This window comes from Columba livia, chromosome 2 (genome assembly GCF_036013475.1).
Source record: "Columba livia isolate bColLiv1 breed racing homer chromosome 2, bColLiv1.pat.W.v2, whole genome shotgun sequence".
NCBI classification, from domain to species: Eukaryota; Metazoa; Chordata; class Aves; order Columbiformes; family Columbidae; genus Columba; species Columba livia.
Window position 1 is genome coordinate 108,377,428 of NC_088603.1, and position 127,004 is coordinate 108,504,431.

Here is a 127,004-nt window from a genome sequence, read left to right on the forward strand (position 1 = left end):
AAAATTAAAATACTACTTTGATACTGCATACATTTTCCATCTTGCCCTTTCGAGAAATCAGAAGAGCAACTGCAATGCATATATAACTGAAGTTACACATTTAGCCTCATACGACTTTATGGGCTTCGTCATCTGATCGTATCACCAGGAGCAGTGGAGAGACTGTATTACCCTGTGCTTACATACACAAGTAAGCAGGCAGACAAAGCAAGAAGTTCTAACCATTTCAGGAACAAAGACAAACAATTTAATCCATATTACAGAATTCACCAAATACAGTTGATCTCATCCAAAGTGACTCCTGAGAGCAAAATAGTTTTAGCATTACATTTTATATACAGCTATGAAGGGATTACTGGAAACCAAGACAGTCTCTTTATACCATTAGTAAGTACACTCGTTACGAGACCGCTGCACACTTTCACTTCAAAGACTTTACTTAAACCATTACCAAGTTTTACCACCACCTGTTTGTTATTTATGAAACAAGTTATGTCAATCTGATTTTGTTGTTATTTTTACCTTATTTCTGCGGCCAGACATCAAAACCTGAGTCAGCTGCATTGAGCAATGACTCCTTTTTCTGCTCTCAAGTCCTGAAAGTGCTAGTTACTCTTGAAAACCTCCATACACTATGCTGTAAGAACCTTAAGCTCTTCCAGGGGATTATTTTTATTTATTTTTTACCCTTCAATGCAGGAGTGACTGCTCTGTCTGAAGCAAACTACATCCTGCACAGTATTGCTTTTGTTATTTTCCACATAATCAGTTTGGAACAGGCTATGAAACTTTGACGTGGCAATGTTCTTTTAGAGAAATAAATTAGGAGAACTACACCATTCTGAACCAGCGGGACCAAACTAATCAAGACCTTAACATAGTTTTTCCAGTCACTGGGATGGAAGGAGACTCAAATGAAGACACTGGAACAAGTAATTGGAAACATCTGTGCTTGCATGCTTAAGTGAAAAGATAAGCAGTATTTGCATTTTCTTCATAATCTTCCTTGCACATATGCAAGACTTTATAAAAAAGTTTATCACAGAGAGCAATGATAGAACATGATGCAATTATAGTTTTCTTTTAAAAAAAACACACTAGAAATCAAAGGCAACCAAGATAACGTACATCTTCTCTAGAACATTTTTCTCAGCTACATAAGGTGTGTATATACCAAGGTCTAACACACTTAGCTGCACCACATCAAGTCAAGCTGTCCAAGAGCATACACAATTTTGCTTACAGGAGTATACCCCTTCTGCAATTTTTCAGTTTACAAGTAATTCCTTGTATTGGATTATGCTTAGTCAGAAGTACAGATAATATTTTGTTCCAATACTACTGTTTGTTTTTATGACGTATTCAGAGATGAGGCAAGACATAAGATTAAGTGCAGGGAAGCATTTCAGACCCCCAAAAATGCATTCTTTAAAACCTAGCTGTACATGGTTAACACAGGTAGATCTCCCAAGAGCTGCATAAAAAATTATTTTCGTTTTCAAAAGCTGAGCGACTGAGGGTCACTCAGCAAATACCAACTCTTCTGCACCATGGAATTCGTTATGGGTGTCTGAATCATTCAAACTGCATTTTTTAATATCTGCTAAAACAGAATTATAAACCAAGTTAGTATATGTGAATTAAGTACCCTTATGAAATCAAAGAATAATGTTGACTCCCGGAAGACACCCAGAAGATCCAAAGATGGAACAGAAGGCTGATTATCACACTCCTGCACAATCCAAGCACATTGTTAGTATACTGAACACATTCATGTCTGGTATTTGTACCTGCCAGATATCCAAATTATTCTGACCCAAAACAAGTTGGATAATCATCCTCTCTGTTGCTGAAAGCTGCCAGAAAACAGTTAACTTTTTTAAACAATTGGAATGGAAACTTTTTTTTTTTTCCCCCAAGCCTCAATCACAACAGTCTAAGCCAGAGACTTACGCAAATAAACTTCAAAATAGCCATTTGTTACAAGTAGCAAATTACCATGAGCAATGAACTTGTTAGGAATCCCTTCTAAAAGCACAACACACACAAACAAGCTACCCAGCAGAAAAATCTGTTAACAATTTTATTTCTTTTGTAATGTTAAATATTATGGGACAGGATTGTAAGGATGAAGAACTCTCAACAATGCCTCACAAGGGACAAGAAAGAAATTCTGCCATGATATTAGCAAAGTAAGGTAAGGAGAAAATTTACACAGTAAGAGGCACCATTTCCCCCAGTATACCTCTTGTCATATTCCTGAATGAGTGGGATTAGCAATCTAATAAAATCATTTTTCAAGAGGTAACAGCAACAGATAAAATTTTAAAGGATTATTAAAATAACATTTACAAGACTCTGAACAATTTTTCAACTCTTATTAAAACCACAGAAAGAAAGAACAATTCTTTATTTATGAATTTTCATAAAGGACTGACTGTGCAACTGACACCTGCTATTGATGACTTAATGTACAATTTTGTCCAGTAGCCGAACAGTTTGTCTTTTTAGGTTGTGTTTTCTAACCGTGAGAGATCATTAAAGGCAAAGCCTGTTATGACGCTGTACACAAAAATGGCCACTTAGGCCATACTACCAATGAAGTGGTAGGTAAACAAATCTTTTTCTGGCAAGGAAAAAAAAAAAAGGAAGCTGCATTTTGCATGCTTCTCTCACTCATTCTTTCTACAAGATGAACTTCCCTAGAAAGAATCCAATGAAAATGGCTGCAATTACAACAAGAAGTGAAGGAAGAGAATTAGAGCCATTATCTCTGAGGGCCAAAGCTGTGGGTGATCCAGATTTATCCGAGTGCGCTACCTTCCTGAGCCTCAAGCCTTCATCCTGAGGAGTGGAAAAACACAAATGGAAAAAGATTACGGACACATCTTCTTTACAGTTGTAAAAACTGAACTCAAAGGCCACATTTACTGGTGAACACTCAAAGTTTAAAAAAAAAAAATGAACATTACACAACAACAAAATCCAAAATATGAACATAGCAAACCATAACATTTCAAATAATGACAAGTAATCCACTAGTCTCTCTCCATGCTCTGCTTAAGAAAGATTCTGAAATTCTTGCTGGGCACAACAAAGAATCCAACCTTTACTTAAAATGTGTCAAAATTAAATACCAGTAATTCCTTATTGTTAAGGAGAAACATCTCCTTTGTATAGTGTTTCTCCGGATGTTCCAATGTCACCAGAATTACAGGTGTGGAAACATCATTATTCCATGGTTCTTTATAGGGCTACCATGGTCAATGAAACTGTCAGATACTCAAAAGCAAACATACAGAAAGTCACATAAAGGCACATATTGACTAGTTATAGGTTACTGAAATGACACCTTTACATAAAAGGTAAATTTTTTTGTTCACTAACAATTTGTGATACAGAATGTTATTGCTTTGGATCTCATTTGCTCATTCTTAAGCATGAATAATAATGCACTTCTATTAAAAGCTACTAATTCCATATCTCCAATTGAGACTTAAAATAACTAAGACCACCTTAAATTACACCATTTCAGTTAAGATGAAAATTATGTAGCTTCATCCAAGACAATCACAATGTCTCAATCACTAAGGAATTTAAAATATACAGTATACACAGGACCATAAAATCATATCAGAAATCAATCCCAGCATGTTAAGAGTTGTACCTACTTTCTGGAATACATATCTATTGGCCTAATTACAAACCAGACCTTTCAATCAAGAAGAGTGAAGCCAATTCAATATAAACATGGAAGCAGAACTTACTCTCAGGTGCCGATTTTCATCCGTCAGCTTCATAACCTCTGCTTGAAGTCTTTTGCACTCCTCCACTAGCTTCCTTGTTTCAGTATCATTAAGTGAAACACTATGTGGTTTTGGTATCGGTCCATCCTGCTTAGATGTATTCAGTACTGGGGCAGGTTTGCTTGCATCGATATCATTCTACAAATATTAAGAATGACTTGAGAATTTTACTTACCTAGAGAAAAATTATCCACAGCTTAAAACTGAAACAATCCAGCTACTAATCTAGTTCAATGAAGCTTATATTTACAGTAATCTGAACAAAGACGTCCATTATCAGTTCAATTCTGATTAGCTCAAATATTAAAAAGAGAAGATTGCACTGTTTACATTTGATACTACATGCTACTGAGACAAAAATTAATACTTTAGCTGCTTAACACTGATCCAGTAGGCATCCAAAAGATGGCATAAAATACCATAAACGGCATTTGAGCTTGAGGGTAAAAAATAAAAGGAAGAAATTAATCCTACAATGGTAAGAAACAAAGTAAAAAGAAAACAGGTTGTGTCACCAACCAATATGAAGTACGTATGGTAAAAATATTTTGCATTTACAGCACCTCTTACTAAAGGAAAATAAGTGATCGCACAAACATGGAATTTCAGTCTCACAGCATTAAAAATTTTGAATACAAATGAAAAGTCACATAAAAAGCTGTATCAAAGCCAAAAATAAAATTAAAACTCCAGTTCCCACAGCTCTGCTCAAAATATATAATGATCTTCAGTAGACATTTATAATACAATAGATTCAACTGTATAGCCCAGGTTACCATTTGTAAAAACACAGCATTCATATCGATACACACTCAGAAACAGCTCAATATGAAGATTCAGACTTCTGTATTCCTACTTGCTTAGCTACACAGCTATGTCATAGAATCACAGAATGTCCTGAGTCAAAAGGGACCCACATGGAACAGCGAGTCCATCTCCCGTCCCTTCATATGACAACCCCACAGTTCACACCATGTATATGAGGGCGTTGTCCAGTCTCTTGAACACTGTCAGGCTTGGGCCGTGACACCTCCCTGGGGAGTCTGTTCCAGTGCTCCACCACCCTCTGGGTGAAGAACCTTTTCCTAATGTCCAACCTAAACCTCCCCTGGCACATCTTCCTGACATTCTCTTGGGTTCTGTCACTGGTCACCAGAGAGGAGAGACTGGCACATGCCCCTCCTTCTCCCTTTGTCAGGAAGCTGTAACCACATGAGGTCTCCCCTCAGTCTCTTCTTCAGGCTGAACAAACCATGTTATTAAGACCACCACCATAATGCATCTTTCATAACCAAAGTAGTCCAAGGTAAGTACTACATTTAACAGAAAATTTATTAAAAGGTAAATACATCTATGTAAAAGCAAAGCAACTAAAAAAAGATGCAAGAATTTCTTTAATTCTTATGCAAGTAGCAGTTATTTAATCTACAGCATCTATTTGGATTTTATATATTTTGCAATGCAGCCATCGACAACCTAAGAGACAGATCCTGCTATTCCACACAGGTACTCCTAACTGGATTTAAAAAGATCAACATATATATATCATGAGTAAGCAGATGGGGATCTGTTTGGGTTTTTTTAATTGGTTTGCTAGCTGAACTGAATTCTTTTAGTAGCACTGGAATTTCACTGGAGACTCATCTCCCTGGAGGAAATCTCCTTCTGCTGTTGACCTCACTGACTGGTTTCTTCATGTCAATCTTCCGGCTATGGCTGGTAGGCACCTGAAAGAAGTTGTTGCTCACTGGACCAAAATATTTGTATCCTGGTGCTACCTCATATCTTGAGGTAGCGGGTGAGGCTTACCCTCAGGATTTGGCAGATTTCTCATTGCCAGGTTTAAGGCATTGACTAAATCAACTGCTAAAGTGGGGTTTTGCCACCCTAGGCTGCTACTCAGAAAAATACAAATATTATGTACAGTCAATACTAGGAAGATGTCAAAGAAAGTACAAAAGGAGGTAATTTAGTATAATCCACTACATTTCTCTCACTGCATTATACATCTTATAAAATTTAAAACAAGTATAATTTTTCTAATATCTAAGAGATAACAAGAAGGTGAAACAAACACAGAAAGAAGCCAAATAAGTGCCTTGATAATAAAACCTTTACCGTTTTAGCATTTAACACACACTTAGCCACCTTACATGTGAATAAAAAGCTGCATCTCATAAATTATCCTTCACAAAAAAAAAAAACCCACACCACCCAAAAACCCCAAAAAAATGCCACACCCAACCCCCTAAAAAAACAAAACCAAACAAAGCAAAAACCAGAAAAAAAACAACAAAAACAAACAAAACAAAACACCAAAACAAAACAACAACAACAAAAAACAAACAAAACAAAACAAAAGGGCAAAAAAAAAAAAAAAAACCACACACAAAACCCCCACCACAAACCCAGGCAAAGGCCTGAAAGAGGTAATGGGATTTTTTTGTTTTTGTTGTTTATTTGTCTTTACCATTAGCTTAAAAATGCATTTAGGACTCCCAAAGTATGAATTCATTTCTAATCAGTACTTCGTTTTCTAATTCAGCTGAATTGAAACAAAATTTTTAAAACTGAAAAGCATTTAATATTTTAAAAAGCATAAGATGCTATTCATTTTTCACTGTATGCAGTATTGAAGATTCTAATTTTTTTTTAATCTGACAGCAATAAAATGCTAAAGCAAATCAATAATAAAAATAACAAAAGGATAGTAACTTTTGGCACTAGTCTCCGTTGCTGGAGGTTTCTAAGATGTGACTGAACACTGCTCCCTTTCTGACAAAAGGCTGGACCAGATGGTATTTGAAGGTCCCTTTCAACCTGGGCTGTTCTATGATTCTATGTCTGTTTGATTTAGTACAAATTCCTACAATCCATTTAATCAACACATCAAATAGATTTAAAAAAAAAAAAAAAAAATCTATGAGATCCTACGTGTCAGCGTAGGATAGTTTCTTACTCTTTTCTTACTTACCAGTTTATCATTTTCATTGGGCATTTCAAACACACATCTCAATTTGGAGTCCATTAACTCATCAGGTTTTGCTTCTTTCCACTAAAACAACAATTAATACAGTTACATAACATGCCAGACACATTAAAATACCTGAACAGTTCATAAGCTTGCTCTCAGTACTTGCCTCCTATATAGCTGCATACTGTCCTCACCTCAGTTGCAACTTTCAGACTTACTTCTAAACAAAGTTTTTTTGTTCACTTTGACTAGTGCAAAGTAATGAAAGCTAGAAATGGTAAAATTAAAGTCTGGAAATGGAAATGAGTAAACTGAATGCAAGGATGGATCCAGAGGTTTGTAGGGGACAGGGAGGGAACAATACAGCAGTTCCTTTAACACACAATCAGAAAAAAGAATATTCTGAGTCTGTTTAAGAGCAAAGTTCTTGCTCTATCACTCCTTGGTAAATGCACTTCTTATGTCCTGTCTTGGAGGCAGCCATTTTAAACAAAAGATTGAAAGACACCTGTTAGTGACTCTATATTTAGTTCCAGAGTAAATTTCTTCAGTTCTTCATATTTTAGATTTTTAACCAGTACCTTCTTTTACTGCATCACATATTACAATTTGGGCCTAGAGATTTTTTCAAAGCCGTTTATTTAAAATAAATAAGTAAATTAATCTAATGGCTATCAACATATTTCAATAATTGTGAAATAAACTGGAGTCTCTCCGCTCAACTGACATCAACTTTCAAAGCATACACTTCATGTGTTTGCCTTAAATCTCTAGGCTCAGAGACTCATCTGAAGTCTGTGGCAATTCTTCCAACAATAGATCCTCTGAAGTTACCTTAGAATTGCAGGTCTTACAGACTAGAATAATCCTTTTTTTTTTTTTTTTGTTCTTTTTTCAGTGGCATTAGTTGTACAGTAACTTATAACTACAATTACCAATCTTCTGCAAGATCCGTTTCTAAGTATTCTATATTGAACACACTGAGAAAGCAGTTATTTAAAAGGTATTTATAAAGGAGATTTTTATATCCTTACCAAATAGTTATGCTTCACTAACCATGCATAATCAAGAGCTATCAGAGCATATTAATAAAAAGTAAACCAGACCAACAAGGAAGGGAGATGTTAACTTTCTAGCTACATGTTTCAAAAGCACAACAAAATCTAACTGTTGCCAGCAAAGAGCAATGCCACAATAGTCTTTGCCTTCATGTAAGTGTACAGAATCTCAACCTGCAGAGGTCTAGTGGATTTCAGTGATTCATAAAACCTCATCTTTATCCTTTGTTTCCCCCTCTCCTCCTTTGTCTTGAGTGAAGATTGAATATACCTGTTTAAACTTGGACATTCTTTGAAACAGTCTCTAGAGACAAAAGCCTGTGTATCATTCCCCTCCACCTTAATATACACGCTTATGGGAGCCCATGTACACCCTAAAGGGCGTGTTCTGACAGCCAAAGGCTTCCTTGCCATTGCTGCCAGCTTGTAAAGTCAGAAACAGGTATCCTTACTTCAGAACTAAAAAGCACAAACCTGAATCTCTTCTTTCTGGATTTTTCATCAGACCAATCCTCCGCCCAAGAACTGAATCTACCACATGTTCCATTAAAACAAAATAAATCCACCATTTGTGCTATATTTAGCTACTTGGTCTTGTAGAGAGACATATAATCATCTTCCAAATGTTTTAATTCATTATAATCCCATTCGACATTTCACTTAAACACTTTTTAGACCAAATGTACCCATTTCAAACAGCTTCAGGCTTGTTGTTTAAATACCACCTGTTTATTCCCTGCAGATTAGCTGCATATAAGATAAAACATGCCCATATTTTAACACTGAACTGACCTTACCTTAGACTCACTATCTCCATTCAACCAGTTCACTAGGCAAGTTCTAAGACTTGAGCTTGTATTTTGTTTAAAAATCCAGAGTCACTTATGGAAGTCATACTTGTTCAGAGAAAAAAATCAAATTCTTCTCAAAAACCAAATTCCAAACCAGGATTCATTTACACTTAAACCTCAATTTTTAAGGAAAGAAAATACAGAAGAGTAATTTTACCCCATTTTTACTTACCACTGCCTCCATATCTGAAATATTTGGTGGTGCATAGGTTGTTTGTACCATAAACTTGTGTTTACTCTTCTCATTTGGGTCATAGTCAAAAGGCTGAAGCATTACTGTTCAAAAGAAAAAATAAAGCATAAATCTGTGATTCTTCAGCTAATCACTGTAACAAAGGTGCCATGCACTTTAGATTTGTTTCTCACTGAACAGACACTGAATGTTAAAATGAAAAGGTAGTGTTGGAAACAGAGCAGATACACACTATGGCAACAGGTACTGAGAGGAAAGATCTGGTGTAGCTGATATTATTATTTCTGTAATTACTATAGCTAAAAGACATTTCATATACAAGTAAGAACAAACAGGTCCTGTAAGACAGACAAAACAAAACAAGTATACACCACTGGACTTTCCTTTGGAATAAACACATTTTCTGATTAAGTTAATGCAAAGATTAAAAGAACTGCAACACACATAATAGTTACTCAGGTAAACAAACAAACAAACAAACAACTACATTAGGTAGGCCATAGTACCTTCATCTATCCAAGCAGTGGGGCAAGTTCAACTTATTTCTAAAGGCATATTAATCTAATCTGGGTGCAAAACTACTAAAATACTTCATTCAAACTACAGTTATTATAGGAGGTAACGTTGCCCGGGGCTTTAATAATATTAATCCATCTTTAAAAGATTTTCAAATTGAGCTCTTAAACAAACGAGTTACAGTGCTTAGTTATGTAATATCTACGTAACACATTTTATTCAGGTTTTAACATTCTTAACCATAAGTCCAGTCTAAGAGTTAACATTTGTCCAAAAGTACTCCAAAATCCAGGTACACACTTTAATACTATGGCAAGTTTGGGGCCTCTACTGCATTTTACCAGCGAAGACAGAGGGATGGGATACAAAATCTAATTCCCTGTAAAAAGCAGCTTTAAGCAAGATATTAAAATAAAACTCATAATACCTGCTCCTTGCATTTTATCTTACGTATTTTCTCTCTGCATTTTCAGGTTTCAACATACTCTAATGCAGATTTAAAAAAAAAAAAAAAAAAAAAAAATCTTTCTGGATGAAACCAGACATTTTTGACACAACATAATGTGTGCTACAAGTACCAAAGGCAGAGTATGCAAGAGGTTCCGATTTTCTGAATGACAGCCATTTTACTGTACTTCCAGCTTTCCAAAATTGAAAATTCTGTTGGTCAAGAATGGACACTCATGTTTCTGAAGTTATTCTTTTGAAGTGTGGACAAGCTCAGTAAAAAAAAGTGCATCACTGACAGTATTTACAGCCTCCATTATTTCTGCATCACTGAAATACTTTTAAATGAAAGCTTTAATTACAGAAGCACAGTACCTTCATCTATCCAAGTTGTACAAGGCCATCCAGGAGCAGACTGTATGTTTTTACACCACATAGTGGTTGTCCAGGTCACCCTGGCATCACTATTTTGTGTGTGGTTTCTTTAGTTCAAAGGGACTGAAATAACATGATATCTATAACACAGACCAGGAGATTAGAACTTTCATAGGATATAGTTGCATATCCAGGGGCATAATATAAGGGTTTGCAGAAGCACCTGAATAAACAATATTTGTTATAGTAGTGTTGGGGAACTACTTACGCAAAGAGATGGATACACAACCAACAGAGCCTACCTCCAACCATACTGTCTGTCTGGTGTGGACGCTGAAACAAACTACCACATTACTCTCTTGTCTCCTTTCAGAGACAATTAGTTGCCTTACTCCAGACAGCAGTACAGGACCACACAAATTATATTTAAATATGTGTATGTGGGTACGCTGGCAACTTGGCCTACCAGAAGACAAAGACTCAGAGGGAATTGTAGAGATAAACTGTTTTAAGTGTACATATGCTTGTCTTCCACAGAATGGGAATTCCAGTTCAGTCTATCTATATACAAAAGTAAAAGAGAAGTTGAAGTAGTTTCAGATAGAGATTTAAAAAAAAAAATTTTTAAAAAAAAAAATTACACTTATGGAGTCCTATCAACAGGTATCTGTATATTTACATATTTTAGAGTGAAAAAGCTATAGCAGAAATACTGACTTAGCTAGAACACCACATTGTCTGCTCTGCACACCCTTCTCATATATTCTAAATCAATTCAGCCTGTAGACTCTGATACCGTTGCAATTTTCAACAATTCAATTATATTTGCCACAATTCTGAATCTTCATTGGATATATAGTTCAACATGCTTCCCTTCACACAGAGTAAATTCTTCATGGTAGGACTGAAGTGCATTAATTTATAAAACACTAAGTACAGTATAGTAATTACTAACTTGGCCTTTCCAAATTCACTACTATCTATGAAAAACAGTTACTTCTGAATTTAATTACATTCAGGCCTTAAATACCAGTTACCAGTTGCAGGTGTTTGCTACAGGATGGTTCTCATTCACTATTTTCTTCCCTTAAATATTACATACAGCATAGTGAATAATCTCAATCAGATATATTTCACAAATAAAGCACATAAAGGAATTGCAGTACCTGACACGCTTTCAAAAAATCCCATTTGGAAAGGTTTAAAAGTCAGGTTTCCTTAATCATTGGTCTCACTGTGGTCCAAAACGTAACTGATCAAACTAAATCATTCTTCCAGGTATGGATGCTATAGCAATTTATCGCTAAGAATTGTTCCATCAACAGACTACTGAACAGCATGCAGTACTTCAGCTTTCTAAATCCAACGGAACAGATGGAGCAACTTGAAAGATAGCAAAGCCAGCTTTCCATCATCAAAGAACTTCATATGCTGGCAAAATCCTTGGGTAACTAGTTAAATAACTTTATGTTCTTCAACCACTCAGTAACAGCTGAAAATGTGACTGTATCAAGAAGCAGCAGGAAAAGGCAATCCACAAGTTCAAAGAGCTCTTCAAGCTCTTCACGGTTTTAAGTAATCATGGAAAATCTCATGAATACACAAAGCCACAGTTTTCAACATTCGCTTGGAATCCCTGAGTAGTCCAGAGATCACTTCCAAGGGAACTGCAACAAATAGCTATGAAAGCAACTCTCTTGTTAATAGGCCTAGGTTTTCTACACAGAAGGGCTTTCTCTCCACAAAATATATCTTAAAGGGGTCTGAAAACCAGAAGGGAGAACAGTAACAAGTAACAGTAGCAAGCTGTGAAGGAGGAAGAGTAGCACCCTATATTCTGAAAAGAAAAATCACAAGTAACTGTTAACAAGTTAACAACATGTGATACATGATACAGTCATAAATAGTTAACTCTTGAGGCACCAAGGTAAAGAAAAATGAGTCTTACCAAATTAGTATTTTGGGAAAAAAAAATGTATAAACAAACATGGCTGAAAAAGGTTACCTAGTGATTCACAACTGAATGATAAAAATGGCCACAGACTTCCTTAAAATGACTGTTAAATCACATCTCCACCAACAAATTTAAAAACTGGGCTGATGTCAAATCAGCACAATGCATTATACAGGCTGAAGACAGCTAACGCTACCTCAACATTTAGTTTTGAACATAGAGTTTCAGATCACGGTATCCTATGGTGATTTCTCTCTGCACAACAATGTGAGAGAAATCTATTTTTAATTAAATGAAAGATGAGTCAGCACTGAAAATATTCAGTTGAGAGATTGATGAGATAACAAAGTGGGTCACTAGAAAAATTATCTGCGCACTTGCCTTACCAAGTGACGCAAAAGAAATTATACGCTTAGAAACAAAAAGATGAAGCTGACACTTTGGGGAAGATAATTTAATTCTGAAAAGCACTGCGGAGTCACTGTAACTAAATAACTGTGCATGAAAGCATCTTGGGGCTACAGTGGCCAAATAACTGCAGGAGAATCCAGTAATACAGAAAAAGGGACATCAAAGATTCCCTGCTACACAAACTGAAGAGTCAAGCAGTACAATACTGTTTCCCTTTATTGGTGAACTTGAAGCTGAAATATTGTTTACAGCTCCAGTATTGCCTCATTTATTCAAAGCGTTAAAATGATGATTTGTAACTACAGAAACACACTTTACAATAGACAAATGGAATACTTCCATCTATTCAATTCCCTGTGATCAACATCTTGAACGTGATATATGACTACTCACAGGAAAGATCCTCAATACCAGATCTAATACACAGTTAAGACAAAATGGCTGCAAGTTGAACATGGAAATAAAGTAGACTTTCAACTACTTGAATCTTCAATCAATTTTAAGTAAAATGCTCTTTCACTCATAAGATGCTGGACCACATAGAGTAGGCAATACTGAAGTTCTACAGATCATATTAGATCAGAAAACTGGTCTCTTTCCTACAAGGAAAGTTACTCTAAGGTTTCAATCAATCATAAATACAAAGTTTTCCTGAGTTATTCTTTGCAAGATTTGAATGTATCACCTGAAGCTAGCTCTCCAGCTTCTTTTAAACTTCCCAAAGAGTATAAGGATATGCATCTGAATTGAGGATATGAATCCTCTTTGAGGATTGCTTCATGTTTCTGTTTTGCTTTGCAACATCTCTCCAAGGTTTCTACAAAAATCAGCTTACTAGACTTCAGAGATGCAGGAGTTCACACCTGTATTGCTTGTGACCTCTACAACCTATAAGAGCACAGTCTACAAAAAGGGGATTCCCCTCTCTCCAAGGTGAGAAATACCATGAGTCCAGAGAAATAGAGTTTCTCATCTTTTTTTGGTCACTGGTTTGAGAATCTCCTTTATTCAGGAGATTTCTACCTCAAAATCATCAGGAAAATGACCTACGAAAATTGTTCACCAAATCAGAAGACTGATACCTAGTCTTTTCCTGTCTTCCTGAGAATGTCTGCTCCCACAATTACTAACACCTGGTCTTTTTGACACTGTACAGTCCAGTATAAGATTAGATCACTATACATCCAGCTATCAAAATTCTCCAAACTGCTAGAATGAAGTATGTAAGTCAAACCCACATGGAGTTTCATGGAAGAAAAAAAAAAAAACACTAACCAAACAAAACACCAACCGAAAAACAAACAAACATCATCATCTCAGTTCAGGGCTCACACTGCTGAAAAGTAAGGATTCTTTTCTTAATCCCCTCACCCAAAAAAAAAAACTAGAATAAGGAGTGTGTCTATAGTGACATGTATTAAATTTTTCAAATTTAAAGGCTACAAACTGCTCCACCTACCTAAAGTAACAGAAAATATAGTTTTGAAAAGCAATTTAATGATTGCCACAATCTATACTATTCTGATAAATGAAAGAGTTATGAAACACTGGAGTTCAGGGACCAACACCATGGTCAAAACAACTAGTCTACAATTGTAAATGATTTTTTTTTTAATGCAATAAGCTGTCAAACGTTAAACTTTAAACACATTGGAGCAGCCAAGCAATGCCCTACTTCAAGACATAAGAATGAATATAGTAGTTTGAAGAAAAAGTACTGTTACTGTCACTGCCCATTTCCAGCTTTCTTCTTCTCCTTCCATGGAGAGCTGCAGGTAACTGTTATGAATTACAAGTATTTCTGTATAGAGGATTTTTCATATATCTTTGCAGCTCAACATCAACTTAATACTGCATTAATGAAGGGGAACAGTTTTATTTAAAAAAAAATATTTTTAAAAAGCTGACACAATTCAAACAGCCTCTAAGATCAGTCACTAGAGAACTTCATGAAAGGCCTAAAAACAACTAACCTCCAACTGCATATATTTGTTTTTACCTGAAACGATAACAGATGATCCTGGGTCAATAATTCCACTGTTCGGCCTCACACAGTATCGACGAGGCGCTGTGGTCTTCACTTTGAAGCATACTTTTCTATCTGATGGATTTCGTAGTTTAAGATTTGTAGTTACTACATCTGTAAAGGGACCTGAAAAAAAGGAGGGGTTTTTTTAATATGCATGTATCGCTGAAAAAGAAATCTGTTTATACAGTACAAATTACTCTTAAAATATAACTTGATGACAACAAACTTCTAAGAGCCAGTTAAATCATGGCCCTGTTGAGCACATACACTGTTACATGCAAAGCACACTCTGTCACCTTAGTTATACTAACACACATTACAGCAACAAACAAATAATTCTTAAATTGTATGACAGACTTAAGCTGCTGGCACAAAAAGTTAATCTATACATATGCACGTTTTACCAAATCTTTCTTAACATTTTCAATACCCAGAAGGTAATGGTTATATTCTCAAAGTGTGCAATAATGAGATAGGATTCAAAATACTCTTCAAATTATTCTGCTATTTACTGTCAGTTCTAACACCACAGATAATTTAAAAAAAAAAATCTGCTATTGTTCCCCAGGTACATGAAAGCAGTGACCTCCTTTGCACTTCCTGGATACTTCACAACAAAGAGCCTTTAGCTTAGGGACATTTTTTAATATCAGACATTTCTTTCAGAGTGGACTGAAATCCTTCCCAAGGCCTAGAGCACACTTCTGACAGCTTTACCTTTCATCTGCTTTCTAAAAGCTTTAAACAAAAACAAAACAAAACAAAACTCCACAACTGTAAAAAGCCTCTCGAGACTTGCAATCATCAGATTTAATAAATAGCTGGTAATAAACTGGTGCACAAAAGGAAAATATGGTTAAATCTCACTGTTCCTGCAAAACCCAGCTGTCTTCATAGTTTAGTGGCATATCGACAGCACTGATCTGAGCATGGACAGGGAGAAGCAGACACCAGGATAGCAGATCAGAAAAAAATACCTACTACCATTCAGAGGAGCTGCATGATCTAAACTAGCATGCTATAACCTTCAAAAAATAAACCATGCAACAGCAGAAGAGAATCCTGAAGAACCCATTCACACAAAAATAAATACAGCCACCCTTGGGAGAATGGGGAAATAAAGCACAAGCTGGCCTTAACAGCCTGAGTGCAAAAGCCTAAATCATTACAGTTCCTTGAGAAAAACAAGAGAAGTAGATGAGAAGGAGAAGGAAGAAGAAATGTGTCAGGCCACACTGCACAGACCACATCTAACCAAGGAAAAGGATAGGCAAAGATGCATACAGACATTCTGTGTGGGTGCCAATATAGATAAATACATGCCAACTTCACCTTGGAAAACATACAGCTACACTAGGACAGCAAAGAACATCCTACTTGCTGCTTGTATAACACCCAGGCCAAAGCTGTTTTTTATCTGAGCACTTAAACTTCAGATAGGCTCATGTCTAACTGTACTCACTACACAAAACACCTCATGGGTACTCATCTACTGTTGTTCACCAAATACTTCCATTGCAAACTGCTTAAACTATCTTTTTTCTTATATTTGTACAACTTAAGGCAATGGACTTCTGGATCTGCAACTAGGGTTTTCAGAAGCTGTGGTAATATAACTAATAAAATCCTCAAGCTATACTGATACTACAGTGATGTCTAACAACATGAGATCATTGCTTGATAATCCTGGCATTTTAATCTAACAACCTCTAGGAGTCAGAACTACTTTAAATAGGACAGGGAGTTCAGCAACCCACTTAGCAGTGTAAATTCAAGACACCAATTACAGCATCTTCCTAGAATAAAAGTTGTAAGAGTGCCAGGTTATTCCAACTGTTTTGAACAGAGTGGTGACAATCCATGCCGAGATTTTTCCTGTCTTTTTGACTTATGAGTGCCTTAGATAGGAATGACAGACACCTGCCTGATCACATTCAGAAATACTAGAGATCTCAAAAAAGACCATGTACTGAATTTCTATTTTGGCAATTTTACAGTGAAGCCACCACAACATTAATGCCAGGGTTTACCTCTGGCAACTACATAACTCAGACCAGAGAAACCAGTGGGCAGGAAGAAATGACAGAGATTCTACAGAGTCGGTTTCCACTGCTGAAACACCCTGCCAAGCTTCCTGGCTTGCCACAAGCTTGACAGTCACACTGCAGTAAAATCAAAACACTATGTATTTATTACTAGGCAGGTAAGACATGGACAGCGATCTTCCAGACCAATGGTGTCATTTTCTCTTCAAATTCAGGTCTCCTTCTGTTCTGCAGCTCCAAAATTCATCCTACTCCTGCCTAGAATGGTCAAACATAAGGGAAAAAACGATGACATTAATATGGCTTTCTAGAGCACGAATGAAGAGCTTACACAAAGAGTTCCTCAGCCCATGGTCTACATGGAAGGGGCAAAATATCACTGTCACTCTCTCTAGTCTTTGGTAGGACAGAGAGAACATAAAAAACTTCTGAGAAGGGCAGGTTTGGTTATCAAGAAGTTCCATTCAAAATTAGTAAGGCTGTCACAATGTACACACAGAGCCTGTCATAGAATATCACCTCTACCTAAAATTGGATAAGAAATTATCGTTGTATTAAATTACATAAATTCTCTGATAATTAGAAAGCAGATAACTTGCAGAGTTGTGCAAAAATGAGCATACATTATTAAACAAATTCAACAGCATTTTACATGAAACAGCTTAAGTGTTTAGTATATTGCCCTCTTCAATTTAAGACATTGAATTGTAGCTGTTATAAAGGCTAATAATACGTAAGCTGACTCTGCCAGAAAGCACTCTATTTCGTGCACAGAAATAAAGTTTATTTAAGCTGTAAACTGGCACAGTAAAGTGATATATCCAGCCACATCTAAAAACAATACAAGTACACATCAAAAAAGTACACAGACTGGCCAAAGGAATCCAAACTCCTTAAAATGTGTAAATTACAGCATTAACTTAAAAAACCATTTGGATTATATGCTTTCAGTGGGGTGCTGTTTTTTCACAACTGCTTCATTACCTTTGAAATTCCAAGCACTTGAAACATACAGAACGCTTCAAGACATCTTTACGAAAACAAACTTAGGCAGGGTAGTTTTCTTTCAACACACAATAAAGTCAGGTTGGGCAGGCAAAGAAAAATCATTTGCTCTATTTGACAATTTGAGCCCTAATGAATGAGAAAGGAGTTAAAAGTCAGGAGACAAATTCTGAGAACAAGTTAACTGACTTTTATGATAGACCTGACAGGAACAGAGTAAGATCTCCATCCATTCTGCCAGAATTAGAAGTAAGAACAGAATAAACAAAAATAAGTTAATGTAGCCCCATATCATCTACATTCATAGGATGCAAGAAAGAATTCAGTACTTGGGACAAAATTTAATTGTTTCTCTTTCCCATTATTTGACGTAGCAATCACAGAACAGTTGAGGTTTGAAGGGACTTCTGGAGGTCATCTGGGCCAAACCACCTGCTCAAGCAGGGCCACCCAGAGGAAGCTGCCCAGGACCATGTCTCAATGGCTTCTGAATATCTCCAAGGATGGAGACTCCATAACCTTCATGGGCAACCTGTGCTCAGTCATCCTCACAGTAAAAATGTGTTTTCTGATGCTCAGAGGGCAACTCTTGTGCTGCAGGTTGTGCCCATTGCCTCCAGCACTGTCACCAGGCACCACTGACAAAAGCCTGTCTCTGTCCTCCTTGCACCTTCCCTTTACAGATAGTGGTAAGATCCCCCTGAGCCTTCTCCAGGCTGAACAGTCCCAGTTCTCTCAGCTTTTCCTCACAGGAGAGATGTTCCAGTCCATCATATTTGTGGCCCTTCATCAGACTCACTCCAGTATGTTCCTGCCTCTCTTGTAGCGGGGAGCCCAGAACTGGACCCAGTGCTTCACCTGTGGCCTCATGACTACTGAGCAGAGGGGAAGTATCAACTCCCTCGACCTGCGGCCAGCACTCCTCCTAATGCAGCCCAGGATAGCAGTGGCCACCTATGCTGCAAGCGCCACATTGCTGATTCATGGTCAACTTGGAATCCACCAGGACTTCCAGGGCGTTTTCTGCAAAGTTGCTCTCCAGTTGTTCAGACCCCAGCTTGTACTGGTGCCCGGGGTTGTTCCTCCTCAGGTACAGGACTTTGCAGTTTTCCTTGTTGAACTTCACATGGTTCCTGACAGCCTGCTCTCCACCTGCCAGTTCCCTCAGCACTTGTGGGTAAATTCAATCATGGCCCATGGACTTCTGTATGTCCAGTTTACTTAAGTATTCCCTGACCTTATCATCTTCCACCAAAGGTAATAAAGGACAGATGTCTAAAAATGAAAGACAGTGTTCTGCAGCAAGTGTAAACTACCTTGACTGTCCCATAAGAAAACATCTTAAAATGTATCAAAGTGCATCAAAACACTTACTGCTCCAAAGGGTATTTTATAGCACTTTCTGAACACAGCGTAAGTACAGCAACTGCCAAAAGAATATGAATGTTTTTGATTTCCATAAATTAGTTTTAAGAAATTAATATTCAGACCTCTGTGAAAACAACCTGAAGAGAATCCATAACATGCGTTGCCAATGAACATAATTTTTTCCTCTTGAAATACCAAAACCATGACTATTGAAATACCTTCTTCAAATGGAGGAAAAATTCTGACTCTAACAAATCGCCTATGTTAAAATTATTCATGGTCTATGAAGCATAACAGCTTAGCTTTCATGGATTAACACTTCAACACTATAGGTCTGAATGATCAGGAATAATCAGCGGATGAAGGTGCAAGATCAATAATACCTACAAATAACCATGGCTCTCATGTAGATATCCATATATTAGAGCAATAATAATCTTTCACTTCTTATTCTGTCCTGGCACTTGAGAAATAGTTATTAGTTTTGTCATCAACCTGCATGTAAATGTCAAAATGCAAAAAAGGCTTTATAAGAAAGCTTCACACCTCAATGTCCTCAGCTCCTGAAGGCTGATTCTAGGCTAGCACTGTTTATCATGGATAGCATCAGATTTTATCTGAGCTCCCCACAATGACAGGTTGTCGGCATCCATTGTGCTGCTGATGTATCTGTCAAAGATTTTCCTTCTTAAAAATGCTGAGATAATGCCCATTTTTTAATCCTAAGAGTTCATCGTCCTCTGTTCAAGGGGCAAACAGAGCCTATTGTGGCTACACAGCTTACTAGAGGTGCTTGTGCAGATGCTAGCATGCATGCTTTACTGGGGGCTGGTGTGAGAGAAATGGGAACTGATATATTTTGCTTGCCATTCTCACAGAGGAAAGACAGGAATGCAATACAGTGGCACTTCAAAGCAGGAAAAAAAAATCTTACATTTTCTTTCTGGATTAAAATTTCATATTCACCCCAGCTCATTACTGACATGTTAGTGGCCAAAAGAACACAGTAAAATGCAATAAGCGTCCATATCAAGGGTAAAGTGTAGCCACAGATCACTACCACGAATTCTGGTAAAGAGAACATTATCTACTTTATATATTAGATAAAATACAGACTAAAAGGAGATTTTCCTGCATTTAATGTTAAATATGGACAAAGGTTTCTTTAGTCTCAACACTAAAGTTGTTGGTACAACTTTACATTTTTACAACAAACGGTACAACATTGAATAATTTTACTCAAAGACCTTAATGCTTGTATTTAGCTTAAGCTTTAAAATCTGGCTGTCTGAGTCCATTCAGTCATATATGTCTATTGGTAGCTCACAACTGTACTAGGATAGAGTCTTAAGAATCTAATGATAAAGTGTTATTCATTCCAAAGCGCTCTCACCATTGAAATAACAAGAACAGTAAAAATATTGGTAAGAAATATTGGTAACACTTCTAAACATGAACATTTAAATCAGCAAATTATGCCAAAAAGTCCTGAAACAACTGAGTAATACAGACAAGCAATCTTCCAATACAAATTCACTATTAGAAGTTTAGTTCATTAAGGGCTACGTTACAAATCCCTTCTGCTAGAGCAACTATTCTCTCTACTTGCATGAGGTAGGATAATTAACGAATTTGATAATTAGAGAGGCTCTTGGATTTCAAAGAATACTAGCAGATTTGAACAACAGAACTAAATAAACAAGGAACATTTTTTCTTTTAAACTTGCTTCATATTTTAACCTGCTATAGCTTACAAAATGTTTCAGTGATGCTGTTTAAAATATTCAAATATTCAGCAGCTTAAAATGCACCCTCAAATATGAAATTTACTATTGGATACACCTTTCTGATCTGAATTGCAACATACAAGATACTCTTCAAACTCTATAGCAGTAATCAGAATACTTGTAATTGTCTCAGATGGCAGCTGTAGTAGCACATAGAAAATCGGTCTTTCCACAGACCTCACCAAAAGCTGCTACCTAGCACTTTTCCTGATGTGCTCCAAGAACTGGGTATCAGAGGGCAGACTCCAACATTAAACAGAACACCAGAGCTCCTGCGGCTTTCATAAGTTTCCTTACAAGTGGTATCTCAACGGTGTAACAAAGTAACTTTAGAAATAAACCCATTTCACATTTTGCCCAGTGTGAACAAAAGCCCAGAAAGTTATTTTTAAAAAATCCAGTTTCAGGTGTTTGACTGTTATGTGTTGTCCAATCTCAGCACATAACATAGAGCCTGGTCTAAACACGTTTATGTATCAGATATTAAAACTTCCTACAGACAGGTCTAGCTAATACTGGACTACCTCCCAAACACATGAACGACTTGCTTCAGTTTCAGGGTAACCCTTCACTCTGGAAGCACAGACTATAGGTCTCCAACTCCCAAACTTCCAAAAGCCAAGTACAACATATCCTACAGTCACTCAGGAAAAGAAACATCCACTTTAAATAAAAATTGCATCCAGCCACAGATAGGATCCCAAACTCCATTCCCTCACTATCTTCACATCAAAGTACTGAGGCAAGCTAATGCTTTCCAGGACCAGTCAGTTCACTTCTATAGAAGCAGCTGAAGTTTCACCTTGAGCTGTGACATGGAAAATGTCTAGTAGATGCCTAGTAGACATCCAAATCAAAAACAAAACAGTTTTTATCTTAATTGCGTCTACTAGACTCAGTGGCCATATTAACATGATAGTGTTAATGTGCTAAATATGTTAAATCAAAATCATACTCCTATGAATCATAATCACTAAGTTTACTTTATACATGGACTGGTTACTTCTATGCATATGATTCTTTTAATTTATTAACATCTCTTCTTACAAAGAAAAAAATATTAAACACTCATCTCAGCCAAGACATTCTAATGTCTTACAAAGTAACATAAAATACCAGCTTCTAGTTAAACTACATAATAAGGTACCACCACTGTCCTACCAAACTTTTAGGAAAACTGTAACCTCATGACCTAGGAGAAGCCTTCAAAGTCCATGTGAAACAAACCATTTTGTAAGATGGTATCTGATGAATTTAAAACTCTCTTGCCAACATCACTTTGAGAAAGTTGTTTCAGACTGACATGGTTCAGAGTTGAAATTCAACTAGTTTCTTATGATCTAAATACATTCACAGCCACTTGATGCCAATTGATTTTTGCACCAATCCTACCCTTTAGCCTACATAGCTTTTCCCTAGTGCTTACCTCTTCTAACATATTTATAGATAGCAATCAGATCCCCTTTCAATCTTCATTTTGCTAAGATAAACAAGCCAAACTATTCTACTTAACTTATGTTAATCATTTGTTCTTTGCACCATTCCCATTTGGGTTCATTTTCCCTGACTAGGTGTTGCCAGGGATGCGTTCAGATAAAGCTTCATCAATGCCATAAACCTTGACATTAACACTTCCCTCACTACAAAACTACAGTCTTGTATTTTCCCCGTTTCACGACTCATCACGCTTGCAATAAATCTGTGATTAAGTGCTAGCCAGTTTTACTCCTTCTTCATCACTTTCAAATAAAATGAGACAACAGCAGTTTTATTATTAGCACATATCAAATGTACCTTTTTTTTTTTTTTTGCATTCAACACATCTCCTAAGTTTGCATTACTAATGAGCTCTACCAGCACAGTCCCACCAATATTAAGGTCATTAATGAAGATACTAAACCAAGTTCAAACACCACACAGATCCATCCTTTAGAAATGTGCTTTTGTCAAGAAAGTTTGGACCAGATGGCCCATGAGATCTCTTCCAACATGGTATTCTATGATTAAGCTTCAAATATCCCAACAGCTGTGCTGCATTTTATTTTATAGTTTGTCCCTTCTCCACCTTTTGCTTTTCCACTAAGCTCTTTCACCTGTAACCTATTATTTTAGCATATACCTTTGTATCAAATAGTCAATATTCAGGTCATAGAATAGACCCTCCTGGAATATATGTCAAAATGTGTGGAAGACAGGGACACTGAACATGGTTCCACCAAGGGCAAATTATGCCCAAGTAATCTAGCGGCCTTCTACAACAGAGTGACTGCATCAGTGGACAAGGGAAGAGCTATGAATATCAACAATCTGGACTTCCATGATGAAGGCAGTAAGACACTGTGACAGGCTGCCCAGAGAAGTTGTGGATGAACCCTCCCTGGGAGTGCTCAAGGCCATGCTGGATGGGGCTTTGAGACACATGGTCTAGTGGAAGGTGTTCCTGCCAATGGCAGGGGAGTTGGATTAGATGATCTTTAAGGTCTCTTCCAACCCAAACCATCCTATGATTCTGTGAAATACTGTAATGACATCCAGTAAATCCAGTGGCAAGATCAGATTTCATATGGGGAATGCACACAGAAGAGATGAAAAGTACAGATAGAGAAGCAGGTCTCAGATCAGAATGGCACATTCTACCTGGAACACTCATGCTGCATTTTGTTCCACGTTCCATTTATCTCCATGTCTTAAATTATTTTTTCCTTTAAGGCTTTGCTTATTATCAAGGTCAGACCTGTTCAAGCACTGAAGTGTCAAATTAAGAATTACCCCAAGTGAGACCACATTTTGAGAAACACAAGAGTGGAAAACTCTAAGGTGACTACCTTTTTAAAATTCAGGCAATTATTTTTCTTTTCTTCCTTATTCATGTTATTAAAAACCCAACACCTGATGTCCTACACCAAGATAATATTTAGCAAATTGTCTTAATTCTCAAGACCTTGTTCATATAGAGAAATAAAATGAAAATATTTATTTTAATTTACATAATCATGTATTTCTAAGTACTTTCAAACCATAAAATGAAATATGACATAACAATTCACAATGCAATGAAATAACTGTATACAATACATACACCCCAAAAAAAAAAAAAAAAAAAAGAGCAAGAGAAACTAAAGAGGCCAGGATCACTATGCACTGGATAAAGTCTTACTACCTTTAGGAACATAAAGTTACCAAAATTCTAACTTGCATTTCTTGCATTTCTGAATTTTTATTTTCAACAATACCACATCAGAAATTGTAGAGTCATTTTGCTGGGGGTCTGTTTGTTTGGGTTTTTTTAAATAAATTAGTTTATACACAGTTATCTGGCTCATCTGACAATAAAAGCCTTGTAATTCAACAACTTTCACACTGGAAGATGTAATACTCATCTAATTAGTCAGTGATATTTTTTTTTCCACTTCACACACAGCAAGTTTTCTCCAGCAGACTTTTCCAAGATGAATTTATGGCTTGTAAGCTGAGTGTGTAATAATCCTTTAATGACTGATGGTCACAAACATCTGGTTAACAAACATCTCCCAAAGACAAAGTTGGTCAGAAAGTAAAACATTTACAAACCACAGTCAAGCCAAAACAGGAACAATTTATAATACCACAATGGACAGTCAGTGCACTAAATACTCAGATCTATTAACTGATGCATAAAACAGCTACTCTTGTTCATGGTAAGTTTCTACTTTTCAACTTGGCCTTGAATAATGGTACAGTGTTCATGTATAATACAGTATTTTTTACAGTATTAATAACAATGTATCGCAGTGATGAGAACGCTTGCTTAGGCTATCAACAAGCAGCATGAGTAGGCATTTTAGACTAATTACAATGTAAAGGTGAAGCTTTTATACCAGTGACTACACCAGAAGTATAAGACAGTGAGGTTTGGATAGTGTTTCCCTGTTTAGTGAAGATGCAATATTAAGTAAAACAGTCCTACAAATTGCTAGTAAAGGACAAAACTTCCAAATCTTCACTGCTGTATACCTCTATCATCACAGGAAAAATCTACTTCCATTGTTTAATCTTAAAACAAGGGGCAAACAAGATCTGCCAAAATATAATCTAACACCTACAATATGTCTGACTTCACAAAACAATACAACATCAGTACAACTCCTTTTTATTAGTCAGTTTTAAATGCAGTCTAGCACTGTGGTAGAGATACATTTTTACATAATATCACCTCATAAGAAACACCTGGCAACAAAAAAAAAAAAAAAAAAAAAATCTCCCTTTCTTTTCCTCAACACATTCCCAGCAATAATCTTATATTTCGATTTTCATTAATACCTATCAACAAACAAACAAAATCACTGTCACTAACAAATATTACATCTGAGCCATGAAACAATGGATAGAAGTACAGATACATAGGAAGAGGAATACAATTCCAGGAACGGATTTAAAAAAAATATGTCAAAGACTACTTGGTGAGTACTGAGTCATTCTACAGGATGTTCAATCTTTGTCATTACCAATACTCAGCCAGTAAAAATATTAACTTCAGTGGAATCATTTCAAAGTATCAAAAAGCCACAACTGTGTTAGTAATCACTTACAACCATTTTTTCCCCTGTGCACTCCCACTGTTTAGTTTCAAAAACATTCCTGAATGAAGATACCAGTAAACTGACATCCCAATCACCTTTTTTTTTAACTCATCGTAGAAAAATGGGACATCATATATTTGCTGGTGCTTTGAACAGAGTGAAAACAGGTGTAAAATGTGACATAATCAAGACACATACAACATATTTTGGCAGATCTTGTTTGCCCCTTGTTTTAAGATTAAACAATGGAAGTAGATTTTTCCTGTGATGATAGAGGTATACAGCAGTGAAGACTTGGAAGACACATACATCAAGATCACATTTGAGGACATCAAACTCTGCCTGGACTAAAAAATAACGTGGGCCAATTCTGGCAACAGACCTTGAAGGCAGGGGATGGATTTAACATTGAGCTATTTTTACCTTTAAATTCCACCTTCTCCATTTGCAGCAACACATAGCCTGTGGCTTTCAATGTTACCAACAGCAGTGTAATGATCACGAAATAATTTACAGTAATATTTTTGTATTATTTAAAATGCATTGAAATCTGCATTTCAGAATGAGCTGTAACACTTGAGTGAAGTGCTCTCTGCCTCACCTGGAAAGAGTCATTTGAATATATACCAGCTGATAGATTTCAGACACTAACAATCCTAAATTATTAATTGGATTAATAAACAGAAATTACACATCAACTCTTATATTGACCCCTCATCAAAGGGAAAATTCATTGTATACAGACATGCTGAAAAGTTTATTTTAGTCTGCTTACTTGCTGACTTATTTTTAGCCTTGAGGTAATAAAAAAGGAAAGGTGTGTCTCATTGAGACTTTAACAAAGGTAACATAACTGGATTTCACACACTTTTAAGCAAGAACTTCAATAAAGCGCATCAATTTGGAATATACAGACATTTTTATAACATTTGACCATTGCTAGTCAGACACCTCTGATTCACATGAAATTGAAATTCTGAGCACTGTCTACCAATCTTCCAAGGCTCATCAAATCAACTGGTGTTGATTTTCAATTAGGTGTTGCAGAAGCATGTCTTCAGGCTGATTTAAAGATTTGGCAAAGTTTTTTTTAAAAAGAACCATCATCCAAGACCAGCTTAAACACATGTTACTTAAAACTGCAAGACTGGCTTCTTTGACTTAAGGAAGACCTAGTTCCCATAACAATACGAGAAATCTTTGAACTGAAAAATTCAAGTGCTGCTATTTAACTACACAACTGTTAAAAAAAAAAAAAAAAAAAAATCACAAGGAACCAATTCCAGAATACCATAATCTTCACTAAACTAGGCGTACAAATAATTATTACATGTACAAGTCACATGAAAATACCCCAATAAGCAGCAGCAGATGTTCCACCTTCCAAATTAGTCGCTTTTAAGTGTCTCATGTTTCAGTTCTTTGTACCCAGTCCTAAACAATTCCAAACTACTTCAGATTTGAGAAGCTAAACAAAATACATTAGATTAAAATATAGAAGAAAGCTAACCTACAGGAGTAATATGGATACAAGAACCATGAGGCAAGTTCCCAATATTCCACATTGAGTTCTCTGAAAGTTGTATTACATAGTGTATATCAGCTGCCTTACATTTGTACAACACTCTGAAATGTACTTATTTGTTTTGTGATCTTCCTTGGGGATTCCCGATGATTCCACAACCCAAAGAAACCTAGTTATCATGGAAGCAGAGGGAATTTAACCATGATTCCAAAATGCTATTAACGACCAAAATTTATAGGAATACAAAGTGCTATAAAGACAGGATTCTAATCTGTCAGTCACCAAGAGAAATACGTAATGTGTTAACCATCATGGGACACGCTCTTTAGACCTCCCCCTAAATTGTGTGGAATAAAATTCAGAATAAATGTATTATAGAGCTTATTTTTGCTGATTGACTAAAACAGATCAGGGGGAAAAAAGGAAAAAAAAAAACCACAAAACAAACCACACCAAAACCAGGGAGAATTTTCAACAGGCAATGATGAATTTGATGATGAATTTAACACTTAACCAACAACTCCTTAAGATAAGTCCTATATACTTTTTAACTTAAATCATTGTTTGCGCAGGAGCATATTAACACATTTCACTCTTACCCTAAAGGTCAGCAAGTTCATTACAAGTTCCTGAGGCAAGAAAACCAACAAAACTGTTTGTTTAGTTCAGGTGTTTAGACTTAACCTGTATCTCTGTTACATACACATCTACAGTATCAGGTAAATAGTAATAATGGATAAATGTCCTAATGAAATAACTTTGCATGACCAGCTACACTGAAAATAATATTTTTTTAAACAAAGTTGTATAATTTTCCTACACTAAGTTACACTTATTCTGAGTCACACATTCTCTTACTAACAGATTACTTTTTAAAACATTACACTCTGAATTCCCTTCTGCCAATATTGTACTCTTCAAGGCAGCACTTTAGAGGTGAATTACTGTCTGTGGTCCACAAACCTTTTTAAACACCTCAGAATAATAAGCAGTTAGAAAATATTTATTGGGAATGCACTCAATGCTCTCTCAAAAGATAGCTCTTTCTATAGTATGGAGTATACTTCCATGGAGTATTAAGACTGCAGTCTCATTATGCTTCAGATTTTGTTTTTGCTTAGTCTGCTCTACATAAATTTTCCTAATATAGGCATTAGCCTGAAACCAAAGTTTATGCCTAAAGAATACACATTTCATGCTCTAAGTACATAAATACACAGCACAATAAAGATCACTGATTGACAATGGCTTCATCCAGACAGAATTTCTAATCTAGTATTTATTCCATATTCCCTGTATCAACACTGTTTTGTATCACATAAATATGCCTTACTTCCAGCTTGAATACAGCTCAACATTTGAAAGCCTTGAATTAGACACAGTAGCCTTTTTCTTAAAAAAAAAAAAAAAGGCATTTTCCACCAACCTGTTCTTGCAATTAGAATGCAGTGTATTGAAATCTGAGTGCAGCCAGACCTAGCAGCATTTTAAAAACACAAAACAGAAGGGAGAAAGATAAATTCCCACTATGGTTTTGACTCTGTCTATGAACGTGCTATTTAAAAATTTAAAAATTGAAGCTATCAATAATTTGTGTGATCAGACAGATTTGGGGTTTTAATTGATTTGATGGATCAATAAAACAAGTATAGTTTGTTAAAAATCTCTTTGACAAACAAGTGTTATTTCTGAAAGCCAGACCAGCCAAAGGTATTTTGGGGGAATAAAGTGTTCTTCTCTAATATAAACATTAATTTTACTTGCCCATTTAAAGACTTTTACAACACCATAAATTCCGCTGTGTCCCTCTACAGCAATGAAAAATTGGTCTACTGAAAATGGAAAATAAAATAGAAACATTTATAGTATTAGGCAAGAACATGTGCTGACACTAGTCACAAAATTTAAAATGTAACTTCAGATAATATTAACAGCTCTAAAAAAAAAAAAAAATCTAACATTGTTGATTCTAAAACTGAAATGTTCTGAGATTTTCCTGAATGCCCCTTATGTGTATGAATTATAATCACAGGATGCTACTAAAAACTACTTATTCTATCATGCTTTTCTTTATGCCCCTACCTTTTGAGCATCACTCATCTTTGGAAGACCCTGCCTTTTCACGACTAATTTATTGAAAGAGAAAAAACACCACAAGATAACAGCACTAACTGGGACCTATTTTGACAGAAGCATGTCATGCCAGTCACAGTCACGCAGTCAGCATGCAACACCCAATAAAGCGGAAACTTCCAAAACGCACACATTCCGTCATTCCCAAGAGAGGAGCGAGCTGCCTGTTTACGTCCCTCGAACCTGTCTGAAACATAAAAACTTGATGGAAAGGGTGGCGAGTCATTCGCCAGGCCAGGTTGCATCGAGAAAGGGTGCAAGCGCTTGCACATCGCTGACTCGCACAGGGTGATGGTGCAAAACCGCACCGGCCCCCGCGGGGACAGCGGCTGGGACCGGGCTCTGACAAGTGCCCACGGCCGGCGCTGCAGGGCGGTGGAAAAGGCCAGACCCGAGGGCAGAGTTCTGAAAGCGCGTCTTCCCTTCCCGCACGGCGGCAAGGCTTCAATGGGCCACTTCGGGGCCTCTCCTACCCGCTGCTGGCAGAAGACCGCACAGAGAGGGACCAGCGGCCACAAAAATGACAAGAGAGCGACTCTCCCCCGTCGGGACGGCTCCCGTCCTTTCCCTGGGTCCCGCTGCTCCAGGGCCGGGCCTCCCGAGGGGAGCGGTGACACGGTAGCGGTTGCGCCGGCACACAAGGGGACACGGTGAGGGGGGAGGGGGCGGACTGGCCTCCCGGCGAGGGCCGGAGAGGAGCGGCCGGCCGCCGAGCGCCGCGCCCGGCAGAGCGGGCGGCGGACGGGCACCAGCCGTGGGCCGGCCCGCGGCACTGCCAGGGCCGCGGACACGCTCTCGAGTCCCCACGGGATCCCAAGATGGCGGCGGCCGAGCCCATACACCGGCTCGGCGGCGCCCCCCCACTCCTCGACGGACCCGGGCGGGCAGGGCCCCGCACCGCGGCCCGGGGGAGGAGGGGAACCGCGGCGCCTGGAGGCAGCCCAGCGCCAAGGCGAAGCGGAACACGCCGCCGGGCTGGGCTGGGCCGACCCGCTGCCCCCCCACCTCTCCCCCGCGCCCGGCTCCCCCTCACCTTTGAATTTGAGGTCGGTGGGCGGATCGAGCACCAGGATCTGCTCGTGCTTCGCCAGAGCGCCGGCGGCCGCCATCTCGCTCGCTCGCTCCGGCGGGAGGAGGAGTGGGGGGAGGGAGGAGGAGGAGGAGGAGGAGGAGGAGGGGCGGGAGCGGGAGGCCGGGCGGCGGCGCCGCCGCTCCCTCGCGGTGGGCGGGCGGGCGCGCAGCGGCTCCGCGCGCGGCTGCGGGTGCTGCCGGCGGGGCGCGCGGGCCGAGGGCGCGCGCTGCCGTCTCGAGTACCCCCGTTCGCCGCCCTCCCCGCGCCACTGGCTCGAGGCCCGGCCGGCAACGCCACCTCTCCGCGGGCACGGGGGCGGCAGTGGCGGCGGCGGCCCTCCCTGCGCGCATGCGCCGGCGCACAGCTCGCGCCCAGCGGCTGCCCGCCTCCCGCGCCGCCGGTTGGAGTGAGGCCCAGCGGCCCGGCCCACGCAGGCAGCCCCCGCTGGAGCCGCCGGAGGGGAGCGGGAAGAAGGGACACCCCTGAAACACACACACAGAGCTCAGGCAGCAGGCGTGCGCCGAGGACCAGCGGGAGACTGAGGGAGCCACTGTCTCGGCGCTTTGGGCCGTTGCAACGCCGCTGGGGAACTACCGCTCCCGGCGTGCTGCGCGGTGGTCGGGCGCGGGGTGTGCTGGGAGTTGTAGTCTTGGCGGGACACTGAGGGGGCGCAGCAGTCGGGGTGGGTTCTCTCTCCGTGAGGCTGTGGGAAAGGGCGGTCCTCTCGGCCCGGGAGTGGTTTAGCCGACCCTTCCCCTGAGGCTGGAGAAGAGAGGGCGAGCCTGGGTGCCTCATAGAAGGAGTTGAGAGAGGGGCACGGAAGGACAAACTGGGTAAACACTCCCAAACTCTCCATGGCTGCTGAGGGCCCCGGTTTGTGCCTGGGCTGCTCACAGGTGAGGCTTGAGGCGCTGGAGCCAGCTCCTAGCTGCTGAGGTACTCGCATCAGGAGTGCTGCGGCCCAGCCTAAAGGCAGCTCTGCCAGGCAGCACCTGAGCACCAAGGTGGGTGGGCCTAGCTCTCAAACAGGCCTGAAAAACAGCCAAAAATTCTCTTTGAGTAGAAAAGTTATTCTTAGGTGAAGGCTTAGGAGTATTAATAGTGAGTCAGTATTGAGAGAGACTGAGGTCTTGCAAAACCTGAATGAGAAATAAGAGCCATTATTTATTAGTACACAGGAACACGGAGTTATTTGCCATCCTTCTCACTTGTACTTTTTGTCAGACTGTTTTCATGGTGCGCCTTACCATTAATACTACACTTTCAAGCAGATGGTGCATCTTGGGATATTTGAATACACCAGTGACAAGCAAGAAAAAACAAATAGCCGTATCCACCTGAACCTTCATGATTCCTGTGTCTTAAATCTACAACTGAAGAATATGTCTTAAGGTATTTAATTAAGTTTATATTCATACAAGGTTGGAGTGCAGGTGATGGAATTAAAGTCAGAAGGATTAATACATCTGATTTTCCTTTCTTGCAATCTGGTGTAGGTATGCTAAGAACAAGTATAGGATCATAATAACCCATTTGAAAAATATATCCTGATAGTAAATAAATTGAAATTACTTAAATGCTTTACCTTCAAAATCAGCTCACCATCATAAGACTTGTGATTCACATAATTTCTTTGGCAAATACCTCTGCATGAGCCCCAACCACAAAGGAAGGGGTTTGATGCCATTCCGCAGGTGAGACCCTCTGATTAAGGCTCTGTCTTGACTCCAGCAGAGCCTTCACCCTCTATTTCAGCTGCCTGTCTGTCCTCCAGGGCTGCAACTGTCACACCTGCCTATGTTAGAACTTCTCTCCTTGCCTCTTTTGCCAACAGCAAATACCCATGTGACTTTTAATACTCTCACTGACTGAAGAAGAAATAAGTGAGAAGTGCTGTAGAAAAGTACTTCAGAGCAGTTTTACCTGATTGGAATTGGCTTCAATAGGTGGCAATATATGTGGCATATATGTAAAAATGTCGCTAGAGCTCTGCATCTCTGGCTGCAGTTTTCCTGCTACAGACTTATTTTATGATGCACATAAAACAGCACCTTAAATTACATCCTTTATTTACAGTGCAATATTTAAAGTTATTATCTGGTGTTCTGCTGGGCTTTGTTAGCAAAACCACTGTTCTGCTTTGTTTATACGTTTGTACCTTTGGGATGTGGAAGATAAACTGGAAGACAGAGGGCTTTTTTTCTGTCCTGTTTTTTTTTTTTCTTCCTATGTTAACATAGACATTCAGTTTATTTTAGTCATTCTCTGTTTCTGTTCAAGAATCCACCAGAGATTAAGCCACAGTGTACGCTTCTCAGAAATGGTAATTCAGCTCCAGAATTACCTGGTCATTATGTACCAGAAGAACTTCTGGGTCTCAGCTTGCAAATAATCAAGACGTGGGGAACTGTTGCAAAATTCTAAATGCCACAAAAGGTTCTGTCTTTTCTCCTTTTAGTGGGGTTAAAAAATAACAAGAGTACAAATTCAAACTTAGCTTCCTCTATGCAGATTTAGAAGACAGAAATACCTCTGTTTTCTAATTCTTTTGTACATCTCTCACATGGGAAAATCTGAAGAGAACCAGAACTTAAGATCTCTCCTTAGTATGACAGCATTTTTGTATGCATGGCTTTCAGTGCAAACTCATTAGACATGCCTGCGTGATAGATACACCTGACGTCAGGGGATATGTGCAGGTTGAGGGAGGACTGGGTTAATCCTTATCACCGGCATATGGAGAGGCAGTGAATTAACACAGGGCACAGCCTCAAGTACGCTGTGGCTCACAGAGGGAGCATCACAGCATCGCTGAGGCTGGAGGGGACTCCAATGGAGCTATTCAGTTTCCAGCTCAAAGTAGGGTCAAAGCTGAATTCAGGCCAGGTCACTCAGGGCTTTGTCCTGTGGGGTCATTAAAACCTCTGAGGACAGAGATTTCATAGCCTCCCGGGGCAGCCCAGCTCAGTGCTTGCCTGTCCAGCTTCAATCTACTCGTTTTGTATTATAGCAATGGCAAAGTTAGTATTACATTAAAAAATACATAAATATTGAGTGGGTGGATTAATAGTAATTGTGTATGAACATGTGTTGTTAGTGTAGTTGTTGCTGATGACTGAACACATTGAGAACCTTAATAATGCATTAATCTGTTTTGTTGTGTTTAGTATTATTTCTGATCTAATGCTTTTATTTCATCCAGACGGATGTAATTTTTTTATATTAAACAACACCTGTGCTGTTGATCAGCAATATCTGGCAACCTTCCCCAACATCTGCTCCATTTCATTTTAACACTTCATTGCATAGTTCAGGAATGAAATCTTGGATCTATTGCAGTTAATAGAGCTCCTGTCACTGATTTTGATGAGATCGTGATGCGGTTCCAGAAGCATCTTTAATATATTCATCACTGCTTGCCAAAGGATAACATTTGCTTAATCTGAGGTCAACACTTGTGCTGTGTGTTTGCAGATCTTAATTTTTTTCACACTGTGAATATCTCAGTTTGGAGATGGTTTGATGTTTTTCAAAACTGTTTGCTATTAAATATTAAATAAGCTCTCTCTATACCTGAGAAGTAGCAGAGTAGATTCAGTTTTGTAACAGTGTTTTCCGTTGTTTATTACACAAGTAGTTTATTCAGTCCCACCAGTTCGGAACTTGAAAATGTCTTGCAATAAAACAATATCACAACATTTCTTGTGATTTCTTGGCATTATTAAGGCTGCCAGGAAAAGCAACCAAGTGTCACATTACTTGTGTCAACGGGAAAATTCTAGATTTCACTCAGTGAAGTATCTCATGCATCCTGCACTGCTAAGTCAGTGAATATTGCAAAATTCAAAGTTATAAAGGTAAGAGTATGTTTTAATTTCTCTTTAAGGAAATACCTGGCCTGCAGTTTCTTTTCTGAACTACAAAACTCTTCATACAGCAGGCTCTAGTCGTCATTTACTTGACTGATAATGAGTTCCATGTATAATTTTAGGCCCACTTGTATTGTACATCAAAGGTAAAATTGCAGTTCACGCTATTATTGATGATTTTTTGCATTATTCAAATGTTGCCACAGAGTGGAACAGTACATCTTAAAGTTTGTTCAACTAGAGTGTATTTCTTTACCTAGTGACATTGTTATAAAAACATAGAATGCGTGTTGAATATTCAAGTAGAGAGAAGCCAATAACACACAATGACATTCTCATAAATAGCTATAGCTTAGAATTTGATGTACTTTCCATATTTTGGACCCGATTCTGTTCTGCGGAACACAAAAGTTCCCTAGATCATTAACTTACGGAGGAACAAGACAAAAATTATATCTTGTCTTTGTGATTTAAGGTGGCATTTAAAGGACTGAATGATTCCTGAGCCAATTTCAAATGTGCTAAAAGCCATTAGTACTTTGATAAAGAAAAAAGTTATTAAGGAAATGGAATTTTGAAGGAATTGGTTCTTACAATTCATGTATTATACATTCATGAGGGATGTAATGAGAAAATTCAATACACAAATTATGGTGGGTGTGTGTGTTGGTTGTCGTTTGCTGGTGTTGCATTTCTAAAAATGCAGAGACACTTAGTAGCCAAAAATTAAATATGCATAGGTGCGTATACAAACATAAATATGTAGTTGAAACTCAGCTCCGGATATCTTAAAAAATAGTCTCAACCTGAGAAGTAATTCTGCAGAAGCAACGTGATGGTGCCCTGTGTTCATTGCATCACTTTTCCAATCTGATATTCTTAAAAACAACATAGTGATCTTTCTCAGTGTTGGTTTGGAGAACTTATCCAGCAACTGGTATTCAAATTTCACCTTAATTTGTTCTCTTAATACATATAGCAGCTCTGCAATGCTAATTCTGCCCTCAGCATCTCCTGAGCAGTCCCAGGAAGCCCTCAAATTATATTTTCACATTATGCTTTGGTTCAGTTCTAATGGGTTGCAAGGTAAATAAAAGCAAATAATGTCACATGGATATGTGAAAGACAAGCACTGTACAGAGATGATGCATGACACATGAAGTGCTTTGCCTCCACTAAGCGCTGATCAAGACGTACACTGAAGTGCCGTGTCCAGTTTTGGGCATGAACCTTCAGGAAAGATGTGGGATAATTGAAGGGGGTCCAGGAAACAAGTAGACTGAAACATGGAACAGATTGAAGAACTGAGGTTGTTTAGCCTAAGGAAGACAAGATTGATTCATGTGTTCAGTAATAGTCTTCAAATACATTAAAAACTATAGCAAAGAGAAAGAAAATAGTCTGTTCTTGCTTAATTTGAGCAGGGAAGGAAGTAATGGGCATAGACCGGAGCAGGAACTGATTTAGAGCAGATATGAAGAACTTTTTAAGAGTAAAGATAATTAAAGAAAAAGATTGCCTGGAAGCGCAATCCATGGAGTCCCAGTCACTGCCCTTTAAGAACAGGTTAGACATCTGTTGGGAGATATAAATTTAGCTCATCCTGCCTTGAGATGTGACCTCTGCAGTCCTTTCCAGCCCTATGAGTCTATCATTGTGTAAATTCCAGCATGCTCGAAGATTAAACTGATCATCTGCAGTGGAAATGTCCATTCCCCACGGGCTGAGCTAAAGTCCATTAAACTCAGGGAGATTTTTTCCAGTGACTTTAATAAGCGTTGGATCAGACCCTAATTGAGTGTGTAATTTGGAGCTGTGTATGGAATTTGGTCCATAATTCTGTTAATGGTATTTGCGAATGAGAAGAATCCAACTCCTTTTCCCAGGATACATTAGTTTGCAATGGTTACAAGAGAAAGTAAACACACGCTGAAGAAGCAGTGCTAGATTTTTCTTACAAAACTGAGTAGAATTGACTGAAGACAAACACAAGGAGGAGATCTCTGGGGAAAAATTAGCAACTTTTCTCAAGAACATTTTAGACAGCTATTTTTTTCATCAATTAAGCAGGGCCAGACAGAAAGAGACAGCAAAAACTACGTTAACAACACTCTAAAAATAAATACGTATAATGAACATTAGAATGAAATGTTTGTCTCTGCTGAAAGATCAAATTAACTAAGAGTCTGAAAATGGACAGAGCAAAAGAAATTCAAACCATCAGTGGATTCAATCAGTTGCATAGTGACTGATGAGGAAAGATCTATTCCCCTGTAGTCTGTTACTAAATAATATGAGGATCTTCCTCCACTCTGAATGATGAATTAAATCACAACCACTTATGCCAGCTACAGCTTTTTCTCTGCAATTGCACAGGTTTATGTGATCCAGAGGAACACTAACATGCAGAAAATTAAGAGTTTGCAGATTCGCAAAAATCACAGCTCCCGTGGGCACCCGCAGACACTCTGCACTGGTGGGTTGTGTGCATCTCCTGGAAAATTCTCTGTTACCCTTGTCTTGTGTCAGGAAACAAGCACGTGCACAAAATGCTCCTCTAACAGATGCAGGAGGCTCAGGTTACTAATATGGAGCTAATACACACATGAAATCTCTTTGCTCTGATTAGTTCATTACCTCTAGGAGTAAAGACAGAAGGTTTCTAGAATCATCTCCCCGCTCCATTTTGTTTGTTGCAGAGGTTTGTTGCAAGCTTCTGCACACAAGCTTGAACACTCTGCCTGAGAGATTGTTTATGAAATATTTATTTACTTTGCATTCGGGAAAGAAAAAAGAAAAAAATCTGCATAATATTATTGATGGAATCTTCGACTGCCAAATACTGAATTATTTATAGCTTAATTGTACAAATGATACGCATGTGAACCTGTTAGATTGCAATATGCAATTGATACACTGTGCAAAACCAGGGACATGCCTTTCAGACTTTTTTCTGGTACTTTGGTGGGTCACCTTAAAACAGGTACGAGCACTTTGCAGAGGCAAAGCTGGAACACCCAACAGCATTTCTGAAGTTGCAAAGGGTGAAAAGGCCTGCGGAAAGCCTCATGTAGCAAAAGATGCTCTGCCCTGGATTACCCCATGTGGGACCTTTGCACTCCCAACCCATGTGCGCCCATCGGCTAGTGATCTGTTGCGCTGTGCACAATTCCCTGTTGCTCCCCTTCCCTGTGAACAACCCTTCTACCCTTCAGCAGGTCCTACCTACACTGTGGGCACTGCAACCATGCGCTCTGCTCTCCACCTACAACTGTCAATATTCACCATTTTCCTCCCCCAGCACCAAAGGAAGGTTAGGAGACTGTCCCAAATCACCCACTGCTTTGGTCCCCTGCCTACCTACCTGTTGCAGATAAATACATAAATAGATGTTTTACTGTTAAATTCATAAAGTTAAATTCTTGTAAAAATTGTGTGAACATGCCTTTTAATATAGACTTTGACAGTGCAATCACTATTTTAATTCCACAGGTTGCCTCACTTCACTTCTGTTTTTCAGAGGGAAACACACCATAGTGCATTGAGACCCTTTTGCTCCTGCTCCATCACCCCAAAACTACTTCTGTCCTATTTTGCCGTTGGTTTTGTTTGTTTGCATGCTTTTTCCCCTTCCTTCTCTCCTGATCCACTTTGCTCCTGCCCCTCTCTTCTGGCTGGCTGGCAGACAGACAGGCCAGCAAGCTTCTTCTCCTTTCACTTTCAAATGAGGCAGGTGTATTTTTTCTTCCTTTGTCCCTAGTATGAGAAAAACCAATTTAACAGACATTAGTAGCAATTTGATAGAATACCAGAGTCAGCCACTACAAACCTTGAATGTGGTGGGGTTTTTTTCCTGTGCCTGGCTATTCCTGGCATTTTTTTCCATCCCCATGTAAGGCAAATAATAGAAATTAAGAAAACGGGAATCTATAGTGGATCAGAGAGTAGCTTGTATTCATCCACCACTCTCCCTCCCCAGGCCAGAACCAGGGACTTCAGAGCGTCCCACCGTACACAGACAGGGGACAGTATCTCTTCCACATTGAGGCTCCTCCTATTTTTAAATACTGTCTTAAGATCTGAAGCACCATGTTAAATACCTGTATGTCACTTTATTACCTTCATTTTTGCCTTCCCAGCAATCTTGGTGTCAATTGCAGTTATCAGCAAAGAGATGTGTTTTCTTCCAGATCACTGATAAAGACATTGAACTGCATGAGCACCTTTGAAGCTGTTAAATAACCAATTGGAAGAGAGTAGAAATATGCTGATCTAGCTGCTAATTGGTTCGCAAAGCATTTGATACAGGTAAAACTGATTTTGTATAGTACTGAGGCTTTTTTTACCAGATTGTCATGCAGTGCTACACCAAATGACTTAAAGTAATCCGTGTATATTAAATACGAGTCACATCTCATTGCTTGAATGCACCTATTTTCCGTAAAAAAATACATTGATAAACATTACATAAGTTACTACCTATGAATTAATTTCTGTTTGTTCTGTTTGTCTTTAGTAATACTTTGCCCAGGGTCTATGTAATGCTTGTAATTATCCAAACCCATCACATTTATTCTTTACAATATGCCTTGTTCACTTCTTATCAGTCATCTGAAATTTCCCCTGTGCACCAGTGTTTGTTCAGAATGAATATGAATGACTCCAAGAGCTTCTCCATCAATTTTTGTCATACTCTTGGGAGCATTCAACCCTGAAGATTTAAATGTGTTTTGCTTTCATTGATGAACGTTCTCCCACACATACAGTGAAAGTGAAAGTACTTCATATCACTTCATTATTATAACAGAAGAAATCCAGCTTTTTGAAGTAGCTTGGTAAAATTGTGCTTTCTTATCCAGCAACTAGACCCAAGGTGAATTCATTTTCACTCACATCAAAGGCAAAAAACAAATCATTGGCTTTTGCTCTTGTTAGCTATTCAGAAATAGCTGAGCTGGATTTTGGTTTATGCATCAGTAACAGAACTTCTAACCAAGTTAAAATACTGTTTGTTCAATCTCAGGGATGGCTAAGCTGAAAAGATCACTTTTTAGGCAATTTTCACATTCTAAGTTGAGATTCAAAGTATGGCACGTAATCTTCAGCAAATCCTAGGAGGCTTAATCTGGATAGCTTTGAAGGACAGCAAACCAAGGAACTGCATCATTATGTTTTTACTAAGTCACATTTTAAATCTGAGAATTAACGTCTTGCTTTAAAAATGTCATGCGCTTGGGAAAGCTTGTGTATTCCAGTGACATCACATGTGATATTTCTTCGCAATTATTTATAGTTACTGAAAAGTTAAATGACGTTTTAATCTTATGTTTGTCTCTTAGAGAATGAACTGGATAGAGATTTCTGAATTACTCAGTTGGGCCAGTGACTCAATTTTAACACATTTCAGTAACAACTCATTATAAAAGACTGAACAGGATGGGAAGGCTTCTGGCCACATTAGGACTGACCCGAGTTCTGATTGCTTCAGGCTGGATAACATGGATGGAATCATTATTAAACACAAGCAGAAATAATTCGCTTGATGAGATGACCAGAACAACATCTATCAATTATCTGACTACTTTCCTAGAAACTAGACAGTAGAGTTTACTCGAGATTAAACACTTTTGCACATTTTCAGTTTTCACCATCTTTGTTGCCTTCATGTGGGTTGAGTAGCTAATAAAACACAACACTTTCCTTCATTGTGCCATCATCAGATAGCAGATGACATCATAAGGAAATACATTGGCAGTTGTCTCACAGGAAAACTTAAATATGCAGAAAACCACCCATGAAGCCTACTCTTGTATGAGGCAATAGAGCAGGCTGTTCTGATGGAAGTGATAAAGTTGCCATGGAGGCCTGACAATGTGGTAATTCAACATATGCCAAAGCAACCTCAGGCCTCAAGGCCTCAAAGCCCTGACTCAGAATTGCTCTTATTCAGTGGCTTCCTAGAAGGATGGCAGTTGAAGAGAGGATGGATACATGAATTGGAAGCATTTACCCTGTTGACAGAAGGGTAACAATTTATACTCATAATCAGTCAAAATCTCACTCTCCATAGACCAGCTTCAAGTACAAAAGATACAGGTAAATTACAACTATGGCATTATAGTAGTAATTCTATTTAAAATTGCAGATGACTGCAAAAATTGATAGAGAGTTTTTCCATCACCTCATCTCACACCTTTTATGACATGATTGTATATAAAATCAGATAGGCCCCCTAGCTTGAAACATGGCTTGCTTACACATGGTTTAGTGCCAGAGTTAGGTTAGGTTATGGTTGGACTCGGTGATCCTGAGGGTCTCTTCCAACTGAAATGGTTCTATGATTCTATATCTAGCATGATCTGAAGACACCAAAAGAAAATCACAAGTTCCTGAACTCTAATTTCCTGCCTCTGGCTGCCTAGCTTAAAATATACATTGGAATTATCTAACATCCAGGATTTTGTTATGCCTTTGAGCTCTCACTAAATGGAAGGAAAATTTCCAATGCTGATTGAAAATGGCAGGGATCACATCTTCCCTCAAATATCTGGGGGAATGGGGACCTCTCATGGGAATTCTGGCACCATTTCATGAAAAAAAAAAAAAAAAGCAAGCTGTCTTTCTTTGAAAGCAAGCCTGTCTGAAGACAGCCTCAATAACTTCAGGCTCTCCTGCACTACCAGAGACATGAATCGAGTCATCTTGCCAGACAGCTAAGTAACCACTTTCCTAGATCTTTGAAACCCATAGCTCCCAGACATCCTCACCTCCCTGTCACTGATGTGATGTGAAACAGGCTTCTCAGACGGAGGCTCTCTTTCTAATCTGGGAGTTGCTTCAGGCCCTGTAATTTTTTAAACTGTGTGTATCATACAAGGAAGGGAGCAATTTTTCTGCCATGGTATGCATCTTTCACTGGTGTGTGATTCGCAGTGAGATGAGGCAAGGTGTCTGAAAGACATGCCTGCTGACATTGATGACTCGATGACTCACGTCTTGTGGATTTTCTAAGTCATTAGTTTCCTCCTGGGTAAAGTAAAATAAAAGTCCCTCCATGTTATCGTTCAGTGATGGATGTTGTGTTATTGTAAAGCCTTTATACTCCCAGCAGCAAGTACTTAAGTACCTACTACATGCTGTGGTTGAATCGGTCAATGCAAATCTACTTGCATACATTTATCACCATCCCATCCTTTCTTCCATAGCCTTCTCTGGAACACTTTGCCTTTTTTGTGCAGAACTACTCATTCCAAGACATCATTCATCCAGAATCAAGCTTCATGAAAAGCTGAACTAGGTAGGCAGGGTGGCTGCGTAAGTGCAGTGGAATGTGTTAGCCAAAGCCCTTTGTCCAGGGCTTCAACTCAGTAACCGGTGTGTCAAGGACCGCACGAACAGGTATCATCTTTTATTCAGTGTACTTTGTACTATGTAAATCCAGTCATACCCACAGGTAAAGATATGGTATCATTTTTTATAGGTGGAGTCTAGCCACCTGATGCACTCTTAATCTTGTATTTGTTTATGCTCATTTATTAGCTACAGCTCTCATGTAACGATGGTGTAAAGACAGCTGTACCATGTATATGCACCATTTGACGATTTATAATGTGATATCCTTTTCACCTGTAATCCCAATTTTCTATTTCAGACATCACTTTTGTTCCTTTTCTGTCACACTGATGGGGCTGTGACCCACCACAAGGAGTGTTTTTCAGGGTAGGACATCAGGATGTTGTCTGCACCTTCTTTTAAGTTCTGAACATTATTTTCCCACTTCAGAATTTTGTAATCAACATGACATTCTGGCTTTGTTGCCATTTCAGGAAACCTATTTCCTCTCCAGCAATTTCACCTCCTAAAACTATTTTAAAAAATTTTAAAAAGACTGTGGTGATTTTTTTATTTTTTTTTTTAAATAGTGTTTCCTTTTCTGGTATCTCTGTCACAAGGAAACAAGTTTCTCTGTAGAAAACTCTTTCCTAGGTCATTACAAGTTCATATTTCCAGCATATCTCAAAAGTCTCCTTTGTACTCAAAACTACCAGGAAGCTGAGTCACCTCTCTTAGAAATGCCAGCTGCTAATGAGACTTCTGTCCCTCCTTACTGTGACCATGGGGAGAACCATTCCGGAGGAGAGCTGGTTTGGTGCCAGCAGGCGCTTCAGGTTGCCACCTTGAAAGCAAATTTTTCCTGAGAACCAGGAATGACCTACAGAGTATGGTAAAACTCAGAGGACAAATAGTATCTCTAAAGGGAATGGTGCCAGGAAAGACATTTCATTCTCATTTGGGTTCCTGACTGTCTCGAGAAATAGCACAGAAAATTTTAAGTCTTTATTTTGAATGTTCTTCTTTCTGAGGACTCTTATTAGATTCCTAATACACATTTTATGCTTTTTTTGGTAAATATCTACAGTGCAAAATTGTCTCACATGGTAAGTGATAAACACAGACATGAACTTAAATGTTTGGTAGTGATTCTAGGTTTGCTGATGATTTGATTTTTTGCAGAATATTGGAAAGGGATTTTGAAATGTACTGTGTACTCCAGGTTGCATCCATTGCACTTTCTTGCAAAAGCTCTGTGAAAACTCCTGACACGTATTTATCAGCAAAGCAGCCGGATTCTTTGAAGATGACAAAAAGCAGGGTTTTCTTTTATAAGGTGCTTAACCTACATTTCAACCCCATTAAACAAGCAAAGAGAAACTGTTACTATCCTCTTATTCATTTATTAATTTATTTAGTCAGTAACAGCAATGGTATTCCTTGCCTCCCACTTCATATTATATTGAAAAAGAGGAAGGAGCGTGATGTTCATTTTACTCAAGGGCATGTCTTAGATATGTAAGGCAACTTGCTTATTGATTGGTACTTTTCAATAGGTAATCAGAAGCCCTGGGTTTGTCTCTCTCTTTGTCCGCAACAGATCACTTCCCCAGAGTACTCCATGTGCTGTAGGGAAACAGGGGTTCAGTTGTTTATCTTCTTATTTAAACATGTATTTTACTGTTGTGGAGGGAGCAGGAATGGCACCGGCTGGGTAAAATAAATGTGAATTAAATGGACTTCAGGGGAAATGCATTTTTGCTTTCTGAAACTATCAGAGTGTGGCAATCGGAAAGGTTGAGTGTTTCATCATAAATAAGGCGTGTCTCAACTTTTGACAGATGATGAGAAAGATAAAGCTTGGGTTGTCAGGGAGGTTTTGAGAAAGCAAGGTCAGTGCTTTTCAAAGAAAGCTTGCACCTTTTTTTTTTTGTAATACTTCAGGGAGTCTTAGGGATAAAAATGATTTCTGGCTGGAGTAATTTAGTAGTAAGAAAAAAATAAATCCTTCTCAAGCTGGTAAATATTTACTGTCTAACCAGAAGCCTCACAAGTCTTTTCCACCATAGTGGTATACTTTCCTGCATTGATTAATGACATCTTATTAAAAACTTGTTCATCGGTGTGACACTAAATGCAAGTTAGTACAGGTCTCTTACACTTCAAGTTCTGCCAGTGTACTATCTTCAAGTTTGCACAACAGCTATGTTACAAAACAATTCCAGTAATACTTCTACACCATATGTATGGAAAACACAGTGGTTATTAATGCTGGTATAATGAGCCTGCTCTCCTATTCCTACAAAATACACAGCAGTGGTAAGTGATAATGCAAACATATCTGCATCAAGATCCACTTGGTAGTATCAGAAGTGTAAGAATTTTGCAGATATTTTGCAATAAGAGCTTAATCAAGAATGAAGAAATTCATCTGCAATCGATTTTTCAGACATGAAAAAGGCTTCATTATGTTACACTATGCTATTACTTATTCCTTCTCATCTTAACCTGCTAAATGCTGCCAACCATTGATTTCAGTTTCTACTGAAGAGTGTTACTTTTGGACAGTGAGAGAGCATTTGTATCAAGCAATGTAATTAGTGCTGGTCCAGCTGTTAAAATATGGATGTCATCAAAAGCAGATCTTCTTAATGGTCAAGAATCCCAGCGCACACGAATGCATCGTATCGTTGATACGGAGTCCTTAGGGACTAACTGGCACCAATTAACAGAGGCATTTGTACAAATACTTTTAGCTGCTCTATCCTCCCATAACTGTTTTAACACTTTTAAGAAAATTCCCCTGTAGCCTTGTGTGAAACAACGTTGAGGAGGAGGGAAAAAAAATCATGCAGCTTATTGTGTTCTTTCAAGGAAAGGAGCCATTTCACAAACCTGGTAGTAGCATAAACACTTTCACAGATTGGGTGAGGGGGTGGAGGTGTGAAGTAGACACACAGACTACTTCATCAGCCTTGCTGTCCTGATTTCAGAACAGTGCTCAGATCACAGCAGGGTGTCCTGCGATGCTCTTTGCAGAAAGACTGAAGCCGCTGTCGTGAAGATTTTGAAGGCTGAAATGTCAAATACTTTTAAGTACCACGAGACACAAGCTTCAGTCTTCAAAAGGAAAGCAGAAGAGGTTTATTTTCAGGCTAATTGTAAAGCTCCCCCCTCTTTGCTAAATTCAACTCTAAACTAACCTGAAGCACTACAAGAACACGCTTCTAAGCCATGTCAAACACCTCATTGACAATGCCAGGACTGATCCATCGAGTGGCACAGCTCTTTCCACACTGAAAGGAAAAATAGCGCTCACTTCTGATTTTCCAACACACTGGTAATAGTTAAGTGGGTCTCACTTAGGCTTTCCTTGAATTAAGTACATCACATTTTACAGTTTACAGTTATGTACTTGGGTTCATTTTTATTTACACATAGCTGGAGATAAGATACATAATTTCTTCAACGTGATTATGAATGCTGTAAAGCGGGGAGCAGATCCTGCCAGGTCTCTTGAAGCAGTAACTAAACTCACAACCTGTGTAACCCCCTTTGAAATACTCGTTTCTACTTACATAGAGAAATGGTGTTCTGTGCTGTTGAGTTACTGTGCTTCTTGGGTAGTGCTGTGTATTGAATTTATGGTAGTTAGAAAAGCCTTACTCCAAAACCTGTTTTTCCATAAAAAAAAACCAATCCTTTATTCTTAGTCTTCATAGTTGTGGTAACAACTCTGAAAACATGAACCAGACAGTGCAAAAAACTTATGGTGAGTTTAAAGACCTCTTGAAACAATACGACTAACAGGCATGAAATACTGCATGCTTTGTAAGGGAGTGTTAATTCTTAACTCCTAAAGACAAGTTCAAGGGACATAAAGTAAGAAAAAAACTTAAATGTACCACCAAAAAAACCCCAAAACATACAAAAGAGAAAGTGTCTTACGAGCCATAGTAGTCATGGTTGCTATTCAAAGCAAGTGGTAACTGTAAGCTCACTTTCTACTGACAGCTACTATTCTGAATTTCCAGGCTGATCCTGGCCACTCTTCTAATGGATAAATCAAGTAGCTTAGCGAAGGGATTTTCAGATGATCCTTTTCTGTTTTTTTGAAAATTCACCCGCACTGCAGGATCCCCTAGGAATGCATTCGGTTTCTGCTAAAGGCAGCCACACATGGGCCAAGCAACATTTATAGCCCAGGTAAGCAATCCACAGACCGCAGACAGCCCTTTTTCAAGACCAAATGATGTGAACAATATGACCTATTTTGTTCTGCTTTATTGAAATCAGAGACATCCCCGAATCAGAGGTATTTAAAACATTTATTAGCATTAATCATGGTAGGTTCAATAAAACACAAAAACTACATTTTAGGGCAAAAAATATTATTAGGTATGCTACAATTAATATGTAAAACAGAAGGTAAAAGTATGAACAGATTGCAGCATCCCATACATGAAGCGAGTGGGTCCAGCCCAGTCAAAGCCCTTATATAAACAAAACAGAGTACTTAGCAGGTGATTTTAAATGTACAATTTATTACTGACTCTGGTTTAAATAATTAAGGATAGGATAGTAAAATATATCATCACTGTACTGAAACGGTCTGATTACAGTCAGAATACTCGCATGTATAATCTATCTGGTCACGCTTATGACTGCGTGCCATGAAGGATTAGTGAAGACAAGGGATGACAGGTAACTCTTCTAGGTATTGATACAAACCCCTGTTACATTGTAGCACTTCATATGTACCTTCTGTACCATGAACAAAATTTTTTTTTTAGTGTAATTTTATTACTTCTGAGTCCCAATTCTTGAATAATGGCCTTTTTTAGATTTCTCAGTCTGCAAACAAGCTTTTTCTATCATATGCCATTTTCATGCGTAAGAATGGCAAGTCAACAATTGTACCTATTTGTATGTCCATCTTCTCGCTACCTTTGATCCGTAACTTTAAGTCCATAAAGGTGAAATGACCATTAACAAAAAAAAATGTACTTACAGAATACAATGTGCAGTATATCAGAAACAGACATAGTGAAAAAACACTATGTGTCAGCATAAACAACATAAACCTGTACTTATATACACACACATATGCAGAGCATATATGAAAACTAGTTCCTTCATCATCTTGTTTTTAAAACTAGTTCATGATAAGCCAGAAAAGCAAGTCACCCCCAACCAGGCAGTCACAGTCTTGAGTTACGGTGCAAACCAGCTCCACCAAACACCCTCGGCACTGCAGCCCGTGTGTCAGTCCTGCTGACGGCTCCCTTGAGAAAACCCATCTCGCATGAATCCAGCACCAGCTGCACCAACCTAGCACTGCAGCGTTATTACTAGAGCAGATCAGCTACAGAGTCAGGTGCTCCTGTACAGTAATTCAGCTTTTCACCAACCATTGTTAACTACTAAGAGGAATTCTGGTTGTTGCTGAAACTTTTGACTCCAAGTTTGGTTTTTTTTTGGTATGTCATTCTTCTGGCTGTTTATAAACAACGGTTGTGCTTTCCAAGCAACAACGGGAAGCAGAAATAGTGAATTTTACATTTGAAGATAATAATTTTAGAAACAAACTGTTCCTCCATTTGAAGAGGCAGATTAAAGCTGCGCTTTAGGTTTGACGGACAGCAGAGAGGGAACATCACCAGCAAAGGTGAACCCTGTCTTTGAATAAAATGTGAGCGGCTCTGCACAGCACAGCGGCCTGTTATTTTTTCACCTGTGACTCAGCGATCCCTGCTGCAGCTCACCGTAACCCAAACCTCAAGAACTTAGTCAGAATCCTTATTCATTTAAAGCTTTTTCTTGACTAAAAAGCAGAATACGATGATTTAAATTTGGACCACCAAATGCACAAGTATCTTTGAGCCTACTTTGCCCGCATTTGAATCTTAAAATCTGCCAGAGATCCATTGTAACAACTTCCAATGTTAAACTACTTTAACATATAACTCATAAACCTGTTCTGATTCACATACAGCTCAATGCCAGCTCTGAGAGCTGGTTGCTCAAGACAATATCTACTCCATCCAGATCAGCATCAGTTGCCAGCTCTAGCAGAAATTAGAGTATACAAGGTACTTGCAGAATTGCCTTACAAAGCTTTCAGACACCTCTAGTAGCATGCGATGAGTTTTGAGATGTCACATTAAAAAAAATATACCACAAAGATTTATGAAAGCCTAAAAATCAGTTATGCATAACTACTATATGTTGAACTAAAATTTATTACACCTTTAAAAAAGTTGTTTTGATCTCGCCTTGTTTTCTTGCTAACTGGTCTAACCTTTTACTGGGTTTCATTTAGGAAGAACCAGATCTCTTGCAGCATTGAGTCATAGATCCTGTAAATTATATGGATCTGTGATGTTGCTAAGTTCTGTATTTCTTCAGTGCTGAAGGCCAGGTTAACATTTCCCTCCACAGCCAAGTGAAGGAGCCAGGCACCCCTGGCAGACCCACCTGTACTATGATGGGGTGAAATGTTCCCTGAAGGAGCCCATCTCCTTCCCCAACTATTAACAATGATGATTGCTGAATTTTCACTTAAATAACCCCAGATTAGCTGTAAAACAGTTGCTGCAATGAAGCGGTGACGGGGATCATACATCAGCACAGGTGACAACTGAAAGTTTACCCGAAATATCCTTTCTGATGGTAACTGTCTGAGTCTGTGTATTATCCAAGGACCTATTTTCAAGTATGCATGCTTTTAAAGGAGTCTAAAATATCTGAGAAATTGATTATATGTGAAAAAACAATGCAGCTTAAATTCCTAGATAAAATCCGGTGGGACATTTCCCACCTATAACTACTTCAAGCCTTCTGAAGACAAAGAAAGGTTCCTGTTGATTTCATCCAGCTCTGTTTCAAGCCCTAAGAATTAGCACTATTTTATCAAAGCGATTTCACAACCAAGCAATAAGGTCTGGTTTTAACGCATAAACACAGTAACCTAGCTCTAGCCTGCCTGTTCATGATTTATTGTAGAAAGTTGTTTTTCCCTTTTGTTTGCTCTTCCTAAGTCCCCCAACAAATGTGCAGTGAGCTTAATTTTCCTCATAAGAGAATAAATTCATGTTGTGGAATGCAGGCTGGGCTTTGGTTTCGAAGCCTGCATTCTTACCCTAGATCCGATTTCCAATGAAATTGAATCCCAATTGAATTCCAATAAAAACTCAAATTTTACCACCCCAGTCGTGCACATTCATAAAAGATGGAAGTGGAGAACACACACAGTTTTACATTATTTTTAGTTTATAACCACCTATTGCATATTTTTTTCTACACTGTATTTTCCAGTGCATCAAGCTTCAAAGGTATCACGCAGTGTGTCTTCCATTCCTCATCCCCAGGTGGGTGAAGAGGCGACTCCACAAATTCACAGAACTGCATTTGTAAAGAAACGCTCCGGTTTGTTTTATTAGGTTCCAGCCCTTAACCCCAAATTATATTGTGCTCTCTTAAGCTGTTTTTGTACAGAAACATCATTCTTCCAACTTGAAGGCTTCTTGGAGCGCTGCAGTGAGACCACAAAGGAGTGGGGCAGTGTGGCACTCTCATTTACAAACCAGGGAAGTGGCATCTTTGAGCAGAAAGAACTATAGCCTGGGGCACAGATTTGGAGGAAACCTGGTAAGCAGTGGATATTAAGCTGGCATTTATGCTCTTTTTACAATTTCAGTAACTAACGAAGCGATCCAGGCAAAGCACAGCAGCTGCATCTTCACTTCTTTCCAAAGCACGCTGGGAACTGCATGGGGTCCTTCATGACAACTCCTTCTTTCACATACACAGCACCTCCTGACACAGATTTTGACTTCTAGCCTTTAAAAATTGCACTCACTCATCCTTTAGATCCTTATTTTTTTTTTTTCTATTCAGCCAATTCAGTCCACTTCTTGCTGATGTTTACTGAGAGTGTGAGATGAAGCTACAGCTATAGAAAAATACAGAAGTAGAGTCCAGCTAAAAAGATGGCAGAGAAACTGTAAGCCAAAATTCAGGTTTTATGTTGTTTTTTTTATCTTATTATTACTGAGAAAACTCTAAAAACATGCCAAGTCCACTTTGCAATGTAAGAAGTTTTTGCAGCAAATCTAAAATCTATATATAAAAAGATCTTTTTATTAAAAAAAACAGTCATTGGCTTAAACAGAGAATCAGAGTACTTTGACGCTGTAAATTTGACAGGATATTAGAGAGGATTTTCCAACTCAGTCTTGCAAAATCCCTTTGAAGTCAAGCTTTCTGCTTCTGATCCTTGCGTTATTGCTCATGGGAAGTATTGAAATTACTGCTTTCAAGATAAGGAGCCACGTCACTGAGATCACAAAGTCCTTTCTCCATCAAAAAGCAAATGGTGCTGTTTTTCAAGTATATCTAAAAAGATCAAGTTGGGTCAGCAGCACCGCCTACCCGTCTGTGAAGTCTGCTTTCCAAGTTTGATTGCTCCATTGTTACCGTTTTCATGAGGATCTAAGGGTGGGATTTGCCGACCTGAAACACATGAAGAGACAATGAATTCAATTTTCCTGATGCAGTAACAGCACAAGCAGATGCAAGTTAGGATGATATAGTTTGCAGAAGGATTACATCTGTGAAACTTAACCAGAAAACAACCGTCTCCTGTGTGCCTTGAATCTTTTTCCTTGCATCCTGCTTATGAAAGAAAATTTTCACATTTAAAAAAATATTTTAAATATGGCTACCAAGAATGCACAAAGTACACTGAAATTGTGATCCATGTATTTAAAGCAACAGTTATCTCACTGAGTACCTTACATCTAAAAAAGAGAAAATTCTCAGCTTTCTCCTAATTCCACTTAAAGGTGAATGGTGCTAATATAACAAGATCTTGCCTGTCCTAAATCTGCATGACACTTAGTCCTTGTACACTTGAGTTTTACGAAGCACTAAACACATGCTGCCTGTACTTGACCAAAAAAACCATAATCTGTTCATTGAATCCCTCTGTCCTTTGAGTGGTGCCCCTGTCTTTCCAGTTGACAGCTTTGATTACTTACCACACCCCCACCGAACACTCCTGACTTTTTAATCATCTTATGGGCTGATTATTTTAAGTATTTGAAAGAATTTCAGCCATCATAAGAAAGCAAGAGATCTCTCCCAGGGGCAGAAGGCACCGCTCCAACTCCCTACCCGGCATGCCCTTTGGGGGCATTTTTTGTCTAACTGCCTTCCTACTCACGGACAACATACAATGTGCTTAATAATGAGAATTATAAATGGAAACCCAAGATCCTCCCAGGATCTATTCTCTGCCTCTGGTGTGGGCCTGGCTTTCCTGTTAAACCCATTGAGTCATCTCTCCATCAGGATCTTGGAGAGCTAACAGCCATGGTAAAGTACTTTCTCACTACCCTGTGGATTTGCTGGAAACTTCTTCTGAAGGTGTATCTACTTTCTATTAATGACTCCTGGTTGTACTATTACCTATGTTAAACAACAAGAGTTAAAATACTTAACATTTGTTTCTTATATGACACTTTCAGAGAGCAGCTCATCATAATCCAGGTAGATTTTACAGTTTAGATTCCCCGTCCTTTGCTGCATTTATTCACAGCTCTCTCTTGCCAAATGTTCTGTGAATTATGTACCTATGTTGAAGCCAGAGTCCTACAACCTATGAATTACTTGGGGGGTGGTGGTTGTGGGAGGGTGTGCTAAAAGCATTCAGGTAAAATCCAATCCCAGTGAAATCAAACAGGAAAATTTAATCTGTACAACTTGTCCCTAAATTACCTTTGGTCAGGCACATCAAAATTTCACCACCCTTAAGTCAGTTAGTTCTGAACAGGTATGTTACACAACAGAAGTGTGACTTCTGAAGCAGATAATCTTGGGTGTTTGTACAACTGAATCAGAGAGGAAAAAATTCCTTGCATTACTAAGGTAAAGATACTGCAGTTGGTCCAGAGTGAGAAACAGGTATCTTGAGGGCTGAAACATGTGTAAGCACTGACATTACAATGCTGCACTCTACTTGGGTCACTAAAATATCGCCTTCACAGCCTGCTTACATTATATTTGGACTTCATGTTTGTATATGCCCTTCCAAAGTAAAATAAAAAGCAGAACAAGTGGTTACAGACACAGTTGTTACATGCATTAGTTCTGTTGGCTTTGTTTGGAGACAAAGAGAATCCACTAATTCTTAAAACTCTAGACAATATGAAGAATGTACTATCTGCAAGAGGCTTTCCAAGAATGTAATGTTGTTACAGAGACCTGGAGAGAACTTCTACATTAGGTACCTACTATTTCCAAAGTGCTTTGAACTCAGTCCCAGCTAAAATAAAACCCTGTCAATCTGACTCAGAGCCTAACATAGCTAAAAAAATTGGACTCCACAGACATGGTTTCCACTAAGCAAATACTCTCTAAACATTTGTTTCTTGTAACAGCAAGTTTGGAAGAGGAGAGCTTTAACATGCAAACTAGCTTAACTTTGACTTAACTCCGCATTAAACAACTATGTTACCTCTACTTGTTTTGCAATCTGCGTTTCTTGTGAGTTTCAAGTGTTTTCTACAGTAGTCTTGATGTGTATGCAAAGAAGTAAGCAAGCTTATCTTTGGGGCAAAACCATTGCAGGCTTCAAGGTCAGCAAGCACTTTGTCCAGTTCAGATGAGGACACACTATATGTTGTTAAGAATCACCTTGATTTATTTCATTTCTCGAAACAATAAAACCCACAGATAACAACTATGAAAATAAAGAGAAAAAAAATCTCTAGATATAGTGTGTCTTGATTAGTTATTCTGGCCTTTTAACTTCAGTACTGTTTTTCATTAACTAGCCACGTTTTCTGCTGTTTGCATACCCCTCCTTGAATTCAATACAAGGAAATAAAGCTTTAAACAGTCTAAAAGTTGTTCAAGTTTGAGATTTTGTAATAAATGAATTTTCTCTAACTTATTATTTCTCTAATTAGCAGATTTATTAAACCATCAAGTTTAATCAGTTTAGTTTTAGCAAGAAGACTTATCCCTGCCCAAGCAGCTCTTACCATCTGATGCACAGCTGACAGGAGTAACTCTCTTGAAGCATAAAATTCAGTCTAACACCTGAGAACCAGCTCCACAGCAAATGATACAGTGATTTTTTCACCAAGGGTCGGGGAAGTAGATAAAAATAGTCAGAAATCTGTCTGCCTAATTGACTCTCCCTGGGCCTCCTTGACAGCTGGTCTCTCAGAGAAAGGTTTAAGAAGCAGCAGAACACTAAGGATGAGCAGGGAAATGCCGAACCTGTATCTACACTTATCATAGAATCATAAAATCATAGAATCCTGTGGGTTGGAAGGGACCTTCAAAGATCAGCTATCTAGTCCTGCCATGAGCAGGGACATCTTCAACTAGATCGGGTTGCTCAGAGCCCTGTCCAGCCTGGCCTGGAATGTCTCCAGGGATGGGGCGTCTACCACCTCTCTGGGCAACCTGGGCCAGTGTTTCACCACTCTCATTGTAAAAGATTCCTTCCTCATGTTTAGCCTGAACCCTCTTCTAAACCAGTTCAATCACTATTGCTGTCTAAAAGCACTACGATCCCCTCATCTTCTCATTCATCTCTTGATAAATATGGCATCAATATTGCAGATACCCACTCAATCTAGCTGTCACTGAGTCAAGATCAACAGAGGTCATAAATTGACTTATTTGTAGAAAGTACATCCTCATTTTAAAAGCAATTCTCACTGACATACATAGTCCTTGTTCCAGAGCAATAAAAATACTTCTATATTAGATAACCTACAGCATTGTTAATTTATGCTATTTCTTTCATGCAGTTGATGTCAAAAAGGAGCAGTAGTGCCCTCATATCCAGTCCAGCAATTCTCGTGCTGAAGAAATAAATAGATTAGGACAATTCCTCTTCAAACCAATGACCACTCTAGTAAGATAAAGTCAGCTAAAAAGGTCCATGAAAGACTGAAATCTTCTGTTGCCTAACTTAAAAGATGACAAATTAGACCACAAATAGAGTCTTTTCTCCATTTTGCAGAGCAGGACACAACTAACCAGCTTGCCAAAGACCACCAACTGCACATCTTAGGATTCCAGATGAAACAGTCAGTCACACAGGAAAAGTGGATGTGCACACACTTATCTACGAACTCTGCAGCTGAACTGGTGAAATGAGTAAGTTAGGGATATACTATTACTGAGACAGTATAAAAGTTCTATATGGTTCCCATTGCTGATATTTTTATGGAATGAAGTCTGCTGACTGCAACTTAAAATTCTTCTCTTGCACCTCTATCAATTAAATATCTGATTATGTATTTTAGCTTCATTTCACTCATGTTTAGACCATATTTCACATGCACCTCTACACATTCACACAGAGGTCTTGGTGTCCTCCACAATCTCATTCCAGTAAACACACCACACCATGGTGTGTAAAATGGTAAGTGTCACAAGAGACTGCTCAAATGTAGGGTTACAGAAATTGTCATGGCTCTGAAGTGAACCATCCAGGTTAACAGGTGGGAAGCACTAAATAAATTGCATCTCCTCCTTTCTGGCATGTTGGAGTTGGGCTGAGGCAGCCCAGGATGAAGGTCAGACTCTTCTCCAATGCCTGGTAGCATTCCAACTCCTGCTATTGAATCTGAAACTTGTTAATGCGAAGAGATTAATCAGCACTCTGGGAGCTGCAGTTCTGAGAGTGACAGTGGCAAAGAGATTGGGAAACAAGAGGGTGGCACAAGAGGTAAACAAAATGGGAAGGGAAAAAGGAAAATGAAAATTGGAGCAGGGAAGGAAGAGAGACAACAGGGACTGGGTGACAGATCTGCAAGCAGAACTCCAAGGCAGGCAGATGGGGACTGCTCTGCTGTAGCTGGAAGCACGATGCATCACCACAGTAATAAAATCTGCTCTCTTTGTTCCTTTTTGAATGCAATGCTCCCGCTACAAACTTCCATTAGCTCAGAAAAATCTGGCTTGGAGTTGGGGCTTTTTGTTTTTGTTTGTTTTTTTTAACATGCAACTAGTTTCATCGTTGACCTGGACAAGACTGTCTGAAAGGTTGGATAAAGCCTTAAAACTGAGCATAGGGAAAAAAACCCACAACTGTTTACTATGCTGACAAAGGAACAAACACAATAGTGCATTGAACAGACACTTGTTTAGTGTGGAAGCGGATGGGATGTGATCAACCTGAGCTGGCACATCCAGATGATGAAGTCCAAGTCCAAATGAAGCGCAGTTCTGCTATCTAACACAACTACAACAATTTGTCTAAGAGGAAGAGGCAAGACATCACAGTGCTACATGGTGGCTTTCTGCACATTTATCGCATATATTCTCTTCCTGAAAATCACGTACAACTTCACTTTTTTGGGGGGGTGGAGGAAGAAGAGATTTTTCGTTAGTGCATGATGTGAAATCCACGGCTCACTTGGGGAAAGGCAGACTTCTTCAAGCAGCAGTACAACAGACATACAATGGCCAGAGCCTCCTCCTAAAATTGCTAGCTGTATCCCAGCAAGGCGAGCCCCTGCAAAGCATCACCCTCTATAAATCTCGTTAATAAGGCACAGCCATCTGTGGAGACATGGCAGAATGGAGGAGGCACATCTTACCCAACAGTTTCAGCATTTGCATATCAGACTCCTCTGCATCTGCAGGACCTGTGACAGTCACGCTTCTTATCTCCCCAAATCCTTTCAACATTTGAAAGCAGTTTGACTAGCGTTTTACAAGCTACCATGTCTCTCACATGGTTTATAAAGCTTGCCCCACTGCTCAGTCTGCATTTTCTTTTTCTCACCCACAACTGCAGCGAAGCGGGATTTCCCCAATGGACAGAGCTGACTGCTGTTTACTTCATGTTGTAAGTTTTCATGCAAGGTAGCACACGTTTACACTAAAGGATATTGCATAACTAAACATAGTTAAGTTGCAATTATTCTAATACTTCTAACAGCACTTCCATTCAAGAAAATAAACGTGTTGGGTTTTTTTTCCTTTTTTTTTTTTTTTGAAGCAAAAGCATAGAATGCTGACACCGAAGTTCTTGCTAGGAGAAGCAGCAATAGAAGTAAATTTTGCCCATTGAATTAAAATTTTCAGGAAAAAAAATAAAATCTTACATGCATCAAAGTAAACAACATAATACCTAATGACTTTAATTACTAAGAGATCCAACCTTGATTTGAGGTTCTGCTGTAATTAACTTCAGGCTGTTTTGGTATATTTACTAGTTTATGTTGAAGAGCTCTCCTGCAGTTGGAGAGAAACCCAAGACCTCACAACTTTAACTTTAGGAGTAGTCCAAAGAAAGCTTTGCTTCATTCATGAACATTTAAAAGCAAGAGGACTACTAATCCTAGAATACAAGGAGCATGAACTGTAAACAACATAATTTCAAACATAAGTTAGGGCAATGTTTCTCCATCATTTCACAGGCTGTTCACAGGTGAACACCCCCTACAAAAATTCAGTTGTGGGCTTGAGCTGCCTTAAAAATGGCATATGTGAATTGCTTTGTAACATAAATGTACTTGCTCTTCTTAAAACATCTTTCATAGACCTCCTCAAAGTAGTTCACAGATGCCTGCAAATCAGCAGATAACAGGATGAAAACCACCATTCATCATTCACAAAGCTTCAAAATTGGACATCTGCAATTCCATCCACCCAAGTTCATCTGAGTCAGTGCAAACATCAAATGTCTGCTGGAAAGGATCCCTCCCCCTTCCACAGACAGACATTTCACACATTCCTCTCTAGTTTCTCCACTATACAACAGGTTAAACCGTAAACTCTAGAGATTGGTCTTCTTTTTTTAATTTCCAAGTATTTCTAGGAAACAAGTATTTGGGTTACATTAAATATTCAATACATGAACTGCTAGCAAGGCATCAGAAAATCAATAGCTTCGTGCATTTATAACTAAGCATTTACCAAATGAAAGGTTGTACCCTGAGACAGAAGCTCTCTGTTCTAATTAGGAAGCCTCATCTAAGAAGAACATCCTCAGCTGCATTTTTTAAACATAAACCTGTTTCCTCCTCACAGGACTAGCATCAGTAAGATTGAGCATGCTAACAACTCTTTACACATTTTCTGTAGAGCAATTCTGATTATTTCCTCACTCACTTCCCTCTCATCCTCAACAGAAGATGCTGAAATGCTTCAATCATTCCCCCTTTGGTAGCACAACAGTTCTCAACATCTGTCACACTTTAAAAAATAGCAACCATATCCTCAGCTGCATCAAAAGCAGTGTGGCCAGCAAGTCAAGGAAGGTGATTGTGCCCCTTTACTCTGCTCTGGTGAGACCCCACCTGGAGTCCTGCATCCAGCTCTGGCGCCCTTGGCACAGGAAAGACATGGACCTATTGGAGAGGGTCTAGAGGAGGCCACCAAGATAACTAGAGGGCTGGAACAGCTCTGCTCTGAGGACAAGCTGAGAGAGTTGGGGTTGTTCGGCCTGGAGAAGAGAAGGCTCCACGGAGACCTTATTGCAGCCTTTCAGTACTTAAAAGTGGCCTATAAGAAAGAGGGGGACAGACTTTTTAGCAGGGCCTGTTGCGACAGGACAAGGGGTAATGGTTTTAAACTAAAGGAGGGGAGATTCAGGCTAGGGATGAGGAAGAAATTTTTTACAGTGAGGATGGTAAAACACTGTCCCAGGTTGCCCAGGAAGGTGGTAGAGGCCCCATCCCTGGAGACATTCAAGGCCAGGCTGGATGGGGCTCTGAGCAACCTGATCTAGTTGAAGATGTCCTGCTCATTGCAGGGGGGCTGGACTAGCTGAGCTTTAAGGTCCCTTCCAAACCAAACCATTCTATGGTACTATGATTTATTTTTTTGTTTAAGCACAAGTTAATTTCATATTTTCCTTGTCTAGGTATTCCTCAGAGGTTTACCCGTCCCAATGTCTGTTTACCTTTGGACTTACTGATGCAGACTGGTATTAACCTGGGAGGTACAGTCTCATCTGTATCATTTACTGAAGATGGCTTTTATGTAATCTCTTTCCTATCTGGGGCACCTTCACGCTAAGGTAACAGGCAATACACCCAGGCTGAAGAGAAACAGCTGGCATGCACTAGATTTGAATAAGGTAACTAAGGCTTATTTGAGTCATTAAATGAACGGGTGTCTGAAAATTGCAAGGGTGTGATTGCTATTAGATGACAGTACACTTGGGGCAGCTTGTTTAGTCATTGAAAACCAGGTGGTTTTAATGGGTAAGCTGCCTTCCCAGGCACAAGCTGTGGACAGTGCCTTAGAGCCCCACAACCAGGAAGGGGTAATACAGCCTGGTACGACCCCTGCACAGGCACAACTTGATACTGTATTATACTGCTATCGTATAATACATTCCTGGCATTTTTGCTGCTGGTGAAGTATAAACCAGTGAGAAGGAAATGCTGTGTCTATGATTCTTCTAAGGCTGGGAATAAAAAATTAACAACATTTGATCCTATACTCAGCTATTAAAAAAAGAACTACTGGAACACATGAAAAACCACTATCATCTTGAGCCCTTTTTACGTCAGAAACCTTTCAAGAAAGACATTTTGAAAAATGTAGCCCAAGTAGGGTATATACAACTGTACTAAAAACACTATTTTCTTGTTTACAGAGAAGTAAAACAGCCATGCGATACTTCACAATCACAGCAAGCCTTCAGTCAGGTGTTGCTAAATGTAACCAGGGTAAGTGTAGTAGAATGGCTTGCTGCCTGAAATCACAGGGGCACAACAGACAGCCAGGAACTGCATCCCATCACGCAGCTCAGGGAAAACTCTCCAGCGCCAAGAACACCGACTTTGCTGACTCTTGTGCTCCAGCTGCCTCCTCAGTCTTATTTGCCTAAGTACACCAACTGCAGAGTCCCTCTCTTTCCAGATTTGCCCCATCTCCAAAAAAAATCAAAAAGTTTTATTCATTCCAGTCTTCCACGTCTTGCATTTTCTTAAGAAGAAATAAGGACAATGGATTTGTGTTGAGGCTGCGTTACCGAGGCATCCCCCAAAGCAGTCAAATCCTCAAAGACCCAGAGAAACTTATTAAAAATCTTTTTAAAATAGTGTAATATAATAACCTTAGAAATTAAGTGCTCTGTCTATAATTTTTCCAAAATTTATCTGGTCGTCAGCAAAACATCCCAGATCCCCTTTTATTTTCTGCCTTCTTTATATCATTATGTTGAGTAATATTTTCCCACTATACTGTTTCACTCCGTTCACAATATTTTCCCTGGAAAACAGACAGGTGTTCAACACCTTAGGAAAGAAAAACGATTATGTTAAAATACTCCTGGGAAAAGAAAAGCATGATCAAGCAGGAGGTGAATTTTTCAGCCAAATCAAAATGTAGTCTATCCCTTCTGTTTGGGGCATCAATTTTGAGAAGGTTTTTCATGAAGAAATTCTCCACGCATGTTGGAATATCCTTCCAAATCCAGGCTGTAAATATGCAATAGATATAGTCTGCCTTCAAGATCCAAGGTAAACAGAAATTGCTGTCTCCCTGCTCAGAGGCTGTGGAGCTGTACCATGCCCTTCTACAGCAGCACAAAGAGAAGGGCACGAACTCTCAGGCAGCGTGAAAGCAAAACTAAAGCTGCTGCATGACTTCTAGGGCACCACACAAATAAAGTCAGTCAACAGGGTAGGAGACATGGCCACAGATGGACTTCATACACTGAAAAGGCAGAAACGCTGCCATGCAACTTGGACATAAACAGACTGTTCTCGGGAAATTGCACGAAGACTGAAGTGGTGCAAAACATCAGAAAGTTATGCATACCCCCTCCCCAGTCACAATCATACTAATTAATTCTCCTACTAATTAAGCATTTTTCACTTGGTTTCCACTGTATTTCTATAAACGTACACTACCAACTCCCTCCTTTCTCTCCACTGAGTACCTGATAAGGTCACGACTACATCCACCGAGACCAAGTATTTCTATATATAGAAATAATTGCCTGTGGAATTAAGTGCACTTGCCTGGGTATCTAGTTCATACTAAACTTAATTTAGCTGATTTTCCTCGTCTATTATATCCATTATTAGGGACAATGTAAGCTGCCAGCTGCAACACTGCCTATCAAAGACAGAAACTAATTATGTAATTATGTGGCAAGGATGAGTTCCTCTGTGAGAACATTCACAACCATCAGACACAGGCAATCTAGCAAAGTATCACAAGGAAGAACCGGTTCCTCTAGATAGCCATGTTACACACTTCTTTTTTAAAAGAGGTAAAAGAAAGGTAGCATATTCTAGGAATACTGGTTCTCATTAACCATTTCAGATATATCCCATGCAGGTGAACCAAAAACTTGAACGGGCCCCATTTCAGGCAAAATGTGGTAGATAATAAAAGCTGATTATGAATACGTGAAATAAAACAAAGAGTTTAGGGAAACAAACTTGAGTTTCTGTATGTGCTGTCTCCTAGGCCTCTGCACCCCAAAATAGGATTCAAGGAGAGGAGGAACCACCAGGAGTGGAAAAGGATCAAGTCATGGAGCTTTGAAGATATCTCAACAGATACAAGCCTGAGGATGGAGAGGGAGCAGGCCCATGTTGCTGAAAGACCGCTCTTTATCATCCCTCATGTTTTTGAAAGGTTGTGGAGAATGAGGGAGGTCCCCTATGACTGAAGAAAGACAAACGTTGTATCTGTCTTCAAAAGGGTAATAAGTAGCCATGGATCTACAGGCTAGTTAGATGCCTGGGAAAACCACGGAGCAAATCCTTTCAGGAGCTGCTTCTGAGCACATGAATGTGAAGAAGGTGACTAGGACCAGTCAGCACGTCCAACCAACCTGGTTGCCCTAAATGACAGTATGACTGGATCTGTGATTGAAAATGAGCTTTGGATGTTGTCTACCTTGACTTTAGAAGGGTTTTTGACACTTTCTCCTACAGCATCCTGGTATATCCAAGTTGGGATACTATGGTTTAGGTAGACAGATTGTTAGATCTGTGAAAAACTGGCTGGATCATCAGACTTAAAGGACAGTGGTTAATAGTACATATCTACCTGTAGGCCAGTTATGAGTGTAGTACCTTGCTTAGTAACTTTCACCAGTGGCCCGAAGGAGGAAAAACTATGCATCCACTTGATCCCCCAGATGATACCCAACTCAGAGGCACATTCAATACCCTTGAGGGCAGACCTGCTGTTCAGAGGACCTTAGGCTGTAGGGAGGAATGAGCCAACAGGAGCCTCATGTGGTTCAGAAAGCCCGGCTTGTGGGAAGGAAGAGCCCCTGGCTAGGAGACAGGCTGGGAACTGGCTGCCTGGAAAGCAGCTCTGCCAAAAGGACACAAGGGCAGCAAGCTGAGCACCAGCCAGCAGCGCACCCTGGCAGCAAAGATGGCCAACAGCATTCTAAGTCACATCAACAAGAGCCAGGCCAGCAGATCCAGTGAAGTAGTTATCCCCATCTTGATATGGTCTAACACAAGCTCAGTAATGCATCCAGCTCTGGGCTCCACAACACAAGAAAAACGATGACCAACTGGTGCAAATTCAGAGGGTGGCCACTGAGACAGTCAGGGGTCTGGAGCACTTTCCCTGTGAGGAGAGGCTGAGGAAACAGGGCCTGTTCAGCCTGCAGATGAGATGACTTTGGAGGATCATCAAGCAGCCTGTCAGTACCCATGGGAAGGGCTGCTAAGGAGACAGAGACAGGGTCTTTACTGAGGTGCATCCAGGAAAATGAGTGATGGTGGCTATGAAATGAATCAGGAGAGGTTCTGACTTGATAGACCAGGGGGATCCCACTGTGAGAACTACTTAAACACCGGACTCAGCTGCCCAGAGAGGTTGTGGAACCTCTGTTCTCAGGCCCAGACAGACAACTGCCCAACCAACCCGGTCTGAATTCACTGTCAAGTCTGCTTTGAGCAAGAAGTTGGACTGAAGGTCTCCTGAGGTCCCTTACAGCCCACAAGGTCCTTCTCACTTGCAGTCAGAGACCAAAACTGGAACCCCTAGAAGGCAAACTGAACAAGGCATTTTTTCTTCTCCTCCTGAGAAATGTCAGTCTCATCTTATTTAAAAGACCCTGAGAGAAAATATTTTTTTTTTAAACAGATTCCACTGCAATGACTATTTTCTCCTTATCGTAGCCCTCCAGGCACATTTCTCAACGTTTAAGTCTTTATCAACATGATAAGATCAACAGTATCGCCTCTACAGCAGGCTTGGGCTGAAACAGAAGATGTGACCCAGGTCAGGATCTATACACAGCTTAGAAGGAACAGGCTTACCCCATATCTATGATGTTTTGCTCTGGTGTATTCAAAGTCATTCTTAGTTTACATCTGCATAAATAGCAGCCATACTACTGGCGCAGTGGATTTCTTATGTCCTTGGGAAAGAAGTTTTTCGACGCAAAACAGACAGCTATTTTCAGAAGACCTCCAAACAACCACAAATGAATAAATAAACAAACAAAGGGAGCCTTTACTTACTTATTCCTTGAAAAAGTTCTTCGATGTTAACAGCATTCTTTGCACTGGTTTCAACAACAATTGCACCTATAGATTCTGCATATTCTTTGGCATCCTTTAGAGGAACCTCCCTACAAAAAAAAAAAAAAAAAAAAATCAAAAATAATTTAATATTTTGGGAAAAAAAAATACAAACAAACAAAAACCTCAAACAGTCTAATCAGAAAAGCATTAGTATGCTCTTCTTCCCTGCAAAAGTAGTACTATCTTTCTTCTTATGGCATTTAGATCATCATATTCAAAATATCACCAATGATCGATCTGCAGATTTCTTGGCCTTGCCGCTGAACCTATGCCTTGAAAAAAGGAAGACAATTTAGATGACAACCAATATGAAAAGCATTAAAAAGGAGGAAAGACATAAAACTCTGCTGATCCAGGCAGCATTCAGCACCATTCATACCAAGTGTTCAAACAAGATACAGTATGGCTGTTGTGGAAGAAAACAGTAAGAGCATCATCTAAGTGTTTGCGAGAGGTTCTGAAAGAAATATGAAAGTCACTGACTCCAAGCACATTGGCAAGAGCAATCTGGGAGAGCCGGAGTCACTGAGGGAAGACCACCATTCTGTGCCATGGCACAAAAGTGACACCATCTTAAAATCACTGGTAGAACATCCTAATTTTGTAGCCAGTAATTCATACGCCAAAAGCTGGTAAATGCAGTTTACAGAATGCAAAAGACCTCTGCTTCAGACACAAAGCAAACCCCATGCTGACCTTGTATCTGCCTGAGACAGGTGGCAAAGCTGAATCTGCCCGTGTCCGCTGCTGCTTGTAACCAGCACTATTCCTGATTTTTGGGCAACAGCTCAGAATCGGAGACTAGACACCCTAACAGGGGACCAGGGGATCCTCATGTTGAAACATCAGGCTGAAAGCACTGTTTTTCTTCTAGTTGTTCAATACAACAGCTGGTGTGTTTTGTGTGGTTTTACAGCTGTCTGTTGCACTTGCAGAATTGGTACCAACTCCTTCAACCTCCAGCTCTGATGAATCAATACAGAGACTCCTCACACAATTTCCTCCTAGTATGAGCACCTTGAACTTTAACAGAAGGTACCCAGGTGGGAGCACAGCAATGCAATTTCACAATTAGTTTATGGAGGTATATATTTTAAATAAATCAGATCTGCTGCTCATAAGAAACATGCCGAGAGACAGAATAATTGCATCATTTATTACAAATGTTTTTTTAAAGAAATTAGCCTGCAGTTCCAGCATCTGGATTCAGAGCTTGTTTCCATTACTTGCTTCTTTGCATTACATGTATTTTTATTGTGGAAGACACAGGGAAGGAGCATTCCCCTTACTATTTCTCAAATGGCACCCTGGCCTTTATTACAAAAGGTACCAACATCTGTGGATGGCCCTGGAAATAAGAAAAAAGGAACTTAACTATATAACATAATATTCAAACAACAGTAAATGAAGATATTTGAGAGCATAGGGTTATATAATGAAGTCTTTTGACTTGCTGTGATTTAGATGAGAAAGCAAACTTTGGGAATCAAGGAAAAGGTAAAATAGCAGCAAGTGACAATATTCCAAGGAAATATCATGAAAATTCTTAGCTTTCTCTGATGACATTTCTAAAGGAAGCCTATAAATGTCCGCAGTATGTGGGAAATAAACAACATGCCATCCAGTGCTGCTGACATCAAGAAGGCTCTATACATCAAGTGGAGCTATCATAATCTGGATGTCAATATTGCAAAGATGCCACCTTATCAAAAAGGAAAAGCACAAAAGCTTGATCTCTAAGCTGAGAGGTGAATACATGCAAGATGGAGTGAAGAGGGGAAAAGGCAAGAGCCATCAGTGGAGTGCTGAGAAAGTCTTATTCCAGGGCTACAGGGAAAGTTAGAGGAATAACTATTCTAAAAGATGTCAATTATTTCATTTTACCCTTTCCAAGTCATTCTATTGATTCCATCTCTGTTGAAATTTTCTGAATAACTACTGAATAAAGAAATATTCTAGATGCATAGAGGAAAGATCTGAGCATGAAATTCTGCTGAATTCTCTTAACCTGGCAATTTCCAGTGAACACAACTTGTTAATAAGGTGCACCACATTTTTAGGGAACTAAACACTTCTTAGTTCCTGTTATGATTCTGTAATGCTCAAAAAATATTTTGGACACTTAACATTTTAACATTTAAGTCTCAGCTCCTGTCTTTGAAACTACTTTTTAATGACTTGCCTGTCAGAAGGACAGTACACATATTAAAAGCCTACTACTGCTACTTAAAAGTATGCCAAACACTCAACAGTACTAGAGTTGATTGTGCTATAACAAAAATAAGGATTTATACTAAACAAAATTGCCTATCTGTAGAAATACCTTCAAAGTGGAGAAGAAATTTACATAAACAGAGTGCCAAAAGCTGCTCATAGCCCATAAACAGTGAGAAAGGCATCATGTCCCCTGAGTGTCCCAAATCCATGTTGGCCACTCAAATTCAAATTTAAGATGCTAAATGAGGAGGGTAACATGGCAAATGATTATAACAAATAGCATCAGTCTTCTCCCAGAGGAATATAATCAGTTCCTATTGCTTCCATGCATTTGTCCTTACATTATCTCCTACAGTCAAAGAGATGGTAGAATCAAATCGACTTGGATCTGGTCAGCTTGTCCTCTTTTGCTTCTATTCACGTTGGTCTTAAAAGCAGCTGCCTCTCTAATACTCGGCAAAACATCTGCCAGAAGTTCTACAAAACTAGACAAAGATGCCAAAAATGCATACAGACAGCAGCTTGCTCCTTTGTGCTCACATCACCTTATTTTAAAATCCTCTGTGCCCAAAGGTATATGCATTTTCTATTCACTGGAAACAATCTGATAAATTTGTGACACATTTCACCTAAAATAGTTTTTAGTGAAGTCAACCTGAAATATAAAGCAGCCAGAGAATACACAGTTACATGCATTGCATAAACAATCAGATTGCTGGAAGAACTGTGAAAACATATCGCGTACAATATAGTCTGCTCTCTATTTGTCCACCAAAATCTCTTTAACTGGACAACACTGGATGACTTGAGAAAGAGAAAAGGCATGCATAAAAAATAACAGCAAAGAAAAATCCTCAAAACTGTTCATAATTATGAAAAAGAAAAAAAGAGAGACATTAGCTCACTGAGGACAATGAGCACCATGCAAATGCCAGAACATTTTGTACATGGAAGAGCTGTACTGGCTGAACAGGAGCAAGAAATAGATGACGAGCAATCAGTAAACAACAGGTAGCATTTGAGAAGAATGTGGTAAGAAGATCACAGTCAGTCTATGAGAATCCCCAGTATTCTCCCAACGCTTCTGTGGTGCAGGTTTTCCTTTATGTCTCCAACTTAACCTGCCTCTGGTGGAAGAGCATTTAAAAGCTTGCTGCCAGAGCAAATGCTACCAAAAGCAGGGGGAGGGCTGGTTATGGATTCATGTGCTATTAGAGTAATTTGGCACAATCTCCAAACTTATTACCCTTAATTTAATCAGGCAATTGTATTGCTGGGAACACTCAAGTTTAAATTTAAAGTGACTCCCAGAGCAACTGAAAACTCCAGTTTGTAGCAATTGGTTTGGGGGTTTATTATTTATAATTGTCCTTTCCTTTTTCTTTTTTTTTTTTCTATTTCACATTTGAAAACCTTTAGTTTTGTATTATAGGACTTGGCTTCACCATGTTGATAGAAGATGTCCAAAATATACTATCTGTGCTGTGTACTATCAGTTCTTAGCCCAAAAGAAACTAGGAGTCTTCTCTAGCACCAGGGCTTATTCAGGTCTTACAGAAAGAAGCAACCCATAGTCTTGCGTCAGTTCATGGTTGATGGGGCAGGGGAGGAACAAAATAACCCCAAACCAAACCCAACACAATTTGGTTTAGGAAGCACTGCATCACTTACTTAAGTTACACAAGTGCTTCAGGGCTCTGGCGAACCTGGACCAAACAATGATTATAACACAACAGCATCCATGAGAGCCTGTGAGGTTCTAAGAGGAAAGCACCAAATACGGCCATTGAGTTGAAATACAGTTGAAGGAAGAAATAACAGGGAGTCGTGGACTGACACAAAGGATCACTACTGTACAGCAAAATGTGCTTCCAGAAAGGATAAATGTGAATCCAAACTAGAGCTAACAAGCAGAAGAGTGACTCTAACTTCATTCTCAAGCCAAACAGCATCATCTTGACTATTCTGCAGGAGGGCAGATTCAAACTTTCCCTCTTTTACTCAGAAGGTTCTTTGCTTCACAAAGGTGACACAGGTTTTACTCGAAGTTATGCTCCTAAAAACAACAAAAATACACTTTCTACATTCAGTATTATGGGACAGTTTCGGTTGTTGCAAAGTGCAGTAAGTTCTCAAAGCTGCTCTGTGAACAACATTTTTCTACCTCAGGCCCACCCGTCTAGCTCTACACTGCTGGTTTTGCTCATCGCTTAATACATTCTGCACCTTTTAACATGAATAGAAGGAAAAAAAAAAAAGAATACTTTTCCATTCCCAACGATTCAGCAGCTAAAGGGTGTAGATTGTACACATACATAGGAAGGGCAGTAAAACAGCTTAAAAGAAAAAAAAAAAGCACATAATTCAAGTTGTGCTGCTGCTGGTGTGGTTGTACATTGGGGAAGACTCAATACAGCTGACCAAAATGATATACTACTAGAACAACAAACTGGTTACCCGACGGGATAAAACAGTATAGTTACTGCAATCAAAGCAACAACAAAAATGAATGTATTACCTGATATCAGAAAGATCACATTTGTTTCCAGCGATGGCCATTACAATGTTTTCAGGACCATGTTCTTTTAGTTCTTTCACCCATTTCTTCAAAGTATGAAATGAATCCTAAGTTGGAGAAATAACAAGATAACAGCCTCATCTCTGTTGATGTATTTGTTTATTCTTCTGAAGTTAGAGGAACACAGCTCTGACAGTATTAACGCAATAATAATTTTATGGATCACAAGACCAGAAGATGGCTGTTTTATGTAATCTGCTTTTCAAACCTTATGTCATAAGACTTCCTCAAATTAATTCTTGCTTAAACTTGGATGCCTCCCCCTTGGCCACTTCCCAAAGTTGCACTAAATGTTTTTCCTAACATTTCCAGCGATTAAGAATCTACCAGAGCTCTTTTAAATTTGCTTAGTAGTTAATTTCCTTAACTTTTGAAGTGAGCTTCATTTGTCTAATTTCATCTTCTGCCTGGTGGATTACTATCTTAATCATGATTCATATTTTTCAGTAACATCCAAGAGAGGTTTCAGTGGCCCCCTCATGCCAGCATTTCTGAATCTGTGACCTAGTAAACCTCAATTTAAATCATTATGAAACCAAAGAAACAGGTGACAATTCACTTGGCTTTTTCCATCGAAGTACAAAATTCACGGAATCACAGAATGTTTGGGGTTGGAAGGCACCTCTGGAGATCATCCAGTCCAACCCACCTGCTGAAGCAGGTTCACCCAGACCAGATTGCACAGGAATGTGTCCAGGAGGGTCTTGAATGTCTCCAGAGATGGAGACTCCACAGCCTCTCTGGGCAGCCTGGTCCAGTGCTCTGGCACTCCCAGGGTAAAGTAGTTTCTCCTCATATTCAGACAGAACCTCCTGTGCTTCAGTCTGTGCCTGTTGCCCCTCATCCTATCCTTGGACACCACTGAAAGGAGTCTGGTCCCATCCTCTTGACATCCACCCTTGAGATATTTATAAACATTGATGAGATCTCCTCTCAGCCTTCTCTTCTCCAGCTCTCTCAGTCTCTCTTCATAACAAAGGTGCTCTAGGCCCCTTACCATCTCTGTGGCCCACCACTGCACTCCCTCCAGTAATTCCTTGTCCTTAAACTTGACTTCAGTAAAGCATTTGACACTGTCTCCCACAGCATCCTTGCTGCTAAACTGAGGAAGTGTGCTATGGATGATTGGGTAGTGAGGTGGACTGCGAACTGGCTGAAGGAAAGAAGCCAGAGAGTCGTGGTCAATGGGGCAGAGTCTAGTTGGAGGTCTGTATATAGTGGAGTGACTCAAGGGTCAGTACTGCGACCAGTATTATTCAATACAGTCATCAATGACTTGGATGAGGGAATAGAGTGTACTATCAGCAAGTTTGCTGACGACACTAAGCTGGGAGGAGTGGCTGACATGCCAGAAGGCTGTGCTGCCATCCAGCATGACCTGGACAGGCTGGAGAGCTAGGCAGGGAAAAATTTAATTAAATATAACAAGGGCAAGTGTAGAGTCCTGCATCTGGGCAGGAACAACCCCAGGTTCCAGTATAAGCTGGGGAATGAACTGTTGGAGAGCAGTGTAGGGGAAAGGGACCTGGGGGTCTTGGTGGACAGCAGGATGACCATGAGCCAGCACTGTGCCCTTGTGGCCAAGAAGGCCAATGGCATTTTGGGGTGCATTAGAAGGGGGGTGGTTAGTAAGTCGAGAGAGGTTCTCCTCCCCCTCTACTCTGCCCTGGTGAGACCACACCTGGAATATTGTGTCCAGTTCTGGGCCCCTCATTTCAAGAAGGACAGGGAACTGCTGGAGAGAGTCCAGAGCAGGGCAACAAAGATGAGTAAGGGAGTGGAGCATCTCCCTTATGAGGAAAGGCTGAGGGAGCTGGGTCTCTTTAGCTTGGAGGAAACTGAGGGGTGACCTTATTAATGTTTATAAATACAGAAAGGGTGAGTGCCACGAGGATGGAGCCAGGCTCTTCTCGGTGACAACAAATGATAAGACAGGGAAATGGGTATAAACTGGAACACAGGAGGTTCCATTTAAATTTGAAAAGAAACTTCTTCTCAGTGAGGGTGACAGAACACTGGAACAGGCTGCCCAGGGGGGTTGTGGAGTCTCCTTCTCCGGAGACTGATCCCTAACATTCTGTGATTCTGTGGGGAGCCCAGAACTGGACGCAGTACTTCAGAGGTGGCCTCATCAGGGTGAAGTAGAGTTTGAGAAGAACCTCCCTCAATCTGCTGGTCACACTCTTCTTAATGCACCCCAGCATACTGTTGACCTTCTTGGCCAACCTGTTGTCAACCAGAACTCCCAAGTCCTCTGCAGTGCTGCTTTCCAGCAGGTCTGCCCCTAACCTGTACTGGTACCTGGGGTTATTCCTCTCCAGGTGCAGGACCCTACACTTGCCCTTGTTGAACTTCATTAGGTTCTTCTCTGCCCAGTCCTCCAGCCCATCCAGGTCTCGCTGAACAGCAGCACAGCCTTCAGGTGTGTCGGCCCTTCCTCCCAGTTTGGTATCATCAGCAAACTTGCTGAGGGTGCACTCAGTCTCTTCATCCAGGTCATTGATGAACAGGTTGAACAGGACTGGACCTAACACTGACTCCTGGGGAATCCCACTAACTACAGCCTTCCAGCCAGACTGCAGCATTGATCACAGCCCTCTGACCTCTGCCCTCCAGCCAGTTCATGACCCATCTCACCACATATTCATCCAGCCTGCACTTCTTGAGCTTGCCTATGAGGAGGTTGTGAGAAACAGTGTCAAAAGTCTTGCTGAAGTCAAGGCTGACAACATCCGCTGCTCTTTCAAACTTACTGATGCTACCTACTTTTTAATAGCAAATTTTCTGTTTCTTTATGCTAATGAACTAATAGCATCAAAATCACTTTTGTTCCTAGAGGTTGTAATTACAATGTATGGTTTAAAATACTATTAAAACTCAAAGTGAGCTCCCAAATATATAATAAATCATTTTTCCCCTTCAGAAATGGGCGAGAGTTGTGTCTAAATCAGCAATGGCTGTATCAGTACCAATGAAGGGAGAGCACTATCTGTCAATTGGGAAAAATTGTCCATTCTACTTTAACGGTGAACACTGAATATTAAGCATCAGAAAGAGAAATACACATTGATCTTCCTCTCTTATTTTGCCCTCTTTATTCTGTGAGCTGTTCCATATAAACTTGGAAAAAGGCTGGCGAAACAAAATTTGATTCTTACAATGCATTACAAGATCAACTGTAAGACATTTAAATTAAAAGTAAGTATCAGTCCAGCAGGATTCACTCTTCCTCATCTTTTCTTGGCAAATTAGCAAAGGAGAACAGTACCTCTTTGTGCAACAGTGGCCACCATCATCAGCCACAGATCATTACACTAATGCACTGGAGAATCACTTCAGCCCTCTCAACCTCATAGTAAATAATTCAATTGGCAGAAAAGGAATAAAATGCAAGTGAATTGTCATGACCATCCATCCATGAACACTACCTCTAACTCAGCTTTATCAGCAGGGGTTTCTTTCAAAAGCAGTGGAAAAAGCATTCAGCTAGAACCCCCTCTGCCTGATAAACCAGCAAGAGCTGTTTAGGATCTGAAAACACAATTTTCATTCCAAATGAATAATGTTGAGACAAAAGTCAGAGACTTATTCTTTCACTGCTGGTTTCAAAGTTAAGACTTGAGCCCTACAATACAAACATGAGATGATATGCTTAGTTAAAATAATTAATTTTTAAATCAGTAATATACAAACAACCTAATTTCTGTTCATTTGATGAAGCAGCTAGCTCCTTTTTGTACTAAAAATTCAATACATACAGAGAACACAGGCAGTGATGGGAGGGCCCACTGCAGGATGATATCATCCTGGCTACTTAGTGAGAGGAAAGCCAAAGGAACTTCTACAAAATGCAGCCTCCAACATTTTATCTGGACAACAACACAGAAGGCGGACTTCACATGTAGGTTTTTAAGGCAGTTGGAACACCTCCATGCAAATATACCCAAATTACTGAAGCATATGAACCCCACTGATGTGAACAAGAATTAACACATAAATACTTCTGTAGCTTTGAATTTTACTCTGGCCCAAGCAAAGGAGTTAACACAGGTGAAAAGCATACAGAAGGTCTTACCTGCTTGGTGATATCATAAACTATCACAGCTGCTGCTGAACCTCTGTAGTACATGGGAGCCAAGGAATGAAACTGTTAAAACACCCCCCCCCCCAAAAAAAAGAAATAATTAATAATTCAGAATTATCATACTTTGTCAGGTCACAAAGACTTGCCATGGCAAGACCACTGCCTTTCTTTCATTTCATAGAGAACAGACACACTTGGTAGCTGCCCATCTCTAATTTCCCTTAAATCCCAAGGAAGCAGAGCTCCCCTATCTCCTGCCGTGCTTCATCCTGCTGGATTTACTCCATCTGCACTCACTGGCTCAATGTGTCTTTTCCATTACAGGGCATGGACTCTGAGGACAAGTTTTGATGTGAAGATCACCTGTACTTGGAGGCCTACCTAACCTGACCGCACATACATCCCTTCCCCTAGCAAACAGTGATGTTTTGCCTTGTAGACATAACAGACCGGATTCAGCTTTGGTTCAATTTTTATAAAACAATGCAAATCACTTGTATGCACTTAACTTGTCAGAAAACTCTGAACACCTGTCATGTTTAGTTATCCTATACTATGACAGATATTTTTAGAAACATGGGTTCTTGCACTTTAAGCTACTCTTCAGCTTTTTGTTTCAATGGAAACATTCTTTACGAAATAACAAAAAAAAATGTTTATTATAACAATAGCTTGCTAATGAACAGCATAATTTTCATAATTTACCATGACTAAGGAGCTGATTTAGAATTCGGTTTATAATTACGCAGAGAAAGGAAGTCAAAAAGCCTTTCTGCTGATTCAACTGAACTTAGTCTTATGCAAACAAAAAAATAATCTTTCTCAGAAAATACAATTAGTCTTGTGGCACTCACACAGTCATTTTACAATTTTTTATTTGTAAAGTCATCTGTAAAATAGTCATCTGTAAAAAAGTCATCTGAAGCAAATAACTGAGGTCTGCTTCTAAATAAAATACATTATGAGGGCAGGGTACGAATCTCACTGCCCAGTGAACATGCACAGATCCATGTGTTACATCGCAAACTTCTGCAGATTTACTGGATGATGCCGTTTTTCTCAGAACCATACTTAAAGACTGAGTATTTAGACCTAGCAGCCTCCATATGTTGTACTGATTCACATGTGATGTGTAAAGTGAGTTATTTGTAATATTGGTTCATTTGCTGTTTTGTAAGCTGTTTATCACAGATCATACACTCCAGCTCAAGACTGGTGCTTTTTCTTAGAACAGTAAGGATGCACAGCAGCAGCGACAGATGGTCAAGGGAGCAAGGCAGGTGGGAAAGCTCATTAATAGGAGAAAACAGCAGGAAGGAGGATGAGAAAAGAAAGAGCATTCATTAGAGAAGTAAGGTCTGAAGAAAAGGGATCAGCCAGGATCCTGAGGGAGTTGGGTAGACGCGTGTCTTCCAGGCTTTTAGTGTGTGGCTTTATTACTTGCATGTTTAATGCAATAAATGCTTTCCAGAATTTCTAGGGTTCCATATGATGACAGAAATTTACAGTGTGTTGTTGTTAAAGTACCCTAGAAATCAGGGACCTTATCTGTGGAGGGTAGATCTGATCTTTCATGGTGTATGCACATCCCTCCCAGTTTGTAAACTCCCAGAAAAAAAACTACATACCCATCACACACGCTGATTTGGTTTTCATCTAGATTATGAGGCATTCATGAATTTACAAAGAGCTCTCAGATAACAGTAATCACATTTCACAGGAACCATGCAGGTCAACTCACATGCCTCAAATTCCTCTAACACTGGCCCAGAAAGCACACTGAAATGCTGTATGACATCTTGGGAATTTCTCTCCCTTTTCTTTTGACCAGGTGACAAGAACACTTACCATAATAGCTGTTTTACTGAAGAATATTGCCAGTGTTAGGGTCAGAAAGTAAAAATAAAAATACTAATTAAAAAAAAAAAAAAAGAGTAAACAGAAAAGCAGACCTCTTTCACTGGATCCCAGACAAGTATATTTAAATGGAACCAGGATGCTAACTACCATTTTTTGGGTAGGATTGATTTTTAGCGGGATTCCTAAACCAGCTTGTGCATCAGATATGCACCAAGCTTGGCCAAAAGGAAGGGGTGGGGAAGCATGGCTGGAATAAAAGGAGGAAGGACGAGTCCACTAGAAGCCAGATTCACATTGGTTGATTTGATATTCAAATAGGTCTGCGCCTGCAGAACAACCCCATGCACATCTCTGCTGGTACAGTCTACTGCCACTGTCAGTTTGACTCTTTTTTTTCCTACAACGAAATCAATAAACCTTCTAAATCAGTGCAGGTAAAATGCAGAAACAAAGAAAACTTCATTTGAAACATTTGGGGCTATTAATTAATCACTTCAACAGCATGTTGCTTTTTAGTAACAGAAACACCAAACTACATCAAACTATGCATGACCTGCTCCTTGTGTCAAGAAACATAAAAAGTGGTGACCAGAGGCGTAGCATGCAGGAGGAATGCAGTTCCTCTGCTATTTAAGACAAAATAATCTACTTAAATATTCTGATTCCTCACAAGCTTGGAAAGAGGGAGGGCAAGATCACAGCAAGCTAGGCTTGGAAAGAAAACAGCCTCTGAAAGGCACTCAGGTTCAGTAGTTGTTGTTAACAAGCAAGTATGACCTCCCTACTCTGCTGAAAATCTATTAATATTTACTTACTCAGCTGAAAAAACAGTTACTTCTTATTTCATGATTCTATAGTAATATTTCAGCTATAAGGCATTTTAAAGGGAGAAAATACTTCAAACATATTTGGGTATGTAGCTTCAGGATTATTTTTTTTTGAAATGTCAAGTGATAGATTTCATCCGCCATCTAAGTTTATATTCCTGTTTGGATAAACCTGACACTCAAGATTTCATATTTTACATTGGACAAAATTACCAAAGTGAGATTACAATGCATCTTAATGCAATTTCCTATGGTCTATGAGGAAAAAGAAGTACTTCGAAATTGTTTAGGAACAATTGAAAGTACACTTGTAATAACTACTGTCAGTTACCGCAGTACAGAATATCAAATAAAACCAAAATTAAAGCTCCTTTGTCATTCTTCTGTACAGTCTAATAAACAAACATGATGATACACTATGTTCCAGTCATAAGAAATCACTATTGTCCACAAGAAAACAGAAGAAGACTCTTTGCAACAATGAATGTATCAAGAGGGGTTGAAAAACTCTAACTAAGTTCCATGATCTAATAACAGACTCTTTAAAAAGGTGGTTTATGAGCATGGATTTTCCAATATCACAAACATACTAGTAAAAATATTATGCATATAATTATGTTTAGTTGATGCCTTTTTTTTTCTTTTAAATCAGTGCCCAAAACCAAACTCCTCTTGAACCTTTTCCTGGCCTAATTACCTGGAAAAAGAGAGTCATGCAAAATTAATTAAAGGGATACAAAATACTAATGTGCACATTTTTCATCTGCCAAGGACCAAATGTGGGACAGACGCCCAAAACAAGCGACACACAAAAAAGCAGCTCACAAAATTAAATCGCACAGGACTACCTTCTGCGTTATAAATTACCACGTCTATAACCTCAATTTTATAGCTCAGTATTTCTGTACCCAGTAATTTCCAGGAAAATGAGCTGAAACAGGAGCAGCTTGAGATTGGGCATGAGGACAGCTCTGCTTCTCCAGAAGGGCCACCCAAAGCCCTCAGGCGGCCACCCCCAGGGCTCTGCCACAGGGACACCCAGGTCACAAGCCCACCTTGCCAAGGATGCTGGTCCCTCCGTAACCCAAAACCAAGCATGGAGCTCTGGCAGATGTCACCTCTACCTGCAGCCTGCAGCACCTCACATCACCTTGGGCAAACAGGGAAATAAAGACCCCAACCAACCATCTGTCAGCTCCAAGCATCACGAGTAACCACACAACTAACCCATTTCAAAAGCTTATCAAGGTCCAGCCTAAAATCACCCATTTTTTTCCATGCAACTCCTACAGGGATCACATTAATTTGACAGTTAATACAGTTCTGAATTCCTAATGACTGAATTATTTGTAACTTAATTGCACCCTCAGCTACTAAAATTCAAGCATCAATGCTTGCTTTGAGCTGAAATATGAATATAGAGCAGTCTTTCAGTCTTAACTTTGCCAGTCTGGTAAACCAGGCTCTTCCAGACTGAAGATAAGGTAGCAAGGAGAAGGCAGGGTCTAATTGCCTTTCCCTGCACCCTGTCCAGCTTCAGTTCCTCTTTCCTGACTGCAGGCGACCAGGTTTGCATGCAGCACTCTAGACATGAAACAGCATTAACTGCACTTTCCCTAACATCTAACACATTTCTCACAGCTGCATCATACACACAAGATCATCCTTTAACCAGTAAATACAGTCACAGTTGGCTTTCCTTCTCAGCTAAAAAAAAAAAAAAAAAATCACTTAAAACTTCACAGCATACACTTTTGTTGGGAGTCTAAAGGTACAAGGACTTGCTACTTATACTACTGATTTTCATCCCCACCATTTCCTTCTTTTATTCTACCATCTTCCACCATGTCCTTCTAGTCACTGGGAAAACCTTCCATCTTTGTATCACAAGTGAATTGTCATTAACAGCTCACCTACTGTGGAAAATTAGAAGTCATAGAATCATTTTAGTTGAAAAATACCTTTAAGATCATCAAGTCCAGCCGTTACTTAGTACTGCCAAGTCCACCTCTAAACCATGTCTCTAAGTGCCACATCTACACGCCTTTTAAACACCTCCAGGGATGGTGACTCAACTGCTTCCCTGGGCAGCCAGTTCCAGTGCTTTACAACCCTTCAGGTGAAGAAATTTTTCCTAATATCCAATCTGAACCTTCTCCAGTACAACCTGAGGCCATCTCCTCTCATCCTGTTGCTTGTTACTTGTGAGACAGACACCCTCCATACTACAACCTGCTTTCAGTCCTGTCCCTCCCATTCAGCATCCACAAAAAGTTCGCCTATTTGCAGATACTGACTCACTTTCACCACTCATGAACCTGTTCTGCTTTTCTGGCGTTGATAATAAATTGTGAGGCTGAGGCCATTAACCCATACAATGCAATAGTTAAGTTGTAGGGGCACATTTTCCAATTCAACAGCAACAGCCAGGCCAAAGGGGTCATTCAAAATACAAATAGGAAACTTATTTTACCAAAGATATGACAAAAAAACAAAATTAATGACTTGTGTAGCTTCATGAAGACTTTTAAGGCTCTCTTCCTCAGAGCACGCCACACCATGTCCTATATACCTACAGAGTCACAAAAGGACTGGTGCAATGCTAACCAGGTGCAGACCACCTTCGTACTCCTGCTCCTCTACCAACATGTCCACTTTGTACTTGTGGTTCATCTTCTCTGCCACAAAGGAAGAAGTGAGGCCACATGTGGCTTATGAAATTTCCTCTGAAAGCAGGTCCTCTTTTTCTCTCAGGATCCAAATGAAAGCTGCCCATCCTTTGCAGCTGCACAGCCCTGAAGCATAGAGGAAAAATTCAGTCCTAAGTGGTGCAAATGCAAGCTCAGCATAACCAGAATTGTTCTCTTTGATTCCAAGAGCATTTTGGGATTCTGCAACCCCTGATCTGGCCAACTCACTGAAGTAAACAGAAGCTTTGCCCTTGCAAGCGGCAGAAAAATGGAACCAACCAGCCATTAAGGAATATACCACCAATTTAAAATCTCTCCAACATTTTGCTTTCTGTTTCATGGAGGGGTATATTTGGTCATAGGTAATGCTTTTCACATTTCCTCTGTACTAACAGTACAGAATGGGGAAGAAAAAACCCACAGTAGCCATATCACAATGTTCAGAAGAGAAAAACAAATTCAAGGGAACACAACATAAATCACACCCAAGCTGTGGCAGTGAAAGTCTCTTAACCACGTCTGATGTAATACTGGTTTAGAAAGCAAAGCAGAGGCCAAATAAATACGGAAATAAAAACCTACAATTCCTGCCTATTTATATAGAGGCTGTTAAATGCTGCTGAAGACAGTCTGGATTCGTTCAATCTGCCAGGCACACCAGGGAACACTAATTCATGCCTGCAGCTCTTTGCACCATCCTGTAGTGCTACACCCCAGCACTGGCCTACTGCCACAGCAGGGCTGTCTCTTCCAAACTGCAGAGCCAAGAGGAAAAAACCAAAAACAAAACAAAAAATAAAAAAGACCAAAAAAATGGCCACAGCCCCTCTACTGGGTTGCTTTTACTATGCTAGACTGTAAAGAGCATAATTTGTTCTTGCTGCGAAAGGATTATAATGCTGCCTATAAGAACGTCTGGGAAGGGTAAGTATGCACAGAGCAAGCAGAACCAGACCAATGCTCAGCAAGTGTTATGCACCTTCTCACATCAAGGGCTGAATTCAGCTAAGATTTTTCCATACGGTGCCTTTTCAAGAACCTGCAGGTGCATAGCAGTGCAAGATCTGCTTTCTGGCAGCCGCAATCATTTGACTAGATTTCAGTCCCATTCTTAAGAAGCTCTTCTCTGACTATGTACATTGCACCTGAGCAGCCAAGACCAAACCACTTGGCTCCTCTCAAGGGCAGAGATCCTTACCCTTTCTTTATCTGGGTGCCATTAATGGTAAGGACAGCCACAGCTTCTGGCTCTCTGCTAGCTGCTTATGTGTGCAAGTAGTGACAGAGATCTGCAACCTCCTTCCCCTTCCTGTCACACACACACACACATTTCTAGACTAGGACCTTCATGTCCCTCTGTCCTCTCACTCAGCAGCACACTCCCAGTCCCTCTGCAGGTGATTCTGGGTGCCCTGTTTCTCCTGCCCTCAGCCCTTACTGCCACATCACCCCCACAAACCACTTCAGTCCTGTCCCCAAACCCACCTGAAGCACATTCCTCCTCAAGCTTTGACCTCTTTTGCTACAACCCCAAGTGCTGAGGGGTTCTTGTGGTGAAGAGCATTGCAGACCAGTGCAAGAAACACATTACTACCAGCCTCTTTAGGAGAGCCACCTTAACTGCCTCCATGGATCAGGTAAGCACCTACATGGGAAAAGTCAGAGGTTGCCACCACTGCATCTGCATTGGATGAGCTCACTGAAGCAGCCCATGCACTATGAATGAGGGGAGATTTGGGTTAGACATGAGAAAGGAATTTTTTACAATGAGGCTGGTAAAATACTAGCACAGGTTGCCCAGAGAGGTGGTAGATCCCCCATCTCTGGAGACGTTCAAGGCTTTAGTGCATAAGGCTCTGAGCAACCTGATCTAATTGAAGATACCCCTGTTCACTGCAAGGAGGTTGGACTAGATGACCTTTGAAGGTCCCTTCCGAGCCAAACTATTGTATGATTTGATGATTCTATGAATAATACCTACTTCTCTACTTGCCCGAGTCTGGGCATTTAAACGCCCCATTTCTCTCACCTTCAAGGCAGCGTCTACCAACTAACAGAAAATCTGAGGTGTGGAGAGAAGCAAAGGCAAAAACCAGAAGTGTCAAGCAGATTATCCTGAAACATAAGCTTCTCACACAAGAAGTAGTGCAAGGAGGGATACAAAATTCCTGACATTCTCAGCTGGCAATGAGCAAATGGAAAAATGTTACGCATGAAAGCCACTATCAGATACCATTTAGCATTTTAGAACCTTGAGTAGTTTTCCCTCCATGATTGAAGGCTGAGATCCCAGTTCTCAGGATTCACAAGCTGAATAAATCAGGAAAGATCTGTCTCTGGCCCGCAGGTATTTTTGCTAGTTAAACTGAAGAAGATATATGTATCTAAGAAAGAGCATTTTTCTCAAACGTGTAAGAATTCAAGTGAAGAGGGAAAAATTCCAACATTTCAGGATAATCTTTTGAAGGTATTTTAAACAGGCAGAAAACAAACTTTTGCAACATCACAGACATGACCTGTGCTTAGCCCTTCTGAAGTTCACAATCATTAAACAAAGGATGCAAATAACACTACACCTAAACCACAGCTCACCGTCAAGCTACACACACTACAAGTTTGTTGATGCTTAAGAAAAAAAACACATGCACATGCATCTCTTAAATGATTTATCACGGTTTAACTTCACTCTAAAAATAGTAAAAATAACATATTCACTGCTAGCTCCAATGCCACTTGCGGTCTCACAAATGCACACACTACCAAATCACCACTGTCCTTTACAGCCTGCAAGCAGTACCTCGCTGTAGGGAAGTCCTTACACCATATGCACAAAACCACCTGTAGAGCAAGATCCAGGCCACATCTTGACTGCAGAAGTAATTTAAGTCATTGACAGTAGGTGTTAACTCCTACCAGGATAGTCTGGTTTCGGTGGAAGCATCCATAAGCTCAGTGATAAGGTTGCTCAGCTTAGTGGAAACGTCCCAGGCGAGACTGCAGCAAGGGCAAGTTCTCCTCTCAAGGAGCATTTTCACCCCTACCTTATGACACTGTCTCTGAATCACCAGGATGACTACTGTCACTCAGAAAAGAGAGGGCTATAAAGTGCTGTCAATATCAGTCAGCGTTTTCCTGGAAATTGAGCAGTTTAAACAAACAAACCAAAAAAAACACCCACAACTCAAGGTAATGCCCATCAAGGTTTAAATTGGCCTCAAGAAATTGAAGCTCCTTCTATTAAACAAAGTTAAAAATCCTGGAGTTCACCACAGTAAATTTAAAAAGGACAGAGATAAATTTTCCTGCCCTAGAAACACGGCCCTCAGGCTCCCCAACTATTTGCTACAATATTTCTCAGCTGGCAAAATGGAAAGCTGGCAGCCACCCAAGGTATTCAGAGAAAGCATTGTAATTAGAAGCTACTTAGGGCACCATGAACCAAACTATATACTAATAAAAACATCGTTAACTAACTTGTGAAGAGACTCTTCTTAGGGGAGGCAATCTTTGTTAACAATAACATAATTGTCTGCATTTAAATCCTGAAGTCCACAGCAACAATTTAAATCTGATGGGGGGAAAACTGGGACAAGGGAAAAAAGTTATATTGGGAAAACAGTGGGGTGGAGGGAAAGCGACTTTGAGGAACAGCTTGTCTGATAGCACACAAACGCAATGACACCGGGTCTGCAGAGACCAGTACTTAGGCACAGAAAAGTAGGGGGATTTTATTAAGTGTGCTGCCAGTTTAAGGTTTTCCCTACCTCACAAAAAGGGAAAAGGAAAAACAAGGTTAAAGGATTAAGAAGCACTGTCCTTTTGTAAGGAAGTACAACGTGAATTTGCCACAGCGAGAGCTGCTGGAGACACAGGTACCTCTCCCCAGGGTCTCCTTCATGAAGCACGCTGAGCACTGGCTCCCACTAAGACTACAATGAAAATGCTTTTGATCTTCATTTTCTGCTGCATTATTGTCATTCTGCAGAAGTGATGTTGGCTTGTATTTCCCCCAAAATGGCAATTCTGGTTCCATCTCTACTCCACCTACAATTGCAAGTTTCCTTACATGAAATAAATAAAATATTATATCCATTATCCATATGAATCAGAAGTTATCTGTTCTCCATGCTGTCTGACCTGGGTATTAAGGTTCTTCAATTAACTTAGGTGTTTCCTACCAGCTTTTAAGCCCAACACTAACCAGCATTTCCAAAGGCTTGCAATGTTACAAGTGGCTACCTGAAAGTTGATTTAACGCCTCAAGAGGGGGCTGAGTGAGCACCCAGGACGCAGCTCCCTGTCAGAAGCAGCCACAGGAATTTCCAGTTTCTCACAGCTGACTGAAGGCGGCCAGGAGGTACGCTGGTTCTCACAGGGTTTTGCTTCAATAAGGGCCTGTGACTAAGATATTTAAGAGTAGTTTCTTTACGCTCTCCAAGCTGGCAGTTTCCCACTCTGGTGTCAAGAGAAACTCAAGAAAAAAAGAGGAGAAAACTCATGAAAATGGAGAAACTCATGAATGAGGAACACAGAAGTGCAGCTGCTGTTCCACCTGCCTGCTCTACCATGGTTTTAGGTTTGAACTTAATTTTCAGGGCATATGTAAGGCTTCAGCTAAATCTCACCCCAGGCTCTTCTGATGTGAAGCAATGGGGAGCAGCAGCAGCACAGGGTGGGCTGTACATCAGCACACATGGCAACAGCTGGCACAGCTGGGGAAGCACAGAGTGCCTCGAATCCAGAACACACACACACACTCAAGTCCTATGTTTGGCCCTGTGATTGAAGAACAGAGCCAAAGGAAGACAATGTTGAAAGAGCACCAAGGCTTCAACATCTTTATCAGCAGTATAGACAACAGCGGTATTGACAAAACTTCCAGACTTTGTCAGGGGAACATAAAGCCTCAACAGAAATTGCAAAAACCGAGGGAAGGACAACAGCTCTCAAAGCAGAAACACCACTTGGAAGACATTTATTAGTACACTACAAAAAAGAGCAATAGGCCCAGAGGCTGGGGTAGGCTGGAAGCTTTGGGTCATCACTGTTGTTCAGAGGGCAACAAGAAAGAAATTAACAGGGGGAGACACTTGTTCTTGAACAGTAGATCAGAAGGGGCAACACAAGGTAAAGTAACCAAAACCCCACATACACATTAAAGTTAATAAGCTGTTGAGAAGGATGTGTTTAGCTGCAAAATTGGGATGTTTCAGGGCAGAGAAAGATGTGGAACACTCTGGACATCACCTTAGGAAAACTGTCTGCCTCAGCAGCTAGCACGAAACACCCATCAACTTCGTTTACTGTATCACCCCAGTTCCAAAGAGTTCTAATAAAAGCCTGAGAATACATTGTGCAAACAGAAAGGGGTTACAGTTCCTGATTACACACAAAAATCTGTAACATAACTTACCTGTAATAGATTCTGAGCCATTTAACAATTTGTGATGGGAACTGCCCATCATTGTTGGACACAGAAAAAAAAAAAAACAAGGAAAGCATATGTTTGAAAAAGAACAACCCTAAAAAAACTGAGAGGAAACATAAGGGACTAGATGGGAAGGATGGATTTTGTGTCCAAGAGTCAGAGCTCAGACACAGATTTCCTGCCTCAAATGGGGCATCATTTAGCTCAGTAAATACGACTTTATTAGTATTTACCTACTTTTTAAAAAAAGCCTCAAGATTACATGGGAAAATAGATCAATACTTCTATCTAAACATGAAGAACTGAGTTTTGTGAGCTAAAGAACAAAAGTAAAAAAAAAAACAAAACAAAACAAAACAAAAGCAGAGCGGGGCGGCAGAGGGAAGAGAGAGAGAATAAGAAAGGAAACTCAAACCATGGGAAAGAAAACTGAACCTTTTCTACCTCTTGCAATAATTAGTTATCATTTCCAGACCATGCAGAAATCAAACAAACAGGATTCAAGGGAAAGAACTATGCAATACTTCAAATATGTTTTTCAAGATCTGTTTTCCAATCGTAAATAACATACTGAATTGCTAAAAGTCAACAGATTTCATCAAGGCCACTTTACATCATGCTACAAGTTGTAAATATAAGCACAAGCATTTCCTGCACTAAAGAGTAAAAACTCTTCATGGCTCACAATTCACAAACAAGGTATGGAGAACACAGTGGAATGTATCAGGACTGACATTACAGCCTGTATAAGCATCTAATTTTACTCCAACCTAACATGAGCATAGCTACATTTTTCTATGAACAGGAACAAGAATGTTTCAAGATATTTTAAGACATATGCATGGGGTTTTCCATTTCTTTCAAACTTCTTAAGGTAAATGTGGGCATATATTAAGAGAACTCTACAGTTGTACAGCCTGTTACTGCATTATACTGCCATTGAGGCTATTAAAGGAAACAAATGACCAACCATGCTCACACACAGTCAATATGAACTAATGCCCATAAACTCTGTTACATATGTTGGGTTTTTTTTAAAGCCAAAGGAAAAAATACTTAAATTGAGCAATTCACTTCACATACATGAAAAGTCAAGACAAAAACCCTAAGGCGTTCAAGTTGCTTGTGCTAATTTCCACAATAACAACAGTAGACACAACCCATGCCTATATTCAATGTCCCTACTCAGGACAACCTTGAAGTCACCACCTAAGCTCAGACCACCTGTCAGCCCAGGTGCTGGAAGTCAAGTGCTTTCCAATATCAATAAAAGCTGCCACATATCAATCTGATGAAACCAGAGGGAGCTAGAGACCACTTGGGCACTGTCTCAGCTGTCTGGAGGAAAATGGCTGATAATTCACACCAAGATTTTTCTTTTTTTAGGTAAGTGGTATGGTCAGCCTGCCTCTTCATTTTCCCCACCTATAAAATGGGAACATGTATGCTTGAGATTCTGTAGATTTATACTTACAAAGGCTTCTGAAAATGAAAGGTTTAGAAAAAGTACGCCAACACATTAAAAGAGACCAGGATAACAACGACATGTTGCAAAGTAAAACTCACCCGTTCCTGACCAGCTGTGTCCCAGATCAGAAATTTATGAAGCTCATTCCCACAAGGCACAGTTTTAGTCATGAAGGATGCTCTGAAAAGAAGGAAGTGGCAGAAATTCTTAATGTGACCAACACTCTGCATATGCAACCCTTACACCTTAGTTAGTTCTGTTGGGTTAGCCTGCATATGGGGAAGCTACCAAACCTTGATACAATGCTTATGGAAGTGAAAGTCTCCCTTTTCTCAGATAAAAGATCTGATACCTATATATGTATTTTAAAAGAAGGGAAAAGCCTCTGAGGTTCAGAGGGCACTTGTGTGTGGCCCAAGGAACACGAATGCTCCTGCCGCTCACAAGTAGCTCCTGATGCTAGCTAGCTCCACCTTCTTAGTAATATGGACTTGAGCAAAAAGGCATCAGCTGCCATCATACCAGGCAACACATGTGCAAGTTTTTGATTAAACGTCAGTGACCGGTTCACCAGGGAACAGAAAAGTCACCTGCTGGAATGCATGTGGTGAACAAATGGAAAAAAGCTTTTCCCCCTCTCAAATGAAAAAATCTTTGTGGATTCTTGTATTTTCTGTAGGATATGCAATTTGTCTATGTCTTCACAGCGTGATTTTTCTTCTTTTAGGAAAGGGTATTACAAATTTATAGGCTTTTTTACGTTACACCATTTCAGCTGTAAGCTGGCAGGGAGAGTGCCAAACTCTGGCATTTTTTTCCCCCCATCCTATCTGGACACTGCTGAACAATTTATGTTGTGGTAACTTTTTGTCTGGCTCATAATAATGTATTTGATTCAATGCGTGTCATTACAAAAGCACCAAATGACATCAAATGAGACAAAACTGATCAAAACATTTCCTGAAAATGATACATCAGAGTCCTCCTCACAGCCATCTGCAAGTTGCTCAAATTTAACAATGCTGCACTGCTTATAAAACTATTAAGGAAATAAAAAAGCAGCATTTTTTGTTTTCAGGGTGTGTGCTTTCAGCTGTTGCTCTCCTCCTCAAAGTATTAAGCAACACTTAACAGGTCCAAAAACAGGAACTTCAGAGCTGCAGCAGCTACAGCAGAATGCAAAGACTTTATATTTAAAACATTTGATTAATTTGGAAGAAACTAAAAATTAAATCATTACCTATATAGACAAGTAGAATCAGCTGTATGCAAGCCATCTTTCACATTTTAGTCTTCAAATTGAAAAATATTTTCCCCCGTTATCATAATTATGAAAATTAAAGGGATTTTTTCCCATTTGAGCAGAAGACATTTACTTAGCAACAACAACTACTTGGGGGGAAAAGGCTGATGATGATTTAGAAGTAAAAAAAACCACTCAAGTTCCCATCAATTCCTTCACTGAAAACAAGCATCCTTCTGTCCGTAGTGTTATCCATTACATCCTTCCTGCATCTCTGTCCAATTTTATCTATTCATTACTTTCAGGAGTCCAAAATTGTCCTTGAACTTCAACATGTAACTTCCAGCTGAGACTCCTTCATGCATCGAAAGGCAGAGCTTTGGAAGATAATTGTCTAACCCTCTGATCAACACACAGCAATTGATACCATCCTTCACAACCCACTTAAAACAGCTCTAACACACAAGCAGATGAGCCCTTCCTACCCACATTACTCCTTTGTGAACACTACATATTAGATTCCCTTCCTGTAAGAGATCAAGAATTTTCAAAATTTTCCAGGTAACGCTGGACTTGGCAGATTTGTCTCTAAGATGTTAAAAGAAAAAAATTTGGAATTAAAATTGGCTACAGACTAATAGGCTTCTGATGGTCTGACACATGGAAGCTTGGAAGCTTTTAACAAAGAATAGATACGAATTACTTATACTTAGTTTAAATTGCATTGTCCTTATTTTGAGAAAGGCAGGATAATGTGACACATCCTAAACCTAGACAAAAGCATGTTCACATCTGGGAACAGACAATGTCCTTGTTCCAGCCCAACCTGGTAGGACACACAATGTGGGTACGTTAAGGGGTCCCCATAGTTTTCCTGCCATTACTCAGCTCTGGGGTGCCCTGGTCATCGTGCCTCTTGGCTTGTGAGGTTTTAGTTCTTTTAGCTCTGAGGATCAGATCTGATACTTCACTGACCAGGGGAAACCAAAGCAATTTTAATCCTAAGGTCCAGTGATCGAAACACAACCCAAAGTGGGAAGCTCATGACAAGACAAAAAGGACATCAACTAAGTAAGACATCTAAGAATCTCTTGGAATGAGACGGGTGAAGAAAAACAAAACAGAAGAACTGGAGGTCATGGCCATGCACAACACAAGGCAATACAGTGTGGTTCTGGAGAGCTCCAGGAAAGAGACTATTTCAAGAGACACCATTCACAGGAGGAGAATGGCAGAGCTCTGTCAGCCTCTCCATAAGAGAGTATGACGCAATATAGCAAGTTTAAGGTCTCTCTGTATTCCCAGAACAACAACAGCAGAGCAGACCTGGTTTGGGGCAGACCCAGACTCTCTAAACAGGTAACATAAGCTGAAAGGCATTAAAGACGAGTAAAGAGTTGAGTGAGATTGACAAACTGGAGAAAAAAAAAAACAACATATATATATATATATACAGTATTCAGAGCCTTGAAAGTAAGGCAGAGAAAGGAACTCAGCAGGGAGCAGCAAGTTAAAAAATATACAGAAGAAAAAGATACAATGCGTGGTACTTACCCAATAGTAGGACTAATATTGTGATCAAAGTGGTCCTGGACAAATCGACAAACGATGCTTGACTTCCCAACCCCAGTATCCTGAAAATAAAGAAAAGCGTAACAGTGAGTTCAAGAGACTCAATAGCAATATTTCACCTGAAGAAATAGTCAAATAATTATGTGTGAAATCAAATCCTCTCCAGTGGCAAGCGGGCAGGTTAAATGTTTCAAAAAAAAGGAGAGCACGTGGATTATCCTATTCGAATGTGAGCACTGTGAATGCAGTTCTCTGGTCACAGAATCACAGAATGTTGGGGATTGGAAGGGACCTCAAAAGATCCTCTAGTCCAATACCCCTGCTGGAGCAGGAACACCTAGATGAGGCTACACAGGAATGTGTCCAGGCGGGTTTTGAATGTCTTCAGAGAAGGAAACTCCACAACCTCCTTGAGCAGCCTGGTCCTCTTCACAACACTCCCTTCTCTCCAACCCTTGTACTTTTGGGGGTGGATTTTATACTCTTGTAGCCAGGACTGCAGTTCTTCAAGCACAACCATTTACAAAAAAATCCTGTGCTTTCAAACACATGGTGCATTACCCAGCAAAACCAGAGAAACTATTTCGTTCATACCCTGTTGCAAGGGTAGCACAAGCATGCTCCAAAACAGACAACTAAAGCCAACATTTTGGTACACTGACAGCACTGAGAGGAACTAACCTTTTCATGGCAAGATAAACAAGCCTGCTTGGTGGAAACTTCACAGAGACTGCAGGTGGTTATGAAAAGGCAGGAATCCAAATATTTGGATCCCCAGAGATGTGCAGCTATCACTGTGCATGTTGTTACTGGACTGCAGTGGAACAGCGTTACTTTAAATGCAACACAACTTGCTCTCTACACTGCAATATATTACATTTGCAGGAATAGTCTTCTTCCTCCCCCCAATCAGGAAGGAAAAATAACAGCAATACAGTACTGGAATAAAACTCAGAATAACCTGGGAGGGGTGGGGGAAAGCTTGACATTATGCAGAAATACTATTTTAGGCATTTAATATTTGAACAACTTCCCCAACACGCAGCATTTTTCGGTTTGTCTCTGTTATTTCACAAGGCCTTGGATGGCAGGTAGAAGAACTTAAATTATACAGACAACTATCAGGGAAGAGGAACAGCAATATCACTATGTCTCCCACAGAATTGCAAAGAGCCTCCTTAGAGACAAAAAGGATGCCAGGAAATCGATCCTGACCTTTCCAAGACATTAACAATGACAGAACAGGGTCCAATCTAACTCATTAAAAAGTCAGTGGAAAGTCTTCTATTAATTACATTGGCAGTGATTGCAAAACTACCAGATTGCACCTGGTAGTTTCATTTGTATCCACACTTTAAGACACCTGACTAATTTACACAAATTTCTTGAAAATCTTGAAGACAAGAGAATATAGTTTGTTGAGAGCATTACACACATAACTACATATTAAAAAAAAAAAAGCCTTAGCCTTTCCTGTAATCAATTTTGCAATATTTATTCTTCTTTTTGAATAAGAAAGAAAAAGAATGCCCATATTTAGATTTCCTTTCACCATGCTTAAATGAAACTGTTATCGCCACTGGAAGTGAAGTCTTTATAGACAGCACTTAATAGAACACCATCACTTAAACTCTCATATTTAATTCAAAGCTGTCCTTAGTCAGCTTAAAAGCCATAATAGATGCTCATGCTACACAGACGGTTGTTTATCTACTGTGTTCAATCAATAGGAAAAAAAGATCAAAGAGAGAAGCAGTGTTTAAAACCATCCCCGTAACTTTTGATGAATAGCAGCAACACATCCTGTTGCTATTCCCAAATTTTGCCTTCATTATCAATTCCAGATGACACCTCTGTATAATTACAAGACCGGGATGGCAGAAAACAACTACAAAAAAAAAGTCCTCTGTGAAACGAAGGATCTAATTCTTTTTCTGGATTTTACATGTGGAGAAACTAGAACAACCACGCACTGGGTGCAAGGAATTCAATTTCCCTTTTGTGGGGACATCAGGGACAGAGAGTTTCTGCCACCACGTCTGAAAGTCGACATTGAATCCCATGACCCGACGATGCTTTAGTTTCAACTATGATACTTCCTTCAGCTCCCTCGACAGGTCACTCAGAAGGGCAACTACAATTCCAGCTCCTGAGCAAGAGAAGCCCAGTTCTCTGACGGGGACATGACACCATATGCATAGACTAAAGCTTAGCTCATTTTCCTGGAAGCTCCTACCTCTTCATTTTTCAGTTTGTGGCTGTTACTAACATTTTGTGCCAGCTTTAAATGAACTTTTAAAGTTTCTGTTGCCCTCACATCTCTCGCAATAAGCAGGGCTAAATTTAAGCACATGCCAGGAACACCAAGAAGCTTAAAGGCATTCTTGCACTTTGCTCCTGGGGTTGCTTAGACTACAGAGAGGGCTAAACATACCGCTGGTGTAATTCCAGTGAAATCAATGGACTTGGACCACAAATGAACCTGTCTTTAGGAAGACCACTGTTGCACGCAGTGCTTTCCAGGGACCAGGCAATTTATTGCACCAAGGAGTTCAGATGAAACAAGCACTCCCAGATTTGGTTTTGTTGCCTGGAGGACACAAACAGCCAGCTACCGGAGTATACAGTTAGAGCACAGAGGGGAAGGAAGTAAAAAAGCAAAGGCTTCCTACTTAAGGCAGTGATTATCATTCCAATGCAGGATTTAAAACCACTTTAGAAAATTTTCAGTTCATGTTAACATACCTGCATCTGTCAAATAAGACACTTGCCTGAAACTAAAGCAAATCATGGTGGATGAATACTATACAACAACTTGAAAACATAATAGGTATCTTTTACCACTAATCAGACCTTATCTTTTGCTGACAATAGGGAACTATCTTTCAGGTATCTCGCAGAATTCAATGAAAGTATGGTCGCTTCAAAGAAGCAGAAAAGGAATTCACTTCTCAGCAATGCATTTAATTAAGCCTCCTTACTAAGGCTGTACAAAGCTTTCCTGCTACCATTTGCTTTGTCCTTTGCTATATGTTTCTCCTCTCTACATAAATCCATTTTTCTAACATCTGATGGGGATGACCATCTTTGTTTTGTCTCTTTTTCTTCAAAGGATTATAACAGACTTGTCAAGCCACATGCCTGGGTAACACTTACACGTGCAGATTACTCTCACGCATGCGGATGACTTCATTTTTCAGTTCTCAAACTTCTATTTTTCACCAGATTTTTATACCCCCTTTTTTTTTTTTTTCATTCCATGTTAGTGTATATATAACAACAACCATACACCAAAGAATAAGATTTGACTTATGTAAAAGGGCACAGCAGTATTGAGCTGAGGGGATTGCACAAGCTTCAGAAACTGAGAACATGTCCTCAGGAGTTATGTTGCACATTAAGTAACAGATCCTGTAACTCCTCAGAAAAATCCTTATCTGTCAGAAATGCAAGGCTTGCAGCAGCATACTAGTTGACTCATCATGATCAAGAGTACACCACTTCATGAAATGAAGGAGTGGCAAGAAAGCAATAAATATAAAATAATTTTTCTCAATCAAGATATTCGTGGTGCATTCGATGAGTCGCTCATGGAACCAACTGCACATTTTGCTTTTCTCCTTCCTTCTTCATAAGCCTCATAGCACACTTACCTAAATATCAGTTATAAACTGCACTGTACAGATATAAGTTAAAAGGGTGGAGTGGGGTGGGGAGGAAGGAGAGGAGTATAAATGTAATTTACAGTAAGTGAATCACTATTAGTTCACCAGAAGAAGTACCTACAATTTCAGAATCTCTCACTGGTCAGCAATATGGATATGGAAATCTGACGCTGCAATCAGATGGTTCTGATAAATACAAGGAACCAGTGCGTGCACGACCAGTTCCTGATTTTAACTCTTTAACCCTGAAAAGATGTTCTCCACTCCTCTGAAGTCCTTTACCTACAGATTTAGGCACAAGGATTTTAAGAGCACCAGAATGGAGAGCACCATGCTGCAAAAAACAGGGCTTCCACCCACACTCCTGCTCATGGAGAACCACCCCACTTTCCTCTTCTCAGCTCACATTACTCTAAAGGAGATGAGACGGTGATTTCACGCCAGCAAAATTACAGGATGCTGGCAACTCATTTGCAGGCAAACAACAACTGAACTGCTGATTTCTTCTGGCTGATCTGCAGCAGCATAGAGAAAGATTGGGGAAAAAAAAAAAAAAAAGGCAGTTAAACATGAGCAATATATTTAAAAAAGAAACCATTCTCCCATTACAAATAGGCAGCTAGTACATACCTCTGTTCTACTGTTCCAGATCTGTGCATCCTGGTAGAAAAAAAGCTAATGCAGGAAAATTCAGCTCTGCAATTTAAATCTGTATGTCTATCTTCTACCTTTGCACAACCATAGAGCTCAGTGCTCCAAGCACTTTTCCAAATTGAAGGGAACTATACTACCCTGTAAACACATCCCTGATTAGGACATTAGTCTTTAGTCTTGATATCATAATAGCTTTTAATAAATTCAGATGGGTCAAGTCCTATTGCCCTGCGCAAACTAAACTCCTCATGTAAATTAATTTTACATCTGAAATGCAATAAACGTTGAATTCACAAAAAGTCCAAACATATCGTGACTGATGACTAAAGAGCAGTCCTATAATTATGCACACTGCTGCAACAGCTATTTTTTTCTTGACTACACAGAATTTTCTTGACTATACAGAAGGCTTTTTAATTATATGTAAAATTAGATAAACCATGCAAAAATCTTTTCATGACTCTTGGATTTTGGAAACCAAATAAAACAAGAATAATAGACAGCATTTTACACAAGGAAATGGTACATCAAGAAAAACATACTGAAGAAACTGCCTTCTGTCCTCCCACTTGCAAAGTAAGAAAAAATAAGAACATCTGGGTTGTAACCACCACAGATCTCATGACTAACTTCCCATTTCAGCTTTAAAAGAGTGTTGAGATACCCTGGAGATGGGTGACACAAAAATCTGCATTGAGAACTAAAGGAGAACTGATCTATATAACACGGGGATCCAACATATGGCTCCTTCAGAAGGATGGAAGCCAAGATTCAATCCATGGTATTTCAATTTCTACAAATTTTTACAAATTAAAAATATCTGTACCTCCAAAGGTACAGATTCATTGAGACATGATCTACAGGCAGAAAGTTTAACATACTGTGCTGGTTTAACTGAGAGTTAATTTTTCTTCTTGCAGTTAGAAACTTTTCTTATTAGTAGCTACCACAATATTTTGTTTTGGATTTACTATAAGAATAATGAGATAACACACTAGGTTTCCCATGCTTTGCCTGAGAAGTACTAACTTATTTATTTCAGTAGCTAGGCTGTGATTTGGGGTCAGTATGAAAAGAATGTAAGAACTCACTGATGTCTTGGCTGTTGCCAAGGAAACAAAGGACTTTTTCAACCATCCAGCTGGAGGTGCAAGATAGCAGCTGGGAGGAAACATAACAGGACAGCACCTACACTGACATCCAGGCTGATCAGTGAAATATTCCCTACCATTAGCATCATGCTCTGTATATAATTGGAGTAAGCTTTTCTGGCTCATTGTTTCCGTTAGTTTGGTTAGTTCCATTCCAGTCCAGTTCTGTTCCGCTCTATTTGGAATTCTGCCTCTTGCTATTCTGCCATTTTCCAGTTGGCCTTTGGCCTGTTTGCCTTTTGCCTTTTTGCTCCATCACTGCGACTGGCTGTTTGGGACTCGGGTACTCTCCTTTCCAGGCCTGGCTGTTCAGCGTGATGCGAGTTTGTGAGAAATTGCATTGAGTATTGCTTATTTTATACATAGTAGTACTAGTAGTATATTATTTCTGTTGTTGTCTTATTAAGCTGTTCTTATCTCAACCCATGAGTTTCTCCCTTCTTTTTCAGTTTTCTCCCCCACTCCACTTGGGGAATGAGTGAGCGGCTACTGTGTTCCTGGTTGCAGGCTGGGGTTAAACCATGACACGCGCATTTGTCTCACATATTGGAAGAAGAATGATTATACCCTAACAACCTGGAAGGTATTCATACCAAGACGAGAAGCCAGTAACGACAATACTATTTCAACAATAACGTGAGAAACACTTGGATATGACAACTCTGTATCCTTTCCCGTAAGCAAGAAACTGGCCTCGTGGCTCACATGGCTTCCACTGAACCCTGAGGACTCCCCTGCATCACTCATGGTGGGAATGCATCTGCCCCTCAGAGCCACTTTGTGCTGGGGGTCCCCAAGAGCATACCCGCTAGCCACCCTAATTGCAAAGGCACCACGAGCCTTTGACAGCCCAGTCCTTCCTCTGAGGATCCCTGATCAAAAGAAAAAGTATGCAACCAATGCAGTCAGGGCTGATTTACCATAACCCCCAGGCAGCCTCCCGTGGCATAGCTTCTTCAGCATGCATATAGGATGGAATTACAAAGCTGCTCACACTGATGAAAACCTGGGTTGTAGGCAGAAAGCAATACTATAACTGGCCAGCAAACTATCATGAAGCTTTCTCATGGCAGGTTAGCATCAAGAGCATGCACAAGTGCATGCACCAGAAATAACCATGGTCAAACCTGGCCCACCAGTGACCTTTTCAGTGCACCTTCCAGTGAGATAATCCTGCGTTTGATATCTTTCAGATACAGAGAGAAGTGAGGAAAAAAAAAAAATATCAACAACCCACAAACCTCTTCATCAAACATACAGAACAAGGGTGCAGTCAAGAAGCTGTCTTACTCTTCTGGAAGAGGATCTGCTCAGAAAGGAAGCTGGCTGTTCCTGATTATTGAGAGAAGCAACAATTCCTGGCTCCCTGTCACATATTCATGCCACCCGAAAAATTTCTTGGCTGGTTCACTACTAACTGAAAAGTAACAGAGGAGCCAGTTTATGCTCAAGACTTTCCTAGCTAAATTCTCCTCTTTGTTACACTGATTTGATTCCTGCCAGTGCTACAGCAGATAGGAAGGAGAGGACCTTGCCTTGCCCAGTGTAGAACTTTCATTGTTGAAGTAATTAAGATATACAGATGAAAACATTTGAGTTGGTATGAAGCTGCCAAAGAGGAAAAAACTGTCCTTTACCATCAATACATTTGGTATTTTGAATACCAAAAAAAAAAGGCACTCAAAATCTCTGCAACTGGCCAAGCAAATCTGAGAGAAAGACACAGTTCAAACTTTAGGGAAAATAAAAATAATCAATGAGTCTTACAAAAAATGTAAATGCAGAAAGACCTTTCATTCCAGTAGCTCTGTTAAGTGCAGCTGGTTTTGACTTGGCAGTTCAGCTTCTCCACATTAAAATAGCTGTTCTTTCCACTGCCAGAATTGGCCACGCTTTAGTTTTTGATTTACAGCTGAATCCCCCTGGTCCATTCCCATTATCCTCAGCAAGACTTCAATGGAATTTGAAAATTCACAGCAGCGTAAGCACATTGCAACACTGCTAGATGGTTAGCATTTTATTAGCCATCATCAAAGAAATCATTAGGCCTGTACCATAAAGTATACCTGGGCTTTTGCAGAAATGTATACTCAGCTCTGGTCAAGTCTGGTATCTTGGAGGAATGTCACTCCTCAGGCCAGGTCTGTTACACAGCACTGAGACATGCAACCTGCATCTTTGATGCTTTGGGAGATGTCAGTCCTTAACCCAAAGGCATGTGATGTGGTAATGCTGAGCACAGGATTCTGGTTGTCTTTTAAATTCCAATAGGAGGTAAAAAAGCAATGAGCTGAACAACAAAATAAAGCTTTGCAATTTGCAGTCTGCTTCAGTTCTCTATGCCTGCCATTAACATTTTAATCATTACTCAGATGATCGGATGCAGGCAGCATTGCAATACTTTCCATGTCTTACTAATCCAGTTACAGCTGCTCTGGAAGGCTGTGGCAGGCGGCTTGAAGAGCATCTGAAACTGGCTTTGGATTTTTATCAACTGTATGAACATACAAGGAAGAGTTATGCACAACAGACTCCTGATCACAGTTTCCAAGGGCGGTATTTTAATCCAGGAATCACTCTACCCAACAAACTTTCGCTAACCTTAAATGCATCCTTCGTCCTTCCCTGTATTTGGGTATCACTTACTTGTCTGAAGACGCTGCTGTAAGGAGAAATACCTTTCAGGAGACCTGGGTTCAGAGACACCCCTGGGACTGAACTGAATCTGCCAAGCACCAAGCTTGTCCCAGTGAAAATGCAGCCACGCACTGCAGAGCAGTGTCCAGGAAGAAGTGCAAATACCTTCTTGCTGTATTCAGTTTTTCCATCTGCAAGATGTATCAGTGAGCAAATCCCACCACTGCACAAGTGCACAGAAGAAAATACAAGAGCAGCCCCGCAGACTGACACATTGGCTCTCAGCCGCTTCACCAACACAAAACTGCCTGAGGCTTCAGCCCGAACCAGGAAGATGCAAGCTTAAGTGCTCTGAAGCCTCACAGACAGTCAAAAGAATACACACTTCATTCGGGACAGAAATAATTTTTGTAAATTCCAATTTTTGCTACAGCCCCATACAATGAGAAATAGATTATTTCCCCCTATTCTCAGAGAAGATCCTATTCCTGTTGACGTGCTGGGATACCCCTTCCAGAGCTAAAGAATTGGCCCAGGAACACGCCTGCTTCCCAAGACAGCAGGATGATTTTTCAGCTCCCTGGCAGGCCCTCTACCAAATAAGAGGTCTGTTGTGGTTTTGCTCCCTACCCCATCACCACCACCTTTAAGTGTTTTACTTCATTACCAAGTCTGGCAATGTCCTTCTGCAACAAGAGCTCCAAACGACATCAGACACGGCTTTGTGCCACCAGTGATGTACAAGGAGTTTCTACAAAGGCCCAAGGGATATACAGTTGCACAGCAAGTTTTTGAACAGGAAGAACTGGAAACAGAGCTGCCCTCCAGAACTGTCCGTGTGACATTAAGCACCTTCCTGAGTGAAAGGTACCAGCCAAATGAACGGCAATGTTCCCACTGAATATTGGTTCCCCAAGACCCCAGCACAAACACAAGGATCTTGATGCAACTGTGTTTTTAGGAGGAGGATTATTCCACAGTTCTTCAGAAGGAACCACCACAGTTCTTTTGGTCATCTGTCCATGTGTGAACCTTACAACAACATCCCTCTCTGCATTTTTGTTTGTTGTATGCTCTTCTTCAAACTCACAATATGTAGTAATATTAGTATGTTTTAAGTCAGTCAGTATATTACTCCCACAAAGTCAGGATGATGGTCTGTGTCAATTCGCCCACAGTAAAACACCCTACAAATCACTTCTAATCGCTAGTGCATTGTCAGGCCAATGCTGGTGTTGTGGAACATTAACTGCCTACAGAATAAGGCTTTTTCTTCTGGTGTGCATTAGAATTAGATTAATTCTAATTCCCTCTACCCGTAGGAAGCGCACCACTTGTTCTCAGAGACATTTTTCTACGCACAACCAGGTCAGTTATATCAAAATACAATCCTTCATCCTAATGCTGCAAGGACTGTGTCTGGCACAGGAATTCTTGGCTCTATCGTTCTCAGCTCACTAGCTGTTAAATGAAAATAATCACGACTTGATTTTACCTTGTAACAGCATTATGAGGATCTAAATCATCCATAGTTGTAAAGTGTTCAGACAGTACTGTAACAAAGAACCATTTAAGCATCTTGAGAGACAGTCAAGTGCTGAGTTCATTTGTTTGGTATTTATAAGCATCTTCAATACCACCTGTATATTCCTAATGGCTATTTTTAAATAGAAAAATACCTGCTAGCCAGGGCTTAATGCTGGCTGGTGTTTGAACACACACCAAATATTCTGATCCTTTCTCTCCATTTGTTTTCCTTTTGCCCACACAGGTTATCAGAACACATACAGTGACTGCCCATCTGTTTCACCCCAGAGCTGGATGCAGCTGCAGCCCCATCCACCTTTCCTCAACCAGCCACCAATGGCAAATGCCGGCTGCCAGGGTTTGGCTCCCTTACCAGTGTGATTATTCAGCACATGATTTCCTTTCACACGCATCCTGCTCACATCCTCCTGTGGAATTAGACACAGGCATGCATAGCTGCTGGGATATCTGCCATACTCAGGGCCAGAGAATGCAGTTCCACTGCATTTTGTAGGCTTCTCCGGAGTTAAGAAGTTTCTCCCTATTCACTGTGACAGGTCTATTACTCTCCACCAGATTGCAGCCCAGTAAACTTTTAGAGATAAAAAACCCTAACGGCCAATTTTCAAATACACCTTCTTTAGTACTTTGCTGCATCCTTTCCACTCTCACAGACAAAAAATAATATTTCCAGCCCTCCCGCACCCTGGACTGCAATATTAACTAGAATCTCTCCATATTTCTTTTGTCAGAGATATACCCAGAGACCCAAATCAACACTGTGGCCTCACCAAATACGAAGTATAAAAGCAAGCATACACAGTCAAAAGCACTTCATCATCCTATCAAAGCGATGTGCCTGGCCAGAGATGAGAGAAACTGACAGGCTGCTAATGTCTGTATAGCAGCTAATGGTAACAATAAATTCACTTTCACAGAGACATTCCTATCGTCGCATATGTGATATCATACGAAACCGAAGTCTCTCCTAGAGTGTTTCCAAGATACTGGGCACTATCCTGCCACCATAACTAGGGCTCCAATCTCAAGTGCCTCATGCTGATTTGAAGGCATGGAGAGTCACAGCTGCAGCCTAAAGAACTTCAAGGTGAGCGGACTAGTTGTATCTTCCCTCTTCTTTCTGCCCCAAACATTTGGTTTTCAAAAGCATTCACTCAAAGGGCTCTCATCTGGCAGCTAGTAGGCACTCCACTAAATTCAGCTGAAGATTTTACTCCAAACATGGAAAAGTTTCTCCATTTGTGGCTACTCGAGAGAAGGAACATTACCACCTTGAAAGAAGGCAAGACGGTGCTGGAAAGATGACTTAGTCAGAAAGGGCGCATCTTTCCTTTGTGCGTAGTCCAGTGACTGACATGCTATTAAATCAGCAGTAAGGAAGAGACCCTTGTTTTACACTGCATTAGCAACAGGTGGCAGGATTAGTGGTCAGTTAAACTATCTTCTACCGAAGAAACTGCAAAGTGGCCCACATGTCTGCTGTACATTTACTCACCCAGAGTTTACAGACTGTGCTGCTCTTCCACGACCTGCCAAGTCTTTTGTGTGTGTAAAGTTGGTATGGGAATGTAAGGTGATCTTTATTTCTGAGACAGAGGGCTGCAGAGGGAAAGAGAGAACAAAGCAGCTTCCTTCAAAGCTATCCTTTAAAATAACTCCAATGCAGTAAAAATAAAGAAATAAAACCATAAGGCAGAACAGAAATGTGACTGATGAAGAAAACATAGTCTGGGGGTCATTACTCCAGCTACCTCAGTTCCTTGCTCTTCCGCATGACTCAAGAACAACCAAATAGAATATAATTTTAAAAATAATAACAACGAATTAGCACAACAGCCAATCTCGCCCTGGAATGCCCAACTTAGCAGTTTTTAAAGCTCATCTACTTTGGCCGAAAAAACCTCCAAACCCGTACTCTGATGCAAATATATATGCTTAATCATTGCATCTTATCATACAAAGTGCAAGCTTAACCACACTGCCACGCTATCACAAGTGTGGATGGCAAAGATAAGAGTCTTCAATCATTATTCATATTATTTAGAAACTGCTTTTCCACATCAAACTTCCAGCTAATTCTCTGTGTCTTTTATTACACATTTCTTCCCCTTTCCACACAAGTTATCAAATTCAGAGTAGTAGCTGAACTGCCAAGAGAAATGGAGGATTTTAAATTGAAATCAAAGAGCAGAATCTCAATAAACCATTTTCTTATGCCCTTGACAGCATGTGGCATGGATCGCTGCAGAGGAAGAAGTGCTTAGCCTGATGGAAAGGAAGAGAGGAACTTGGTGTTTATTCATATTCCTTCATCTCAAATTGACGCTTTTGGGGGCACTGGCTATTCACTTAAGATGCTGGATTCATTGTTTTGAACTGCCTCTACAGTTTCAAGTGAGAGCATGAGCTCTATAAAAAGCACCTGCAAATTAGGTGGTATCAATCTAGCTGACTAATAAGATGGGAGAACAAAAGGAGAAACAAGAGGAGCACCTTTCAGGGAGCAGTCACACACACACAAAAATCTCCTTCGGAGTAGCAGCAGATGCCAAGGAACCTACAAAAAAACCTCCCACTGGATGGGGAAAAAAACAACAGTGCAAAGTCTGAGGGCATCCTTAGAAAGACTTACTCATACTTTATAGTAAAGTGGCTTTTGAGTACAACTGTGTGGTCACAACCTGCGCAGAAGTGGTCCAGCCTTTTAATGACCTCAATGCTGAACATGCACTGGCTGATTAAGTCACATGGAACAACCTTGCTTCAAAAAAAACTGACTCAAGAGTGAACATATGGCAGGAAGCAAAACCCCTCACTACTTGACACAGCTGCCCATCAAAGCAAGCTCCACCACAATACCAAACCCTGTAAAAACCTTCTCCAAGGGCTCGACTGTGCTGCAATGCAAAGGAGGGCATTGAATTGGGAAACAGCACCACCTGGTGACTCCTGTGCCAAAGGGAGAAGAAAACAAGTCAACTTGGTCATACAGGGAATGGAGGAAAGCAGAAACAAGCACTGACTGTTCAAGTGAGCTGGGAACCAAGGAGGGAATGAGGGCTACATGATGGAGTTACAAGAACTACACAGGTGGGACAGACAGAGCACCTGAGCACCTTCCCTTGTAAACATGGGCATCTCCCACTGTTCTCACCACCTTGAGATCCCTGCCTGGCAATGAGTGGTATGAACGCAGCAATGGCAGCTGCAAAGGATGTCCCACACATCTGTATCCCTATTAATGAACTAAGAAAAAAAAAAAAAACCACCACCCAAACCTGCACAGTATCAAAAATGCTGTACATGACACAGGGAATATTTTTGTTTACTTTGAAGAGACCTATAGCTGTGGGACTTTATCGAGTCACTACCATCCAAAGAAGAACCACACCTCTAATTGCCCTCTATTGATTCTTGATTCCTCTTGGATCCTCTTGACCAAGGCATAACACAGACCAGCATGTAAACCTACCCTGCCAGATGTCCTTTAAGTGATAAGGAAGCCTATTATATCACACTCCATGGTATGCTCTCCCACCACCCCAGTTCACCTTAATGACCTCTCCCTGTTACTGCCTTGCTGATTTCCCATTTGAGCACCACCACAGACACTTAAGAACGGTCACTTCCATGTTCACCACTTGATTTTCTGGGTGAGGAGGAGAAAGGAAGACTATGGTTTACTATATGAAAATTCCTACCGTGGTGCCACAGATGGGCAGTGGTCACCACTCATCCCACCCCCAACAAAGGAGGAACCAAGAACAAACTTGGCAAATCTTTGCAGCATGTGAAACCTCAACAGGGAGAAGCTAAGTAAGGCTGAAGTAAAACAAAGAAAAATTGCAATTCTTGCTTTAATGCCAATGAAATTTTCGTGACAGTAGTATCTGATTTTGGAAAATCAAATGGTCAGAGTTTATTTTCTGGACAAACTTGGGAGGACTTTTAATATCTGCACTCTTCCATCCTTTTCCTACCCAATATCTCAAGATATACATCCTGTCACAAAAATCCACTTGACGTACCACTCTTCACACAGATAAATTCCCTTTTAAAATACAGTAAAAACCTGTGTGAATGATATCTGCTTAGGAATCCTGAGAATTGACTCTGAACTTGAAAAATTAAGTCAAGGATAAGTGTAATGAAGTAACTTACAAGTCACTGTACCTCACATTGTCAATGATAATTGAGTATTGATTGCAGGGGCTGTTATTGTGATCAGAGTAGCTGAATTCAATTTTCAGACTAAATACATAAATAACCTGAGGCTTTCATAGTTCAGTAAACACGTTAGGCAACAGCATCCTGACAAATGTTCGTTTTGAGTATAGTTTCGCAGCAAAAATGGGATAAACAATTCTGTGTTATTCTTTCCAAACCAAATTCCTTTTCTAAGTGAACCTTCCCCACATATATTTGTAGCAGCTGAAACTTTCAAAATAATTGTATGACAAGGAGATAATCTTTGACCTGAATTGCTGTTTGACACAAAGTTGTGCTCATACTCCAACACCCTGTCTCTTCCATTGTCAGATCCTATCATTAGGAGCCATAATTTCAAAATACAGACTTGTTAGTCTCACTTACCAAATAGGAAGGAAAAAAAAAATTTATATAACTATCCTTACATAGAAGATATTCAAACTTTTCCAGTCAGTCTAGAGTTGATAATCCAATCCAGACTTTATAAATTCATATTATAGATTGCCTACAAATCCCAGGCTGGATGAAAACTTTTCGGTTTTCAGCTTAGATGCACAAAAACATTTTCTTTTATTAAAAGAAGGCAGTGGCTCTTATGCAATCAACTATATGCACATCAGCTAGGTACAGTGTTTGAGGAAATGGCTCTTGGTTTTCAGTTTACTATTTTGGTAACACAAAAACTGTCCAGCAGTTGCCTGGAAGATTTGTAAGAGGGCTGAATTACATTCAAATTTGCCCATTCAAGCTCAGTAAGCAAATCAATTAAATGTTCAGACATTCCCCTCCCAATCTCTAACCACCTCACCTGCAACTTATTATTGCATTTCATACCAAAGAGGGAGAAAAAAGCTACACAAATGATGAGTGCCAAGTGAAACAACAGTTGAAAACTTCAGTCCAGGAGAAAAGAAACCCTGACCCTTTCTTGCAGCACTGGGCGACAGAGAGGAAGGAGACAGAGTTTCAGGGGGCAGCTATATAAAGATATTTCCCCTAACAAATGGGAAGCAGCCTCATGGCCCTGGACCTTTGCTAAAGGATCCCTAGTTCATGGTATGTCACCTACCAACAATTAGAGGCAAACAACTCTTCCTTGTCTCTTGGCTGGCCAAAGACGCCAGCAACCTTGAGGGGTTCAGGAAACACCACGTGGGTGAGACAGGGGCTAAGGTTTTCTTTTGTGGTTTTATCACCAAAACTGCCTCTGCTTATCTGTTCCTTTTTAGCTGACACAACAACATGTAAAATCAGCAGTCTCCAAAGCAGTCTCCTTTTAACAGCAGCCTAAAGATTAGACAGCTGCTAACAGCACCTTCTTTATTCAGGTTGCCCTTACAACTTGCCAGCCCACTGGCAGCCTTTGGAAACCTGCATTCTTTAGCCTTCCAGGCACATCACGAGGTGTGCCTTCTCCTGGGGCATCAGGGGAAGAGGGGAGAGTTCAGATTTACTGGAATTCACCACTACTATGTACGTGTTATCTACATTTAATTGTAGATAACAAATAGTGGTACATCTAGGTTGACATTAAATGGCATCAAGGAGATGTCTAAAATCCTTGAAGCCGGGAATTCTCATTTCCTGAACAGATCTGCAGGACTGGGAACTAACAATCAGAGGCTTGCTTAAACGTAAACTTAAATCTGTGTTAGAGAAGTTTTCACCAAACTATTGTGTTTAATTATCTTAAGTTGACAAAGATTTCGCATTCACTTTACCTATCGTCTGGATCTAAAGCTCTCCCTCATACAGTAAACATCACTATTTCTTTTGAACAGCATCAATAAGGACCCAGCTGGTGCCTTCCCCTCTGTCATCCAAGCAAGTAAACAGAAGAGATAACAGCAAGCAAAGCAGAATAAAACCCAGGGCCAAATTTTCTATCTGTCGATTCACTGTGTGCTGCTGTGAACTTGCTGAGAGTAAAACTATCTGCACTGAACAGGCTCATAAATACAAGACACTGTCAGCGCAAGGCCACATCCCTTAAGCAGTTGACTTCTTGAATGTTTTCACCACCTGTTGATTTCAGCAGGAATAAAACTCAGCAACTCCTAAAGCTGCTACCACTAGTGCCATGAAATCCAGCTTTTCAGGGAAAAGTGCTTAAAATGAGCAGTAACAAGTTTTGTTGCTGTTATTGTTTAAGGGACCTTCCTCTCTCCACCACAAAAATAACTAGGAAATAAGTATTACCTTACAACTGACTCACAGAATAAAGTTTTGATTCACCTAGCCAATTTTTCTCATCTTCACTTCTAAATCAGAAACCAGAAATGGTCAAAAGCATATGGACTTTGCAAATCTCAAATGAAAACACGCTTGGGAGTATTTTAATTGGATTGTTAAACCATGAAGTTTAGTACAGTAAAGGATGAATAGCCAGGCTAGAAGAAAAGCAGATCTGATCTTTTCCTCCAAAGCAGGAAGAGACTAAGCCACACAGAAGGTACTGAGGAGCCCTTCTCAGGACAGGCTGTTTGGATGCTAAACATGTTTTCCATGTCACAGCCTGAGCGATTGAGACCATGTGGGACTGAGTCCAAAGCTCCTGCAGACCCCAGATACAGCAGAATGACAGGCACAGGGATTTTGGACAACACCTCTAAGTGGCCCATGAGATCCCATCAGACCTTCCCTTTCATTTACCAGATCTGTGACAGTGTCTTCTTGACCAGTCAAAAGACAACAGCTTAATTTAATGCAATGTAAACAACAATTCTGCTAGTTCAGCTGGACAAAAATGTTTTGAAACATGAATGAAACATGCTAAGTAAGACAAAGTTACAGCTTTAAAAGAAGAAAAGAAGGAAACTGAAGGCTAAAACCAAAGGAGAGGTGGCGGGGGTTTTTACCGCACCTTATTATTTTTCATATGTATTACTCTGTTAGCTGTTTTGCTCTGTGTGGTTTCTTGTTTCCTTATTTTCAGCTTCTCTTTCCTTGCTCCTTCTCCAACTTTACCCTGTTTTCCTCACTCCCTCCCACTGGTCCCCCATAAAGTTCTTCTCATGCTTTTCCTCTGTACTCAGTTTCAGTACTCTACTTCCTCCTCCATTACTCTCTTTCTTTATCATTTTGTTCCTCCAAATATCCTCTACACCAACTTTTACACCCCTTTTTCTACTGATGGTCATCACTTCAACTATACAAACTTACTTTATTTGGACTTATTCTACAGGTGTCAAAGATTCATTCTCTCCCTCTCTCTGTCACTGCACTAGCCTAAAGAAGAAGGCAAACCTGGGCATGAAACTCTGGATCAGCTTAATTGCCTGGTCAAATAAAGCTTTGTCTCCAAAAAGCCTGCGAGATGCTGAAAACCAAGCAGAGGTAAAACTAAGCTACTTCATCTGGTTTTTATGTTAAATGACAGGAATCGAGACTTAAGAGCTGCATTATCTCAAATAGTTAACTTACATAAAAGTTTTATCTTTGTCCTCCACACAACACTGCATTCAGCGTGGTATTGAAGTACACACTGAGCTTTAAGCTTGGGCTTCAATTTAGCTGGTTCAGAAACGCTCAGAATTAAACAAGTGCTTAAGGACACTACTAAAATTAGGGCTTCCATAACAATCTTAACAACAATCGTAAATCAGCATTTATGTTAACCTGGTTTTATACAACTGCCATTTTTGTCATGTAAAACATGTTCCAACTGTCTAATTCCTAGGCATGCATTTATTCTTATCAAGCACACCCTGCATGAAAATAAAATAAAGAAAAATATCAAAGAGGGGGGGGAAATATATCAAAGGACAGAACAATTTACTCTGAAGACTATTCACACAAACTACACTTTGCTGCTGGAGTCATGAAAGTTGAAGATATTAAATCTGGGGGACAGTGTTTAATTCCTTCATTGACACTCAAGCAAACTAAAACCAAGTCCAACTTTCCTTGAATTTTCAACAAGAGAAATATCATAAAAAAAAAAAGAAATATGCTGACTTAAGTGATAACATTAGAAAAAACTTGCTTGTAGCAAACTCAAGGACTGAATATCCTAAAAGAAAGATTGTCTGAGTAGTATTGCAGAGATTTAAGCATGGATTGTGCACCATAAAGGACTTCTGGCCTAAATGTGGTTGGAATCTTCCTTTTCACAGCAGCTTCAACAAGATATATTACAAGTGCTAATTTCATTACTCTTCAAATAGACCCATTTATATTTAGTACACCAAGGAAAAAAAAATAATAAAAAAATTAGACAATGAGCTTCCTATCCAATAAAAGGAATCTGTTCTTTCTCATTTCCCAAATCCCTCCAGTAATTAATGAACAACCAGATTTATCCAGCCACAAAGTGGAAGTGTGCCCTTACAGACTGGTACCAGTCTGTGTCACTCAGTGAAAGGTGGGTTTTTTTAAATTAACAAGGACTGTCTTAAGCAAACAAATATTTGCTTCCATAGATGGCAGAAGCTCCTTGAGATTAAAATTGTGACTGTGCATGGAAAAATGCCTCCAATTTTTTCAGTTGTAATACTTCTAAACTACTAGCCATAGCAATAATGTATTTTATCCCCCTTAAATCAAGTAGTTAAAAAAAAATCAATTAAAGTCCCAAGAGCCAAGCTGAGCCTTGGTATGACTCCATACCACATTCAAGGGAGTCCTCTCAGAGATGCTTTTCACATGTCAGCTACTGGGAAGCCTGGTGTTCCCTATTACAGCTTTCTGTGTTGGCACACACCAGATGTAGACCAAACACCTAAGGATTCCTCCTCTGTCACCCAATTCCCAGCACCAGCCTCACAAGCAAGAAACGGGCACACCTGGAGAACACAGGCAATGGCAATCCTGGAGATGAGGTACCAGCTACTGATTACAAGCAGAAAAGAGAGAAGGTTAAAGCTCCTCCAATGCCCACTGTACCTCATGGGTCACCAGTGAGTACGGGAGGACATGTAAATGGCTTCAGACACATCCCATCGCTCAGAAACATGGGATCTAATCACATTCTGTGATTCTGTAATTTGCTGATTAACCATTAGATCCTACTGACACTTACCAAGTTTTGTTTGCTGCAAAATTATGGGAAAAAAAAAAAAATTGCCAAATTAAACCCACTTCAGGAACCTCACTCACTTTGATTCTGTACACAGGCTTTAAAGCAAAGGAAAATGCCTCATCTAAGTGTTCCTGCTCCAGTAGGGGGATTGGACTAGATGATCTTTTAAGGTCCTTTCCAATCCCTAACATTCTGTGATTCTGTGAAAATCTGCCTCAGAGAGTCCCTAACTGTAGGTGAATTCCTGCAAGAGGCTGATTATCATCATTTTAAAAGATTGCCCCTGACAGTTTTTTATAGTCCCCTGCATTTGTGCCTGGCAGAGGCTGACCGGTCCAACCGGGACACACGATGACGTCTGCAGCATCCTGTCGCTCTGCTGACAAAGGAAGAAACAATAACTTGGGGACACAAAGTATTTAGTAGCTGGATTTCATGCACATGTACTTCCACATGTTGTCCAAATAAGAACTTATTCTGTCCAAAACAAAAAGTGCAAAACCGCAACTGCTCTACCCTCTCCTCCAAGAAACATAAAAACTGCACACTAACTGGTATTTAAGTTTAAAAATAGCCAGGCGAAAATATAAAGCATTTGTTCCACTGCCTGTTGTTCAGCTTTCAGGAGCAGCTCTATGAGGCTGGAGACTGTAAATCAAACCACTGGCATTTGCTTACACAAGGCTGTGCTCCCAGCTGGCCTCGCATCCACCTCTGCTGGCGGCTTTCTAAAGCTTGGATTTGTGTTCTTGCGGTGGTGTTCAAAACTGTGAGCGTTTATGGGAAGGGTGTATAAGATGTTTCAAAAGAAAGTTGAAATGTCTGCCTTTCTTGGCATATTACAAGCTAAGCTGAGATGGAATTTAAAAACTTTCCTTCCACCTTGACCCTTACACCATTACCCTGTCTCAACAAGGTAGGCAGTACGAAGGAAAACATCTCAGTGAGAATAAAACCATCTTTTATTCTCATTTACTTGGGGAGCACATGCCATATAGCAGTTCTCATGCATCTTTTAGCAAGGGGCTGCTGAGTTATATTCACATGAGCTGCCCCTAGGCTACAAATGTGAGGTAGTGGGGGGCATGCCAAGCCCCAACAAGCAGCTGAGCACTGAAGGCTGGCTCTGCCCACTCCGAAAAGCAGGGGATGATCTAACCCATCGGTGTGATTAGTACTGAATTGAAGTAGGATTTTTAATTTTTAAAAAATATTTTATAATGCAGCCAATTATCCAAAGGAAGTAGAAAGGAAAAAATAAATCAGCTTAAATCTAATGTAAAAGTTGGTGCGATAAGAGGTTAGAAATACCAGGCCATGTAAACTAGATGGAAAAAGCCAGGCTAAACACTAGCTTGCAGTGACTTTCAAAGGGAAAGCTCCTCAGAGTAAAAAACTTGAGGAAAGATCAGTAGTGGTGAACACTCCTTTTCCTCCTCCTCCAGCAGGCAGGGCTACTGCCCAAAGACAAGCTATTCCCACCCGTGTCCTCATGCCACCCCTGCAGAAAGTCCCAGGGACACCAAAGTGACCCAAAACCAGGAGCTTGGGCCATGCCAGGGGGCTGTGTGCTACGCAATGGCCCTCCGTGACAGTGGGTCTGGCTGACCCATGGGGCTGCAGAGCTTGTGAGAAACAAATGAAGCCATAACCCAGAGTAGGAAGATCTTTGGTATCACCCTGTGTGCCACCCTCCACAGCCCGTGTGAGGAAACTGAGGGGCAGAATGCTGCCAGCTCTGGAGACACCAAACAATCATCGCACTGAAAATGAGATCCACGGTGCTTTCAACTTCACAGATGAGCTCTGTAGAAGAACCAGACCAACCCTGAAAAAGTGATAGGTACGCTACCTAACTTAGCCATGCATTTGTTCCCTTCGATGTCAGGAACCAGAAGACCAGACTGGGCAAACCCTCCCTGTTTCCCAACCATCCTTCCCAACCCTCTTGCAGAGTAGCTCTGGGTACCACGTTTTGAGCATTCAGCTAGCCCCAGAAGAGGCTTGAGAATAACACGAGCAGAGGAAGCCTCAGATCTCCATGAGGACGTGTAGATGACGGCAAGGCGGTCAGACCACAACTCCAAACTACAGCCCTCCATCAGCGAGGGCTGATGAGCCACTGAAGCTGAGGAGAAACAAGCTGACTTGCACTCAGCAACTTGTCTTCTGAGGCAGCACCTGAACTACAGGGAAGGTGGGGGTCAATGGTGCAAACCTGCTAAAGCCAGCTGTGTTCCCTTTCAACACACCCCTCAAAAACAAGGGGCAGGAAAGGAAGAAAATGGTACCTGTCCCGATCTCATGTGTATGGGGATGCAGCCAGAAAATACATGGTCAAAAACAGTCCCTGCAAGGTCTAACATCCCTGAAGATTGGGCAAATGGCATTTGGAAGAATGAGCAGAAGGAAGGCAAAAGAAACGGTGGCTGTTTGAGGGTACCTGGAGCAGAGCTGTGGCTCCAGCCTCCCTGTAAATGCTTCTCTCAACAGGGAGTTCTCTTGAGAAATTTTAGAAAGAATATGCCTATCCAGCCTGCACACTTCCAGAGTCCACAGCATCCATGTATTCAGCTCAGACCCAACACTAGCAAAGTTTACCAGCGCTGTAATTTATAAACACTACCACATGCAAAAGCCCTGTAGGCTCAGAGGCTTTTGCCCGTGACCAGCTTAGCTAATGCCTATTGTGCCACTTCCTTCAACTGCTCTCTAACTGCAACATGTCCTATCAAGAAGGCAAATTATCACCTTAGAAACAAGTCATACCATCAACCAGAGACTCAGACAACATATTTTAAAGTGGCCTTTGAATATGGCTTGACTTAAGCCAGTTAAAAGGAATTGTTTGATGAGAGGGTTTCTCTTTTCCCTACACATTTCTTGCATGCAGAGTTTCTGGTTGCTTCACACAGTCTGCCTCAGCACTACTTCACTGAATACGGCTAAAACTGCATTCATCTGTGTTTAAAAATAGAGCGTATTAGCAATTCAACTTTCTTATTTTCACAGAAAGAAAGAACCTACTTTTTTCTCAGAATTACTGTAAAACAAGAAGTTTCACAATTTTTCAGCCAAGAAATCAAAAAGAGGGACTGCAGCAAGGACCTGATGAAACCTTAAAAAAATTGGTAATACTATAAACAAAATAACTAAATACAGTTTAAAGACAGTAAAACTACAACCTGCACGTGATTTTTGGATTATAGTCACAGCAAGGTCTCATTCAACGAGCAAGTTATAAGCAGCAGAAGGGAGCTCAGAGCTGGTTATCAGTGAATCGGAGTAGATCACACACAGTCCTCCCAGCAACAGGCACCAGCCACAGGCTATTCTTTTGCTGTCCAGCTGATGAGTAATAAAGAGCTTCCTCTTCAGAGGCTTTGCAGCTACCAAAAGTAAAACCTGCTTCAAGTCCTGCTTTCTCTTGCTTCAGAAATCCAGTTTGGTTGTGCTGCTGGAAACGAAAGCAGAATGTGGCCTCTGCTTTCTTTTCTTAGAAGGATGTTCAGGTCATAACCCAGCCTACTCACTTTTCTAAGATATCCCACGCAAAATTTTTTGAAGGTATGAGTTGTAATGGATGCACTCAACCCGCTCCAGCCAAACCAGCAGCAGTTTGGTAGAGACTCCAAAGTCTGTATCCCCTGCGACATGAGTAAACACAAAAATTCTGCAGGCAGGTCAGGAAAGCAGTAAGGCCAAGATCAAGACAAAATCCTGAATTCTGTTAAATTCAGATAAATTATTTACCTACATATCTAATGTCTACATTGCGAAAATCTGATTTAGCCATTTAGACATTTTACAAATGAATATGAAAACGGTAGATTAGACTTCTGAACATACCTACTAATTGACAAGAGAAAAGGCATTTCTCATTTGCTATGTAACTGGATTTTTATGCAATATTTTTCCTCCAAAAAACAGAATGACCACAGTCCCAGTCTCTTTCGGTATCCTGGCAGACTGCGTTTTGAACAGCAAAGCAGGCCAATGGAGTATGGAAACATGCACACGTAAGTGCCAACTTCAGAGTATTCACCAAGGAAGAATAGAGAGAATACCATTTCCCAAGGAAATGAGGCATATGTAGTCACGCTAACCGTGTGTCTGGCTGTCTGCCCTTCAGTTCCCCATGCACTTAAAATCATTGTCCAGTTTTACACGTGATTTGATGTTTCATTACAATGCAAAGAAATAAGTGGCTAGGAGACAGACACGGATAAGGGCTCCTTTGATGGAAAGGCTGTGAAAATAGATATTTCATATCAATGGCTCCACAAGACAGACATCCATGCAAAATCATGGTCGAAAAATTTCTCTCATGATAGAGCTATTTTTTTACATAACAAAACATGAATGAATAAGCAGATGATGATAAACCATTAACATGGAAAAAAATAATAAATCACTTGTCAGTCACTGTTCTTCTCTCAGATATTTTGTGAACAGAATTTTAGAAGGCATACATTTACTTCATGAGTAAAATCATCTTCTTTTTGAAACTACCTGTCTGCACTACTTTGGTCCCTCTTTTTCTGTTTTAGGCTACAGCATTGCAGCTGTTCATGTACATACAGCTTCTGCATGTGTCTTCTTACTGTCTTCAGTTGAATGATCATCCTAACATACAGACACTCTTGCACATATCTAGTGAGAAGAAAGTATCTTAACTGGTACAACTGAACCAGGGATGCATTTTTTGTTTCAACAGCAGTGCTCCTATTTGGGTTGGAACATCTAGGCCCTAAGAGCATTAATAATGACAAGTATATTAGAGACAAAAAAGAAACAGAAGTGTTGTATTTTATAAACACCAATACAAACTACAAGACTCTCAGTGATGTGTTCCATACAATGGTTTCTTAAAACACAAGAGTGGGTACTCAAGTTTTGCACATAACGGTGTGACACATGCACACATACACCCTGCTACAGGAATTTGTTCTCCATCCAACAGAATCCAGATCTTCACATTATCGTGGCATGAAGGCAAGAAAAGCAGAGAGATTCACTCCTCAAGAAAACTACCTGCATATTGACAATTACTTTAAATATTCAATTCTGAGCTGAATTGCACATCCTGCACACGCCGACACTGCACAGAGAGGTGCATGACATCGTCAAAGGTAACAAACCATTACCCACACCTAGCAATTGGGATTCATTTCCAGAGAATGACAGAATCACAGAGTGTTAGGGATTGGAAGGGACCTCAAAAGATCACCTAATCCAATCCCCCTGCCTGAGCAGGAACACTTAAAAAAACTCCTGAGGAAACTTGCTTCTCCTCCGTAGAGGAAATGTCACTCCTTTTACAAAGTTAGACTCACCAGCTTCAGACAGTATTTTCAGACTACATGCTAGCGGAATGCATGCCAGCAAGTGACTTCTTGTGAGTAAGAAAATGGAAGCACAAACTGGACGATGAAGAAATGAAGTCTCAGGCAAAGAAGATGCAGTCACTGCATTTGGTAAAAAACTTTCTACAGTAAGAGCAGTTAAGCTCTGGGATATAACCCTGGGGACAAGATAAACCTTCATTGTGAGTTTTTTAGGAACAGGTGAGACAAACCAGTCAGTAAAGTTATAAGCAGAGCTTCAAGGCCAAGGGATACCCTCTGAGTTTCTTTCAATCCTAACTCCTTGGGTCCTACAGCAAATAGTCACAACCTAAAAATGTAATAAACAAAATCAAAAGGAAAATAGCAATGGAGGTCACTTCAGATGGTGGTTAGCAAGCCACCTCCCAAATCCTCTCTGGAGAGCTGTCAAAGTTTCCTCAGGAAGTGACAAAGACAAGAAACTTTGCCTTAGTCTTAAAACTGGCAATCTATTCTGCGGTTGCCACACACAATTATGTCAGGACTTGGCAGAGAGCTGTAAATCACTCCTCCAGCCTGCATAAAGAAAACGTCAGGAGCCAAGGCACATGGCACCCAGCAGCCACATCCAGATTAGGAAACCTGGCAGTTTTTCCCAGCCACACGCCTGGCCACATTTCAGCCCTGAAGCACAGCTCAGGAACACACCAGCCCCAATCTGTCCCTCTTTCCTTTACCCCCTCAAGAGGGTGGTCACTCAGGACAGAAACATCATGCAAATCAAATGGGAGCTGCATTAGAGAGGTTCTTCTTCCCCTCTACTCTGCCCTGGTGAGACCACATCTGGAATATTGTGTCCAGTTCTGGGCCCCTCAGTTCAAGAAGGACAGAGAGCTGCTGGAGAGAGTCCAGAGCAGGGCAACAAAGATGATTAAGGGAGTGGAGCATCTCCTTTATGAGGAAAGGCTGAGGGAGCTGGGTCTCTTTAGCTTGGAGGAGACTGAGGGGTGACCTCATTCATGTTTATAAATATGTAAAGGGTGAGTGTCACGAGGATGGAGCCAGGCTCTTCTCAGTGACAATCAATGACAGGACAAGGGGTAATGGGTTCAAACTGGAACACAGGAGGTTCCACTTAAATTTGAGAAGAAACTTCTCAGTGAGGGTGATAGAACACTGGAACAGGCTGCCCAGAGAGGTTGTGGAGTTTCCTTCTCTGGAGACATTCAAAACCTGCCTGGACACATTCCTGTGTAACCTCATTTAAGTGTTCCTGCTCCAGGAGGGGGATTGGACTAGATGATCTTTTGAGGTCCCTTCCAATCCCTAACATTCTGTGATTTGGTGATTTCCTTTTATCGCATAAACTGAGCTGCAGCTAAGACTTGCTTGGTACCAGAAGCTGGTGCCCTCTAACACAGGTCAGCTGCTATGAACAAAGAACAGACTGGACCAAGAGACCAGGAAGAGTTTGAGGTGCCAAGACAGGACTTGGAGCAGATGCTCAAGTGTTGGCACTTACAATGATGAACACATTCCACATGCAGATACCTCACTTCCCAGCAGCAATAATTTACTGGGTGAAGTAGTTAAGGAATGGGCTTGAGGCCACTTGCATGGCAACATACTCAAGAGAGCCACTGAAATTGTACCGCCATAGCTCTTACACCTAAGGCTGTGAGGCACTGAACAATTAGGCAGGCATCCAGTTCCCTCCAGCCCACCAGCTGGAACCATCCCTCCTCAAGGAGTGCTGCCTCCCCAAATTCATAAATATCAAAGCTCCATGATCAACAAAGCCTGCCTTCCAAACTGACTCACACCTAGGCTTGAGCTGCCTCAAATTTCCTCTCTGTTGTTGCCTTGGTAGCATTTCCTCCAATGCCGATAAACCTCACAACCATCCCCTTCTAGTGCACAACTCCAGGCTCCTCCAAATCTCCCCCATCACAAACATAGAATTTCAAAAAACCTCAGGCCACTCTGGACAAGCAGGAAGCAAAATGCAGATACCTAAATCCTAGTTATGATATATTTTTGTTGGAAATTTAAGGCCAGATTCCCTCCTGTGCTACAGCAAGACCTGGGCAAGGTGAGGGTCTATCCAAGAGCTGATAACTTACTGCCTGTCTCTACCGTGATGGCTCCTGGCCAAAGGTTGACCCTGGAGTACTGTGCAAACTTACAGGGCCTGGCAGCATGGAGCACGGCTCTGGTTTCTCTATTCCCCTCTCTCCTTACCCTCCTATCTATACCCTCTATAGACAAATGGTGCTCTGCGGCTTGTGGAGAAGCTGGTTTTGCCAATGTTGCACCAACTGCAATTCTCTTCCTTACTGGGGAATTTTGAGCTGTCAGAAACAGCTCAAGACCAGGTCCTTTGCACAGCTGAGGACCGCAGACCATCAGTGATCCTCCTGTCCAATTTAGAGGTGCAGTCTAGGGCTTTGTTCAGAAGCGGGGAGGGACACAGGTTTACAAACCAATTTAATCCCTATTTCTAACAACGACAGGAACTCAGCCTGGGACCTGGACATGCCAGACTTGACTTAGGACTGTCAGAGGATCTACTAGATACAGTACAGATCAGCCTACCAGATCCAGGACCTACGGATAAGACAACTGTTAAGATTCCTTTTGGTAGACCTGAAAATATGGGTTTGTGTTATTAAGATTTACGTTTGCACTTGCTCACATGGACAAGTACAGTCTGTCTGTTCTAGAAGTCTGTCTGAGCTTCCCAAGGGGGTGTGTCATACAAAGCAGTCTCCTCACTTTCAGGAAAACAGGGCATCAGCCTCTGTGGCAAACAAGATGTCTACAAGCAGAAGTAGATGGTTTTCTAGTATTACAGCCTATTAAAACTCAGGAAGGAAGACTTGCTAACTACTAAGCAACTATAACTGTAGACACTTACATATTCCAAAGTGTTCCTGCTGTCATCCTATCATTTTAGTGAATCTACAGAGTAATTGCATGTTCTTAGTAACACAGAGTTGCTTTATAGGTTTTATTTTTTCCTGTCTTAAAAGAAGTAAACAATTGCCTTGCAAAACCTCCAGCACATTTTAATGTTACAAAACAGCAATAAATAATGGGCAAGAGGAATGTCATGCCACAAGAGACTCATGTCTATAATATTACACGATTTTCCACTAGGGAAGAAAAAATAAAGACACATCCACATATTTTACCACAGACTCCTCGTGTTTGTATAAACCAGATTTATTTTGCCTCTATGCCATTTGAAAAGTTCAAGACAGGAATTCTAACTGAGAAAGGAAGAATGGTCACCGACAAATACCTAGGTTCCACTGTTCAGTGTCCTGGCATTTACTCCACTGCAAGGTACCCACTCCTGCTGGGGTAAGTGTCAACACAAATCAGAGAGACCTGAAATGTTTGTATTTGTTTGTTTGGAGTTTGTGTTGTTGGTGTTTGTTTGTTTAATGTTCAACTCACTTGTACTGCATAAAAGAGAAGTCGCTCTGAAACGCCTTCCTTCATGCAGCTTTTCTGAATGTTTATGGACACATGGACCTAAAAGCAACCTGATACTTTGAGATGTTTTTTTCTAAAAACAAAACAAAACAACCCCACGACAATTCAGTAGTGATGCTCTCTCAGTAACTGTCAGAAGAGGTGGCTCTGTTCTCCCAGAAGTATTTGTAACAACCCTGCAAGCACATCTTGCTGCGAAACTCCCTGCGCGCAGGGCACAGAGGGGGCAGGCACAGCCGAACTGCAAAGCTAAGCACATTGCTGCTCCAGATGGGAAATGCACACACGGGTTCGCCAAAAACCAAAAGAAGAAAAAAAAAAAAAAAAGTGGCAGAAAGGACATTCCTGTAAGGAGCCGAGCCAAAGATCTGAGTAAACCCAGGCAAGTAATTAAACAGATCACCGACACGGCACATAGGTGGCAGGGGGACGAGGCGCCTCGGAGGAAGAGCCACCCGAAATAAGGTCTCAGCGAGCTGCCCCGTCCCTCTGTTTCGCTTCCCACCATTGTTAGAGGGGCTCGGTGAAGCCAAAGCTGCGAGTGACAAGACCTTCCAGCCTGCGACGGGGATGGGGGGGCTGCAAAACGCTCCCGGACGCCTTTCGGGGCTTCGGTCCCGCAGGGAGACCCGCCGCCGGGTCACCACCGCCCCCGCGGCCGGGAAGCGCCGGCTCTCCAGCAGTGGAGCCCCCCAAATAGAGACCCTCACTCCCACCCCTTTACGCCCTCTCACTTTTTAAAAGTTCGAAAACAAGGCAAAAACAACAACAAAAACCACTAAAGCTTTCCCCCGCCCCGCGGGGTCCGGTGCGCGGCTGCCAAGTCTCGGCGTGGAGGAATTTACCGCGGCCGATCCCCCCCGACCCGGGACGGGGAGACGCGGCGCCCTCGGGAGGAAAGAGGGAGAGGCTGGAAGTGTTCCCCTTTTTACCGAGCACCCCACCTCCCTCAGCCCCCACCAGCGGGGTGGGAAAGAAAAGAGGGAAGTGACCCCTCTTGCTCCCCTCTACTCACTCCAAGCAGACACACTTTCAGCTCGCGTATCGCCATCATCTGCCTGCGGCCCGGCCGCTCCGCATGCCCCGGCGCGCCGCCGCTCCGCTCCGCCCTGCCCGCCGCGGCACAGCCCCCCCGGGGCCGCCCCCGCCGCCGCCGCCGGTCACATGCGCCCAGCCCCGCCTCGCCGCGGCGGTGCTTCCCCCTCCCGCAGCCCCCCGGCTCCGGGGCGCCGCGGGTCTCGTCTGCGAGGGAGCTGGGGCAGGCGGGGTCGTTCCTTGGCTGGAGGGGGAAATCTGCTCGGCGCTGCAAACGCTGCGCCCCGGAGTGGGCTTGTGAGCGGGGGAGATATTGTGTAAATATTTGCTGTTGTGGGAAAAATAATCGGTAAGAGGCTGCATCCTGCATGGGGTTGGACATATGCTTAGTCCCACACACCATGTGCTGGTCTAGCTACAGGATTTGCGCTGCTTCAGTCGCGAACGATCTGCATCCATCTACCTATCATTTTTTTTTTTTTCCACAGAATCACAGAATGTTAGGGATTGGAAGGGACCTCAAAAGATCATCTAGTCCAACCCCCCTGCCGGAGCAGGAACACCTTGATGAGGTTACACAGGAATGTGTCCAGGCGGGTTTTGAATGTCTCCAGAGAAGGAGACTCCACGACCTCCCTGGGCAGCCTGTTCCAGTGCTCTGTCACCCTCACCGTGAAGAAGTTTCTTCTCAAATTTAAGTGACACCTCCTGTGTTCCAGTTTGTACCTAGTTTCTTTTACTTACTACATGCAGAAAACATTTAAAAGAGAAACCCTGCTTTTACACAATCCTGGTAATAAATACCTGTGTTTGATTAAAGTAGTCAGGTTGATAGTATGGCTGCACCCCTCACATCCAAAAGTTATGCTAAATACTACATTGCAGCTGATGTTAGGAAGCATCTACCAAACTCAATGAGGTAGGTTCATAACTACTCTGCTTTCGGTAGCCAGAGTCCTAGGATTTATGGAGAAAAGGTGCATGCTATAACTCCAGAAAAGCAGAAAAACATTGCCTGTTGAGTATTTTTAGTCATAGCCTCTGTTCTACTTACTCTTTTATTTTCATTTTTTTCACTGATTTATCAGATAGAATTGCTAAAGGGAAATTAAGAAAATCTTTATTAGTCATTGTGAGATTACTGCCACGTCATTAGGAGCTTCCTGGTGATAAACTGCTGTGTCACTAATTAGTTCCACGTTGGATCCAACACTGGCCCTGGTAGGCTGGAAGGGGATGTTTGCATTCATGCAGAGCGCCCAAATCCTAGGCCAAAGAAATGCTTGGAACAAAGCAGTTGTTATCCCCAAGGAGGAAAACACAAAATATTTCTAGTGGAGTATAACAGCCTGTCAGGAAAGAGACTATCAAAAGAGAGACATCAAAGGAGATGCTCATCAGAGAGATGCTTCTGGTTTAATGAAGCTTTTGTTTGTTGGTTTGTTGGTTTTTTTTTTAAGGAGAATTTAGCAAATAGTAACAAAGCACAGCAGGTTTTCAGGCAAACAACACAGAATATTGCCAGGATTCTATCTGCTCATTGTCTTTCCACAAGAATGCATTATACAATCAAGTCTTTCAATAAGCAAATGGAATGCAGTCACGAACATAGAACAATTACAATTTGCACTCATAGCACCACACCCGACATTTCAGCCAGTAATCACTTTTACAAATCAGCAGGAGATACGACTTTTTAAGATTTTACACCATCTCACTCCATCCTTTCTTTCAAATCTGAACTAAATGTTGCTTTTCTACCTTTGATTCATACTTTTCCACTCTTGAGAGACTGAGATTCACAGACAGTGTTATGGTTCAGGATCACCTTTCCATAAATTCTTCTTCTTTTTTTTTTTTTTTTTGTCACATCTTTAAACATTTCTGTGTCATTCATTTATCCCATTGGTTACCTATCCCTTTTCTTTGGTTGAGATTTTGTAATCCTTGAAGTTTGGGAATTTTTGCTTATTGTACATGTGAAACATTATACCACCTGAATCAATTTCAGCAAGAAACACTTGAGTTACATTAGATTCTAATATAATCTACAATAGATTGCGGATTACAGAAAGAGATTGATAAGTGGCACACTGCATTCAAAGCTGTTCAGCGTCACAAGCACAGCTTGAGGGCTTGTCTTTAAATGTGCTCAGATGGAGCTACGATGATGTAATGAGAGCATCCATAGAGCAGCTTAATGAACTTTACATATATTAACTGTAGCTTTAACCAAGGTACCTTAACTTTCCAAAACTTCTCAATGCAGGCTTGCACTGGAGTACAATAAATAAAGTTCCAGTTTGGGAGAGTACTTGCTTAAGCCAGTCCATTTTTGAGACAGTAATATATCCCACTGACTTCAAAGGCATGTAAGTACCTGCCTAATTACTGCCTTGACTCAGTACCACCGTAATACAAAACCATGCCTGAGAAATCTACCCAGGAAAGCCAGTCAGATTCCCATCTTTCTTCTTATCTGAGAAAACAACCTCTCAAATACACAGTGGTGAAACAGAAGCCCTCACTGAAAAAAGGTTAAAGCCTAGACCTCAAAAGCTTACTTCTGAAGATAGTGAATAACTAATTAGCTACATACAGCAAGCAATTTGTATAAAACAGTAGCACGAAGGTGACTCAGTGGAAGCCATTCAGGCTGAACCAGCAGGAAAGAGAGTGTTAAGGAAGGACAATTTTGCTTGCACAGGCAAAGTGTCTGAAGAGACAAACAAATAAAGAACAACCAGAGGGAAAAAAGAAAAAAAAAAAGATATATTTATTTAAACGAAGAGTACAGAAACAAACAAACAAAAGGAAAAAATATCACCCAAAATTAGGGAGACAAGAAAAGAGAAAAATAACAATACAAACAGACATGTACGCCACCATTTAAAAAAAAGAGCTAATGACGTTCTTTCTTCCAGGAACTGGCATAATCCATGTGTTTGTCTGCATGCAAGACGCTGTGGTCAGGAAAACATTTTTGAGGAATTGGTCATGTTGCAGTGTTTTCAAATGGCTGGTTAAAAGCAAAGGAAAACAAGTCTTTGTATCCTAAAGGTTTTCCTTTTTTTGCTTTTTATAGCATCTTATTCAATGAATAATTATAAGTTTTGAAGCAATGATTTGCCGCATTTCTTTCTAACCAACTGTATTTTGCTTTTGGGAAATAAAAAGCCAAGTGGCTTTGTTTTTCAGCAGCCTTCCCTTAGCGTTTCAAGTAAGCCATTGTGTCTGTAGAAATAATTTCCTCCTGTCTGCAGAAACTGGAGGAACCACACTGTCCTTCAGTCTGTTCTTACTCTATAACAATGCAAATGCACTGATTTCAAATTAGTTACTCTTTAGTGTGAGAAAATTCGGTCCTCAGTGCTGTGCTTAAGCCAGCAAGATAAGATCTGGTTTAAGGTAGTTCTGAGTGTGATAATTGGAAAGTTTGTTCAGGCCTGTCTCAATCTGGAAATTCCAGGTAGTACTAGTTGCCTTGGGAGAGTAGGATTGATTCATCCTTCGCTATTTTTTTTTCTTAGACAGCTAAAGCAGGACTATCCCATCACTCACCCTAATTTTTTCAGTGTAACACCACTGTTTCATCGGAATAGACCCATCAAAGCGAGGAAGGAAGGCAGCCTCCTGCTTAGAGGCACAAGACCAGGATTTGGGCAGAGTGGGTTATTCTCCTGCTCGCAGCATTGGCTTGTTGTGGGGCCTGGGGCTGGGTACCTAACAGCCCTCTGTCCCAGCATGTGGTCCTCCAGCAGCCTGGGACAATGGTAGCTGGGGCTGCTGCTGCCCTCCTCTTTGCCCCTACCCACATGTTTCTGCCCCTCTGTGACTTGTGCTGGTAGAAAACTAGTCCTACATGTAAAAGTTTATCTACAGCATCAGTTGATTCCTCTTTAGAAGTGATGCAATGGTATTTATCTAGCCTGTATTAGTAGGAAACTGGGTGCTTGAGTGGTGCTGGCAATGTTCCCAGGCTTATGAAGGCATCTGCCTTCCTCCTCCTGCTTGCTCTCTCCAATGAGTGACCTATGCAGAGAAAGATCCCTCTGAGATCCCGATGCATGTCCAGTTCCCAAATCGCTGTTGTCTGTCCCAAGCACCTGGTGACTTACTTCCTTTCTCCCACTGCTGCTTTCCTTCTCAATTTCTTGGCAAGCATCTTCCTCACACAAAAATGTTATCCCTCCTCTTCACCGGCAAATTCAAGCCAGGCCCTCCTACTATGGGCTGCCATCCCAGCTCTTATTCCCAAGGCACAGAGCAGGAGGCGAGTTAACTCCACACTGCCCGGGGAGAAGTGCCTCTGCATCCCACAGATGACACAAATGTGCAGTACAGTAATGACTCCCACCACAGAAATTTCACCAGTGCCTGCCCAAAGAACTGCCAAAATATCTTAAAAGGAAAGCAGCTGCTGCTGAGCAAGCAGTTCTTTGAGCAGGAGGAGCAGCTTCCAGCTCAGACCCTTGATCCCATGCAAAATCCGGTGGTTACGAAATGGCTAAAAGTCTGGAAGATGCTAATTTTTTTCATTTGTTTACTTAGAAGACTCCTGGGAGACCTTACAGCGGCCTCCAGTACTTAAAGGGGACCTACAGGGAAGATGGGGAGGGTCTCTTCATCACAGAGCATAGTGATAGGAAGAGGGGTAATGGTCTTGAACTGAAAAAGGCTAGGTTTAGATTAGATATTAGGAAGAAATTATTTACTGTGAGGGTGGTGAGAACTGAAACAGGTTATCCAGAGAAGGTGTCGATGCCCCATCCCTGGGAGTGTTCAAGGCCAGGCTGGATGGGGCTTTGAGGAACCTGGTCTAGGGGAAGGCAGAGGGATTGGCCTAAATGATCTTTCAGGCCCCCTTCAACCCAAACCATTCTGTGATTGACTCTATGACTGATTGCCATAAAGGTTAGAAAAGGGCTGGGAAGGGCTCATGAGACTCCCAAGACATGGAAACTGGAGAAGTACTGGAATGATCTGGTGGAGATTGAGGGCTTGATTCTGATTTCAGTCACATAGGTCTTAAAATACTGCAATTTTTTAACTTCAGTAGAGTTATTCTACTTCATTTCACTTGCCAAAAGTGAGTTATGCCCTTCTTAGCCCACTGGTTTCAGCATTAATGCCAGGAGAATCTGCAGCTGCCTGTTACTTCATTTTATTGTAGTGTTGCTTCATGTTTCAACATCTCTTGTTTGTGGCATTTATATGGTCCAGTCATTCTCTCCTCAAGAGAAAATCCACTGGAAAACGTTAGAGAGGAGTAAACTTCTGCAAGATCCTACTTGCAGCTTCACTGCCAAGTACTGTGAAAAGCAGCATTATGACTGTTGAAAAAAACCTGGCGGTTGTTTGTATAAAGCTTACCGGCATGCTGCTTGATAAACCTTGAAACAGATACGCTGTTCCTAAAGTGCTTGAGAAAGATTTTTTGCAGTATAAATATATATCTGTCAAGAGGGTCAAATTTACTTTACTGGTTTCTGGTTAATTCCCAGTGCAATCTCCTATTGCAGAAGAATGCTAATGTAAATTAAGGCAAGTTTTCTCATTCTTTGCAAGCGATGTGCTATAGCCCCAAGTTGGTGACAGCACTCCATTTTTCCACTGACACTGTTCAATGGGGAAAGAATTAAAAATGTGGGGTTTTTTTATTATATCTGAAAAACAGAAGCTGAGGTACAACTCGAGGATGCTACAAATACTGTAGGCAATTAAGCACCAAGGATGAAAACTAGCTAAAGCAGAATATTAGCTCAATTGAAAAACAGACACAAATCTGTCTTAGATGGATTTGAACTGGAAGTTAAGATTAGGGTTTTGTAAGGCTTTGGAATTTTTTTCTAACAGCAGCTGTCACAGCAACAAATGAAAAGGAAACTAACTTAAAGGTAGAGATTGATGTATGTAATAAAAAAATTCTGAGATTACCTGAAATAAGACAAGTCAAGATTCAGTGATCCAATCAATGATTTCTCTGTATTGCTAAGTAAATTTGCCACTCAACAACCAGCTGTTCAGGCTGGACATCAGGCCTGATGTATCACAAATTAATCGAGTTAGAGCTCTTTCTACTGAGATTGAAATCGTCAATGTATTTCATTTAGTCCAGCAAAAGCCATCCAGCTGCTTCCATCTGTATATTACTTATACATGTTGAATTAATACAATCAATTCCTGATGAAAGCTCCATATCTTATTATCAATCTCCTTTTCCACATGACCCTTATAAAAATACTTACGTGAGCCCATGATGCTGGATGAATCCTTTCTTATGTTATATTCTATTAAAAATATGCCTGAGCATTGCACATGCTCGCAAATGTAAACAGCAACCTAAACAAAAGGTTGTTGTGATTTCAGGTACCAAGGCGCAGTTCAAAACAGTGGGCTCACAGACTGTGGGCATTCAAGGTGGCAATTTGGCAGTGTCCATAGCTATTGTAACCTTATGTTTTGCAAGTCCTGTCCTTGGGCTGTCAATTTTGAGGGCACTTTGCAAAGGCAGCGTGATGATTATTATGAGTGAGTCTATGGAGGTGACATGAACTGTCTCAAGTTTACTTTCGGTGGTGCCAGGATTGGTTTGTTCCATTCCTTTCATGCTTCTGGTATAGCTGATGCGTGTTAGTTGCTGCCTGAAAAGGGAAAGTAAAGATCAGCTTCACCCAACTAGATGTTGTGTGATTCGAGTGATAAATGGAGAGAGATCTCTACTTCAAAATGCAGGGAGGCTTTGTAGCAGGACAGCGATAACTTCTTGCTTTCCAGCTCACTGCATGAGTAGCCCAGTGAGTAGGAGCTTGTTATAAATTACAACTGGATTTACTGAATAGTAATGCTGTTTCCTTCTGGCAGTGTATTCCACAGTACACTATCTTCATACATAATAGAGTAGTATCTAGTAGTTAACTTTGCCCAGTTTACCACCATTAGCTTTGTATGCGATGAAGGAGCCTGTGTTTACTACCAAATGAAAGAACACCATCCACAATTCTCCTTTTAATTAAGCTTAGCCTTGCAAACTATGAAAAGGGTATTGTATTAAGGCAAATGTTTTATAATCAAGCAAGCAGTCTCCTATTGTGCCTATTGCCAAGGAGAGATAACAGGGCTCTTATACTGTCAGAAATTTGTACTGCCAAGTGGGCATCAGGTTTGTCTAAAACATGCCCAGTGTTTGTGTACTGCCAGCCACTGCCAGCCAGTTTGAACTTCACATTGATTTTTCTCATTAAATCCTCAGGCAGTGAGTGCACATTGATAGGTGCTTCCTCTGGTTACAGAAGACCCAAACAGGGATCTTCCAAACAAGGCTCAAATGAAAATGCATATATCCATCCTGGCCTTACACTAGTTCAGGTGCTGAGTGGGGTTCTGTAGCAGCTTGTGGTGTCCCTTCTATCTTTTTGTCTGCATCAATGGAACTGGGTGTTCAATATGAACATGAGGCATCTGAGAAGGAGAAATTGAAATTCACTTGTAAGCCAGGTGGTGACTGAGGAGGCTTATCTTATAGACTAAAGGCGATTCATTTGTTTAGACTTAACATGAGAGGGTTCTTTGCAGTCCGAATAGTAAATATGAAAACAATCTGAGAAAGAAATCTCAGAGGGAGAAAAATCTGATCAAAAAATTCTCATCAATCCAAAATACCTACTAGACCATGAAAGACAGACCTCCTATCTTTTTTTCTTTTTCTGTTTCTGCTATAAATAATTTTTTTGTGTGTTTGAATGACTTTAAGTCTGAATTTGGGGTTGAATTTCTCACTACCCATCTAAACAGTCCTGAAATGCAGAGGATGTTTGATGTAAACTCCAAATCGCCTTTTGGGTCTATGTCCTTTATGGGGACAAATTAACCCTTAAAAGAAGCCTGCAGTTTTGCAAAGTTTTGACCACAGAAATTATAATTATTACTGTTGTGATGTCAGAATTTTGTTTTCAGTTTAAGTCCTTGTTTAATATTTATTCCCATTTCCATGAACATCTGTGGTAGTACTGCCTGTTTATGGACTTCAGAATTTGCCTCCAAACAGATAATCTGAGTTTGTTCAAACCTGAAAATAAATTAGAAGTCTGTGTGCTATGTAGGTTTTTGAGTATGTAGTAATAAAATATTTTACAAGGGGGAAGAGAATGCACTACTTGATCAACAGGTTTGTTTTTCTAATGAGGAATAATAATATAGTAGTCTCTTCAAATAAGCAATAACTTGTCAGAGTCTTAAGTGCACCAACAGATGCTGATTACCCTGACATAACAAATAGCTAAGAGACAATGTTGAAGAGCAGAAATTGGAAATATGCACAATGCAGTGTATTTTATCAGTCCAGATTTTTTACCCTCTCCTTCAATCATCCTTCATGGTTTCTTTAAAAATGATTGAGTGGTGATGGGTGTATCATGTCTAAAGGTTCTACAGTACACTAGGAGGCTGTAAATGGTATTTTAAGGGCAATTAAATGCCAAGCAAAGTTTTATACCAAGCCTGCATTCTAAGGGTATGCAAACGTACCTTCACAAAGTAGCAGGTAGATCAGAAAGTCATCTCTCTCACTCTCACAGTTAAAAAAGCTTTATGAACTGATGAGAATAAAAATATTAGAGCACTAATTGGAAAGGTCAGTTGTGAAGGTATAGTTTAAAGAGAACTAGCACTAGTTATCTGCTGTAACGGGGTCAGCAAAGTGAAGATCTATGTGCAGGACAACCTTAGTGAGAATCTACCACAGTCATAATCTTTCTAATGATATCAGGAATGTGAGAAAATAATTGAATCTGACACTCTGATGGAGACAAAATATCATTCTGTCAAAACCCAGAAAGAGTCAAAAGTCTCACATTAGTGTTAGGACATGTTAAAAAAAATCTCATGGTTGAACTCTGCAATTCTTGGTTGAAGCTTGAGTTTGAGATAGTCCTGCTGAAGCCAAATCCTTTCAGTAAGACAGGTGGCTGGCATGGAGATGTGGTCACCAGCCGCCTGGTCCAGATGTTCAAGCAGTTTCCAGAAAGGACGGAGCTTAGTCCGTTAGCAATTCAGATTTTATTTGAGCTACAAGTCATTCACTGAACTTCTGGGCGTGTGCCTCTATTGTAATCCCCCTCCCAAAAAAGCACGGATGAACTGCACCTCGGTGTAAATATCCCCTATGGCTGCTACATAAAGAATGGGAGCACTTGGGCATCTGGGTGACGTGGGTGGTAGCGCTGACTTGTGGCTGCAGAGCAAACAGCAACCTGGAGAGCAAGGAAACCAGAGCTCTGGAAACAGCAGAGGATTTGGGGAGCTGGGTCCCAAACGATTTGCACAGAGGATGGGGAGAGATTGAACCCCCAGCTGGCTTTATCCTGCGGGAAGGGGAGGTAAATGACACCCTGTGAGTTCAAAGACTTTATCCAAATGCAGAGCTGCCTGCGTGTGTTATCCCATAGCAATAGCAAGTTCATAACATCTTATTTATTCCAACACAGGAGTAAAGACATAAGCACCCCTTTGAGGGGACACCTATTCTACACCTATTCTTGGACTGGTTACCCAAAAATAAGCTCAAACTGAGAGCTGGTTGTTTTGTTTTTTTTTATCTAGCTCAAGGGAAGAAGTAAAATAGGCAAGTAATCAGGCTCAATATATGCTCAATATGCTGTGTTGGTGGCATTCAAGGACATACATGTGGAAGAAAAAAGGATGCAGTGATTTTTGAGGATACAGAACACATAAAGCCTATCTTAAAACAAGGCATGCTTCTCCCAGCCCTATCTTTATGAAAGCTCTCTCTCTGGATCAAAGAAACAAAATCGCTCTAACAGCTTGTTTTTTTCAAGTTAAGCCAAATTTTCACTGCCTCTCCTCTAACTTGCACTGGCATGCTGTACACTGCATGCTTTTCTGTTTGCTTACCAAAAGGTATCATGAGATAATTAATGGATATACACTAGAGCTTTCCAAGAGAAAGAACTTTTTTCCTTTATTCTCAAGTTCCTAATGTCCTGAGGTTTTGTTCCCTGACAATTTTGAGAACTGTACAGATTAACTTTAATGAGTAGGTGAAGGACACCACACCAAGCGCAGCCTTATATTTTCATCTCTTTCTCACTAAGGAAAATTACAAACTAAAATCTTACCTGTATATTTAATCTAATTTAAATCTTAAAGTACATTTGAGTGAAAGTATGTAATATATTATTTAAAGATGATGTGTTAACCCATGGGTTAACAGCTTTCATACTCTTAAAAAACCACCACGGATAGGAAATTTTGAGAACTAAATAGCACCTGTGGAATATTAATTCTCTATACACAGGTCTTGGAAAACAGCAGATTGCCTTTCAAAGTCAAAGGTAGAAAGCCATCTGAAAACATTATATCTACACTGTTTCCTACATGGAATCCTTTCCAGCGCTAGGGTCAGAGTTAGAGTCCTTCTTTTATCTCCTGTTAGCAGGATAATTCCTTTTGTGCATCAAAGTTGAGTGAGCAGGGATAAGAGTAGATTGCTCTGTCCCTACTATTTAGTAGGCTGTAAAAAACAAACAAACAAAAACATAATTCTTGATCAGGAGCCGAAGAGAAATTAAACATAATATATTTCAACAGATGTTTTATAAATGGAACAGCATGCTTTTTAATAATTGAACTCAGGACAACATTACCACTCATATCAGTATGAAAGCCTCTAAATAGGATTCAGTTTCCCAGTGCTAGAGCTCCTTGTTCTCAGGATGAGTAGCTCCTTAGTCTCAGCAACAAAATCAGTGCTGTGGTTTTCAAAATGCTGCCTGGAAAGAAATGTGAACAGGAAGAGTGCAGAGGGAGTGAGGTGTTTGCATGCAAATGTACAATCATGACAAACCCAGCTGAGCAGGCTTATGGATGCTAAAAAAATAGCAACATCGTATTTGAATAAAAATGCTGCAGCCATCCTGTTAGAGAACAGGTAGAATTTTCTTCTGTGTTGGAAGTGCAGACAGTGTCCCTTTAAATCAATGTTATTTTTATTAACTTTATTAGTTTTCCTGCCCTTTAGTCCCAACAAGTTTGACTGTAGTCTCATTGCCAGTGGAATATCTGAGGGTGAACGCTGCAGCTTTCTCATTTTACTTCGATATTTTCACTGGGGTTTGCTGGAATAAGTGACACTTGGAAATATACTGAGGTTCTCATGGGCTAAATTCATCTTTATTCTGAAAGAAGATTTCCTGTATGCTGTGCTTGACAAGCATATTCCACTAAATCATTACTTTGATCCCACCCACATTCCAATACCACTGTGCATACTTTGTCTGACTTTCTTTATGAATCACCCAATAAAACACACCCAGTTCAAGATATTATTGGCAATACTACAGTCTACATACATTAAATCTCATTTTAAACAAAAACCTTTGAACCTGAAATGTTGCCAGTGCTCAAATCCAAGAAGTTGAAATGCAGTAATGTAAAGCTTCTTAGTATACCCGACACCCTTTAACTGTTCCCACAGTTAAAAAATATTAGAGCTTACATTTGTACCACAACCAGGCACCCAGTGGTTCAAGCCCTATATGGTGGTAAAAATAAAGGAAATGGTCATTTATGTATCAAGTGAGTAAAGTTGATTTAGAAATTATTGAGACAATGAGCCTAGCCAGGAGTTGCCTTAGGACTGTAATTGCTCTTTAATATCTTAGGCACTTTAATTAAACAAATGAACTATTTTTGGACCAAACAGCTTGTTAAACTTTTCATACTTGTTATTACAAACCATCTGACCCTGTATATTGTCAGATTTCATAACTCATACTGTATCACCATCTTCCTCAGAGATTATATGTAGGGTTTTATGTCTATTTGTATCTCCTCTTTTCTGTGTACATTTGTTTCAGATAAAACATTTAGTTCTTTGGATTCCCTCCCAGATCAATAGCTAAAAGGTTCTGTGTAGAAATTGGCACATGTCAAGAACCATCATTCAGTTGTCCTCCTTATTTTGGGTAGCTTTTTGGTGGTTGTTTCCTGTGCTATATGATCCTTGCTCATAGTCTGTAGATAATTTTCTAACACTGTAAATAAGAAAATTCTCAGCCTTCACTTTCAGAGGAACAACAATTTCAATAATTTCTTCAGGGAATGGACATCTGCTATATTTTGCGTATATTTGACTGGTTTTCAAATGTGCCGCTCACTGTCTGTCCATACCTCTGTCTGGGCTCAGTGCTTCATGAACTGTAATTACACAGTTGCTAATTGAGTTGGAGCACAAGCACAATGAGTTCACATCTGCCCTCAAAAGACTGTACAAATACACACACCTAAAGACTGGCTTCTCCAGAGGTCTAAAATACATGTGTGCAACTGACCCTGAAATTCAGCATGCTTCCTACAAGAGCCAGGGTTACCTAAACAAAGAGTTCTTAGGATGTAACCCCTTGA

At 40.4% G+C, this 127,004-nt stretch overlaps 2 protein-coding genes across 3 annotated transcripts; both read right to left on the reverse strand.

Moving 5' to 3' along the window:
- Window positions 1-224: 224 nt before the first annotated feature.
- Window positions 225-30,378, reverse strand: VAPA (VAMP associated protein A). Its single transcript, XM_065053134.1, has 6 exons — window positions 30,070-30,378; window positions 14,585-14,737; window positions 8,862-8,965; window positions 6,781-6,861; window positions 3,768-3,944; window positions 225-2,844 (listed from the first exon to the last, which is right to left on the reverse strand). Exons 1-6 carry the CDS (start codon window positions 30,143-30,145, stop codon window positions 2,686-2,688), a joined length of 750 nt encoding a protein of 249 aa, XP_064909206.1. The 5' UTR covers window positions 30,146-30,378; the 3' UTR covers window positions 225-2,685.
- A 15,240-nt stretch (window positions 30,379-45,618) lies between these two features.
- Window positions 45,619-114,978, reverse strand: RAB31 (RAB31, member RAS oncogene family). 2 transcript variants are annotated; one of them, XM_065053133.1, is made up of 7 exons: window positions 114,577-114,978; window positions 85,817-85,896; window positions 83,118-83,199; window positions 70,738-70,809; window positions 66,603-66,709; window positions 61,805-61,914; window positions 45,619-49,823 (listed from the first exon to the last, which is right to left on the reverse strand). In XM_065053133.1, the coding sequence occupies exons 1-7, from the start codon at window positions 114,961-114,963 to the stop codon at window positions 49,726-49,728; spliced, it is 936 nt and encodes a 311-aa protein (XP_064909205.1). In that variant the 5' UTR covers window positions 114,964-114,978; the 3' UTR covers window positions 45,619-49,725. The 2 variants fall into 2 exon arrangements, with proteins under 2 accessions (XP_064909205.1, XP_064909204.1); XM_065053132.1 differs by having other exon boundaries at window positions 114,562-114,978.
- Between the last annotated feature and the right edge of the window lie 12,026 nt (window positions 114,979-127,004).

Bases quoted from the DNA above. Each gene is read 5' to 3' on its own strand.
- VAPA (XM_065053134.1), bottom strand. From the start codon at position 30,145: ATGGCGGCCGCCGGCGCTCTGGCGAAGCACGAGCAGATCCTGGTGCTC. The intron at 6,862-8,861 runs GTAAGTAAAAAT...TTGTTGTTTTAG, and splicing joins TTTCAGATATGGAGGCAGTG to TGGAAAGAAGCAAAACCTGA. The intron at 2,845-3,767 runs GTAAGTTCTGCT...TCCACTCCTCAG, and splicing joins ATGAAAATCGGCACCTGAGA to GATGAAGGCTTGAGGCTCAG.
- RAB31 (XM_065053132.1), bottom strand. From the start codon at position 114,963: ATGTCCAACCCCATGCAGGATGCAGCCTCTTACCGATTATTTTTCCCA. The intron at 70,810-83,117 runs GTGAGTTTTACT...GTGTTTTAACAG, and splicing joins ACACAGCTGGTCAGGAACGG to TTTCATTCCTTGGCTCCCAT. The intron at 49,824-61,804 runs GTAAGTAAAGGC...CATGTGTTTCAG, and splicing joins AGAACTTTTTCAAGGAATAA to GTCGGCAAATCCCACCCTTA.